Below are 139,208 nucleotides of genomic sequence, written 5' to 3' on the forward strand. Positions count from 1 at the left end.
AGATTCTAGGGCTCCAGTCTGCAACAAGCATCGATTAAAAAATGTATTAATTAATATTATTAGAAGTAGTTACTGTGGAGAATGCCCAACAAGAACCACATTGCTTTTGATTTTTAACTGGTGTGACCATTCCACGGCTACGCCAATCAAAAGAAGCCGGTAATGCAGCTCTTGATAATGAAGAATTTGGTGAAATTTTAATGAGAGGAGCAGGCTCTTCTACAGGAATTTCCAGACCACCGATATAAGACGACAGTTCTTCGTCAGAATAATCACTGAACTGATTCACACCAAGTTCGTAAGTTTCCAATCCTTGTTGGTAGCGATTATTGTGGTCATCGATTTTTTGTAAATTTTCTTCAAAAATAGATTGGCGAAGTGTTTCTTCTAAAGCACTTCTAAATCGTCGTCTGTATGTGTTCTATTTGAAATGTTATAATTGTGTATTACTGCAAAGTTGACTTAAAATTAAAAAATTTTCCCATTTCTCGTTGACTAGAGAGGCTGCCTCTAGTGCCGAAAAAGCCACACACAATAGCAAGACTATTTTCATTTTGATACCGTTTGGTTCTGATTCTCAGGTTTTGAATTCTGTTTTTATATAATTTTGAAAAAGAAAACAAAACCTAATTTGTTATTATAAGCTGAAATATTTATTACAATTTGGATTGCATCTTTGTTTTAAGTGTTTATGAATATTTGACTACGATTAAGTTAATTAAAGCTTTTCTTAGAATATTGTGTGGCAATGAGATTAATGTGTTTCGAAATGTTGAAAGAATCGTAATATTCTTCGAAATTTAGGAATTAATGACGTCTTATCATTTAAGTTTGCATTGTTAATTGATATTATGCTTATGCCACTATTGTTACTGTCGGTTTCGCTAGAAACTGTTTTAAATTTTTAAAATTTTTATTTTAAAACAATAGTCGTTTCAGAATCCAGGACTTAAATTAATTAGTTTAATAGCAATGTTGCAACAAATACGCTGACAAATTGAGTATTCAAACAGCTTTCCTATTATTTTATAAATTTTGGAGCAAGTTTTTCACCTAATTGCCTTAATATTTTATTAATTTAGTAATTAAATTAGAAATTGACCGAGTCGGTAAATGGTCGACTGGAAGTTTATTTGTGTAAGTTAACTTAATTTAAATTGGAAAAACATTTCTCTGCAAATTGTACAGTGCGTTTTTCAATAGTGGCCATAGGGGCTTTTTTGCAAAGTTTTCTACTCCATGTTATCTTTTCTAAGAATGAAGATTGGGATTTGAAATTTTTACACAATACGGTTTGAATCTTAAGTTTTTCACGAAACCGAAAATTATCTTTTTAAAAAAATTATACTTAAAACAAAATTATTATTATCATTATTATTAGAATGAATTTAAAATTTTACTTTATCTTAACAGTTTTACAATTGTACAAAGTATATACATATTATGTACATATGTACTTGTACAATCAGTTAGTTAGTAGTCTTCATTTATTTTGAATACAGCATTTTAAGGTCATAATTTGTGAAAATTTTGGAGCTCTACGGCAAATTTGAGAGGATTTATGTATTGAATTGAATCACGAATGAGTCTTTTCTAATTGTGATATTTTTCAATATAAATGTGTTAGAAATATCTTAGCTGTTATTTTAGATTCAATGCAAATTGTCTTCAAAATTTGAGAAAAAAATGCGGTTTTATCAAGTTAGTCTTGATAAACTACGTTTACACCCATCTGTCACATCACAAATGACATCTATCCTTTGGCTCGCTTTAGATTGTAACAAAAGTCTTACTTGGTGAAATTGTCGCTTTGTCGATGTTAATTAACGATTTCTGGTGTCCAAAAAGTGCAACATGCCCGTGTTAATCAAAATTAACCTTTATAAGAGTGAATGCAGTGACTTGTGAAATTTTGGTGTAAACGTAGTACAACTAACCTGATAAAACAACGTTTTTTTCGCAAATTTTAAACATAATTTGCATTAGGTTTAGAATAAAAACTCAGATATTTACATCACAGTTATGTTGAAAAAAAATTGAATTCGCGAATATTTCCGCAACAACTCAAAAATCGCTAAAAATTATACTTTTTAGGCGTCGCGACGCCAACCAAACCGTGATAAAAACAAATTTTAGCGTCAGCTTCTAGAGCTTTGTCAACTATGAGCGTTTGCAAATTTTCAAAATTTTATCTTTAAAATTAAAGATGATTTTAGGGGTGGACACAAGTGTTGCCGGACCCTGTATACAGGATGAACCCGAATAAAGTGCAAAGATTTTAACCGCAATATCACACAACTCAGTTTAACATAATGGCCAAATTTCGCGTTCCGAAACGTCACCGTTTGAGAGGAAAAAGTGTTTAAAGTTTTCTGCAGAAATCTTGGTGCGACATTGAAGTGCCAGTTAATGTCAAGTTCAATTCAGGCCCTCAAAAAGTTGGAAACAAAAACGCTAATAAACAAATGGCAAAGAATGTCTTTATCGGAGCTCCTGGCAGAGAAATGTTGGTTTTACAGAGCCACATAGTTCAAATTTTGATTATTTTGAATTCGAATTTTTTTTTATTCTTTGCTGGTTTCTTCAAAAGTGTTGCAATAAACCTAACGTTTTAAAAAGTGTTTGCTTTACGAATAAAATTAAATTGAATTGTCCAATGGACATTTGACGTTTAATCATTTTTCGTAATAACTTCAGGTAACGTTTTCATTATTTCGTTTTTAATTAAAATTTCTGTTTTATCCGCAAATCGAGTTGGAAAAAGTTATCTTCCAAACCAATCGAGATAAGATTGGTCCTTTTGAAAGCCCAATTTATTTTAAACAAATTAATTTTTTGTAATAAGCACTTTTGAAAATGTTGTTTTTTCAAGCTGTAATTAAGTGAAAGTTAAACTAATATGATAAGAGCGAGCATAAACGTTTTTTGTTCAAACGATTTTGCTAAGTTCGGTGCCATAAGCGTCAAATAACGGGTAATCAGAGGGGATTTATTGTGTATTTTGAAAAAAATTATTAAAATAGTAAAATTTTTAATGCCTACTAAATGACAAAATGACTGTAAATCTGTGAATATTTAATTTAAATTTTTGTAGCACTCTTTTTTATTTTAAAGGTGCATTTTCTACTCCAATTGGAAAAAAGAAGTTTAAATTAGATTGTGTAAAAACTTCAAGACCGAATTTTCATAAGTAATATATGTTAACAAGTGAGCTCGAAAATTCCCACAATTTCGAGCTCCCGAGTTATATTCATCATGAGAATTCAACGAACTGACAAGCAACTGACAGCTCGTGTGGTATTTTCGCCACGGAAATTTCACTAGTGAAAATTTCCAAGAAAAGTTTGCTGTGATTGGTTTATTGGAAAAAATAAATGTCTCTTATTGGTCGAATCTATGGTGAGTTGAATTCTCATGGTAGCAAAGTTATCATGAGGTAGAAAATTTAACATCGAAATCCCTATGACCATTATTTAAAAAAAACACATTGTACATCCAAAAAACGTATTAAGCAGTCGTTTCGTTCTACTTTCACTGCGATCATCTTGCCTGGTTTTTCCTCTTTTTACTAAATTTTGTTATTTTGTTACAGGATACCCAATTTTGCTCAAGAAAATGTGACCAATATTATAATGTTATGACCACAGTTCTATTTTTCTCTATTCGTGAAAAAATGTGTACATAACAGTATCATTGTTAATATCGAAAGTAAAGAAAAATAAAAGAGTGTCAAGGAAGAAGTAACTTAAAGTCAAAACATAATTCCTCCAAAATTAGAGGAAAATGCAGTTACCTCTCTCATAATAATTCTATTTTACTTTACATACAGAATGTCCGGAAAATCGCACACTATTGTATTACATATCGGAAAAAGCCATAGAGCACAGGGAAAATGTTAGAAAAAGAACTGTTTTTTATTTTTCAAGATTGAATGGATTGAACAGTAAAAATGTAAAACTAAAATTAAGAACTTTTGTGTAATAATTTCAGGTTCCGATGCATTTGTAATATCGTGTGATCAGTATTGTTTGTAATCGAGTCTGCCTTAACTAATTTGTGGGTATGTCTTAAAAAGATATGAAAGACATGGTGCAAATAAACTGAAAACATTTTATAATAAAGTTCTGAAAATTGTTAACAAAAATTTCGAATTAACAATGTTGATCAGTGTGGCAGCGTTCACATGTAATCATCGTTACATCATTCGTTTACGAACTGATCTGATAGTAACAATATAGCAATATATTAATATAGCATTTACTTCTTAATAAATAACTAATTATTTTATTATTAATTGTAAACAAAGGGAATTTAAAAATGTAAATGTTTCGCCGTTTTCTGGCTTGAATTCGCAAAGAAGAGCTCGAAATCTACAAAACCACCAATTTTTATCAAGATTTAACGGCTGAATTGCAATAAAAACCAGCAGAAATCTGCACGAAATCATCAAAATTCTTAGAGAAATCCGCTTATTTCGACGCAAAACGACGATTTCTCGCTGATTTTTGCCGTTTTCTGGCTTGGATTCGCAAAGAGCTCGAAATCTACAAAACCACCAATTTTTATCTAAATCAACGGCTGAATGCAAGAAAACAGCCTAAAAGCAGTTTAGTATAAAAAACGGCCAAAAAGTTTATAGTCAGTTTTATTATATTCTTACATACACCCATTATAAAAACGAGCTCATACAACTGGATAACTAGCTTTGCTGGCAATTCCACAATGGTTATTTCGATTTCTTGCCATTTTAATGTACCCATCTGACCCCCATTGTGAACCCCAAGAATTTTTCATCAACCAATAATCTTGCCCATTTTCTGTTCCATAACCAACGATAACACCAGCATGAGTAAACTTATCCTTCAAACACAAAGGATTATAATAAACACCTCGTTTATAATCAACGAAATTGCCTTCTCCATTAATAGCCACTGAAACAGGACCTGTTGTTGTGACCACGTATCTCAACATTTCCTCGTCAACAACATCCAGAATTTTGTAACCTTTAATAGCAACCTTCGGTTTAGAATCACTATATCTACAAATGCTGTCTTGATCTTCATAAGGGTAGTTGCCACTATAGTTAATACCCCCATTTTTACTAATGTATAAGTAGGCATCAACCATCCAGCCTCCGCCACAACCTGTTGCTTCAGGAACACAATCTATGAGTTGTTGTTCGCTTAGACTTAGAGTTACATTGTGGTAAATCTTGTAATGTGCTTCAATAGTTCCAGTCTAAAAACATAAAGAATATTTAAAGTATGGTACTAAAAACTTACTGCAGCAAAAGCCCAGCAGGAACCACAACCACTTTGCGTCTTGACCGGTGTTACCATTCCTTCATCTCGCCAATCAAAGTATTCCGGTAGATTTATAGGTGATGGAAACTTAAAACAGCTTCCGGCCTCTTCATGTATGGGTACTTTCAGGATATGTAAGAGTTCTTCTTCAGTGTAGTCGGTAAATTTATTCATACCAACTTCATACGTTTCTAAGCCTTTACGAAATCTTTCGTTGTGTTGTTCAATCATTACCATTTTGTTTTCAAATATGTTTCTTCTTAAAATTTCTTCTTCCAGAGTTGCAAATTGCTTTCTATGTAAAATCTGTTAACACTGCTGATGGTTTCTACACTCTTAGTAAAAACTTACTTTGAAGGTGTTCCAGTTGTTACCTAAGTTTGGTTTTGAAAAAACTAATTGGTTTGTGTAGAATGCAGCAATCAGAAACATGACAAGTTCTCTTTTCATTTTTAGTGTAACATTTATGAACATTACTAACAAAAACGGTTCATTTTTCACTACTAACTTGTACCTAAACTGGATTTTGATTTTGTTTTACTTCTATTTTTGATTTGAGTCAAATATCGTTAAAGTGCGACAAAAATTAATCTCTAGAACGGTAGATTAGATCTAAATTAATACTTCAGTATGCAGCCAATAAAATATGATTGTGGATTTACGTATGTTTGTTTTGATTATATTGTTAGCAAATTTGGACAGAAACCATATTGCTAATATCCTTCTTTATTGACGGCAATTGTTGTAAACAGGAACTTGGATTAAGGTATCGCGTCTGGTTCCAGAAGTTAGCTGCTAAAAATTAATCTTATTAATACGCAGCCAACAATTATTAACGTATTTTATCTACGACTGTAAGGTAATTGTCACTTATCCCACTCATTTTTAGTGGGATAAGAGCTTTATTACCACACGCAGTGGGATAAGAACGTTTGGACTTTTTAGACAAATTACCATGAAAACTTTTATTAAAGAATTATTATTTAGAACTATTTACATTACTTATTGTACACATTAACAACAACATGTTTGCATTTTGACAAACTTATTCCAGAAGAGGACAATTCGTTCGACGTTTTGTTGATCTCAAAATTGCTAATGTCTTTACTGCTTGAAGCATCCATCTGTATATTCTTTACTCCCAGACTTTTTGTAGCAATTTTTTCTTATTTTCAAATGACGTTTCAATATATCCTTCAGCCACCGTGTTACTTTTCCAGCCTCCATGTCTCTTCACTGTTAAAATATCCGCTTCTGAATTTGCAAGCAAGAAAGTTGATGATCTCCGAAAGCAGTGTCCGTTGTAATCTTTTACATTTGGTAGTTTTAAAAAAGATGCAACATTTTTCGGCATGGCACCAATTGTGTTGAGACCCACTGCCTGTTTTGTGCATTTGCCATTCTTATATCCAACAAAGAACCTTTCATGATCGCAGTTTGATGGACGCAGTGCTATGTATTTTCGAACTATTTCTACTAAATTGATTCCTTCAATATCTCCAGAAGTTATAACAAATTCACGCGAAATCTTGGTTTTCTTATTGGGTATTTTAATGCAGAAAACATTTCCTTCGTCTTTTACGTTATTAACATACATGTAAGTTAGTTCTTCTTTCCTACATGCACCCCCAAGTCCCAAAATTAGCACAACCTTAAAAATTGTTTTCTTAGATATTTACAAATCTTAACCTAAATTATTTACCTTAGTTAACAGCCATGTTTCATCTTTGGCTTCCTGTAAAAATTTTGTTATATCTTGCTTAGTCAAAATATTAGATTTTTTCGGCTTATATTCTTCGGATTTTCTTTTTAGAAACGCCACCAGCTCAATGTATTTACTTATGTCCACATTTTTCTTCATATAGTTGCTCGTATCATTGAATAATGCGCCCCAAGACTTGGAGACTTGTAGCGTTCGGACAAATTCTCGAAATAGCTAGCAGTACTTTCTCATTCGTCTCGTTCTGAATTTTCTTCCCATTGCACTTGTTCATACTTAATTCTTGATTTTTCTGGTAGAAGTGATAAAACTACATTTGTTGCGGCTTCTTCTACGTCTGATGGAACTCATTCTGATAAAACAAGAAGAATTGCAAAAAACTGCACTTTTGCAAAATTGTTGATTACAATTTTTCTCGTTTCCATGACGTCGGAAAACATGCTTCTTTGATCTAAATTTGATTGAAATAAAAAGGATCTGTTTTTTAATTAATTTTTTTGCTTTTAGCAGTTGTAGATCAGTCGCAGATAAAAAGTTGTATTTAACACGTGGGCTAACGGCCATTAAAATACTAACGCCTTCGTAAGCGCAATTGTCGCATTCGTATTTTAATAATGCTGTAGTGTCCCACTTCAAATTCAAATTTCAAACTTTTCGCGCCACAACGACTGCAGGAATTTTTATGTTAAGAAGTTGGTGGACTTGGGAGTTCACCGCCTCCACAGCGGAGGAGGCGGGCGACGCCGGAGGCATTCATTCTTGGTACGACTTCAGAACTACCAAGGTGCTGTGTTATCGAGTGCGTTTCGCCAAATTTTTCCAAGTGTTAATTTTAATTCCTATTTTGTTTTAATTTTTCATTTTGTGTTTTTGTTAATTTGTAGTTTGTCAAAATCTTCTAAACAATTTTTTTTTAACTCATTTACTTTGACGGGAGTGTAGTGACTATTTTAGGGCTTCTTGTAGAGGCGCTTGTGTGTTGTCACCTTTTGGTATGTAATAATTTTTGTAATTTGTTGTCTTAATAAGGAAGGCACTCCCGATTCATGTAAAGTAGCTATTTTCTAATTCTAAAGTAACGCGTTTTTCCGGTGACGTAAGCGTCTGGATTCAACCAGTGTTCGCTCGCCGTCCGATAAGTCACGTGCATAAGCAGTTTAGATTCGTGGAAACCCGATAGTTTTGGGAACTGGAATTTTATTGGATTCTGTCCAAGGAATTTATACTGTTGAGTTCAAAGAATTAAAAATAGAATAGGATTTTAGAGAAATTGTGAAATACATCAAATTAACTGGGAATGTCTTTTTGAATCGCTCTGTGTCATTCGTGAGCAAAAACGAGTACATTTTTCCTAAAGTCCACGACTTTCTCTTCCACTGTATTTTATTGAAACTGAAACTGAAAATTTATATGTTTATGTATTTTATGTATGTCCCTTGTTTTCTTAGCTGCTCTGTACTTGTCCGAACCCAAGTGTCCTTTCTAGATTTTCTTCGTCACAAAAGACTCAACATAACAAACAGCCTCTCGCGTTAATATTAGTAGATTTTTCAGAGTGTGATCAATTCAAAATTAAACTTTTATTTTGACTTTCGAAAACCCTCCAGTGCTGGAAGCTTGTTCCGTGGGACTCGCGGGGTAGTCAGGGTTCACCTAACTAGCGGGTCTTCCGCGGGTGAGATGTTGGTTACTCTTAATCTGGCCATAATTTGTTAGTACTCTCGATAAGACACCGCCTGTACTATGCTTGCGGAATAGGAAAGATTGTCTTCGGGTCTTCCGAAAACATAATCTCGTCCTGTTTCTGTGTGTCGCCTTTGAAAATAATTAACTTTTATTAATGTTTATTGATAAATTGTGTGTACATATCTACTTGGTAAAATGTGTGTTGTCATTCATTGTTATTTTGTTTAAATAATTTTTGTAGTTTGATCACACTCACAACAGAGCGAACGGGAGATTTTTGTAGTTCTTTTGATGTAATTCACTTTCCGTTAATTTGTTTATTGCATTTTTGTACCGAAACGTTTCTTTGTAAAGTGACTTCCTTTGACATTAAAGATTATTAAGTATGATCAGTTCGTCTGTTCAAATGCTTGTAATTCTTGAACAATTTGCTGTAAAATTTAAATCAAAACCATTCAAACTTTTAAAGTCTGAATAAAACAAGTTAAACCACATTTTGTCTGGTGTATTTTTATTTCTTTGTGTTGGTACGCTCTTCCCAAAAGACGATGCACTGTATTGTATCTACAAACTTCCGCCTTCACAACACAACGTAGGTCCTAGCTGTTTCAGACGATCACGATTTTCGGCCATTTTATTTATTTTAAAGTTCGCGGTTCTCGAGTTTTGGCCGTTCATTTGAATTCTGGCAAAATTGGGTTGCAATGCCTTTATCCCACTGATTAAATAAATAACTATTACGTTTATTGTGAGCTTTATTAAATTTTTAAATACATAAATGTAACTTTCTTATAATATTAGTATTGACTCACTTAAATTAGTGGTGATTACATAAATTGCTTAATAAGTAGAAGTATATTTTTGGTTCCTAAAACTAAATTAGTTATAAAAACCAAAAAATTAAGATATTTTCACAAAACGGGGTAAAATCCCCAGCTTGCAATACCACAGTGATTTCTACGATTCCTTGCCATCTTAATATATCCTTCTTGTCCCCATTGCGCGCCCCAGGAATTCTTCACTAACCAGTAGTCAATACCTCTTTCTCTTCCATAACCGACAACAACCACAGCATGATTAAGTTTTTTACTGGTACATCCGGAATAATAATAAACTCCGCTTTTGTAGTTGTTGAAGGTATTACTATCAACGTGAATATAAACAACAACAGGCCCTTGTGTAGCCACGGCTCGTTTCAACATTTCTTCGTTATTCCTGATGACGTTACGATAGCCTCTAATGGTAACACGCGGTTTTGCTCTATTGTAACGACACCTGTTATTTCTAGCCTGGTATGGATAATCTTTGTTATAATTAATACCACCATTTCTTGCAATATAAGAGAAAGCGTTGGGGCTGCTTCCTCCCCGACAACTGGAACCTTGAACGCAATCTACTAATTGTTGTTCGCTTAAAATAGCGGTAGTTTTGCGACGGAGTTTATATTGGGCCTCCAGGGCACCGATCTAGAAGAAAAAGTTATAGAAAACTAAAAACAAGAATAAATTACTTTACAGCAGCAAATGCCCAACAAGAACCACATTGTTTTTGGTTCTTCACCGGAGTGACAATTCCTCTTCTTCTCCAATCTAAGAAAACAGGAATTTTTGCTTTAAAAAAACCCAACATGACCTCATCTGCCGTTACAGTACTGTTGACAAGAGGTTCAGTTTCCAGGAGTGAAGTGTTTAAACCTGTGTAGAATGCAAGTTCTTCATCTGTTCTGTCGCTTAAAGGGTTTATTCCCATTTCGTAAGTTTCTAAACCTTGTTCGTATCTTTCATTGTGGTCGTAGATAATTTGTAAGTTGTCTCTAAATATACTTTTTCTAAGGTTTATGTATGGATCGAATTCCCGTCTCCAGTTAGTTGTCTAAGATGAGGTTTGGTAAATTTTTAAAAAGAAAAAGTTACAAACTCACCTTAAAGTTTTCCCACTCTTGATCTACTACATAATCTGGAAGAGTAGCAAAAGCGGAATAAATAATAGCAACGAAAAAAATTACTAGAGTTTTCATTGTGTTTCTCTGACTTCAGTTTTGTGCTATGAACGATATTACCAACTTACTGCTTTTATACTATTTTCGAGTCGTAAATAAGATGGCTAAATCTGTGTTCTATTAAAACTAAGAACCCGGAAAAGTAAATATGGTGTATAATTTCCCACATTTTTTCAAGATTATCTTTTAACTTCATATCCTTATTATGTAGTTATAAGATAAAAGACCTGTTGACATTTTATTATTAAACAATGCAAGAAGGTACCTAATCCAGTAAACATAAAATGCGGTAATAAGAACAGTATTTTGTATGTTTATATATGAATAAGAAGGTATAATTTTTCTATTAGTAAGTGCGGAAAATTTTAATACAAAACTTATCTTATACAGGTGTTCCAGAACTCGCGCCCCAGAGAGAAAAGGCTTATGGAGGCAACAATTCTGAACCCAAATTTTAAAACCATAATTTTTTAACTCAAAAAATAACCGAGATAAGACAAAAAAACTGTAGCCAATGCCGAAGCTAAACAGAAGTTGAAAATTGGTAACAATGGATACAAACTATCATTCATTGGTCAGATGAACATTACACTATCGTTGCCTAGGAAATTGGGATGGCCTTTTTCTTCACCTCTAGAATAAGCTTTCAGGATTGGTTGTTAACTTTTACAGTTCTCGAATACTATTAAACTTAGTCAATTTTTGTTTTGAAATTTACCATCTGTATTGCTGTCGGCACCCTGCCTTGCTCTCTGGGGTGCAAGTTCTGGGACACCTGTATATTAGATATGATCTGACTTTTAAGTAAATAGTTATTATTATTAACAAATAACTGCTCTTTTTGGTGTCCTTTTTTGTTTTCAATGTTTGGTTTTATCTACTTATCTGATATGATATTCACACGTGTCGCTGGTTATAAATTTTATCAGAATATTATGTATTTAAAATTTTGCAGCTTTCTTCTAAGAACGAATTTATATCAATTTAAGTAAGTATGTTTTAAAAAACCTGGTTTTTAATCTTTATTAATGTTTCTTAACAAAACAGGAACTAAAAATAAGACATTTTGAAAGAAGAGTGACAATACTACCGACTGAAAAACAACACCACCTTTTTTTGGCAGAAATTAGATTTTGGTACTATGAGAACGTTTTCGTGAATTTATATCGAATAGTATTCAAAAGATATTTTCTCATTTTTAGCTTTTGCGGTTCAATTTACTGACTTAAGTCTGTCATTTTTTGCGAGATTTAAAAATTACACGAGTGTTTTTGAGTTTTATAAATAGTATATTATAATACAAGTTTATAAGCAAGCCTTTAAAACACGCATGACGAGTTTAAAAGCACTCCGCTGACGCGTCGTGCTTTTAACGTCGTAAGTGTTTTAAAGGCGCTTATAAAAGAGTGTTATACGCTATTTTTTATTATACCTATCCATTTACAATCCTTTAGGAGCATTGAAAAAATGTGAATTTACACAACAAAATTATCAAAGGTTGTTTGTGAATCGTTTTTGTAGAGACGACGGTTAGCAATTGTTTGTTTTCGTTGTTAAGCACATTTTTTCACGTTTGTGCAAATCCGTTCAGAAAATGGGTGAAGATATTGAAAAGTTAGCAGAACATGCAGAACTGCGATTAATTCTAAATCTACCCGACGCTGAGAAATATACTGGTCATGCTTTCCGACGAATTTCATACGATTATGGCAAACAGTGGTATGAGCATCGATGAGTTGAAACGTCAGGTGGGATGGAAATCTTCGAGTGTATTTAAGAATCCACTTCAAACAAAATAGTTATTTCCAAACGCATTGCTGGTGTTCTGAACACATCAGTTGCTAAATCAACTTCATCAAGAGCTATGGACGCCCAACAGAAGAATGAAAATGAAAAAGCTTCTACTAGTTATAAATTAGAAGCCACAAACAACAAACAGTAACCAGCTTAAAGCGGCGGGCTTTGAAATTTCAAACAATAGTAATTTTAATTTTTCATGTTTATTTATATTATAAATAAAAATTGGTCCTGACATTTCAGTATTTATTGTTACCTAGATAATTTTAAAGCTTTAGTGTTTTAAAGACCCCTTCTTGCACGATTTTGCGTGTTTTTAATTTAGGATTATGATGCAGGTATAATAAAAATATCATTTTAACTTAGAAATGCTCTTTGGCATAAAGAGCTTTTTGTTAGATTTCATGCATATTTATGTCGACTGCTCGAATTCCAACCAAAAAAATGTCAGGAGTATTTATTAATCTATAATAACAAGAAGGTAGGCGAATAAAACATAAGACCTTAAACGTATTTATTTATTATTATGTAAGTAGTACCATTTTTTACCATTTTTTAATAAGCAAATAAATAATAGATATTGTATTACAAGTTTCTAGATGACATGTATGTCTATTACATTCTATAACTGCTTTACTTGATGAATCAGGTTAAAACCTATTTTATAGTGATTATGTTATGTCATTTATAGCGATATTTTATAAATACAACATTTGCTCTTGTAAATGTTAACCACCAAGCTTATTTCTAATTCTGTATTAAACTCTTAATTATAAAAACTTTCTAGTCTATATAAAATTTACGTACATTTAACAGATATGTCTGGGAAGATAACAGTTGACAAGAGTTAGTCTTCTTAACGGAAAAACATTTTCCACAAAACTCTTAATTAAAATTGACAATCAAAATGATATCACCAATATCACATTAATCTCATATTTTCGTCAAAAGTACGTCAAACTAATTGTTTTCTTGTGTACTGTTATCAGCTAAACATGTTGGGATGGCATTAGACCATTTTCCGTTCTTCAAACACTTCAACATTGCTGCACCTTTCAAAGATAGACCTTCGTCGCATGTAAACGTGATATTTTCTCCAATCTTGTAATAGAACTTCACTGATGACATTTTACCACTAATTGTAGTTCCAGGGTAGGAGCACGCTTGGACGCCTATAATCAACCCTAAAATGAAAAGCCACCAACAGATTCCGAGCTCACATTTGGGTAATTTCCCGGACCATCTGGAATTATCCTGGCAAGCAATAATTGGTTGCCCTTCCATCATAAAATCGGGATTGCAATTAAACTGAACGACGTCTCCGGCCTTGAAAGGACCGGTCCCTTGCATGTAACCATTTTCGGGATTTCCCGGGTTTTGACACTGAACTTCTAAACGAAGGGCTTGCATAAAATTATGTCAAAGGCATAAAATACCAGGAAGACGTAAAAATGAGAGTTAATTTAGAATGTTTATTATTAATAATTTTGTTTTTATCTCCTTTTTACGTCCCCGTTTAAAATCTACTTCTATTTCCGCTATGGCAAGCCGAACAAACCTTCGCACGTTGGGAACGGTGTGGCCCAGTCTCCATTAGGTTGACACACGGTTTCGGGGGGGCCTCTTAGCCCAAATCCGGGCTCGCAGCTAAAGACAGCGCGGCCCCCAACCTCTCTAGAAACCACCAGAACGCGAAGGCGAGGTGGCAGCACACCTCCCACCTCCCCGCACTCGATACCTACACATGCATGAGAAGCAAGTAAATCAAGAAAGGAAATAAAAATTACAAGTGCACAAGCTGAAGCCTACGTGTCTTTTGCCAATTCAATTTTAGGTCAATTTTAGATCGTGCTCAGCTAAAAGGGTAAAATCCAGAAACTCACTTTCGCAGACTGGAAATGGAGCGCTCCAGTTTCCGGAAGGAAGGCATGTGATGTCTGAAGCTCCAATGAGTGCGTTTCCGTTCACGCAAGTAAATTTTAAGTGGGTGTTCATTTTTGTGTTTTGAGTGTTAACAGTGAGGCCACGGCGTTGAGGGACGATGGGGCAATGTACGGCTAAAAGTATGTTTTCCATGTTATTTATCACTTTTTTCTCATCTTTTCATTTATTATTTACCTTTTACTTCAATTTCAACAGAATGTGTGTATCGGGCGGGAGTCACACAAGTAAAAAGCCCAGAATCGTCTTTAGAAGCATGAAAAATCGATAGGCGGTACTCCAATTGAGAGTCCCGACCAGGGTCAGTGGTCCAACCCTCTGGATACTTCCTAACATGTCCAACAAGAATTATATTAAATTATTACGTCATTGTTACTTACAAATCTTCAACCTTTCTTACCTATAATCATGGCTCACCGTCCACTTAGGGTTCCCAAATCGTCTAATCCACAAACATTCCATGTGTAAAATAGTTCCTGGATATACAATCAACTTTCCGTCATTAGATTGAGCGATAGGTCCCAACTGGTGCCTAAACAAAATTGTCGGTGCCTTCTCCATAGAGTAATCATTTTCTTGGTTTAGACCAAAACAAGCTGGTTTGGTTCCATCCCATTCCCCTCCTAGACATCTCCTTTTGTTAGACCCCGTCATTTCGTACTTTCCTATGTCCATGCACCTGCTGATGATGACAGCATTAGAAGGAAATTCAACAACTTCTTCGCGTATCTGCTGGTCGTTGTAAAAAGAGATGACATTGGGTTCTTGATTCCGGAAAATACACGTGTTGTTGTTCATCATTTGATTAGCCAACAGTTCTTCGGCATCTACAATAAATTCATCATTACAGTTTAGTTGCTACCTAAGTAAAGTACCGCAATTGAGAGACCGGCCAATCCAGCTTCCATCCTCACAGACAATCTTCCAAGTTGTTTTCTCACCCATGATGGTTTCAATACAGTTAAAAGTTACTTCTGTACCATCAGGAAAGTTATTTTCGTCATCGACTATGGGTTCTCCGTTTTTATAAACAAGAGAACCTTGTACTCTAGAAAAAAACTGAGCAAACTAATACCTAAGAAAAACTAAACTTACTTCGCTGGAGGACCACAGGCTTTGGACGGAGATCCATACTGCAGCACTGTGATATCACCCCCTTTAATAATATCAGCTCCTCCAATAAAATGAGGTGAATCTATTGCAGTCTTCGCGCTTAAATCAACCCCTTCGTCCAATTTACAAGACGGAATTTTAGGGTACAATTCTCCCAAAACGCACTGAATGGGTTGAGCAGTAGACTTACTGTAATCACTATCACATTGGAAAGTGACACTGGAACCATTAGCAATAGTAAGACCAGCTCGATAACCCATTAGATACTGTCCATTGGGTATAAGTGGTAGTTGACATGGTGATGCTGTACACTCTGGAAGACTGGTCACTGTCCATTCGCCATGCCAACACCTTAAATTTCGTGCGCCGAGGATGTTGTAGCCTTCTTCACACGAAAATTCGACAACTTGACCATTTGCGATTTCAGTCGTTTCGTTAAGAGGTTCGTCGGGGTCAAAAGTTATGTTGGAGGGAAGTTCGGCTCTTGAGAGTCGAAATACTCCAAATTCGGTTGACGGCACAAAGCACGGTACTGCAAAAAAGGTTCCAAGTTCTAAAGAATCCAATGAATTTAAAAAATTGAACTTAAGATCCAAGTAATGCTTAAAAACCATCTAAAACTTTTAAAAAATTGAACGAATCGAAATTATTTCAGCAATTAAAATCATATGGAGCTTTCAAATGATTAAAGAATGTCAAGCATTTGAGAATCTGTAATCTCGAAGATCTATAGGGTTTAAAGAATTTAATGAACCTTAAGTATTTGAATGCTGTTAATAATCCAAATCAAAATAATTCAAAGATTTCTCACATTTAAGAATTTTCACAATTTGGAATATGAAAAAAAAAATTGAAGTAGCAGGAAAATTTGTTTAACAAAGGGAATAAAAAAAATTACGAATTCCAAGGATCTAGAAACATTACAACAGCCAAAAAACAACAAACAAATAAAAAACAGTTTATTGACTGGATCTAGACATGGGTGTAAAAGTTCAGGGAAATTAGGTTTTAAATCCTAACAAATTATTGAAGTTTTGAAACTTAGGAGCTTCATTCCTTAAAATAAGGGTAACCACCCTAAAGTTTCAAACCTTTAATACATAATTTGTTTATTTTTAATGGTCATTTTCGATTTAATTTTCCTGAACTATAAATAATGTAAAGAACAAAATAACATCGAAAAATCTAAAGAATTCAAAAAATAAAACGAAACAATGAATTTAATAAAAACATATTTACATTACATATGTTCGTTTCACAATCCACATTTGTGTGGAAAAAACTAACTTTGCGCACTTATTAAACAAATAATTATTCCATATTTTTTTGATGTTAAAATAAATATTAGAAGTAAACTTTATTCTTACAAATTGAGCAGATTGGCTTCATAGGCCTCCAACGTCCCCTCACGCACTTCGCCGTCTTATTTTCAGGCAAATTCAGCCCATATCCTTTCCCACAAGCCATCTTCACTACAGTTCCGGAACTGAAAGACACATTAGGATCTCTTCCATGCTTCACAATCTCCACATTAACATAAGGTTCGCTCGAAAGTGGCTCGCAAGGACCTCTCGACTTATGCTTTGGCTTTTTCGTATTAAGATCCTCTTGTTTCGTCTCTTCCTCCTCATAATAATACTGATTTTTTTTATTATTCCTCCTCAAATTCAAATGCGAATTAGAGTTTCTATGTGATGTTCCGAAAGCTCGACTGCTGCTGCCACCTTTCAACGCGCGCTTTAAGCGGATCAAAGCGTCGTCACGAGCATCGTCTCTTAAATGTGTGTTGATGTAGTTATGGATGTATCGCTTTTCGCGGTTTTCGTAAATTAACTTATGGTGGCGGATAAATGCGCGCTTGTATTTTTCCATTACTATAGATCTGCGGCGACGGTTCCAGCGGATTCTTGGGTGCTGGCCAAGGAGACATCTAGAAAGTTTTCGTTAAAAGAGAAAAAAGGAGAGTGGTTTACAAGCTCAAACTAACTGGACCAATAAATAGCTATTGTAAATGTGCTTATAAAATAGTATACTTGTTTTATTTTCCAACTTGGCTTTAATTTCAGTTCATTGAAAGTTTTCTTTTTTGAAAGTAGCATTGTATGTTGGTGTACCAAAAAAATAAAGCTGTTTCTGCATGAGATGAAATTACAAATTTCGTTATTTGAAATTCGAATTTAATTGCACTGGACTACTTTTTTTGTCCAATTGCATTCGCTAATTAAATCACTACGGAATGCATACAATTTTTTATTACTTTGGCAATTGATTAGGACTCCAGTTTCCTCCAACACATGTTGCTCCTGGGGGACCTTCCGCCAGAACATATCCTTTATCACAGTCGTACATAATTTGTTTATTATTTATAACTTTTCTGACGTACGGCCGGTAGTCATACAGTCCCATATTCCCAACCAATAAAATTTTACCGTTAGATACTGATCCAGGATAGGGGCAGTAAACTGAAAAGTAAATATTTTTATCAACTACCGCTTGCCTTGTGGTTATTGGAAATGGATAAAAGTTAATGGAAGCGAAGTTACTGATGCATGCATTTTGTGCGATATCGCACGCGAGAGCATAATCAGGCGATAACGTGAAATAGCCTCATTTTTATACAGTTTACAAGATTGAGTACCTTCCTCACATTTTGGGATTTCCCCTGTCCAATTACCGAACGAGCATTCTACCAAAGGGTGTCCTTTAATTTGGAAACCATCTTTACATTTAAAGCGGGCTTTCATGCTGTGGTCCATTTTGGGGGCGATTACCATGCCGTTTTTGGGAGGCTTTGGCAAATGCTTACACCTTTAAATACACATAAAACTGTAATGCAATGCTTGGATAATGTAAAACTAAAATCGTAATGTAACGAGTTGATTTCAATTTGTATTGCAATCACGTAAATTAAATTTGCAATGCCGCAAGCCAACTTGAAACCAGATCGTTAAGAGGAGGCGACCTGTTTTGCCCTTACGGAGATTCAATGCTCATTTTAAACTACGATATCTTCGTTACTATGAAATAAAAACGAATGGAATGTCCAAAATATTTTCTAGACATTATCCGGGGCAAAAGTTTAAAAAAGATGTTTAATCACCTAAAAATTAATTTGTTGTTTCTTCCCAGCGACCCAAATTTCCAGTACAGCCGTAACTAAAAGAAAAATTAAAAATCGACTCCGGATAATGTCTAGATTTCCAAATTGTGAATTGATATTCACAATTTATTTATAAATAATTTTATTTATAAATAAATGAGCTATGGCAATTTTAAAATTCTTGATTGAAATTTTCTCTGAATTCTGGTAATTTATGAGCTATTAGAAGTTAACCACAAGCTGTAAACTTAATCCATTGTTTATTTATGGCGGTCGCCCTTGCAAGTATAGTTCAGCCAAGCTCGTTTTAGCTACCATAAAATCATAAAAATTAGGCTGCCTCCGCAATCGGACAGCTTGTGGAATTTTGAGATTTATCCTTCCCTGCACCGACCAGCTGTCCCATTTCGGCATAATCATAAATCTCAAAATACCACAAGCTGTCCGTTTGCGGAATCCGCCTAATTTTTATGACTTTATGGTAGCTAAACCGAGCTTGGCTGAACTATACTTAGACCAGACCTTTCTTCAATTCTTGTAAATATGCGGAATAAACCAAGTTTAGGTACTTTTTTCTACTCAAACAATATAGAGTTGGATATGTTGAAAGAGATCATTCGTTTGAATAAGTATAATTAATTAAAATATCACTTATGTAATTATGGACCGGTTTACACAATAATTTAATTAAATTAATGTTTCAAATATTTTGAAGATTTAATTTACCTTCAGGAAATTCTTATGTTATTGCCTTTAGAAAATGTACATAAGCAAATTAAAAATTTTAAGATTCTAACATTTTCAGGATTCTGAGTTTGAACAAAATACTGTCTTTCAGCGGATTTTAATTTCTATTTAATTTATTACTCAAAAGTCATAAGGTGTCTGTAGTTTTATCATCTTGTGAACTAAAATAGCTAAAACATCCTAACTGTGTCAACATTTTTTTACTTAGAAAATCCGTTTGGTTTTGTGGTAAATTTTTGAACAAATTACCTGAGTCCTTATACAGGGTCCGGCAACACTTGTGTCCACCCCCAAAATCGTCTTTAATTTTAAAGTTACAATTTTGAAAATTTGCATACGCTCATAGTTGACAAAGCTCTAGAAGCTGACGCAAAAATTTGTTTTTTATCACGATTTGGTTGGCGTCGCGACGCCTAAGAGGTATAATTTTTAGCGATTTTTGAGTTTTTGCGGAAATATTCGCGAATTCAAATTTTTTTCAACATAACTGTGATACAAATATCTGAGTTTTTATTTTAAATCAAATGCAAATTGTGTTTAAAATTTGCGAAAAAAAACGTTGTTTTATCAAGTTAGTTTTCAAAATTATAGCAGCACATCGGCAAACTACGTTTACACCAAAATTTCACAAGTCACTTCATTCACTCTTATGAAGGTCAATTTTGATTAACTCGGGCATCTTGCACTTTATGGATACCAGAAATCGGTAATTAACATCGACAAAGCGACAATTTCACCAACTAAGACTTTTGTTACAATCTAAAGTGAGCCAAAAGATAGATGTCATTTGTGACACAAGATGCTGACAGCTGGGTGTAAACGCAGTTCCCAACTTTGACGTAATGAAACTGGAAACTAACTTGATAAAACAGCATTTTTTTTCTCAAATTTTGAAGACAATTTGCATTGAATCTAAAATAACAACTGAAATATTTTTAACACATTTATATTGAAAAAAAATTAAATTAGGGGTTGATATCACAATTAGAAAAGACCCATTCGTGATTCAATTCAATACATAAATCCTCTCAAATTTGCCGTAGAGCTCCAAAATTGTCAACTATGAGCGTATGCAAATTTTCAAAATTTTCTCTTTAAAATTAAAGACGATTTTGGGGGTGGACACAAGTGTTGCCGAACCCTGTATAGGATGATTGAGATTAGTTATATACCTGTAAATTGGGTACAAAATGATTCTTTTAAAAACAGAGAAAACCATCACTTTTTTCGACAATATTGTGATTGAATAATTCTAGAAAATTACTTATATCTGAGATTATTTAGCTCTAAGGGATATTTGCCGACAAATTAAACACGAAAAATTTATATGTATATTTTTAATAAAAAATACAGCTTGTGATGTAAAAATTAATAAAGACACTCCTGTTTCAGCTTATCAGATCAATTGATTTCGATAAAATGGCAAATCGACCCGGTTGAAAAAAGCCAAATTAAGACTTTAATTCAAATTGAAAATTTGGTTAAAATCGAAAAACTGATTTACCCTAGGTCGAAATATTCTGAGCAATGTTCAAATGTTCAAGCATTCACAGTTGCAAATTTTAATATTATAACAGCAGACACTGGCCCTTCACAAAAAATTGAAACAATAGTCTTTAATTCTTCTTCTTTAATTTGCTAATTAATTACATATGTATAATTCAAGATATTTTTCGCTAAATTTTATCTTCAAATTCCTTAAAAATATCTACATGTTAAAGCACTCCAACTTTTTAACAAAAACAAAATTTGATTTTTTAGGCAATTTGTATCGTTAATATTGCAGATTTGTATTGTAGGTGCGCCTCACGTTCCATATTATGTTCAAATGGTTTTTGTTTTTTACATTTTTTTTTCTATTTTCGATCAGGTACTGTTTGTGGTAGTGTCTACCATTTACTTCGCATCTACAGAATCAATTTTTGAACCAAAATTTAAAGAAAATTAAAAGTTGAATTTTCGTAATTTTGGCGCGATCCACTAAGTTTAAAATTTTCTTTCGTAATAACTTACAACGAAACAGTGGTCTGAAACCATCAGGTCGGGTGAAAATACAATTTCTCTTTGCTGTAAATATTTGGGGACAAATTCTTACTACCTGCATTTGGCCGACCAAAACTGCCATAAATTATATCTGGACGTTTACAATCTAGCCTAATAAGAGGTATCGATGGTGATTGACAGCTGCCAGAATCTGGTGGTTTCTAAAGGTCATATTTTGGGTCGCTTCCTCTTAATAGTAATCTAGTTTTAATCCAATATTCCGAAGCGTCAGTTGTTAATACCTGGCAGGCTCGCATTTAGGAATGTGCGTCCACGTCCCATTATTGCACGAAACCGACGACAAACTCGCCAAAAACTCATACTGCTGCTCACAATGCACTTCTAACTCTTCTCCGTGTTGTACCACCGTCGATGTGGGTGCCGTATCATTCCTTGACACCAAAATAACTCGTCCTTGAGTCACATGTGGTACCACGCAGGGCGCTGTAAAATCACAGCTACCAGAAGCCTTGCCAAAGCACCAAAAATGCTACCATGGTCATGACAAAAAGAGAAAAAATAAGCAGCACCCCCAAAACTCACCCAAGCACTTTGGCAACGGATATCTCCACTTCCCATCAATTTGACACACTGTTGAAGTATTTCCTTCAAGTAACATTCCTTCATGGCATCGAAATATTATGGAAGCGCCCAGACCAGTACCACCTTCGATATTTTCCAACCATCCGTTCCAGAGACGTCCAGGATGTCCACAGTTTATCTCTACTCATGCGCAAAAGAAATTACGCGATGGTCGAATGATGGACGATGCTGCATGCTGCTTACCTTTACAAAGTGGCTGAGATCCAGACCATTTTCGATCGGCACCACAGCGTCTGGTGCTTTCTCCCATGAGAGTGTATCCGTATTTACATTCATAGCTGACGACTGAGTTGTAGCTACAAGAAGTGTAAATTGCTTTCCCGTGGCGAGGGTTTTCCGGGGGGGTGCACTGCACGGCTGTAACAACATAAGACGAACACCACAAACAAAATTGGAATGTTACGGCCTACTGCTCTGAGAGCAGCTACGAAGCAACGCAGAGACAGAAACAATTAATCGCAAATTTAAAAAAACAAACCAAAAAAAATAAATTTCTAACATGTTTTGGTAAAAATTTAGCCCTATAACCTTGTGGAGATAAATAAATGAATAAACAAAAAATTAATAAAAAATGAAAATAGTGAACATTCGATATAGTCACCCTGTTTGGAAACAATTTTTTTAAAAAGTTGCTTTTATCAAAATGATTTTTAGACAATATTTAAAAAATAATATTCTGGCATCTCTATGTATAGTTCAGCCAAGTTGGTCTGAGCTACCATGAAAGCATAAAAATTTGCTTCAAAAGATTCTCAAGTAAAATTCGCGAATTTTTTTCAACATAACTGTGATACAAATATTTGAATTTTTAATTTAAATCTAATGCAAATTGTGTTTAAAATTTGCGAAAAAACGCTGTTTTATCAAGTTAGTTTTCAACATTATGAGACAAACTACGTTTACACCAAAATTTTACAAGTCACTTCATTCACTCGTATGAAGGTGAATTTAGATTAACTCGGGCATGTTGCACGTTCTGGACACTAGAAATCGTTAATTAACATCGACAAAGCGACAATTTCACCAAATAAGACTTTTGTTACAATCTAAAGCCAGCCAAAGGATAGATGTCATTTGTGACACAAGATGTTGACAGATCGATGTAAACGTAGTTCCAAATTTTGACGTAATGAAGTTTACATTAAATCTAAAATGACAACTGAGATATTTTTAACATAATTATACATTTATATTGGAAAAAAAATAAATTAGCGTTCGATTTCACAAACCCTCACAATTAGCTAAAAATTAAATTTGAGGCGTCGCGACGAAAAAACTATCGGTGATAAAAAATAAATTTTTGCGTCGGCTTCTACAACTTTGTTAACTATGAGCGTATACAAATTTTCAAATTTTTATCTTTAAAATTAAAGCCGATTTTAGGGGTGGACACAAGTGTTCCCGGACCCTGTAGAAGCAAAGAGAACAAAAATAGTAAAAAATTATTATTAGTGTTAGTAGTCAAACAGCGAAAAATTAACAATAAAAGACAAACAAATATTAAAGAAATACCTTGAAAATACTAATATAGAAACTACGAAGAATACCAATTGTCAAGAGCAAGAACAAACAGTAAGATAAAACAAGAGAAGGAAAGAACATGGAAAAAATTTAAGAAGAAAATAGCAGAAACATCCTTCATAACGATAAACACTGTCTCTTCTGTTTTTGCATCTTTAACATGGTTATTTTAGCGACTGACAGTTGGTGTGAGTATATCGAATCACAGAAACTGAATTAGTCGACTATATCAAATGTGTCTTGAATAGAAGGTGACTATATCTTGGAGAGTTGACTCACTGGCAGTCAGCTTTTAATCAAATCAAGAATAAGACCCAAGGAGATTTAACTTCAAAAAGTTTATTTTTTATGCTGCTGCGTTTAAATTCTTCTACGCTGCAGACATTAAACATAAAACATTTTTATATGTCTGGAGATACGCGCATCTAAATTTTTGATATCTCAAAAATAGAAGATGCGCCGAGTCAAAATGTGCCCTCCTTTTGCATGTAAAAACTTTAAAGCACCTTTATTTGTCAGACATGCTTCCAGCAAATATTGAATCACACCCCCATCGTCGTCGCTCATCCCCAACTTTTCATCAAAATTCCGCGATAAATAATTTATTCTGGGTTCCTGCCTGTATTTATTAAACATGTCCCGTCGTAAAGTTGCTAACTTACGAACACAAGTAGGCAATTCCTTAGGAGTCCAGGTGCCGTCAGCCTGGCAGAATCGCTCGTTTTTCCCAACAAGTTCATATCCTTCGGCGCAGTGGTAAGTTATACGGCATCCGTATGTGTAACATTCGCCCGCATGCCATCCATGTGATATGTCGATCGGAGCACCGCAGGAATTCGCTGAAACGAGCGTCATTATTATGTATCTCAGAAGAAATGACGAGCTTACGTTCGCAGGAAATATCTGGACCGTACCAAGAAGCTTGTCCATCAATGGCGAGACATTTGGCCCTTGGGAAACCGTTCGTCACGTAACCAGTGTGGCAATAGTACTGCAAAGTCGAGTCGAGGTCGAAAGTGGTTTGCTCCGGAAGGGCATTGTGTCGGGCGTGATCAATTGTTGGAGGTGACAAGCAGTAAACTGCGAATTATTACGAAATACAATATTTAACAAGAAGTGACGGGTCTTGGAAATGAAAGGAATTTCAATAAAAGACGATAGTAAACAAGAAAAGCACGTTCACGTGGAAATAACACAGAATTTTATTTGTTGTTCACATTCAAATTTTGATGTCGATATCACAAAACAAAAATGCAGGTTGTAAAAATAGCAGGAATTAATTATTTCGCTTCGTTGAATGCACTTGAAGTGTAACAAAATCAAGCAAGAAAGCAATCGATAAATAAAAATAGACAATAAAAAATTGCAACAATGTCCGAAATTTTTAATTCTCAGTAATTACGAAAACTGGTGGATGCGCCGGGCTACGCAGCACAGTCAGATCGTAACATATTTGTATTTTATAAATTTTAGAAGAACTTATTTTCGCAAAAACAATTTACAGTCATCGTTTTAAAAAAATAGACATTTGTCTTTAACCCTCATAATACCATGGGGTCACTAAAGACCCCACGCGCACTTTAAGGCTTTCTTTTTATTAGTTTTTTTTAAATAAAAATTCTGAAAAAAATGGACTTTTCCTAACTTATTGCTTTCTAGGTTTTACCCAAATATAATTTTTGTGTCCTCTTTAGTTTTTGAAAAAAAATGAAAGAGTCACACGTAATACCACTGGGGTCACCGGTGACCCCAATTATTAAATACAATTTTTTCGTGTTTGTTGCAATTTTTTATTGCATTATCTAATTGTTTCTTGAAAACATATTACATTGTAATGTGTCTTCTACTTGCCCGGTGCTTCCCCAGATTCTTTGCTAGTAAAATAATTTTAGTGTTTTTTACTGTGAATCCCTTATTTTCCTCCTTTCCACTGCCTGGTCGGTAATTTTCCTTTTTCTGTCTAAGAATTGGGGGTTTTAGATTTATATATTTCGTTGAGTTCTTGGTCATTCGTTTAGTAATAATAGGGGCTATTCTGTATTGAGTCTGTTTAATTTAAAGGGTACGTTAAAATAGTCAGATATAACGGTGCGGGGTTTAAATAGCTATTCTGTTTCATGAAATAAACGTAGTACGTTAAAATGGAGAATTTTGTGAACGAGCCCTAGTGATATGTTTGCGCGTGCGCATTTTGTGATTTTCACTACTGTCATCGCGAGAAACGAAACTAATAAGAATGAAAAATCGTAAATAATATTAAAAAAAAATATTTGAACAATGTATAAACGTAACTGGAAACTTGAAACGCGTGTTTTGGTCATTTTGGTCCATCATCAATATTTAGGAATGTAGAAAATCCTTGCATACTAAAAGTTTGGGTCAAAGATAATAAAATGCAAATTTATTTATTACCAAAACGTGCAGTTTTTTGCTTAGTTTAATTTATTACAAGTAGGTAAATTATTTGCGAACATTACTTTGTTGATATCTTTTTGAACATATTTTAATGAGTGTCTAAAATGCATTTCTGTAATTTTTAGAACATGACCAAGCCGCTATCCATCGTGTAGAGCTCTTAAATAAAAATCTAATGTGAAAATGCATTTTGTACTAATTACAACATAACATTATTATTTAATAATTTGTTTAATAAGTTATTTAATAAATTATTTATTCGACGAAGAAAATGGCTCACTTGAATTGTTCAATCAAATTATCTGAATATAAAAATTCATTCTTCAATAATTAAAGTAACTTCAAATTTCATCTCATACATGTGATTTCTTTGATTTCTTTGTTATCAAAGATTTATCAAATGCATCAAATTTGATGTAATTGCATTTTAAGAATTCAACAAAATTCATCTTATTTCGTAACATTTATTAAATATCCTCGAAAACAACTGTCAAAGTGAATCGAAAAGCACCCTGTTAAATTTAAAGGATGGCCTCGGCTTGCCTTTAAAATAAGCAGCTTTTTAACGAACATTGGTTAAAATTTTAACGGACTTCGGTGATACAGAATAGGAATTTCACTTTAAGGGACCTTTAAAATTTTAACACGCCTTTAAATTTAACATACTCGATACAGAATAGCCCCTAATGGCTGCAACAAGTTCAGTTGGCCTAGGTGATAAAGGTGCGGAAAACATTTTATTGCAATGGCTTCAAGAATGCGACAGTGACGATGAGTTTGACAAAGATGTTACTGCTAAATCAGACGATAGCAATGAAGAGGATCTTACGGAAGTAGTGCCGGAACACAACTCTGAAAGTGAATCTAATGAGGAATCTACATCCAGTGATAATGATGACCAACAGCACAATTTTTATTAGTAAGATTTTATTTCATTTTCAAAAATTTGTTATACTATACAGGGTCCGGCAACACTTGTGTCCACCCCCAAAATCGTCTTTAATTTTAAAGAGAAAATTTTGAAAATTTGCTTATAGTTGACAAAACTCTAGAAGCATACGCAAAAATTTGTTTTTTATCACTGATAGTTTTGGCGTCGCGACGCCTCAAAAATGTAATTTTTAGTTAATTGTGAGGGTTTGTAATATCAATCCCTAATTCAACTTTTTTTCAATATAAATGTGTTAAAAATATTTCAGTTGTTATTTTAGATTCAATGCAAATTGTCTTCAAAATTTGAGAAAAAAATGCTGTTTTATCAAGTGAGTTTCCAATTTCATTACGTCAAAGTTGGGAACTGCGTTTACACCCATCTGTCAGCATCTTGTGTCACAAATGACATCTATCTTTTGGCTCACTTTAGATTGTAACAAAAGTCTTAGTTGGTGAAATTGTCGCTTTGTCGATGTTAATTAACGATTTCTGGTGTCCATAAAGTGCAAAATGCCCGAGTTAATCAAAATTGACCTTCATAAGAGTGAATGAAGTGACTTGTGAAATTTTGGTGTAAACGTAGTTTGCCGATGCGCTGCCATAATTTTGAAAACTAACTTGATAAAACAACGTTTTTTTCGCAAATTTTAAACACAATTTGTATTTGATTTAAAATAAAAATTCAGATATTTGTATCACAGTTATGTTGAAAAAAAATTGAATTTGCGAATATTTCCGCAAAAACTCAAAAATCGCTAAAAATTATATCTCTTGGGCGTCGCGACGCCAACCAAATCATGATAAAAAACAAATTTTTGCGTCAGCTTCTAGAGCTTTGTCAACTATGAGCGTATGCAAATTTTCAAAATTGTAACTTTAAAATTAAAGACGATTTTGGGGGTGGACACAAGTGTTGCCGGACCCTGTATGTACATATATGAAACTGCAGATCAAAAAGTAAACTTGAAAAATGGTACCATGTCCCACAGACAACAAGAACAGGTCGGCAATCATCACGAAATATCTTACATCAAGACGGAGGACCAACAAGATATGCAAAAAAAACGTTGACACAATTGCTAGTAGTTTTCGGTTATTTTTTAGAAATGAAATAGTAAATCAAGTCGTTCGATGGACCAACGCGGAAGGTCAACTAAAATATGGGAATTCATGGAATAACTTGGATGCCGGCGAGTTTTTACATTTTGTTGGATTGTTGATATTAGCAGGAGTTTACAAATCTCATAATGAAGAAATTACAAATTTATGGAATGTAGAAGACGGACGTGCAATTTTCAACAAGACAATGAGCAGAAACAAGTTTTCCCCAATCGTTCAATGTCTGCGGTTTGACAATGCGGAAGCAAGGAGAAGCAATCGAACTTATAAAGATAAACTATCTCTAATTAGAGCTCTTGTTGAATTATGGCTACCTACACTACAAGATGCATACATTCCCTACGAAAATCTAACTGTTGACGAACAACTGCTTACTTTCCGTGGTAGATGTCCTTTCAAGCCAGGAAAATATGGGATTAAAATCTGGGCGGCATGTGACAGTAAAACTTCATACGTTTACAATTGCCAAATGTACAGTGGTAAAACGGGAGATCAACGTGAACGCAACCAGGGTAAGAGAGTAGTCTTAGAAATGATAGCGTAGAAATGTAACCACAGACAATTTTTTACAAGTCTTGATCTTGCAAGAGAACTGGAAAAAAAATTTAACTCTTCTTGGTACAATTAGAAAAAATAAACCAGAACTTCCTAAGGAATTGGTTACTACTAATGGGAGGAGCCTATATTCGACAAAATTTGGTTACCAAGAAAAAGTCATGTTAGCATCCTACTGTCCAAAGAAAGGCAGAATTGTTACCTTGTTTTCAACTATGCATGACAGTGGAGAAATTTGCGAAGACGACAAAAAGAAGCCGGAAATTATTAACGATTACAATAAAACAAAGTCAGGTGTAGATACTATGGACAAGCTTGTTAGAACGTACACCGTCAAAAGGCAAACAAGAAGATGGCCTATGGCAATATTTTATGACATGATCGACATTATTGCAATGAATGATTTCCGGACAATTTTGTCACATTTGCAAGAAGTATATAAATCTTCGGAAACAAATACAGGATCATAATATTTCTCAATTATTCTTAAATTATCAAAAAGGAAAAATGAGTAGGCAAGTGGTAGGAATAAATAAATTGGCTGATGTCCCGAAGAAAATAGCCCAATACTTAGGTTTGCTAAAACCTGAACTCTATACTGGCCACTACCTTAGAAGAACTTCTGCTACAATTTTGGTTGACGCTGGGAGTGACTTGTTTGCATTGAAAAGACACGGAGGATGGAAATCATCTGCGGTTGCAGAAGGATACGTCGATGATTCAATGGCAAATAAGACAGCAACTTCCAAAAAAATACTGGAATCCGTAGGACTGGCGCAAGTTCAAGACGGGTTATCTTCTACATCCATGGCTACTTGCACTACATCTCTGAATTTCAGCGAAATAGAAACTGCCACGGATGAAGCAGAAACTTCCACAAATTGTTTCGCGTTGAATACTGAGCTAACCAAATCTCTTGCACCATTTATAATAAAAAATTGTTCTAACTTTACTATTAATTTTAACAAATAAAAATTTCCAAGGTTGTTCATAATTTATGAAAATTGTTCTTTGTTTTTTTTTTAGTTGATACTTATTATAAATATTTCAATTGCCAATATTTAATAAAAATTATGTAAAATTCGACTTTAGTTGTCATTTATCGAAACAAAAATTAGAAGGATGGTTGCGGGAAAGGGAGTCGTAGAAAAAGTATAGTACGCGACTCGGGGGTAAGGCCAATTACCCTCTCGTGGAATTATTGCGCTCGGCTTCGCCTCGCGCACAATTTTTCCCCTCGTGGGTAATTGGCTTCTTACCCCACACGTTGCGTAATATACTATTCATAAAAAAATATAATTTTATAAAAGATTTATGTTTATGTAATAACTTTCGTGTTTATAATATAATCAAAAAAAAAATTATACAACTATTATTTTGTTATTTAGCAAGTGTAACAAAAAAATTTCGATATTATAAGGGTTAATAACCAGAGATTTGGAAAATAATAGATCCGGTTACCATATGGAAATTTGGACATACGTTACACAAAACATGTGCAACAAGAATTTTTATTTCCGTCTCTACCTATTGCACTGATTCCTATCGCTGATACGCTTATGCAGTATTGTCTCTCTCGTCAGGATGGAACCAATCAGAGATCATGACGTAGATCGTTACTCGAATTTCAAAATGGAAAATCCAAATTGTCATAGCTAATGTCAGTAAAGAACTTTGAATGTCTTTTAATGTTGAAACTTTAATTCCTTAATAGGCCGAAGCTCTTCTACATCAAGTGGAGACTCCCACAACATGAATGCGGTAAAACCGATCATTTATAGCTCCACAATTAAACGATATTGATACAATTCTCAGTGTGCATGACATAGTTTTCAATAGGTTTAAGGTCAAACACTAATGACAAAATCAAAATTACCAACGTGTGACTAACACTTTTCTAGTCTGACACCAGAAACCTGGCAAAATGGAGAAGCTAATTCAAAGCCTAGATCAATTGTAAGAACATAGAAAACTTTACATTAGACCCAGACTTCTAAAGAAGAAAATGCAGAAAGTCTCTTTTAAGATGTATTAGCCACTATTTACATCAATTTGATTTTGTTCCTCGTCTGAGTGTAAGAAAAAAGCGCAGTCTTCTCTCGGTCTGCCACGATCTTCTTTTACTCCTTTCTACTCATTGTCAACCTTTTTGCCTCTGTCCAAATCTTAAACAGAATCTTATTTGCTACAATGTCACAGGTTTCCTAGCGTGTTCTTCATTCAGTTCTTACTTGTCGTCAGAGCTGTCCATTATTTTGTTAACCAGTTCTGAGCTTCATATTCTTTTGATGTTCTCAACAATCTACTTGTCCCTTTTTAATGTATTTTTTTACTGCTTTCATGTATATTTCTTGAATACTTTGAACATTTCTCCATTCATCTAATTTAGTTAGGTACACCTTGGATTTTTATTAACTAGGATATTTCTTTCAATTGAATCTTGATCTTTTCTCTTTTCGTCAAAATACATGTTTTTCTTCCTCTCCGTATGTTTGGTGACCGTTTCAATTATAAATCATCTGCTAATCGCATAATAATTCACTTTCTTTGCACTTTGTAGCCTGTGGATAATTTTCATATTTTGCTTCTCAATTTCTCCACAGACGACGATTTAGTTCAGAAACATGCCAGTTGTAATATTCCATTGATTTTTATTTCACTAGTTAGCCCTTATTTGTACCACTTCTATTCTACGCTTATTACAAAATCTGTTTCGACAATTCTCGCACAAATTTGTTCAAATGCGTCTTGAGCCAAAAATTCCTCTTTGAACTCACTTTCTGTCGTCTGTAGTATGCGACGTTGGTAGTAAATATTTTATGGTGCTGAGAGAACTTGTTGTGTTACAGTACGTTGGATTACTCATTTTGCTGTGAACTTTCACACGTTACAATTGTTGTCAATCTGTTGTCAAGTTTTAAAATTAGCCAATCAAAAACTCTCCATCCTGGCGAGAGAGATAGGTATACATTGTATCCAGTGAATGCGTGCAACAGACAAGGACGAAAGTTGTAAAGCTAGTCGTAGATATGTTTCTAAGACTTTTGACTATGTCCCCCCATCTATTCATTCCCAAATCTCTGTTAATAACTCACTTCTAATTCCCTGTAAAATATAATTTTCATTCGAAACGTCTAATCCGTTTACTTTTGCTCCCAAAATTTCAATCATTATTAGATTTTAAGAAAAATGTAATAAGCTCATAGTGGATCATCCCGTATTGCAAAGTTGCACTTTGACAGTTAACATTTGTCGTGGAAAAAAAGAACCGCCAAGAATACAGTGTAAAAGAGCCAATTGGCATCAAATTGCTGCTGATTGCAGTTAAGTCGATGACTTTGTGTTTGAAGTAAGAAAATTTAAGGATGCACTACTTCAATTGCAGCTTCTAGTTTTACCGCTGAATTTTAGAATCTAGACTACAAAGATTGATAGGAGTACAATACATTTTTATTAGTAAACCCTCAACCTAGATTTTGAAATATTGATGAACACGAATGTAGCTGTCTAGAGCTCGCGTTCATTAATTAATTATTCTGACATCATTCCAGCAAGAAGAGCATAAAATATCCCACAAAATCAATCATTCAAGTACTTAATTAAATTTACAGTTTTCCAGATTTACACGAAAAGCTCTTCCTTCAATAATAAACCAGTCGAGTTTCTGTTCGAAACAAAACTCAATATTTACAGGTAATCCAAACTTTTTTCCAAACTTTTCAAACTTCATTGTTTATGTATCCTCCCAATTCGCATTTTCAAAGTTAGTCGCTTGTACAAAAACACAGTAAAATTCAAAGCTTTCCGGAAACTGAGCAAAGTTCTTATAACTCGCACCTAGATCAAAATTATGTGCAAACAACAAAAACTATTTTATTTCTTGAAACTCGTGTTATTTCAAACAGTTTCGGAGTAATCGGAGAAAATACATTTCCTCGTAACATTTTCCACTGCCTTGGTAACATCGCAAATCATGAAACTGTGGAGCTCTAAAATTGCCTGATTTTATGTAAGAAACAAAACCAGCACGAGCATCCCCTCGAGAAGATCTTTAATCTGTTCCAACACGTAATAATTAATGTCTTGGAGGAATTAATTTGCGTACCACTTTCTACATCGAAACACATTTTGTCTGCATAAAAATAAAAAAGTTTTCTCTCATCATTTTAACGTATCTACATCTTGCATATGAGATATTATGCTAATATTAGGCTGCTTCCAAGCTGAGCTTAATTAAGAACCAATAGAAATTCAGAAAGCTCCCCAAGCCACATTTACTACAAAATAACAATAACAACAGACTGGTGCTCAAAACAGAATTGTAATTGGGGATTTAGAAACCATATTATTGTTTTTAACTTAGCCGGATCTAAAAGGATCGCACGATATTTTTATTGAGCGCATCTTTTTAAATTTCGCGCTTGAATGCAAATTGTTGTCAACTAAAAATTTGTGGAGTTTGCACGCTTAAAATAGGATTTTATGGCGACGGATATTAAGTTTAAAGCAAATATTTCACTTTCATTGTTTATGAGGAAGACAACAATAATAAGAATTTGTGGGTGTTGAAGAAAGATATTATACATACAAAAATGTTTTTAGAATTCACTGTTAAATATATCTAGGGATTATTTGACGTAATATTTTGTTACGGATTAGGATTTCTCATATTCTGTTTAGTACATAGTGTAGCCCACAACAAACAAAAGACGCATAAATATTCAATGAGCCTTTGAAAGGAGATAAGATAAACAAAATAAAACAGATTGAGAGCCGTTGGAACACAAACTGTGCAAATTCAATATTTATTCATTTGGTAAAAATAGTGCAAGAATTACAATCAAATCCAACAATCTGGTGGTGATGCGAAATTTGCTTTTAATTAATACGACTCCAACTGATTAGGACAAAATACGATAAATTAAAAACCACTAAGCAACTCGACATGCAATAATAAAGTAATTTGGAGAGACAATAAAAATAGAGGCGAGCAGTAAATTTGGTCTAAAAACGAATATCGATGAAGCTAAATTATACAGAAATATAGGGGAAATACGGCTGATTGACAAAGACAAGATTCAATATTAGATTACTAATGAAACTGACGTCAAAACCGAATCAATCAAAACTTTATTTAAAACGATATCATGGAAAAGTCGGTGTTTTTTATCGAATTATATCCAGTGGTAGAGTTTTTGTGTTTTTTGGGGTTTCTGGAGAGGTTGTGGGGGAACGTATAAAAATATATAAAAAAAAGTTATGCAGAAACGGTACTCGATCGATAGAAATTGATAAAAAGAGACCGATTTATTCTCTTAGACAAAACAGAAAATAACAATCTGCAAAAAGAAAATAATAATTAGAATTTTCATTTAGGTAAAGAAGCAGAAACATTAAGAATTCGCTGCGCATCCAAAGGTGTTGGATCAGAAAGAGGGCATGTGTGGGTTTTTAACCACATATCTAGAAATCGATACTATCAATTTGCTAAAAGCTGACAAGACAACTAATAATATACAAAACCCAAAAACGAAACACGACAACCTGGAAAACTAACGATAATATTGAAAACAATAAATATATATATAAATAAAAAGATTAAAATAGAAAAATAATTGGCACAATTTTGTGAGGTCTAAAGGCAAAAACAGGGTGCTTCACAAATTGACTAATCTCTAGGTTTCCTAAAAAAAGATTCTAGAATTCTTTATGTCCAAAAGCATTTTGTTTAAAAATTAAAGCTACCTCAAAACAAACACATTCATTCTCAAAACATAAAAGTTACCTACAATAGTTGACGAAAACAAAACTTCCTTACGTGACAGTAAGGTACACAGGTGTCCTAGAACTTGCACCTCAGAGACTGCACTGGTATTACTGTCACATTTATTAATGTTTTAGAAAAACTGCTAATTTAAAATAACTTGATTAATAACACTGTGTACTTTTTTTGAAACGTAGATTCAAAATATATCAGAAAAAACAAGAATTCAAAAAAATATAATGAAAATCTATGCAAATCATAATTGGTTTGGACCGCCTACCTTAATGCGATTTTTTACACTCACAAAAATTTGTGCTTTTTACACTAATTTTGAATGAATTGTACTTGAACTGTGTAATTACTTTTATTTTGAAAAAAAAAGGTTTAATACTTGCAATATACTCATAACCTATTTGATTTAGAAATATTCGCTCTTTGGTCTACTTAAGGTCTTTCTACTTCTTAAACCAAAGACAAAAATTACTGCACATTCTCGATTCTTGTTTCATAAAGTCTATTACTCCTCATTTATTTTGAATCGCACCTTTCAAGGACAATCAAGATATTTAGGTGTTAAATTAGGTACTTGTTTATGTACAATTCAATGTATAAATCCTCTCAAATTTGCCGTAGAGCTCCACCATTTTCACAAATTATGACCTTGAAAGGTGCGATTCAAAATAAATTATGAGTTTATTACAAGATGTTTATAAATGTTTCTAGCATCAAGGGTGGCTATGAAATGTCAAAGACATTTACCGCTCATTAAACCCACATTTTTCAACTGACGTTTGTAGTTAACCTCAACTGATCATAGAGCAAAGTAAGTTTTGTGAAGAAAACTGTTATAGTTGTGGTTTGAAACCTGAAAATCAAAAATTTTGACACAAAACCCTAACTGAAACGTCGTTGATGTAAGTAAGAAAGATTATAAATAATTTCAAAGATAGTTATATTCACTATGAAAACAAAGCGGCCAAGTAGTGCACGACAGGAATTTCAGAGCCATCTTGATGCTAGAAACAATTATAAACATCTTGTAGTAATAACTAACGCATAGACAGCAATTTAGCAGATTACGGCAAAAATTGTGACAAATCATTTCTGGCAATCAAATTCATTAGTAGAATATCCTACTAAATTGTTAATTTAAAGAAAAATATGTTTTGGACAAAATTGTCTGTGATGTGTATAATTTATTGCCTATGCAAAAAAAATCTTAACAGTCAAAATGGAGACTGTACATTGTAGAATATAAATATGAAATATAAAAAATTATATTTAAAACGAAAAGAGTAAAAATGTGTACTCATTTATTTTGAATAAGGTCATAATTTGTGAAAATTGAAGAGCTCTACGGCAAATCTGAGAAGATTTATGCATTGTGTTGAACATAAACGAGTACTTTAACATCGAAAGACCCATTTGTGATTCAATTCAATACATAAATCCTCTCAAATTTGCCGTAGAGCTCCACAATTTTCACAAATTTTGACCTTGAAATGTGGTATTCAAAATAAATGAGGTATAATTAGATGTGTAGAAATATTAAACACTGTATCATTGATATCAGATCTCTTAAGCTATAATATTCATAATTTTTATTAAGTACACTTCACAAAAACGAAATCGATTTAATTTAATCGAGATTTTTTATTTCTGGCTTACAGGAATATTTTCTGTTTATAAGAAAACGGTATATTTTGAGGTGTTTATTATTTCACTATTAATAAACTGTTTGTGTCGAATCGATCTTTTAACAAACCTTCTAACCATTGCACAAATAATTTATAACATGAAATTTTAATGATATATTCTCGTAAAATTCTATATACCTAACGTTTAAAATATACCTAGTCAAATTTATTTTTAAAAAGCATTGTTCAAGATAACGAATGTTTTGAATTTTAACTCGACTTTAAGTTATGAAAGCATCTTTCCTTTACTTTTCAGATATTAAACTTTAGATGAAATGTGTAGATTTATTACCGTTCGCCAAACCCATTTATTAGTTTTCTTCGAGTACTTTAACTTATTGAACCATGTTCTATTTGATACCATATTACTAGAATATATTATTTACATACCTACTTGGACCTACTATAACAGTAAAGGTATCCTTCATTAATGATGATGATATTTTAATATGTATTATGTAGTACAAAGAAAGAATTGTTTATGTAATATAAATGAATAAGAACCCAAAATTTGATACAATAACGTGATTCCTTTATCACCGCGATTATTGATAAAATTGGTAGTTAGCCAATTCAATCGATTTCGTTTGAAAGCAAGCACATTAGTTTCCAGTCCACCATTCCCGTCCACACAATAATTCAGGTCAATTGAGTTTACCAATAAAGTGTTGGAAAGTATCCTAAAGAGAATTTTTAAATTTAACACTCCCAACTTCAATCACTCTGTCACTCCCTTGACATATAATATTAATCCCAGTTTTATTTCAAACTGACACAGGTTTTTAAAATTCGGGATAAATTTGTCAAAAAGAACCGGATCCAATTACCGAGTCGCACCAAATCCCTATTCAACCTGCAGCATTTTGTTTAAACCAATTAAAACTTGGATAGTTTCTTTTTTGTGATTTTTGATCTCGGCTATACCACGAAAACTTTGTAATTGGTCTACAAACGTGCTGGATTTTTATGAAAAATTATTTGATTTATTCGATGAACGTTCGGGAAGAGAAATCGGGAAAACTCCAACTTTATTAGGAGATTTCTACCTAACGTTTCTAACAAAATATTTTATTGTTGTAAGTCCTTTTATAAAAGTTTTGCTTCGAATGTGTTGTCTGGAATGCGCGGAGCTTCCTTTGGGGCTGCACTTTGCTTATGAATTGGTGCTTGAAGTTTTTTACGATTCCAGACGAAAATATTCAACGGGAATTTCCATCTCGTTCAAGAGCCGGCGATGTTGAAAAATATCTCGGAAATAAGTGGATATGTGTTCAATATTTTGATATACGTAGAGTTGCTGTATTGTAATAAAATATTTCCAACTGCGAAACATTTCATTTTACAATATACGAGAATGTTACAAAAAATGGTAAACATTTCAATAATGTATCCACAATGAACGACATCAATTTTGAATTCAAATTCTCTGTTTGGACTTTGATCCCAAACTGTGTAGCAATTATTAGTTTTCATTCCACTGCCAATGCTTCCAATTTTAATTTATACATGTTTGGTATCAAATCATAATTTCAAATTTTAATGTCGACAGGATTGAACTCATTGATTGGGAGTGCAATTTTGCTTTATTTCACTGAGTTTGTTTGAAGCAAACGTGTTTTACTGATGCGTTGCTGGCATTATTTCAAGCTAAAATGCTAATGCTAAATGAAGTACATATCCATTGTATAAATCATTAAATTGAGTGTGTAGTGTAGCAACGTTTAATTTGATGAAAATTGTAAATTAAATAACAATAGCGTACATTATAAGAATTCTCTTGGATCGGTTCTTGGTGCCCGCAACACTAACAAAACATACAATAAATCAGTTCAATCATCGTCCTGATGATGACAGCTTTGCTGCCGAAACTCGCGTCCTTATGGCGCAAAAAAGTTTTTGACCTCATGAATTGTAAACGTCAAATTAACATTCACATGACATTTTCGGAAACATTATATTTACAAGCGCTCTGGACGTTTACACACGCCGTGCGGTAAAAATTGCCCAAATCGTCTGCTCTTCAGATGCGTTTATAAATTAAAATCACTTTAGCATAATGAAGATTGATCACCAAAGTGGAATCTACCTAAATTATTATCTCAATTAAGACAATATTTCTATTTTTAAAGTTCAATTAAAACATTTTTATACAGCGCCATCTTGTGTACTTTTTGTGTACCAACAACAAAATTGACAGAATTGACAGTTGATGAAATTTATAAATGTCAGATGTGACAGTTCTCATGAATTTTGAAAAACCCAATTATTTGAATTAAATGTTTAATACAACTCTAGTGCGTTAACCATTTTACAGCGCTCAATCATTAAAGCACTCCGGCTACGGCGTCGTGCTTCAAACTGATTTCGGGCTGGAAAATGTAAGTTACCACACGCGACTGTATATAACTATTTTTGCGCAAGAAAAACTTTTAATTTAAATAATTGGGTTTTTCAGAATTCATGAGAACTGTCACATCTGACATTTATAAATTTCATCAACTGTCAATTCTGTCAATTTTGTTGTTGGTACACAAAAAGAACACAAGATGGCGCTGTATATAAATGTTTTAATTGAACTTTAAAAATAGAAATATTGTCTTAATTGAGATAATAATTTAGGTAGATACTACTTTGGTGATCAATCTGCAATATGGTAAAGTGTTTTTAATTTATAAACGCATCTGAAGAGCCGACGATTTGGGCAATTTTTACCGCACGGCGTGTGTAAACGTCCAGAGCGCTTGTAAATATAAAATTTCCGAAGATGTCATTTGAATGTTAATTTGACGTTTACAGTTTATGAGGCCAAAATAGTTATTTACACTCGAGCAACTGTCTAATTTAGCGTCTCTCCAGCAAACGCCACCTTAGCCAGCGGCATAAGCGGCATTTGCTGAAGAGATGTAAAATCCTTACAGTGCGAGATTTGCAAAAAGTTTTTGGCCGATAAACCATTTACAACTGAATTAAATTGTTGATCTGACAACGTCATTTGCAACTTGTGTAAATATTACTTTGACGTTAATATTTGTTGTTATAAAGGTTCATTCCTGTTTAAATGCTCGTTTTTTGCCGCACTGCTGCACCTTTTTCGCACTGAAAAATTAGGACAAAACTGTGATTTCCAATTCAAGAGACCAAAAAATATTGTTTTGTTTGAGTGAATTACAAATAATTTGTGGTTAAAAAGGATAACGACATAGATATTTACATAACAAGTGCGGAAAGTGAGCAATTTCGCACGAGTGTAAATGTAGATGCACGAGGCGCCAGCCGAGTGCAGATGTTACACGAGTGCAAGAAAGACACTTTCCGACGAGTTGTGTACACTATTTTTCCTACGACCTTCCATCATCAGGAAGAGACCATAAGTCTTGACAATAGTTCATTTCTTATCTATTATTTATATTATATCTAATAAAAGTGACGTATTTCAGATAGTTAGATGGTTGATGTTTTCGTACATCCATTTACGAAAGTAAAAGTCACTAGTGTGATATGAATATATCCGTCAAAATTGTCTTGTCAGAAACGACCTAACCAATTCATTTTTACCATTATGCGTGTTGTTTTACAGTGAATCGTCTAGATATTTAAGACAAAAATTCAAGAATTACATTTGTTTTTTAAAATAACTGTCAATTTTGACAGGTCTGTGCGGATATATTCATATCACACTAGTGACTTTTACTTTCGGAAATGGATGTACGAAAACATCAACTTTCGGAGTCATTTAACCGTGTGGAAAATGCCACTTTCATATGGGGTCGTAGGAAAAATAATTATAAAACACAGTTTCATGTTTTAGAAAAAAATTTAAAATACGAATGAATATAAACTAAATCTAGAAACATCAATTTCTTCATACTCACTATTCTGTTTGCAAACTGGCGCCGCTCCTGCCCATTTTCCGTCAGCTTGACACGTTCGACTTTGTAATCCTACGACATGATAACCGTGTTGACATGAATAGCTCGCTTTGGCACCAAACACTCTTTCCGTGTACGCTACACTACCAAAGGGGATTTGCTCCGGTTCTGGACATTCCCTATCTAAAAGCAAAGTGAAGACATATCCGTCTGCGAATTTCCCTTTCGCCTTTTACCGGGTTTAATACAAGACATTCCACAAGCTCCATCACAAAGGCACTTCTTCTTCTTACTTTTGCAGTCTTCGTCTGACGAACACTTCCGGAGACATCTATGACCCTGGAAATTAGATTGGAGGCTTATGATCTAATTCTTTGTTCGCTTTACGATCGATGTCTTATTATGTTAAAAGTTAATGGATTTTTTGGGGCGAGTTAAAAAGAATTAATTGAAAATAATAATGTTAAGTAGAAAGCAAATCATAAATGGAAAACAGAAAGTACAATGTTCTCTGGACTGCAAAAAAGTTATTTCATGAAATGTTAATTTGATTCGTCTTGCACATCTTTGTACGGTAAAAGCCTTTTGAAAAATATAATTGCCATTTAAGATGTTCTGAATTATAAGAATAGTTAATGAATAACAGTAAATATTTATAAAAAGCGACAAATTAGGTACATTGATTTTCATTTTTAATTATAATATAATTAATGTTTAATTTTTATGGCAAAATTGGTCCGATTAAAATTCATAATAATTTTTAATAACAATTGTTTGTTTATTAAATATTATGAATTAATGCAAACAACAATTTTGCCGTTGAAACAATAAGCTCAATTGGAATGGTTAGTTTTGGATAAATGATCTAATATTCTAAAAATAAATGTTAAAAATCTAAATAATTTTATTGATACAAAGATAAAAGGAATTTGATGGATTTAAAATTACAACATATGCATCCAAAATCTAAAGCATCCTGAAAAGATGAAAATTAGTAACTAAAACGGAGTGAGAAACTGAAAAAATTTGAATTTGGGCTACAAAAAATAGAAAGTTTAAAGATTAAAAGATCAGTTAGAGACATTTAAAAAATTAAAAAAAAAACAAAAAATTGCGACGTACACATTAGATATACATACAGGCTCCGGCAACACTTGTGTCTACCCCCAAATTCATCTTTAATTTTAAAGATAAAATTTTGAAAATTTGTATACGCTCAAAGTTGACGAAGTTCTAGAAGCTGACACAAAAATTTGTTATTTATCACTCATAGTTTTGGCATCGCGACGCCTTAAAAATACATTTTTTAGCTAATTGTGAGGGTTTGTAAATTCAATCCCTAATTTAATTGTTTTTCAGTATAAATGTGTTAAAAGTATCTCAGTTGTCATTTTAGATTTAATCCAAATTGAATTCAAAATTTGACAAAAAAATGCTGTTTTATCAAGTTTGTTTTCAATTTCATTACGTCAAAATTGGGAACTACGTTTACACCCATCTGTCAACATCTCGTGTCACAAATGACATCTATCCTTTGGTTCTCTTTAGATTGTAACAAAAGTCTTTCTTGGTGAAATTGTCGCTTTATCGATGTTAATTATCGATTTTTAGTGTCCAGAAAGTGCAACATGCCCAAATTAATCAAAATTGACCTTCATACAGAAGAATGAAGTGACTTGTGAAATTTTGGTGTAAACGTAGTTTGCCACTGCGCCGCCATAATTTTGAAAACTAACTTGATAAAACAGCGTTTGTTTCGCAAATTTTAAACACAATTTGCATTAGATTTAAAACTCAAACTATGTTGAAAAAAATTTGAATTCGTGAATATTTCCGCAAAAACTCAAAAATCGCTAAAAATTATACTTTTTAGGCGCCGCGACGCCCAACAAACCGTAATAAAAAAGAAATTTTTCCGTCAGCTTCTAAAGCTTTGTCAACTATGAACGTATGCAAATTTTTAAAATTTTATCTTTAAAATTAAAGACGATTTTGGGGTTGGACACAAGTGTTGCCGGACCCTGTATACATATACAGGTGTTTCAGAAATCACGAAGGGCCCGTTAACTACAAATTCTGTCTTGAAAGTAATTCTGCGGAAAAAACTAAACTCATTAGATTTTATATAACAGTCATTTAAAATAACTCAATCACAAACGTTTTATGAATTAATATTTAAAGATCCGATGTTAGTTACTCAGCGACATATTTTTGTCCTAAAATAAAACGTTTGTAACAGCTAAATTGCTCTAATTTAAAATCTATACGAAGACTTTTTCCAGATTTCATATGAGAATACAAGACAGAATCTGAGGTTAACGTATAAATAATGTTTCAAAACAGTCGCAATTCCTTTTAATAGGAATTTCTCAAACAAAATTTAAGATTATTGTGGTATCGCACAATGTTCAGGAATTTATGGCATGTTTCAAGCATTTTAATTTCAACTTCTAAGTGCGACATAATAGGTTAAGTTTTGCCATCAATTTCGCAATTTTGTTTTTTGAAAAACGTAGTTTTTGGCGTTTAAATCATTAAAACTGATTGCCTCAATTTGAAGCGCTCCGTTTCCTCTACAGGTACAAAAAAAAATATTTTTATAGCTTCATAATTAATAGCCATTTTGGACCGGGACACTAGCGTACAAACTAACGAAACAAGCATTTGTATTCTTCAATGCTTTTATTTCTGCATTTATTTAGCTTCAAAAAAATATTCATGCTTTATTTTTAAGACGATATAAACAAATATAAGTCATTTAATTTTTGATCGCACTGTATAAACTTTACTTTTCTCTCTCTGCGAATAAATTTTTGAATTATTCACCACAAAAAGGAAGAAAAATTAAGTTTACATGACAGTTTCGGAGATAAAACAAATGCTCCAGTGCAGACTAAAAGAGGTGCCGTTGTTTTAAGTTACAAATTAACGGCGCTGAAGAGTTCACTAGCTACGATTAGACTAGGGTTTTGCCTGTTTTTCGATTCCAAATGTATTTTTTGTGCATTCCCGTGATTTAGAGACATCGAAATTAAAGCTATTTCAATACATGTGTTGCTATACATAAGTTTTATATTCTACCTTTTTGTAAAAATAACAACTATAGAAATAGACAGTACAAACCAAAAGCAATGAGGGAATTTTTCAAAGTCATTGAACTATCTTCTATTTGAAGTGAAACTTCGATAAAAATTGTTTGTTAACACAGATTGTAATAATGAGTATTAAAATAATATGTTAATTTAATGTATTTTAATTAAAACTGAAATACCAGTTGCGTAGCTTGTGTGTCATCCCTTGGACAAAGTGTCGACGGCGAATTTCTCGGATTCTTATAAATCTTCCCATCATCTTCAATTTCCGACGACTCATCGTCGTCCCATTCATCATCGTCGTCATCAGGAGTTGGAGTCGTGCTAAGGGTAGCAGAGCGCCCAAACCGCATCGACAACACTGAAACACGAAATGTGGTCAAATAATTACAATTTGTCAGCAAAAGATAGATTTATAGATTTGCTCGCCCAAGTTTAATAGATTATTAAAACGTGCCGGATTTAAACCGAAACGATTCATCAAATACCGGATTAATCCGGGTGTTCACACGCCCCAGAGAAAAAATGAGGAAGGAAGTGAAAAGAGTGAATTATGGAGTGGAGTGCAGTCATCTCAAGGTAGTGTAATTAAGAAGGTTTTTCAGGAGAGTTACTATTGTAAGGGAAGTTTTATTTATCGTTAGAGTGCGCTGATTTTTTTGGTTTTTATGATATGCAATTTAGAATTTAAGTGGATGAAACACAAGTACCTAATAACAACAATTTGATAAGAATTTCAAATTGACTGATTTATAATCATATTTTGCATGTTATTATATGACGAGATGTCGAGGATTTCGTTGAATTACTTAATTTGCATAAAGTGCGACTAAGAAGTTAGGTATATTAACCTTTTCACTGCGCAATGTTTTTTGGAAAATTTTGTAACTGTGCGCGGTTTGTCAGCTCCTGCGACAATATACGTTCCGAGCAGTTGATCGGTGTTCTGCCTTAGCGTATATTAACGTCTTGAGCACTTGGCCGATTAACTAGTTTTAAAAATGTTCATAGAGATTTTAATTTTCCACAACGTCAATATATTAAACAAGGTAACATTGAGATGAGAGCTGATTATTATGGTGATATTACCTGGCCCTTAGTTCGTATCTACTTTTAAACTGCGTGGATAAAAAGATGCATGGAATAGATTTCAAATGAATTTTAGTCGTAGACGGATATATACGCTCTGAGCAGGGAACGGTAAAAAAAAAATATTTAAAAAAATGAAAGCTTTTGTGACTGTGTATTCCTCTGAGGTAGAGAACCATATTTGCGTCATCAAAAAATTACGTTTTGAGCAGTTGACCACTTCTTAATCAATGCGAATATATCCGCTCGGAGCAGTTTGAGCGAATTATTATTTTGCGGATTTTTCCGGGCCGAGCAGTGTAAAGGTTAAATAAATTCCTATTTTGAATAATTTCATTTGGATTATAACAGTTGCGGTTTACAAACTGAGTTAAAGCAAGACGTTACGAAAATTGAAAACAATTTTTTGACTGTCCACCTCTCCACCAGTAAAACATTTTTTATAACTGGACCTAATTAATATTTTCGCCAACCTGTCCCCCAACATAACTCTTCTCTGTATTTGACACACATATTATCCCTGGTTCCTTTTTACCCTCACAAAAACGTAAATGTAAGCCAGTGTATAAAAGCCAGTCCTAACCCTTCCCAAGATGGCAATAATTAACCCCAAGCATTCCGGCAAATTACTCGATAATCCAGGCTCGTTAGTCTAAATTAAGAATGTCTGTAAAATGACGTGGATATAAATTTATCAGAGGACCGTCCATTATAAATGGTAAATGAGGGCTTAAAGAGCAGACTTGTTTTCAGTAAATAGGAACACATGGCGCATTACCACAGCCACAAACCTTTTTACAGCGAATGTAACACGAAAACGTTATCAGAATAACCGTCAGAGAAAATTTCAGAACTAAAGCCGACAGAAGAGATAAAGTTATTTATTGCGGCTCTGATACCCGAACCTTTACAAACAAGCCTCGAAATTGACGTGATAGAAAGTCGGATCACCGTTTTCTCTAAATACACACACTTTTATTGGGGTTGCATTAGTTTGTTGGTTTAGAGTGGTTAATCACGTATTTGAGGGGAGGAATTAAGCCAGGCGTTGGCCTCGTTTGGGGTGTAAAAACGACCTAACTTTTACGACGACGAAAACTTGAGACTTAAAGCGGATGACTTACTCCTTTATTTGGAGATTTCACAGATTTTGGAGAAACTGGCAACGTTAGACGTGAATGGAAGGGAAAAACTGGAAATTCAAGAAAACGCCAATGCAGCAGGAATTTGATGAAAGAGTGCTTTCATAGAAAGATTAAATTAAACAGGTCTCATAAATGGATTTATGATTACAACGACCAGCAAAATTCGCAACTTTGAAGACGTAACAACATTATTAATATTGGCTTAGCAATTATTCATTTGAATATATGATCACATTTACAATAACTATTCAGACACATTTTTGCTGATATTTAAGAGATTTACATGAAAAGGACCCGGCGCATCCACCATTGTTAAATAATATTGCTGTAATTTTTTAGATCCATCAATTATCAAAACAATGGGAATTCCGGAATTTCATTAAAAATGGTATAAAGGCTGTAAACCTATTATTTATCTGAATTAGATTGAGAAAGTTGCAATGTTGTCTACTGATTTTACAACTTATAAAACCTTGAAATTTTAATTTAATGTACATTTTTAAACAGTATTTGATTCTTGTTAAATTTTGTTTTTACACTTGTTTTTGTAGCATATTATGCAATGTAAGGTACCTGCGGCAAATAATAAGACCTAGGAAAGAGCGGGCAAAAATCACCTAAAAACTTATAATATCGAAAAGAGAAGACATTTCTGACAAACAATAATTGTAACAACGAGACTACGTAATAATGTAAAAGTTTTTGAAAAATCTTGAGTACATTTTTGTCAAAAAATTAATATTTTGGGAACTGTATTGCGTGAAATTACCCCTATTATAGGGGTAATTTCACGCATGTCGAACAATAATGTCAAACAAGTTTTTTGAATTTAGAAACTTAGAACGCATTTTAGCATACCTTATGGCCAATTTCAAATTTATAAGCGAGAACCGCGAAAAAGTTATGCGTGGAATTACCTCATTGCAAGGCATTACTTCTTGTTTTTAATGTATTATTTTTGTATGCCTAATGAATTAATTTTACATAGTTTCTTCATGCATTTATTTTGTCAAATTTTTCATTTTTTTTTCTCCAAAAAATTTTTGTTGGCGCCAAATTTAAAATGCGACTCTGTGATTAGTCGTTCAGTAGAGCGAGTTACACAATGTTGATTTTCTCCTCAAATTCCTCCTCAAATTCCTCTCCACCAAATTGTGGGAAAATCAGTAATAAATTCGTTTTTATTGTTTCAGTTTAGATTAGCAGATATTTCAATATAACTATATGTTTTTCATCATGGTATTTTCTAAAATTGCTCCTTTTACACTAAATTGATAAATTCTCTGCAGGAAAAATGACGTACGTTGGTATATCTACAGATATTGAACTTTTTATAAGTAAACTAATATACAGGGTCCGGCAACACTTGTGTCCACCCCCAAAATCGTCTTTAATTTTAAAGACAAAATTTTGAAAATTTGCATACGTTCACAGTTGACAAAGCTCTAGAAGCTGACAAAAAAATTGTTTTTTATCACGGTTTGTTTAGCGTCGCGACGCCCAAGAAGTCTAATTTTTAGCGATTTTTGAGTTTTTGCGGAAATATTCGCGAATTCAAATTTTTTTCAACATAACTGTAACAAAAATATTTGAATTTTTGTTTTAAATCAAATACAAATTGTGTTTAAAATTTGCGAAAAAAATGCTGCTTTATCAAGTTAGTTTTCAAAATTATGACGGCGCTGTGGCAAACTACGTTTACACCAAAATTTCACAAGTCACTTCATTCCCTTTTATAAAGGCTAATTTTGATTAACACGGGCATGTTGCACTTTATGGACACCACAAATCGTTAATTAACATCGACAAAGCGACAATTTCACCAAGTAAGATTGATGAAATTGGAAACTAACTTGATAAAACAGCATTTTTTTCTCAAATTTTGAAGACAATTTGCATTGAATCTAAAATAATAACTGAGATATTTTAAACATATTTATAGTGAAAAAAAATTAAATTAGGGGTTGATATCACAAACCCTCACAATTACCTAAAAATTACATTTTTAAAGCGTCGCGACGTCAAAACTATCAGTGATAAAAAACAAATTTTTGCGTCAGCTTCTAGAGCTTTGTTAACTGTGAGCGTATGCAAATTTTAAAAGTTTTATCTTTAAAATTAAAGATGATTTTGGGGGTGGACACAAGTGTTGCCGGACCCTGTATATGTTAATATCACAATTCCAAAATATTGACAATACATCCATTTTACCTGAACGTTTCAAATTGAATTGGATACAGGAAACCTAATAAAATATTTGCTAGCATATAATGCTGCTTTTGTTGATTTTCATTCTATTGTTCACAATTAGCTTAACTGTTATGTAATGGAAATTGTTTTACCAGAATCATCAATTTTCCATGTTCTGGGAAATAATACTAACAATAATCGAATTTTGCAATAATGTACGTTTATATGTACATATTGTATTTCACATTGTTACAAGTCACAATTTATTCATTCGTTTCTTTCGTATTAACATATTTGTTTTCCATTAACCCGGGAGCGAAATGCTAGAAATCTGATTATTTCATTAAGCGAAAATAATTTCAGCAAATAGAATTATTTTACAACTATGTAGTTGCTTAAATCTCTCGCAATATTGTATGTAGGTATTCGCTAAACTTTCAAAAAAACTAATTTTCATTCAGGATGATTCAAATAACATCATTACAAAAGCAAGTATTGAATATAAATCCAAGAAACTTGATCCAAGTTTTGCGAAAAGAAATACAGCTCCAAACTAGCGAGAAGTTGGAAACTCATTTGCATCTTCTACATTTCCTATCTTTATCTTTTGCATTATTCCCAACAGTGCTTTGAAAAGTTACTTGCACGTTGCGCTTACAAGAAATGATCACTTAGAATTATTAAAACGTATTTAAATGTAAAACTTTGCAGCCAAAGTAGCCAACAAGTTATTTTCCACTTATTTCTTCAGCTTTGTTTAGCGAAACCTGTAGAATTTATGTATAAACCTTTTGATGTTATTTAGTAAGGCGATTAGGAGCTACACTACACAGAATACTTGGGGTCTCTTAATCGCCTTAAACAAGCGTCTTAGCAATTTTCCGCTGCAATTTTTCACTACACATAATTTCATCCGTCTCGTACAAATGAGATCAATAATCTTTCGTAGTAAAAAGGCAAAGGAGCTCAGAATGAGCTTTTGGAAGACCGGTCAAGGCCACAGTTTTACATCAATACAATACTCCACAAAAAGCTCGCGTAGCCCGAATGCTGAAATATGACCTGAAGATATGAAAGAAGCGACATTATCAGATTGAAAAGGTGATATTTGATACCGTAATGGAGTGATAAAGAGGCAAGGATAGCGTGGAATTTCAATGAAATTTAAAATTGAAATGATTTCCTGCGAAGAAAAGCGAAAAAGTAAAGTCGTGTAACTTGAAATGCAACAGAGATGAAACAAACATTCAGGATCCATTTCAATTCACCTGGAATCGTCATCCTCGTAATTTTAACGGAATTAAAAATCCTTGGCGTTGACATCCGATTTCGAATATTAAACTTGAGCGTTTTTTGTTGCAGCATCCATCAAATTCGTTTTTTTGTTTAGTCCTGAAGTGGTGGAATGGGTGATGTGCTCACCAGAGTCTGCTCTAGTTGGGAAAAGAGAAATGCCTTTTTAAAAGTTGGTAAATCATGATTTAAAGCTGCGTGTTGCGACGGAAAGATGAGGATTTGTGATTTATTAGACGTATTGTAGTATAAATTAAGTTTTATTAAAGTTTGCTTCCTGTCTAATAAATTGATTTATCTTTTATAGAACCTATTATTGTGTGCAGAACTTCCTTCATCATCTTTGAAACTACTCGTTCGAAATACAAACGGCTGTGGTTGCGGCGTACGTTTGTTGAAACTCTAATTGGGTTTCTTCAACCAAAGACAAGTTCTGTGACGAAAACTAATTTACAATATTGGTCTTTTGGGTTTTAAGACAAAGTTGCTAAGTGTCTTTTGATGAATATTAACTTTTGGAACTAATAAAATTACCGAGATACTCACAATCAGTCTCAACTAATTAGAATAATGAGCAAGTTAACTAGGCTTAAAAATACGAAAAAAAATCAAAGAAAACTATTGGCAGTTGATAGAATGACTGCTGTCGAATTAGCATTAGCATTAGTAGGTAAATCTCCGCCTTTATACATAATTAATTACATTGTGATGATTTAGAAATCTTTAAACTTTCCATTCATTTTTCAAACTTGAGAACATTTTAATTTTATCTTGTTCACATTCTTTATCAAGTTTTTAAAGTGATGTTTTCTTCAGATGATTTTAGTCCAACAGATTAATCACATCACGCTTCAAATGCTTAAAGTGTTTAATTTTTGTTTTTTTAAATTTTTCATTTTTTTTTAATTCTTAAGTTTAAGATTCTCCAAATTTGTCATATTATTTCCATTTTTTTTGGATTTGTTTCGATTTTGATATTTATTTTACATTCTATCGGTTGCTTTGAATTATATTTGTACCTATTTTTATCTGTGTATCTTTAAACACCTTGAGATTCTTATCAATTTTTCTTTCAAATCCCTAAAAACTTTAAAATTTCTGAGATTGTTAAAACTTAAATCCTTCAGACTTTCAAATTCTTTAAAATCTTCATTTGAATTCCTTGCATAATAATAATATGTTACTGCAGGTCACTAATAAAAAGGATCTAGCAACTCACTGAAACTTTTAAAAACACTTAACAGAAACAGACAAGTTGCTCTAAAAGTTGGTGTGAATGCATCTTTCAAGTTAAAAATTTTATGAAAAATAACTCCTTAGAAATTACTACAGTTGGGAGCATAATATTTTGGACGGCATTTCAAGAATGCAATTCAAGAGACCAAACAATATTTTACATTTTTTGCTCTCATCAAAATCTCGACAATATCAACCGAGCATTTCACTGAAAACCCTAAAATGTACCAAAAGGACAAGCTCTAACATTATATTAACTGCTCGAAAAGCACGTTTAATAATATGCATGTTTACATTATCCCTTGGACTATTTAACAGTTTTAAAAATTCATGTCCAGGGAGCAGAAGCAAAACAATGGCCCGTAATTAACTGTTCCAGATTTGCCTAAACAATCTTGATGCAGTTAATGAGAGAAAAACAATCCTTGAGTAATTTAGGTTCATTCGTGGTGATAGAATTGTTTAGAGCCGTCCTTAAATCTTGCTTTGAATTCATGGAGAACAAAAGCTTTCCACCATCACCAGTAAGTTAATTTATCTTCCCGACAAATTGAAAATATTATAATCAATTCCAAGGCATTTTCCAGGAAAATTCTTTCATCAGGTCGAGGTTGAGAAAAAATAAAAATAAAACCTCTAATAAAGTTGGATACGCCTGCTGCAAAGCAGCAGGATCATTATTGTCCTTACATTCCTGTATAAATAGGTGCACGATTTTTCCGAATGAATGGACCGCAAGCGAAATAATAATAAAAGCAGCTATAAATACGCCGACGCATTATAATGGAAACCGAGGAAAGGAAACGAAGGCAATACAGAACGAGATAAACGGGCAAAGCACCAAAATACGAACAGCCGCTTGTTCAACCCCTAAATATAATAGAAGCTGAAACACTCTATTAGCTTCAAGATTCACCCTCAGAAATGCGCGTCGATATGTCGACTGAGGGCGTTCTAAATTACTTTCGATTTGCAAGTGTTCCATTTATTATTAAAGCAATCTTCAATCTCAACACTTTTTCGCTGACATTACGGAGTAGTTGACAAAATCCCCTAATGGACGTCATCAATCAATGTTGCCACTACCTCGGGAGGAAATTAGAAAAGAAAAGTAAATTTGTAAACGCTCTGTTACTGACTCGGATGTTGCAACTTTAATATTAAGTTAGGTATGATTTTGACATGCCAAACAACTGTACTATTACATGAGTGCAATGAACATAAATAATTAATGCATCAGATGTTAGGAATTTACGATTAAAGTTAGAGAGTGAAAAAATCTTTAGATCTTCACGTTACTTTCGAGAAATTCTTTCTTTATCTTGTAAATTGTATAAAGAATGGGCGCATAATAATAAGCGAAGGTTTTGTAGAAATTAAACAACAATCAATACGTAGATAGTAATTATTAATTATACAATTTTCGTAAACGCACCTTTAATGGTCCTTACATTGACACTTTCATACACGTTAAAAAAGTTGTAACTATGACAAAGATTCACAAAACCTAATTTCATTTTTGCCCAGAACTTTGATATTTAAATCACAGCGTGTTAAAAGCTCTCTCCATTTCAAAACTTTGATGTTAAAATTTGAAAATACGACACAATTAACTGCAGGCTCTTTTCTCCCAACTCATATCTCATATTACTTTTTCGTTCTATTTTAATAAGGCTCTTAAATCTTTAATTTTATGTTAAATGTAAATTTTCAGTGCCTCACTTCCTTTTCTCTGTATTCTGTTCAATTCTATTCATTTGAGAATTTTCTCAAAAACCTATCTAAAATGTTACTTTTGTAAACTTAATAACTATGATATAAAAGACAGTACATCACTCGGGACCACTCTGTTTTAATAGCATTCATGTAAACTGCTTCAAATTTAATGATGTCATTACTTGACTTTAATCTCAAGTTTTCATGAATAGCTCCACTTCTAATTCGTAATGTTTTAACATCAAATCTGCTCTTCACTGCTACCCCATCGGCAGATATAATTAACAAGGCTAGAAGACGGAAGCTGATTAAAACCTTTCATGATTTTCATTACATTTTCTTATTATATTACTTTCCGAACTATGTAGTTTTTGTCCTTTTGTCTATTTCTTTTCATTGTCACATCATCATTGCATTGCCAAAATCTATAGAAATAGTTAAATACATAAAACCTAACTCATAATCGGATGACTAATACAGTTTATTGGCGCATTATTTTATAACCATACTATAGAACTCTTTAAAGGTAGTCTTAAGGCGAGTGCCAAGACATTTTTCTTATGGAGAATCCCATGTAAAGTATCGTCTAAATATTTCGCTTATTTTTTAATGTATCAGTTTCGTTCTTATTCTCAACTGCTTGCATTCACATTTTCTTCTAAAACTAAGTATCAAACATTGAAAAAAACATTTAATTTAAAAGTTAAATGACTTCTGAAAAATTTCTTCTTTTTCTGACTGAAAAATTCGATAATTTAATATAAAAAAATAATAAGTTTATGTCCGATTTTTGTGAATTTTTAAACTTAGAATTAGTAAAGAACACTTTCAGAATCACTTTCCCGCTAAGTTTAAATCGATATCATTAAAATTGCTCTAGTTATGAGAGAGATAAACTAAAAATTTTTCAATCGAAGCTTTGAACTTTGCAGATAATTTACGACTAGGGTGATTTATAAGCGTACCCTCATTTGCGGTTTCTTGACCAGCTTTGGAAGTTGTAAATCAAGAGATTTCTTCTAAAATTTTTACCTGCCTGTTTCGCACAGAGGATAATAAAATGATTACAATTAGAAGAGCGTTATTAAAAGTGCTAATAAGTACAAGCACAACGAAGTTTCATAATGCTTGATGTATGAAATTATAGAAACAACTATATGTAGTATGAACATTCATTCGATTGATAGTCATGTTTGCAACTAATGTCTTTCAATGACACACGAATTAATTTCTCGACTATTTCACGGTTTTGGACATAAAATTTAGAAAATGAAATTTAATAAAATAGTAGTTTTTTATTATTTTTCTTATTACATATTTTATTATTTATGTTTATTTCTTTCTTATTTTACTAAAATTTAAATGAAAAATGTTGAACGAAACAAAATTGTTTTGAAGACTCTATGGAGCAATCTGACCGGATGCAATTTTACTAGGTAATGCCAATTTCTTTCATTTTGCCGCCGGCCGGTTCAACTTTTACTGAAAAACCCACTAATTCAGACTTTAAAGATGCGGTGGAGAATAAAAAGGTTGACTTCTGGAAACTAGAAAAAAATGGAACATACATTATAAATTCAAATCATAATTGGTATTACCAAATCACGAAAAACACGAAAAAAAATGTGCATTCTGGGTGTTTGGTTTGGACAAGAAAGTATATAATATCAAATATGAATATATTTATGAACACACAACTTTTTGGAAAGATAAAATGGAACCAAAATTGATTAAGTTTGATTACGTTTTATTTTGATCACATGTTGCCGGAATTAATTGACTCTAGGAAACAAAGGTCGATGCCAATTCGTGATAGCTAAATTATGTACATAATGTTAATATTTTTGTCTACACTTTTTATATTATATTCCATTTCAATTATTTTTCATCGTGTATTCCGATCCGCCGGCATTGAGTTTGTATTACCTATGTATTAGTTAATTGTCAATATTGTAAATAAGTACCTATAGTTTGCTTCGTTTGGACCAAATAAAAATAAAGGGTGGAAATTTTTGAAAGGTTTAAACACAAATAATCGCTAATCTGGAAAATTAGCATGAAATAAGGAGGGTGTTACTAAAAATTACTTTTTTGCATCTTCACTTGAATCTGGTGGCAGTAACCGATTAAGATAAATAACTTTTTAACAGTTGTTGCATAACTTTTATTAATGAGCTTCCACGCGAGATTTATCGAAAATCTTCATTTTTATGAGACATTCAATATTCAAATGGTTACAAATCTTTTGAAAGTTAACAAAACGTGTTTTTTTTTCTAAAAATTAATCCATATTCTTTGTGATAATAACAGTTTCAAAATCAGGAAGCAATTCTACTTTTGAAATGCCTTCCCACTGCTCTAGTACAAATTTCGTCCAAAACTAAATTAAATAGAACACTTTTGTTATAGTTAGAATTTTGAACAATCTCAATCATCAATGACATTAAAGTATGTTTCACATTAGTTTTTCTTAACATATCGTAAAAATCCTGACTAAACGGTAGGTATTATAAAAGTCATTTTAGGCACGAGTAGAACAAGTGTCTTCAGAAGTTTATAAACGCGTTGAATGAATGAATACTATAATTTTTTTCTCCAAACGTCACAAAAGTCACTATTTTTCAGTCGTTTTTAGACAGTAAAGTAGACAATTTTGTTATAAGTAATGAAAAGCGCTCGTTGACATGGAAACACTTTTGCTGCCTAGGCAGAAAAAGTACTTTTTGTGACGGTTACTATTTGAGACCTTTTCTTTGGCACTTGAACGATCTTAATTTTGAAACTTTTTGAAACCAATATTTTTTACAGTAAATGTCATCAATGACAACTACATGCATAGCCATGTTTATAGTTCAATTTGAGTTTACTCATTGTCGGTCGTTTAACTGAATCTAACGTTTGGAGAAAAAGTAGTATTTGTTATTAAAAATTAGGTTTAGTTAAAGTAGGTATGTATACAGAATGTCGACCTGATTAACGCCAACAATACAGCAACGTTTACTGGAAATTTAAATTATTGGAGGAACAGTTCAGCAATGTTGCCATTTTCCTAATTTTCTTTTGGTCGTCCTGCGAAAACAGAGAGTTTGAATTTTTTGTTTACATTTTTTTGGTACTCTGGGGAATCAGCCAATTACCCCCCTTTTAAGATGGTGCGCCACTTTCCAGACATCCTGTATATTCAAAATTTAAAAATATTCATTTATTCGTATAATATTTCCAAATTGTTTATTTTAGCAATAAGATTAATGTTGTTCATTGCAAATACCGGGCTATAACAAAGAGAAAATAAGAACCAGTTTAACGAAAAATAAATTAAATTCATTCTTCACAAAACATTATACAAAGACCAGGAGTTTTTTCTCCTTTTTACTGAAATTTAATGTTTGCATAAAATCTCCTCTGATCTTGATGAGATACTTTCCGGATAAAAAAACGGTCTTGAATCTGGATTCGCACTGTCAGTGTTAATTCTCCTCTGGAGAGCATCAATTATAATTATAGCCCCAGACGCTGTGCGTAATATTATAAATAGAATTGTGAACCCTCCTCATAAAGTTCACATGGTGTTGACGAGGTAAAAGTTAGAGTCGACGCCGTGAAATCATATTACGCTACTAATTGCATTTCGCGCTTAATTGCTGCATTATACAGCAACGTTATTTATGTAGTGGTGTATTCCCGCTAAATTAGCGACATAACTGTAAAAGCACTGCCATTTCCCGATCCGGGATGAGAGCAAAACCACCGTGCAATAATGGGCCGAGCTTTCGCGAACAATTTACACTTTTTGCAGCTAGTTGAATTATTAGAAGCTTTAAATGTTTGGTTACCTCTTACTCTAGTTGTTCATTAAAGCGAAATTATTTTCTTTAAGTAGTTTAATTAGATCTCTGAGGCTTCTCTTATCGCGAGTTTCAATTATCCGCCTTGTGCACTATCAAATTCCAATTAAATGATCTAGGTCCTTAAGGGCTTCTATCAGCACATCAACTAAATATTTATTAAAGGGAAACCGATCTCTCGACGCGACCTCAGATCTGATAACTTCCTTTTGCCAGCGTGATATTAATGGTAAGACATCTTGGGAATAGACCCCTGAGACGTCCCTCGAAACAGCACAAAGTTTTTGTTGAACTTCTGATGGAGTTCAGAAGTGAAGGTCGTAGTGTTACGTGTAGGGATAATGTTTAGTTACTTTATTGTGCGCACAACTTTCGTTTATTAATTATGCTTAACATGTTAATAATTTCACAAAACTGTTTCATACTTATTTGCATGGAATTCCTAAATTGATCTCTGCTGCTTTCCAACGCGGATTTATTTTTTTTGTTATTCAGAAAAAAATTAAGTTTTGTAAACTTTTAAGGTTTTTGTAAATTTTTAGTTGTTGTAGTTTTCGATAAATCTGGTGTTTCTAATTGATTTCACTGGTCAGACCGCAAAATCATAGATAAAACATATGCAGCAACTGATAAAAAGTTGTTGGTCGATTTTTCTATATTTTGAATAAATTTGAAGACGCTGTAGTATCATTCATTTTTTTGACTCATATTAAATTTTCATAAAATTAATATCTTTGACGTTTCCTGGTACCAAATTGTTTGGAAAAAGTTCTGTCTGAGTAATAAGTTCACTTTAGAAATAACTTTTCACTTTACAGCACTTTTTTTTTCAAAACTTGTTGACTAAACGACATTTTTCCTGCAGAGAATTTTTCAATTTATAAAAGAACAATTTAAGAAATCAGTAGGATTTAAATTCTGTAATGCAAAACCTGCTAATCTGCACTAAAATTAACAAAAACCAATTTATTGTTAATTCGCCTACAATTTGGTGACAATTTGACAAATGAGACAGGTTTTGTTTGATTCGCAGGTATTGCAGAAACGACAAATCACAGAACCGCATTTTAAATTAGGCGCGTACAAAAAATCTTCAAGAAAAATAAAATTTTGTGTAATTTCCTCAAATAGATATTACACATAGTTACGAACAAATGTCACATTATAAGTCTTATTTTCTTAGTATTAAATTAACACCATTTAAATTAAACGCACACATGCTGGCACCCGCACAAATGAAATTAGTCCTTTCTAGAAAACCCAGTCCAAAATGTATTTTTTATTCTCCACTAAAATTAAATACGAATCTTGAGGTATTTTATCCATAGCGCATCGTTTAAATGTAGTAGCAGTGGTTGGTACAACGGGAAAAACAAACAAATTCAAATTGCTCGTATAAATTGTTTAAATTGTAGAAATAAATAAAAACTTTCCATTTTCTAGCTAGACGGAGGGACGTCGATGTCTATTTTATACATGATTCTAATCTAAAAAAGGTTATTTTCGCTGGGAAAGAAGAATGAATAAATAGCAAACACATCAGTCACTCGCTTTGAAACGTGCTGTTGTTTTTAAGCGAAATAAATGATGAACTAGGCAATGGTTACGTAACGAAATCGCATCTTGTGTTCTTGAATTTTGTATCAAAACTAAAATACCGTCTGCGGAAGGCAATTTTCCAACTTCCTTCCTAAACTAAATACAAAGTTTTAGGGGTTTTATTTGGGAACAGTTTAAATATAACCAAACAAGTTAGCTTTGTCGCTGGTTCTGAATAATTCATATTTTGTCCCATAAACGTCAATGTTTAGACAACATTATACATAGGTTTAAGGGCTAAAGTTTATCCGTTGGCCCCCAAATAGCTTTTTTACGATCGCTCGAAAGATACATTAGTTAATAATAAAAATGATTTATTTTCTCGCTGTTCAACAGGAAGCGAGGTAAACTTTTTATCAAATGTAACAAATAAAGCTTTTTATCGTGCTTCCAGCCATTGAAACGAGCTTTACTTGCAAAATCTAAATGTAGAGCCCATATGGGATTTAGAAAAAGCTAATAAAACGAAAAAATTTCGATATTATGAATGGTCCATATGTGAATCGAGGAATTTATTATCAGAAAAGGGTTTGAAACGCCACAATGAAATTACGATAACTCAAACACAAGAGCGTTTTTCATGTTAACATTAACTAAAGAGCAAAAGTGATGCAAATACAAATACAGTTGAACCACCTCACGGAAATTTATCATCTGGAAAAATCGAGCCACAAGATCACAGTTTGTAACCACAAAAAGAGGTAAATTTCGAGCAGTAATTAATCAAATAATAATGAAAATTGCTAATTCAAAGCCAGTCTTTTATATGTGTTACACAAAACGAGATGTCAAACTTTTTAACTCACTATTACATCAAAAAATTCTGGAGAAGCATTTCGCTTTTCTGTACCTAAAGTTTCCTATGTTTAAGGAAGAATTTGCTAACAATTTCATAATTGTGTAAATTTAAGCTTCAATTTCATGCTAATAAATCCATGGCTTTTCTCTTGAAGTCTGTGTACACTTCTTTTGATTGCACACTGATTTATTATTCCTAACTAATTGAGTCATCCATTCTCATTGTAGGGTCTGTTTGACTATTATTAAAAAATCAACATCTACTCTCCCAGATTAAAGGAATTCTAATTTTTAGTACCCATGATAACAAAAATTTGAATTTAGTATCCAAGATATCTGAGCTAAGGTCTTTTCAAAACAGAAACTTAATTGTAAAATAATAAACCTAAAGGATGCGATTTGTGGGCACGTTGAATTAAAACAACTTTTTTTTATTTCACCCCATGTAAAATTACTGTAATAAAAGCAGTGGCTGCTAGTTGCCTCATTTTGATGCACGTAAATTTGTGATTTAATGGCGGCTATCATGGTTATTGATTGTTTCTTCTAAAAGAGCTCAAGAAAGCTGGTCTTTTAACCACTTATTTCACTGCTAACCTGTTTTGCTTTGATTTGATTCTTAGATATTTTCCTGGTCAATAATATAAATTACTCGACTTAAATCCTTTATTTTACGACTTTAATTTTACGCTCAATTTATTATTTTTATAATTTTATTTCTTTTTAATTCTAGACATATTACAGTATATTTTCCAAGGGGTAAAAGTCATAGTTTGTTCGTGAGTAAACAAAATCAACGAACAAAAAAATCGACTTTCTCCTCGAATTCCAAGTGCTATTTTTTCAACAACAATAGTTATTTGTGTACCAAATCCAAAAAGTGACTCTTTTTTGACCGAGTCTTTTTTTAATGGCCGAGGGCAAAATGGCACTTTTTGGCCGTGAGACACACAAGATTTTTTAGGCGACATCATTAAATTAACAAGTGAATTAATTTTTATTTATGATTTATTGATCTAATCATTTATAACAACTGAATAATTGTAAATATTTATAAATCCTTCAGAAAAGTTCATATTTTGTTTATTTACATTAGCAGTTTTGGCTTGTGAAGCTTCACAATTTGTATGAATTAGGTTTGATGTGCTTTTGATGTAGTTGCAGCAGCAATGCTATCCATGTTCATTTTCAATAATTCAACACGTGTTTGTTGCACTTTACAACAGTTTGTCGATTTGATTTTACCCAAATAATTATAAAATTGGGGGTAATATCGGTATCTTGATGTAATATGCAAAACGATGGATAGATGGCGCCACCATAAATCGGCCAAAAATGTTTGCGGCCAGAAAAGACTTACTTTTAGGCCGCTTTTGAGGCCTAAAAATTCCAATTTTAGTTTAAGTCGTCTAAAATAGCTATTTGTGTACCAAGGCCAAAAAGTGGTTTTTTTTTGGCCGAGCCTTTTTTTAATGGCCGAGGCGCTAGCCGAGGCCAGAAAGAAGGCGAGGGCAAAATGGCACTTTTTGGCCGTGTTACACACAAGATTTTTTAGGCGACTTCATTAAATTTACAAGTTAATTAATTTTTATTTATGATTTATTGATTTAATCAATTATAACAACTGAATAATTGTAAATATTTATGAACCCTTCAGAAAAGTTCATATTTTCTTTATTTATATTTGCAGTTTCAGCACGTGTAGCTTCACAATTTGTATGAATTAGGTTTAATGTGTTTTTTAATGTTGTTGCAGGAGCACTGCTAGACATGTTCATTTTCAATAAGTCAACACGTCTTTGTTGCACTTTACAGCAGTTTGTTGATTTGATTTTACCCAAATAATTATAAAATTGAGGGTAATATCGGTATCTTGATGTAATATGCAAAACTATGGATAGATGGCGCCACCATAGATCGGCCGAAAATGTTTGCGGCCAGAAAAGACTCACTTTTAGGCCGCTTTTAAGGCCTAAAAATTTCATTTTCAGTTAAAGTCGCCTAAAAAAAATTAACAGGCGTCAATTTTAGAAATCTTTATTTTTTGTTTTTTCGAAATATGTGTATTGAATATTGCAATTGTAGTAATTATTTATAACTGTTAGTTTATTTTCTTTGTTTTTTGTTATTGGCAAGGATGTATACTTATCAGGTGTATGTGGTATTATGAGAGTTTCGGTTTCTATTACTCAATAGGTGTATGAATGTTTTGGAAGTTTTTGAAGTTGAAGGTAAATGTTTCATATTTTCTTTGTTAACTTCGAATGAATTAAAAAACAATAACAAGAATAAACAATGTGACTGCCGCTGCCCCAAAACCGTGCAAAACAGTATTTATCTTTAATAAATGCAGCTTGTTTTCTACACGTATATCTTACTCACGTGAAGTGTAATTAAGTGAGCAAACCCATCTAGTGCGTAAAACACTACAATTTCACAACTTGTAACAAAAACAGCTCCTACAAGCTACAGCTATTACAATAATCATTATGTTGATATGCAATGTCGCTTATGTCCGATTAAGTACTCTTTTGAAGTCTTTTAAGTCTTGCAAACATTAACGTACTTTTTCTGCCTTGGATTTCCCTACGTAAATAGGATAAATCGATTATGTTTAAACAAACTTTTATACTTTGAGGAACTGACTACAGTGTGGGACGAATTTAATTATCTTTTCAAAGTAGAAATGTTTTTAAAGTAAGCCACATTTTTCGATTACTTTTAATAGCTTTTTTTTCCAAAGTAATTTGTTGTTTTATGTTTTAATTATTTTTATAGTATGTAAAACGAGTTAATTCCTTATTTTATTTAGATACTTCAATTAATTTCCTGAGCAACCCTCAAATATCAATGTCCAATTTTGATTAAAAAACACAAATGGGTATATAATAGTTATTTGTTTCACTAGGCTAGAAAATGGTCGCCCTCCGGGCTCGGATTTCAATACTTTCCTCGCATTTCCAAAACATTTTCTAACCGTGTCAAACACGAAATTTTGTGCGCCGACAATTATTAATAGTTATTTATTTTGACTTTGAATTTGAAGCGTCATTCCCTCATTTAGGGGAATTTTATCAGCTGGGAAATAAGTTGGTAGCATCCTACTCAAATCAAACGATTGCAGATTAATTTAAATTCAAATGTGTTTCAGCAAATTTTTGTGGTATCTTTGCTTAATTAGTCTATCTTTATTATTTTCGAAGGTCATTGGCCTCCAAATCAGCACACAAATTGACACAATTGACATTTATGCAGCGATGCCAACCTGCAAAATAAAACCAACTATTCGAAATGTCACTTTTGACTGCCTAGACATTCAAAAGGTGATTTTCTTGCCGAAAATGAGTATCACAAATCTCATGAAAAATGACGGAGGCGCACAAAATACTTTTAAAATCAACAAAAAAATCCATACCTTAGAAGTATCTACCACAACCAACAATAGATGATAGTATGAGAAGTATAAGTAAAACTATATGAGAACATAAAGTCACTTATACTGCGAATAACATTCTATTTTTGCTTAAAATTATGGCTATTACTATGTATTAATGTGCTATGTGACTGTTTTTCCGCCAATTAAATGCCAGCAATCATCAAATTAGTTGCGAAATTAACTTAATCGCAATCAAATCATTATGTAAACCGACTCCTCATCATATAAATCACACTTACGTAATCAAAAACTGTCGTATAAGTTGTGATTAATATAACGTTAGGAGAAAAAATCCTTAATTTCAGCAAAAATCATTTATGAGTTTTATTATATCGAATCACAATCTACCCAACCTAAATTACGTTGTTAAATTTACGCCCCACGATGGAAGTTTCAAACTCATCATTACGTATCCACGAAGTTACACATAAGACATTGATTTTATAATAATAACAATCAGAATCTAGCATGAGCTTTCAGAGCTTTCAACTAAGTAAATTGTATTTAACACTTTAATACCCAGCCTATTCCCCTATTGCAAACTTTCGTCCGCAACTTATAATATGTTATTCCACATAGAATTACCAATTTTTAATTTGTTCAAATGTGTAAGTGCAATTAATTCTGCTTAAGATGCAATTTTTTGTGGCAATAAATTTATCAAAAATTGTTATTGATTTTAAATATTACATTTGGTAAATGGGAATTTGATAGGTATAGCAGAGCCACAGTGCCCTCAAGCGAGTCAAAGTCAATAAGCGGTAAGCTTTGAAAATTCTAGAAATGTGTGTCACGTTTGATATGATCAATTTCAAGATTGTTTAAATGGATTGCGCAAAGGTTAGGGTTAATCCATCTAGGTGCAGCTTGTCACAAATCCATTTTCTTGTAGATGTTTTACGAAACTTTCTTTGAATCCAAGGCAATTTATTTAGGAAATTATTCAGCAAATAAAAGACGGAATGAATTTAATTACGACTAATTTATCCCTGTTCAGGATTACGATCTACAACAAAACACAAGTCAAAGTTTGACTGCGTAATTGGGGTGGGTTTTTACTTGTTTTATTAGCAGCAAAGTTTACGTTCGGTTTTTTGGAATGATAAATTTCATGCAATTAGTATTCATTAGATACGTGAGTATGTTAGGGGATGATAAATCACGTTCTCCTATGAATGCGTGTTATTTTATTACGCTCCGATTTTTCTTTTCTCTACAATAATAAATTGTTCTTACCTTGGCTTGCGGCGACGCCAAGTATCAGCCAACACCACAGTTTGTACATATTTACAAAAAGTTTCAGTTCTTGTCACAAAATTCAGTTTTTACATTATTTACATAATTCACACTAAATCTCCATCCTGATCAAAAAATTATTCATTATCACATTTTTAAACACTTGTTCGATTTTACTAAGTGAGATAATAATATTTGATAATTTAAGGAATAAGTCTACTGGGACCAAGAAAGTGAAAATAGTTGGGGTAGAAAATTGAATCGTTGCCGCACGTTTATTTTATGTCGACGAAAGGAAATTATGTTGAAGAGCACACTTCCGTATCCGGCGACGGCTGTACAGCATCTGAATTTGCCGTGATCTCTCGTGTAGCCAGACGCCGACGGCGTTTTCCAGTGGAAGGGTGAAATGGACGCCTGAAAAATACAAGCAAACGCGCGGTAAATACAAATTTTAGGAAAGCAGTTGGCATATTGTGGCAATAATGATGATGAATAGAGATGATCAGTGGTTGAGACTTTTTTAAATGTGCTTTCACCCCCCTTAAATTGTTAATTAATTGCACAGTAGAACAGTCTTTTTGTTACATATACATTGTTTACAGGGTCGGAAAGGTAATTTTGTGCTAAAAACCACCTCAAAAAAAAATATTCAATTTTTTATTGGCTTCCGTCGAACACTGATGGTCACCCCCAAAATCGTCTCTAATTTCAAAGATAAAATTTTGTAATTTTGCATAAGCTGATGGTTGATCAAGCTCCACAATCTGTCGCAAAAATTTGCTTTTCATCACTATTTTTGTTTAACATCGCGACGCCTAAGAAATGTAATTTTTAAAAATTTAGCAGGACGCTGTTCGCTTAATTGACACTTCAAAATTTATTATGTTTTTTTGCCATACAAAATGTAAGTCTGACATAGTAATCGTCACAAAAAGTACTTTTTCTTTTTCTTTTTTTTTGACATTTGACAATTGCCTACTTTACTACTGTCTAGAAACAAGGTTCCTAAATTAAGCAGGTTTGCTCGTTACTAAGGCTGAAACTCCACCCTCTTTTGGTTGCTAGGGTCGTGTGACCATAAATGACGTCACAAGAAAGTTCTGTCAATTGGTTTGGGGTGTAAAAACATTGTTGATCGTCAATGCTGTTTAACAAAGTTCTTGTAGAAGCATCAGAGTGTTAAATATTGCTGTTTTAAATAATAATAGCAATGAAAAAATTCAATTAGAATTTAAAAGAGCTTTCCGATGACGTATTCGCGCCAGTTCAAGAGGCCTGTTCCTATTGGCTCAAAACTTTGTAGCAAACCTGTTAATTTTAGTAACCTTGGTCTAGAAACGACTAAAAAATAGTGACTTTTGTGACGTTTGGAAAAAAAAAAATTTTGTAAAATGAAATTTTGGATGTAAACCGTAAACAATGAGACCGTTAATTTTCTATACCAACCCTGAATTATCAATTTTAAGTTTTGACTTACAAGGGGACTATCAGAGATGGAAATCACGGATTTTAAATTTTTTTATATATGCTGTAGGAGACGATCTCCTTAGTAAAAGGCTAAAAGGATTTTACGCGACGGGCTCTGATTCCAAAGATATAAGGTTGAAAGTTTTGTAGCAGTTTATAACAAAATTTAACAACCTTTTACGCAAAAACGGCTCTAGTATAGTAGAAAACATTGTTGATTTGGAAACCGACAACTGGGGTTAGATTCTTTCTGGAATATAACTTTTTTTTTAAGTAACTTCACATAAGAAACGCTCTACGAGTCATCGTGATTTTGGGATGTTTAGACATGATTCACTGCCCAGCAAAGTTAGCACAAAATTTGAAAATATTTTTTCAAATGAATTTAGGTATTTGAAGCGGTCCCTTAAATATAATAATGATTAAAATAATGTCGGCAGTTTAAGGCGTTTAACACAGTGTATTACGTCTTTAAATACCTGCCAACTAATACTTTTTGTGGTAAGTATAGACCATTCAAATTTCTGAATTCTTCCTGATTTATTTTGGGTTGAATCTCTTTAAAAAATATATTGTGTTCAACATGTTCGCTAATTGGCTGGGTAGTTCATATTATTAAGTAATGTAATGTAAATGTCTAATAAAACTCTAAGTTAAAAGTTTTAGAAAATTTTGTAAAGCTTTCTTAATTCAGATGACTTCTTTTCTGATTAGTCTAATATTTTCTCAATTTACTATTTGTTGTTTTAGGATAGTTTTGCCCGTTCCCCTTCTCTAAATTAGGGTGTTTTTCTGATTGTCTTAAACTTCAGGGACAGGTGGAACGTTTCCATAAATTTAATTTTTCTTTACCTTAATTTATAGCAAGTCTGGCTGGCTGGGTGAGGTTTCAATTAGAATAAAATGTGTAACTTATTAATTTGATTGTATGTGTCATCATTTCGAGTAATGATCTGTTTCTACTCCTGTTATAGTAATCGACAAATTACAAACATTGTGAAATTGTTCATAATTTGTGAAAATGGTTCTTTGTTCTTGTTGAGTTGTTCCTTATAATAATGTTTGAATTAACAATGTCTTAATAAAAATCATGTAAAATTCAACTTTTGTTGTATTTTATCAAAAATAATCGAAAAAAATTTCACGGCTGCGGGAAAGCAAGTCGTAGAAAAAGTATAGTACGCAACTCGGGGGTAAAGCCAATTACGCTCTCGTGGAATTATAAAGCTCGGCTTCGCCTCGCGCACAATTTTTCCCCTCGTGCGTAATTGGCTTCTTACCCCACACGTTGCGTAATATACTATTATAGATTACTGGAAATCTTTTGTAGACACAAAGAAGGTTGGTAATTTAATTAATTTTTGCATGTAATATAAGGGTGTAATTGGGTTTGGCTGTCAAAATGTGATTAGAAAAGTCAAGGGATTGGTTGTTTATAAATTTGATTTATTTAAATGGAAGACTTCTTAATTAATTAAATCTAAAATTGTTTAAAAAGGCTTGTTTATGAAGTCAAAATTATTATCGCTATAAGTAGGCTGCTACAATATTATAAGCTTATTAGTTAAAGTCCGTTTTTTTATTAAAAAACCACCAACACCGCACTCTCCCACCACTTTACAACCGGCAACGTCGTCGATGGTGACTTTTTGGTGATAAAATCAAATAGGTTAGCTGCCTAATTGACAATTTGATTACACAAAACGGCCTTTCAGGCTGTGCCGAGTCTTTTCACTATTAAATCATTTGATTTGCAATCCAACAGGCTGTAAAAGAAACGTTTTTAACGAAAACACTGCCTAATTTTCAGAAATGTCAAAAATTTGACAACTATTTTCTCACCAAAAATCTCCCTAGGCAACGTTGCCGGTTGTAATGCCGTGGAAAACTGCGGTGTTGGTGGTTTTAAAAAAAAAACGGACTTTATAAACATTGATGCAAAAAGCATGTCTTATGAGTAAAACAAATCGCAACCTGAGTACTATAAGGTTCTAACTAACATTTGCATTCTATTGATCAGTGTTTACGTTATCAGTGATATCTCTTAAATTTATTAAGTATTTATTTAAAAAAATGATAGGATCTATTAATATCATTTTGGCTTGTTAAAATATTAAATTCCTTTAATTTATACTTGATAGAAAATGTTTAAAAAAAATCGTAAAACAAACAATTTGAATTTTCACCAAAATCACTTATTAGAACCTTATAATTGTCACGTCGCGAAATATGTATTAAATATAAATTCGTTGCACTTTTATTTATGTACAAATTTATCAAAAAAAAAACTAGAAAAGACAACAAGAAGTAAAACACGTTGTTTTTCTACAATCTCAGAATTTTTAGTTCTAGAAGGTCGAATATTCAAACAGAAACTGAAATTTTGAATTTGCCCCCAACTTTCCATCCGTAACCTTATCCACTTCACTTTTGACATTTCACCGCATTTGACAACAACTTTTGAGGTTAGACAACGTGTTTTTGAAAATCTACAAAATGGGTAAGAAAGAGCCCCTTTCTGAAAGCGAAGAAGAAAACGACAGCGATTATGGAGAAGACATGCTGGAAATGATAGAAAAAGATGACTTGGATTTTATTAAAAATGCCATAACTTCGAAGTCTTACAACATTTTCAACAAAGTTAGATACACGAGGTAAGTTTGTAATTAAAATTCTCACTAATTGTATGTAATAATGATCTTAAAGTGCTTCAGGACCAAAAGCGAAAAAACGTAAATTAAATAATGAAGACTCAGATCTGGAAAACGAGTATGAGGATCAAACTGTTGAAGATGTGCCAATGCGAAACTTGCTGCCTTTTAAAACAAAAGAAGGAATTGTGCCGCAACAGATCGTAGATGAAACTAGTAAATTTCACTTTATTTATTGGGGGTAACTAAACACCATACATTGTAGATGCCAAATCTGATTCAGAAGAAGAAATTGAAGAAAAAGATGATGAGGATGATATAGAGGACGAAATAGAGGACCAGCAGGAGGAATTTGATTTTGTTGATGACAAAATTGATCTTTCTAAACCAATATCAGCTACTCAGTTATTAGCAGAAAGAAACAGAATTTTAAGAGATAAGAAAGTGCATATTGGAACTTTGAGTGCTGGTGTTTTGGAAAATCCAGAAGAAAAAGTCACCAATTTGAGGACTTTATTAAAACTAATGGATGAAGACACACCTCAAGTATACTTCACTGTTAGAAAACTAGCTACAGTTTCACTGTTGGAAGTTTTTAAAGATGTTCTTCCTTCCTATGAAATTAAGAAAATTGTTAACTCAGAGGGAGTCAAGTGTTGGTAATGTTAATTATCTTTCTCAGTAATTTACTTATTAAATTTTAGTGAAGAAAGACACCTTAAAATTGCAAAAGTATGAAGAGCAATTAGTGGTTTATTACAAGAAATTTTTACAAAAACTAGAGAAAAACAGCTTAATTCTCATTAAGAAAAAGGGCGACAACAGGAAATTCAAAGAAGTATTTTAACAATTTTATAATTGTTACTATCTTTATGTTGTTTAATATTTTAGGAAGAATTTAAGTTGGCAGAAATTGCGGTTCAAGCTTTGGCAGATTTGTTGGTGACACATCCTTATTTCAACTATGCCCATAACATTGCACAGGCAGTAGTTCCATTTTTAAATAATTCCAGAAGCAACATTAGAGAAATAGCAAAAAATGCAGTTAAAACAGTCTTTAAAGAGGATAAAAAAGAAGAAATAACATTAAAAGTACACACGTTTTCGTTAATGGATTCTTTTACTAAAATCTTGCTTGCAGTTGCTTAGACTTATCAACAATTATCTCAAGAATCACACTCATAATGTACACCCAGACATGTTGGAACCATTTCTTGTCTTGAATTTGAAGGATGTCAATTTGGATGGTGAAAAAGAACAAGACATTAAACAAAAGAAGTTAATGGCAAAGAAACAGAAAGTATTGCAAATGTCTAAAAAAGAGAAAAAGGTAATTAAGTAACTGGTTGACGTCACAAATTACTGATTTTTTTATAGAGAAAGAAAAAGCTTCAATTTTTAGAAAAAGAATTGTTAGAAACAAAAGCAGAAGAAAACAGACAAACAAAACAACATAATTTAACTGAAATCACAAAAGCGGTTTTTGGGGTCTATTTCAGAATTTTAAAAAGCTCAACCAACACTAAAGTGCTAGGAGTTTGTTTGGAAGGCTTAGCAAAGTTAGCAAACATTTATATAATGACTACTTCTAACATGTTTGTTTTTAGATTTGCGCACTGTATAAACATTGACTTTTACCTAGACCTTGTGAACATTTTAGACAGATTGCTTAAAGAGGACTGGATAGGGTATAGAGAACAACTACACTGTATCCAAACAGTATTTTCAATTCTAAGTGGCCAAGGTGAAGCTCTCAACGTCGATCCAACACGTTTTTATACCCATCTATACAAAGGTCTTTTAACGACGCACGCATCAAAAAATTATTCAAATTTTCCTGTTTTATTAAAAACTTTAAATGACGCATTAATCAAAAGACGCAAGAAAATAACAGCTAAGAGAACTTTGAGCTTTGTGAAACGGGTATCGACTTTAAGTTTACAATTGTCACATGATGGGACTTTGGGTAGTTTGAGTCTTGTAAAGAGTTTGATGCAGTTGAATAGATCTATTGATGTTTTGCTTGATATGGATACATCATTTGGTGATGGTAAATATCACGCGGAACTGGAGGATCCTGAATACACAAACGCTGCGAGTACTGCACTGTATGAATTAATTTTATTAGCGAGACATTACCATCCTGTAGTTTGTAAGTACGCGAAAAATATAGCGTTTGGGGTACCTGCAACGGGGGAAGGAAGTCTTGATCCTGAGTATTCTAAATGGTAGGTGGGAAAATTAGGGAGATTTTGTTTAAAGTTTAGCATTTTAGCACCCCTGAGCAAGTTTATCGTGATTTTAACATGTCAGAAATGGCTTTTAATCCGGCGGTACCTATTCCCAAGAAAACGAAACCGAAAGTCAAAGTACAGAGACATGTCTACGCGGACAGCTCATTTGGAGAATATTGTAAAAATGTGGCTAGGAATCAAAAGGGAGACTTCTGTATGATTAAGTAGAAATAAATGACTATTGATCGGCGCTTTTTTAATTTGAATTTGGCACTTTTTACCAGTTACTTTTTTCCCCGCAGGTGGCGCTTTCGTTGACGTTTTCTCTAATAACAAAATAAATGACAGAAAAAACGTGAAACGTCAGTGTCATTCTTATTAGAATTTCTGTCAATAAATCACAAGTATCATGTAATAATTATTTAATTTTAATTTGTCATTTATTATTTTCCCGTGTTCGGTAGTATTTTTTTGCTGTGAACAGTGTGGGTGTGTTGTGTTTTCAAAAAAGGTAATTTTCGACTTTGGCATCCAATATTTTTGACGATCGTGATGTTTAAATAGCAGGTAATTTAACAGTAACTGTTTAAAAACAAGAATGTGCCATCAATAAACCAAAAGCAATGAAATCTCGTTGATCCTAACCTAATTTTATGTCATTGATCAGCAATTTCCCCCAATTTCTTTAATAATTATTGAGTGTGGATAAGGCGCGATTTCACACAGTATCAGGAAGTACGTGCAAGTTTATGTAATTCGTGTTTATTTTCTCGTTATTCTGTGTGTTTTAAGATGTGCGCTGTTGGGGACGTTTTTCGAGTTTTGTTGGGATATTAATCGTGTTTTATTGGAATTGCTTCATTTATTAACCAGTTACAGTTTAAATGTTTTGTTTTTAAATGTAATTTCTTGTTTCAGTAAATATGTATCATCACCGATACACCTGCAGCCACTTATCCACTGTAACTAACATTCCAATTGCCAACATATTAAATTCAAGAGAGGTAACATTTTGGAAATCTCACTGGTTATTTACTCATCTCAATTATTTTAGAGACCTGTTTGTGTTGACTGCGGTTGTCCTGGGCCAAATCTATGGATCTGTTTATTCAAGGACTGTCTTCAGATTGGATGTAGTGAAAAATCCAATGACCATAGCACAGTTCATAACAATGTATGTATAAAATTACATTGAACAATTCGCTATCATTCATTATTTAACGTAACCTTGAAGTGTATCAGTCCTTAATGAGTTCAAAAAAGGAGCATTTCAATAATATTCGATAATGAAAGCGTGGCGCCCCTAAAAACCCAACAATGCCCAAGTAGGTGAATCGCAATTTAACACCAAACAATAAAACTGACACCTCATTTATACATTTTCAAATAACATGAATAGTGCGATAGACAAAGATAGCGTGAAATCTTATCACGAATGTCACATACTTTTCAAAAGCAAACTCAGCATTTCAGGTTTTCTGTTTTTTTTAACGTAGTTTTAATTGAAATTCAAAATTGCAAGTTGAAGTAAGTAACTTTAACATTTTTTAATGTGGGAGTATTTAAAGATTCCGATAAAATATGACAAAGGAATGATTTATGAACTAACTTGTGTCAGATAGATGTCAAATAAGCTGTGTAATCTAAAAGTAAGATCTTTAAAGGTAATTATCTAGCTTTGGTATCAAATATGTTCAATTTCAATGTGGTAGATGTAGATAACAGTCTTAGAAGGTATAATCTTTGGGAATGTTACTCTTAAATGTATGTTTAATGATTGTGATTGAATTTTGAACCTTGAGAGTCTCATTTTGATATTTTTCTTAATTACTTCTTATGTAATGTGAGGTCTGAGGCTGTCATTTTTAAGACCAAGTAGATTTAGCAAACTGTTTATATACTGGTTATCCAGGGTAAGTTGAATAGTAATTTACATTTCTTTCTAATTACTCTCTCATACTTTTACTCTCACTGTCGTAGATCTACAATATTTTTATAATTTCAAATGTAAGGAGTCGCTCCGACATCTGCATCAGACTCTTATAAAATTTAGATAGCAATATAAATTCTATAAGTGTGACTAATTCATTCTATACAGATTTTAAAACGCATCAGTTTACATTTAAGCGTCTTTATTTAATTTATTTGACGTTAAGTCAGTAAATTGTCATGAGTTTATTGATTTTACTATTTTTCTATTTTCCCATAATTACATGGCGCGAAATTTGACTACCGACTCTTGATTCAAATATTACAGTCCGCGCTGGCGTCACAAAATAGTAGATTTTGTTATACGGCCGAAAAGTGGTACTTTTTGTCGAGCAATTAAATTGCAAGGCAAGGCGTAGCGTTGCCGAGCGTATGCAAAATTGCGAGACAGCAAAACCACTTTTCGCCCAAATAACAAATACTACTTTTTCTCCAAACGTTAGATTCAGTTCCACGACCGACAATGAGTGACCGCAAATTGAACTATAAACATGGATGGCTATGCATGTAGTTGTCATTGATGACATTTACTGTGAAAAATATTGGCTTCAAAGAGTTTCAAAGTTAAGATCATTCAAGGGCCATACAAAATGTAAGTCTCAAATAGTAGCCGTCACAAAAAGTACTTTTTCTGCCTAGGCAGAAAAAGTGTTTCCATGTCAACGGGCGCTTTTCATTACTTATAACAAAATTGCCTACTTTACTGTCTAAAAACGACTTAAAAATAGTGACTTTTTGTGAGGTTTGGAGAAAAAAGTGGTTGTCATAGTTATTTAAGATACAAATTTAAAAAGTAATTCTTTAGTGCATGAGAGGCTGGTTTAAAGCACAAGTTTCCAAGTGTGTTAAATCCCATGAATACCATGAAGACACTTTTTAAACGTGTATCTTATAACGTTTTATATACGATTGTTTTCCATTTCTAATTTATAAAAAAAGTTAATAAAAAGCACCTGTCACCAAATGTCAAGATTTGAAAATTTGACAGCAAACGACTACTTTTTGAATCAAAATCTGTTAAAAAAAATAACTGCTATCGTGCAAAAAGTAGGCATTTTTTTAACACATTTTCGCTAGGAATAGGGCAGTATATCTCCATGAAATGGACATATTTCATTAGTCAAACTTCGCCCTGACCTCGACTTTTGATAATAAAAACGAAACTGTTTTTTGAAACAAACGAATGCAAAAAAGTGTGGAAAAAACAAAATTCAACATTCACAACTTCTGGAGCACCTTTGAATGAAGTAGAATAGTTATTAAACCGAATTTTGATTTATATATTTTTTAAAAATTACGTTGCTTCTGTTTGGTATTGACCGAGTTTTTAAATGCTCTAAAAATCAAACCTTCAAATTTTATTGTTTTCTGTAGTTTTAAATCCTGCAATGATTTAAACCTTTAAAAGACGAAACAAGATTTCAGCTCAATACAGAATTATGCAGTTATGATGTTTTGCATAATTCTCTCGTGTTGATTTTTTGTACAATAAAAATATAAATTACATTTCATTGGTTGTCATAGTATTTAAACATTCTTTGTTTAATTAACGTCTTTAACCATATTGACAAAATTATTTCTAGTTGCACTTGTAGAAAATCACACGTAATTTGTAATTGACTTTTATTTTCTAAGGTGACCCTGATCGTGACGTGACCTAATTGATACAAAAAAATCTATTTTCCATTAAATTTTCTTGGCTACTCAAATGTTATCGACCATGTGAGCATTAGAACTCCATTTGATACTCTCAGCTTTTATTTACGTCATTAGCATAATTGCTTAACAATTCCACAAAGTACCATAATTATTATCATTCCACAAATCTATTACTTTTACGTCAAAAGTTTGTTTACCTCTTAATACATTGTTATAAATGCAAATGGGTAAAGAACAAGAACAAAAAAATTACTTCAGAACATCCTTCCCACCTCTGAGTTTTTCAAGTTCATTTCAGAAATTATTTACATTTAAACGCTTGTGGTAAAATAATTTATCCTTGTTTTTGGACAAGTGATTTTACCGGAAATACCAAAAGTTGGGTTTTTGTCAAGTATCACATTCGCATTAGTAACGAGGAAAACCACTGTTGACCTACACGTGGTGGTCTGCTGTCTGCTTGACCTGCGATCTATTTAACCTATACATGGAGGATGTGTTGCAAGAGTGACGCAACAACACGCTCCTTTTTATCGTAAAATTGAAAACGCAATTTTAGGTGTTGATTTATAGTGCATGATACGATCGATGTATAGATTTTTAAAAGCTTATAAGCCTCAGGGCAAATTCTGGTGCATATCATTGATAAGAAAACTCTCATTTTCCCGACGATTTCCTGATCGATAAATTTAGGACTTATTCGGTGAAAAAAACAGTTATTGTGGTTGGTAAGCGAGGAATTCCGTTTCCGACCTTCAAAATTTACATTCACGTCATTGTTCTTAGAGATGGCGATAGTTCAGACTTCCTCTTGATAAATTTCTTTTTTACCATGTAATTGTCTACAATTGTTCAAACATCCAACTGAAAGTAAAATATAGCATTTTTAAAATCGTAAACAGTGCTGATTATCTTTTGTTAAAGTCGCAAATTTACGACTACTTTTATGACTTTTTGAATGATGACGTAGTCAAAACGAAAAAAAAAGTGTTATCTATAAATTCCGTAATTACACCTGTAAAATATGGACAGTCTAATGAAAGTGGAAGTACGATAGAGTACATACACCCATATCTAAATTTCTACGTTATTTTCTAGGAAAACCCCACACACTGCATTCACATGAACCTCTTGACCAAACGAATATGGTGTTATGAATGTAAATCCGAAGTGTTCATGGAGCCCTCGGCGACAGTTCCATCATCGTACGACAGTGACCCAGAGATGGAAGGCTGTACATACAAGTCGCGCGATTCGGGTCATGGGAGTTATAGTACTTTGCGTGCCAATACGCCAGACAGGGTAAACGTTTTTGCGTTCGAAAAAACGGTTGGTCTCAACGTTGGCATGAGTGGAGATGCTTCGGAAGGCAGCGATGCTGAAGACTCCTCGGATTATAATGTTGACAGACCAGTGGGGCTCGTAGGACTTCAGAATATAGGCAACACATGTTACATGAATTCAGCGTTGCAAGCATTGAGTAATGCTGTTCCTTTGACGAGGTTTTTCTTGGAGTGTGCGAAAACTGTGGAGATTCTATCGGAGGGAAAGAAGCCAGGGTTGAGTAGGACGTATCAAATGTTGATCAGGGACATGTGGAAGAAGAATGGGGGCTACGTAACGCCATCAGGTAATGCCAATTATTTTAGTTTTGCTTCTGTTTAACCCCCTTCTTCTTTAGGGATTTTGTACGGCATCAGGAATGTCCACCCCATGTTTAGAGGCTATTACCAACATGACACCCAGGAGTTTCTTCGGAATTTCATGGACCAGTTGCACGAAGAACTGAAACAAGTGGCACCTCCTGAAACACTATCCATGAGTGATTCGGACACCTTTAGTTTAGCAATGGACGAACCCGCGCTTAGTTCCAGTTACGATTCAAGCGAAGGGGAGTACGAAACATGCGATTCCGGTGTTAGTGAAAGATCTAGTCTAAGCGACGATACTGAGAGACCTGCAAGTAGTACGAAGCGAAGATTGAGCCGATCCTCGAGTCCTGGTCGAAGGATAAGGACAAGACTTCAAAGCAACAGTATGGTTATAGGTACTTTGTAAAATAACGAAAAAGGGACGAAAAATAACACCTCCGTTTCAGACTCGCAACCAAGTACAAGCTCATCGAGCACCGCCAGTACAAACAAAAAGCAACAGAAATATAGATCGATAATTTCGGATATTTTCGATGGAAAACTTTTATCGTCAGTTCAGTGCTTGACGTGCGATCGGGTATCTAGTCGTGTCGAAACATTCCAAGATCTTTCGCTACCCATCCCATCGCGGGACCATTTGGTGGTACTACACGGTCGTACCACAGGCCCGGGTTCCACGTGTTCAGAAGCCGTCATTCCTATGAACGAAGGTTGGATTTCCTGGATTCTAGCTTGGCTAAAATCGTGGTTCTACGGTCCTGTGGTTACGCTACATGACTGCTTGGCGGCCTTCTTCAGTACCGATGAACTAAAAGGCGACAACATGTATAGCTGCGAAAAATGCAATAAACTCAGGAACGGTATTAAATTTAGTAAAGTACGTCCCTCTAAATCGATAAAAACAAAACATGAAACGTATTTCCTGCTTACAGGTGCTGCAGCTACCTGAAGTTCTCTGTATTCACCTAAAACGATTTCGCCACGAATTGATGTTCAGCAGTAAGATCTCTTCAGCGGTTAGTTTTCCGTTAAAAGGTCTGGACATGCGCCCATATCTGCACACCGAATGTGTTTCAAAAGTTACCACGTATGAATTGTTCTCTGTTATTTGTCATTATGGTACGGCAGGTGGAGGTCATTATATATGTTACGCACTTAATGGAGGGCAATGGTACGAATTCGATGATCAATATGTGACGCGTGTACCTCCTGAGAAAGTTCAGTCGTGTGAAGCGTACGTTCTGTTCTATCGAAAAGTGACGAATTCTGCAGATGAAGTTAGGAATAAGGCTTTCAAGATGGCCAAAACACATTCCAGTGAGCCGTACGAAATTGCTTATGTGTCGAAGCAGTGGATAAGCAGGTAACTTGTCATCTATTTTTGAAGTTTAAAATATTACATATCGTCGGTTAAGAGTGTTAACCTGCTAACTCCAGTAACGCAAACTTTACAGGAGGTAAAAATAACTTAAGAATTTTATTAAAAATAGATTTATAAAAGAACTTAAATTACGAACGGGTTAATACTTTATAGCATTGTATAATTGGAGATAGCAGGAGACCTTTGTGTGATTTTTTTAATTTAGGAGTTAGCAGGTTTATAAATATAAAAGCCACGTTTTATTAGTTGTATTGGGAAAATTTAAAATAGGAGTAGTAATAATTACAAAATTAAAAATGAATGTCTTGTTGTAATAATTATTATTAACCATATTACAGAAAAATTTATGTATGTTACGTCATTAAAAAAAAAACAATATTAAGACGTAGAGGTCCTCGGCAGTAATAAAACATTTTTGTGACTCTTATTTAAATAAATATTATAAGAACCAACTGTTATAGCTATCTAGAATTAGTTTTTTAAACACGTAAAAGTGGCCTTATCTTTAAGCTAATTTTTAAAAACAAATTTAATTATTAACTATTTTGCAAACTACAAAGAACAATTTTTAAAGCCACAAAAATATCCACGTGGACACAAATTTGTTGTTACTGGAGAAAGCAGCAATTCGGGCTCAACCGCAAACTCTGGAGTGAGCAGGTATTCGTATCATCAACATCTTTAGAGTCAAATATTGAGTAAAATGTTTTTCGCAGCGATGCGCAACATCATTTAAAATTAAAATAGACGAAAATTCCAAAAATGACCAAAAGTGGAGTTAGCAGCTTAACACTCTTAACCGACGATATATAAATTTTAAAGCTAATGTTTTGTACATTATAATAGAAATTATGTTTTTCGTTATCATAAAACTTCCACTAGGAGCGATAAATTAGTATAAATAATGAAGTCCTTCAGTGCTTCAAATGTTTTACCATAATTTTCCACCTTAATTGTTAATAAAAACAAGTGAATACTTAGGCATCAAAAAATTTAGCAACGCACAATCTTACTATCAGCAAAGGTCAGTGCCTTTTTAAGCAAAGGCTACATTCTTTCTGTTGTGACTAGTGGAGTGTAACCTCAAGCTATGTAGTAATAGTAAAACGACCTTGCAATGATTTATTAACCTTTCACAGACCACAGCTGGTCTGCACTGTGAAGTAAGAAGTTTGAAAAAAAAACACATTCATTTCTAATGGCAGTAAAATGTCAACTATGAATGTAATTGAAAATATGATAGGCGCACATTCTTTGTAATTGCTTGATTTTTTTCTAATTACTCTAAGCTCGTAGTCACGACTGAGGAAACTATATAGAAGGTTGGTCGTAAAATACTGGCATTGACATCACAGTTGTGAAAAATCTGTACAATTATGACAATTTGTCTTGCAGGTTCAACACCTGTGCAGAACCAGGAGCTATCGACAATTCCGACTTTCTGTGCCAACACGGTTCAGTTCACCCCGACCGAGAAGTAGTCCTCGACCAACTCGCAGTATCAGTACCTTTACCAGTTTACGAATACCTCCATAAGAAATTCGGTGGTTGTCCACCAGTGACCAGCATTAACATTTGCCCAGCTTGTCTCGCTTTCAACAAACGGCTTCTTTTCGAGATGGAAACTTTCGTTCAGTTAAACCGGGAAAGTCAGTCGCAAGATTTACCACCGACTCATCTGATTTCAACTACATGGTACACGCAGTGGCATAAGTTTGTTCAAAAGAAGACCACTGATCCACCAGGACCTATCGATAATTCCAAAATCAACTCAAACTCTATTGATCTAAACGAATGTGCAGAGGTCAGCGAGGGAATTTGGAACTTCTTCTTCAACATCTATGGCGGAGGACCGGAGTTGAGGTTAAGGCCGAAGAGCTTGCACAGGACGGAAAGTGAGTCGAGTATACCGAGCGATAGTGGAGAAGTAGGGCATGCGTTTGTTATACCTCAACTGAGGAAGCAGGAAAAGAATGATACGATAGATAAAAGCGTATACTGTTCAGGGGAACCGATAGAAGTAGAGGAAAGTGAAGATACCAATGAGTGCAACGGGTTGCCAGATGAGAAAATTAACAACGGAGATGCTTCTAGTGATACAGTACCGAACGGTATTTGTTCTGTAAGTCATTCTAAATTACCTAATGCGACGAATATTGATAACGACGTTAGTGAAGATGAAGTTTGTAATGTAGAAATTAAAAATAGTAAAAGACACAGAAGACGGAGGAAAGCCTTGTCTAGCATTAATTAATTCAAACTTTTTGTATTTAAAGGTTTGTATGTTGTTGAAGCAATAAATGTTGGGTATTTTTATTGAGGTTATTGTTAATTAGTAAGGGGTGGCAGATGTCAAAATTTAAAAAAAAGACTAATTAGTACCTACCACTATAAATCGTTGCTTAATTTTTAACATATTATGTCAGCTTTTTGTATTTAAATATTATCTAATTGTAGATTTAATTTACAATTTTTACGGTTTAGATTAGACTTTTATGAGGACAATTTTGTTTTTGACACGCAGTTTGTATTTCTCTTAAATATTTATACCTTTAGATATCGTAGACTTTTTAGTGTTGTGTAATAAAGCATCAAATTTTGGCAATTATTAAAAATTGGCAACAATTTAATGCTTTATTAACGCTAGATTTTAGAAGAAGTCAAGTCGGTTATAATTTTTTAAATTCCGAAAAGTGGGAGTTGGTAATTCTACCTATTCACTCTATTTTGAAATAAAAATACACAGACATTAATTTTTTAAAAATATAACGTTTTTATTCATTGTGGCCTGTTTTCCGGTTATTAAATAGTGTGAAAATAATCGCAATCTTCGCTATGTTGGAGGGCTTACAGTTCAGGCCAGCACCATTTTCCATCATCATTTTGACATTTGTCGCCTCACAGACTGTACCAACAAGAAAGTCCTTTCTTTTTGGTCCACTTCTGTACTTACTGCCTGTCGCAGGGCTAAATTATGTAACAGATTTCATCCAAATGTTAGAAATTTCCATTTAATGCATTTATTTATTATTCGTATCATAAAACAACGTGGCGGAAATAATAGCCTACAAGAATGTCATTACAATAATTAATGCTTTAATAAAAACTTGTGATAAGTTCATTTAGTTAGAGAAATTGTGTGGGTGTTTTATTTTTAAATGTAGTAAATACAGACGCTGAAGTCACACTTCATCAAGGTGATGATGTCAATTTACTGTTAAAACAGTGACAATCAGTCAAAATTCATAGATTCATTTTAATCTTAGTTATGCCAACCTTGCGCTATTTTAAGTGGGTGTTATAAACTGGAGTGCGGGCTACAAAAATGAAATAGTTAAGTATTTTTGAGAATTTCTTCTATTCCGAATATTGAGCCAAATTACTATTAAGCATGGAATCGTGTATATATTGTAATATGAAGTGTAAGCGGGGCACCTATTTTTTCATGCCAAAAAAATCTTATATTGTGCAATTAAAAAGAGATAAAATCTATAAAGTTTTATTCCTGTAATTGTACATAGTCTGATTATTATAATTTTGTTTGAATTCAACCAGTATGTTGTTACATAATTGAGTTAGAACCATTGTAATGACAATTACAGTGAATTTCTATCGTTTCAACACAAAGAATAAAACAATTATTTCAATTATTATTGTTATAGAATTAAAAGAACATTTCTAAATATTGTGTTTTTCTAATTACCTTTCATACCGCTAAATCCGATCAACGCCTTTTTTTCAAATACCTTATCATTAAATAATTAGTTCCATAAACCATCGGTTACAGTTTTACTACAACCGTTCGAATTAAGGTATCTACTTCATAATTAAAGGGGATTGCATGTACGTTAAATGTGAAATTATTCTGGATAAAAATTGTTAACAAGCGTGTAATTTTTTCCGTTTTGGAAAGTCGTTTAATTAGGAAAAAATCAACATAAGTTTTTGCACTAATTAGTGTGGTGGAAATATGTGATTGTAAATGGACCATTTAATTTTTAGGGGTTACTATTTTAGATTTACAAAATTTCTAGCTGAGATAAATTTTGAATTGATTTATTATTGTAATATTTTTAACAAAACGTGACGGATAATTTTTATCATTAGTTCATCTGCAATTTTACGCTTTTTTCACTCGGTAAAACCGCCGAATTTAGTTTAAGAAAATTTGCTTATCGCAGAGAAAGTTAATGCTATTTGAACTACGCAGTTTTAGATGAACCATTCATAAATTTCTCGGTACTTAACACCAAAACTTTGTATTCAAACGATGTTATAAATTTGTTTGGTTTTCGAACCTCCTTTAAATGCAAGAGACCAAATCAGGGAAAGTGAAATTGTGTAGTTCCTAAATTGTCAAGTATACTAGTTACTTACACTACTCATGTTCTGTAGCAAGCAAAATTTTAAGAACTACGATCGAGATGTTTTATTAATCTTTGGAATCCCAGATTCGCTTGAAGATTTTTTTTTATTGGGTTCAACCAGTTTGTAATCGAATATAAACTTTCAATATACAGGTGGCCCAGAACTCTTGACCCAAAGAAAAATGGCTTATGGAGACAACAAATTTAACCAAAAAATAATCGAGTTAAGACGAAAAAACGGTAGCCAATCCCGAAGCTACAGAATTTGAAAATCGCTAACACATACTATCATCCATCGGTGAGATGAACATTACACTCTTTGTGCCTAGGAAATTGGGATGGCCTTTTACTCCACTTCTCGTATAAGCTTTTGGGATTGGTTGTTAATTTTTTATGCGTTCTCGAATGGTATTTCACTTAATCAATTTTTGTTTTGAAATCTACCATCTGTATTTCTGTCGGCATCCGTCCTTGTTCTCTCGGTCATGAGTTCTGGGACACCTATAGAGTTGTCGTAGCCTATGTTATAACATAACGTATTCGTAATAAATTTCAAAACACGAAATGCTGATAATTCCATTAAATATCAAATGTCCATTTTAAGCTATAGTTACAATGATTTCGACTTTTTAAAATGTAAAATGACAATTGATTACACTTATGACGTAACGTGGCCTACCGCAAACTCTATATGAACTTTTTAATAACGAAAAGAAAATTAGTGGTACGCTAATCAAACAAAAATTATATAATCACTTATTGTATTGTCCTTTCTTTACATTTTAATTTAGGACACAATGCTTTTAAGTATGATTGCTTAACTATTTTAGTATTTTTGTGTGGTTTTTCTTAATATCCAGAGAATGCGTTATAAATTATATTTTCTTATTAGAAACGACATGAGGTAATGTGACTTGCGTAACAAATGAAGAACAGTGATTTAAAAAATCCATATTTTGAGTAAAGTGTAAAAGGATGTCATCTACTAATAATTTGTTCAAATACAAACACAAATTGCGATATATGTACTTTAATGTTGATGATAATTATTATGAAACTAAGACTACCAATGTCGTGAAATTACTTGCCATTAGAAAATACTTACTAGATGTTCTTTAATTGAAAAACAAATAAATCCTTAATTTATTTATTTTTATAGCTGGAATTTGCTAAAAGATGTACAAACGTATTGTACTGTATTCAATAGCAATTTCAATTAGAACGACATTTTATCTACATAAAGTTTAATTGATTACAGACTTAGCTTTTTATAATTCCGAATTGGTTCTAAACGCATTTGTAGAAACACATCTATCAGTACCTTCTATAACTTTTTTGTTTTTTTTTTTTGGAAATTGGTTCTAGGGATGTATCATGATTGCTTTTTGGGCTATTATTTAGTCGTACTAGAGTTTTGAAAAAAAAATCACTTTATTTTTAATGGCACCTGCATACATATTCAGAATTTGGAAAAATATGTGTTTTAAATACAGAATTAAGTTTCCTTAAAGGATTTTTTAAACCTTAGTATGTACTTCTAGCGCCACTTACATTTTAATTATAGCATTTGTCAAAATGTTAGTACAAATGATACCATTTTACTTAAATTTTATTGTCTTCTTTTAACTTGAGAAATACAATACTTCGCAGAGAAAAAATAGGTATTTAATAAATCAGAACGTACTGGACTTTTCTGTATTGATTTTGGAATTCAGGGCACATGATTTAATAAAAAACAAATATTCATTAAACAATATCTTTTATTTTATATTATTATTCATTAAATATATCTCAAAACTAGACGTGATAAAAAAAACTATGTTATTAACTTTGAATTCCTTACAAGTCTTTCAGATCTAACCAACTAGTGGTATTAAAATAATCAATGTTTATAATTTAAGATCAAAATTCTGTTCTTTCTCATTCAAAGTTGTACGACAGTTAATTTTAATTCATTCATTAATTTTTGCCATCATATCTAAAAAGATAGAGATGCTGTAAATTTTTAAGTCAAACACTCGAACTTGACAACAAAAACAAAAATTTAAATTTGCTATTTTTGAATAGCTTAATCAAAAACTTATCAAAATTTACTACTAAAAGTGGAAAAAAAGTTGAATGCTGCACTTCTGACAATTGAAATTAATTTTAAAATAATATGCATTTTATCTAGACATTTAGATTCTCCTTCTCAAAAATTAGAAATATTTATTTATTATTTATAAAAACGTCACAGAAGTACTACGCAAGCTTGATTCACTCTGTATATCTACTTATTCTGTGTGTTAAGTTTAGGGCATGTTTTGGCCCTATGCACAATCAGCATGATTGAACATGATATGATCTCTTAAAAATCTTTTATTATACCTACAAAACTTCAATAATATCATGAGGTACCTACTCGTGATATCAATAAGTATTATGCCAATTTTTAATTTTCCCTAGTGCAAAGTCAGCCATTGCTACTACAGGTCATTAGGCATAATGAAACCATAAAATTTTTAACGATTCATTTATACAGGTAGTTATTGGTAAATTAATAATTGTAAACATGCTGGAAGCGATGATTTTTTGTTTGGAATTTTCTCCGGTTCGCAGGGCGGTCCATCCATTATAAAAATGTTTAGGCAAAAGTTGAGATAATTTAAGACTGCGTTTTTTATTAATACGTAGGTAGAAACCATAAAACTTCCACAAAAATAAATAAATATGTACATTTGATAACCAATCAATTTGCAATAACCATAAACTAAAATGAACAGCAATTTAGGTAATTCTCCTTTCATGTTTTAAGCATGTATGTAGGTACATAGCTAGATATACCTAATTCTGCAATTTATTTTGATGTTGTCATAAAAAGCTTAGTTTTCTCCTTTCGACACAGACACATTGTACTGACAATCTTAATTATGCCCATTAGTGCTCATGTGTCCAAAAAACCGTAAATAATCCGTTATTTCAAACTTTTGGTTGCTCAAACACAAATAATTCAACAATGGGAACTCCAGAAGTAGATACCATTCCATTTTTTCCATAAAACATTACCACGATGAATGGAGAAAGTTCAAGTTTAAGCATTTATTTATTTTCATAAGGTTCCGCGCTATTTATAGGTCGATGAAACAATCTCAGATGAAGATTTTCACACATCATCCAAAAAACTAGTCTTGATTGAATTTTACTAAATCATTGTGGAAAACAATTAAAAAATACAAAAACTTCGCGGCCCGTCACCAGCATTCTAGGTCGGCATTTTTTATTTCCTTCGATCATGAAAATAAATCTAGATAAAGTAGGAAGAAAAGCAGCAGAAGATTTTGAACTAAAATAGAATCAACAATTGATCCATTCTCCACGTCAATGATAATCGCTGGATAATTACACTCGTCACATACCGCAGTTTTAAAACATATTGCGAAATTTATATCCGAGCAATGGCTACAATTATTTCAACTGTCTTTCCATTCTGAAAAAATAACTATTTCGTTTTTACGCAATACTACTTTCTATAGCACTTTTGAAGACTCAAATGCGTGCTCAAACTTCGTTAACGTTAGTCATCGACGGACTGTATTTTTGCAGAATCTCATTATAAATTTCTTCCAGCCGTAAAGTAGGTTAGGAGAAAGTTAACTTTTTACAACAAACAGTGCAATGTATTTAGTATAACATTGGCAGCTGTGGTGTGCGGTGTTATAATTTACGAAAAGGTAAGTTCCGATTCCGACCTTTCTCACAGTTTACCCTTGCGCAAATTAAAGTACAATAATGCGGTGATTTCAACGTGCGGTCACAAAACGAACCGAATTAGAAATAAATTGTTCCACGTTGGGATTTAATGGAACTTTAATTGTTCCTGTAATTATTTTATTATGACGGGATCATTAAAGGCGCGATCCATGTTTATCAAATAAATATATCACTAATGTAACATTTTGTATTCTGGTATGGTTTTGTGTTAGTTATAAAAAACATGTCATCGAGAGGTGAGGATTTTTTTTCTAATATAATTTGAAATTTCTGGATATTTTAATGAGATTGATTGGATGTTTCCAATTGGGTCATACACTTTGGACTGAAGAAAGCGTTTTACTTTCTTTATTTCCGCCTCACTTTCACAACGCAACCTTAACATTGAAACCCGTTGGTGAAACAATGGAACATATTTTCCCAAATAAGAAGAAAACGTAAACTTTTCCCAAATGGGTCTCCCTTCCATTTTGCCAATGCTTAAGCTTTAAGTAGCACGTGTTAATTAATGTTAAATTAAACTTCCAGACAAAGCAATGGGTTTAGGAGGCCAAGATTCTTCCGTTCAAGACTACGTCTGCCAATTACCACAAGCTGAGAGAACCAAAGCACTACAAGAATTACGCGAAGATGACAATATCAGGGAACAATCATTGGAGCAGATGCGCGATTGGATCAATAAACATCCCAATATTAAGAAATGCAGAACAGGTAGGTAACCACTTTCTGTTTGCACCTGCTCTATTCAATCAACATTTTAGATGCACCTTTTTTGTTGCGTTTCCTGAGGACACGGAAATTCAGCGTGCCGCAAGCATGTGAAATGGTTGAGCGCTACTTGACCATCCGACAGTTGTATCCTCAATGGTTCAAAAATTTGGACTGCGAAGACCCAGATTTGGCTGAAATTATCAATGCTGGATATCTGGTGCCCTTACTAGAGCGTGACAATGGAAGACTAGTCCTGTTCAGCTGCGCTGGAAAATTCGATCCTCATAAATTCACCTCGGCACACATGGTTAAAGTCCACAGTCTAGTAACGGAAACTCTGATGGACGACGAAATTAACCAGATTAACGGCTACACGTACATCAACGACGAGGCCGGCTTCCAAATGTCACATATTTCGCTATGGTCACTCGCCGACGTTAGGAACATCCTCAGGAACATCCAAGTAAAACCTGCGGAATCGTCCTGACTATTTAACCAAATGTTTATTTTTAGAACACTACACCTATGAGACACAAAGCCAACCATTTTTTAAACATTTCTTCTAGCGCGATCAAGCTAATCGAATTCGCAATTTCTCTTTTAAACGAAAAGCTCAAGAACAGGATTTTCGTAAGTTTCACCGTATCCTCGTTTCCAACCTTCTAATCCGTGTTTACAGATCTACAAGAACATAGAAGAGATGTACGAAAAAGTCGATAAGAAGATGCTTCCCAAAGAATACGGCGGCGAGGTCCCTCTTGAAGAAATGTTGGCCAAGTTCAAAACTACCCTCAAAGAGAGACGTGAAAAAGTCCTTGCTTTGGACGACATGTACATTGAAATTGACGAAAAAACATGTCCTCTTGTTTCCGAAATGAACGAGGAGCTCGGTGTCGGAATCGACGGAAGCTTCAAGAAGTTAACCGTTGATTAGTTTTCTAGTCTCTCATGTGATTGCTACGGTACATCGCGATTTGTCTCTCTTTGTTTCTGCTATGTAAATGTGATAATGATTATTCAACTGTTGATTAGATGCGTGAGTAATAAAATACAGGATTGAAATAGTACTTATTACAATAGATAGCAATAAATTAATTTAAATAGTTATGTAATACAGGTAAATACTCGTGTTTGAACTATAAGTAGTTCGTTTAACTCTTAAGATTATTTCTAGACTATGCCCATGGTGGTTTTCAGTTACCTTTCTTTGATTATCATGAAAATATATTATTATAGCTACCGCAACTATAATTTGAGGTACTAGTATAGTCCTAATTAAGAATTTGTCCTAATAAATATGTTAAGGTTTGTACTGTTTTGTTATCGTGAAAGCGTTATTACTGTATATGTTGTTTATTTCAATAGTTTAGTTCTGTTGCACTGAGAATTTTATTACACGTGTTTGTTAATGTTTGTTACTACGTATTTGCAAATAAATAGAATCTACACAGAACTTTTCAAACGATATTTTTGCGGCTCCAAGTTGCATCGACGCAGTTGAAGTTTCAAGTTGGAAGCAACAGGTAAAATGATCCTCAAACGGCACAGAAGAATGTAAATAAAAGAGCGAAACAACACACAAATTGCTGACTTTCACTTCTTTATTAACACAGAAGACATCGAACATCGACAGATCAAAAACGTTCTATTGCTCAGCTGATCGGCACATTCCAGTTCAGCTACAAATAAAATTGTATAAATGCACAATCTCCACATTCAGTTACCACCTTACATATTGTATTCCCAATAATTTGCTAATCTCTATAATTCGACCAAGGTGTCAGCGTCTATAATTGAAAAAAGCACATTTAGGAAATGGTTACACGGACTAAAATTTACAGTCATCAGAACATCACAAACTCTTCACAAGTCGGACCAAGAATTTTACTAGAAGACTGCTCACTAATTGCATTGTTTCCTTTTGGTCCGTACCGAAAAAAGTAAGATGGAATAAACAGCAACAGATGTGTTTGTTCTGAAGATGATCAACGTAGTTTTATTTGAAAAATATAAAAGGAACAATAACACAGTTTCTGGACAAGTTTCGTTCCAACATTTAAATTAAACGAAATTTTACACAGAACTTAAACCTAATTCTAATTTTAAATATGTGCAACCGATTTTTTTGTTAGTTTAGTAAAATAGACGAGCGTCGATTGTTCGTCCGTCGATCCTTGCCCGATCCAAGTTTTCTGTAAAAAAGTTAAGGAAAACACGAGCGGTTGTGGTGGACACAAATAAACCCGCAGATTGAGGTCTGTTTAAAAGATTTTTCGAGAAGTGGTAGCGTGCCTCTCAAAAAATCTCCACAGCCAGAAAAGAATCAGAAAATGGGAAGACACTGTGGAAAATCCAATAAACAGACCTTGATCAACCAGTAAAAATTTTGAAGACGAAATTTGAACCAAAGGATACTAATAGCCCTTTCAGCTTGCCAATCAGCTGAGTACACAATCAGCATACTTCCGGCAGCTTTCTCTTCTAAATGCTGGACATCCCCGAATTCATTAAACTTTTCGCTCAACATTTTGTAACTCGCCGAAGAAGGCAACTAAAATATCCGTCAACCTACTGCAAATTACCCTAACGACTTTTACTTACATTGGTAACTAAAACTTTTCTGGAAAAGCCGCCATCCTTCATGTTGCCTCCTGACGCTTGATTCCGCATCATGGTGTTTCCCCCGCCTAAATTTCCGATGTTACCGCCTAAAGAGCCATAACCGTCTCCTCTATTGCTGTTTCCAAAAGAGTACCCTCCTGAAGATCCCTTAGAATCGTAACTCTGGAAATTCCTCCCACTGTTGTAATTCTGGTTTTGATTAAAATTGCCACCTTGGTTGCTTCCAAAAGAATTGTTCTCTCGAGAAAATGACTGAGAACTGGAATTGTTACTGCCAAGACTTTGCCCCAGACTGCTCGAGCCTCCTGTTCCGCCCAATGCTGCCAACTGTGAACTGTTCTGAACCAAAGGATTGGAGACGAGATTGCTGGCCAAAGAAAGATCACTGCTCAAACTGCTGTTTAACAGATTGCTAGCTAATCCTCCCATTCCGGCTAAGCCTGCCTGTAGTACAGAAGAATTTGTTCCTAAGCCCCCAAAAGCCGAGCCGCTTACGACGCTGTTAAGTCCACTGAGAGCATTAGCCATTTGCAACGCTTGGTTGGGGACAGCACCCAAAATACCAGCACCGCTATTAGCACTGGGTTGGGTATTATTAACAATTGATGGTAGATTACGAGCAACATCTCGCAAAGGCTCGCCGTTTGTACCAAGCCCCATGCCAATGCCCTTGAGTCCATCCGGTAATTTCAAGGTCTCGTTTGCACGATCAATTCGAACACTCATGGGACGATCATTTAGGATTTGATTATGGAACATTGAAATAGCTTGGACTGCTTCCACAGGGTGATCATATTCAACAATTGCAAAACCTCGACTACGACCATCTTTATCCGTGTGGAGGTCGACACGGACGATGCGACCGGCCAAGCGAAAAACTTCTTTCAATTTTTTCTTGTCAACATTATATTCCAACTGGAAAAAACGAATATAAATGTGTGATTACAAAAGTACAAAGTGAGAGATGATTCTAGTGATAACGGGCCAGGACAATATACAAAAATGCGGGTAAAAATCTCTTATAACAATCAGCACAAACAGGTTAACGTAAATAGAAAACCTCAACTATTATTTGACAAATTTAGACCTGGAAACGTTCCAAGACGGGGCCATAAACAATAGACGCACAAACAGAAGCAAAGGTCCAAAAGAAAACGTGTATTGTTTTAACACGGTACGCCCAATGTGTCAGGAACTGATCCATCACTACAAATATCTATTCAGTTTCCTTTCTCCAAGCCCATTATACGCTACAGTAGACCTTAAGTGAACCCTTTTTGTAGTCAAAATAGAGTCTTACAAAAATAAGATGTAGGGACCAAACAGGGCTCAAGCGAATAAATGAGGGACTATTTAAAACAGACGACCTTTTGGGGTAAATCCAGGAAAAGCCTTCATAAAACAGTTGCAGATTTTATATTATTGAAAGCTGTGTTCGTATGACTTTATCAGTTGTTGAAAAATATAGCCGAGCCTTTGAAGTGAGAAAATTAAATTGAGTTCAAGAACAAACAACATACTTTTATGGAAATATCGCCATTGAACTGTAGATCCTTACAATAATACAATAAATTCCAATGAGTGATTCTAAACATGTTGCCATAGACATATTACAAAGAGACAATTTTAATGTATGTTAATTTTCAACGTTAAAACAAAGACATATTTGCTGTATTTACTTTTCTTGAATGATTTGATGAAAAATATTTTAGCAGTTTTTTAGGTTTAAAGATGAGAAATGAAAAAAACACGTGTCCTCTTCTTCGACCCCAAGAACTTGCTCAAAACAACGACGTGTGTAAAAAATATTTGTTCAAATAACGAACAAACCTGCATAAAACGTACTTTTGTAAAATGGCATCTACAAAGTTCTACTAGACTGATCATTTCTTTCAGATAAAAAAGCGAATAACAATCAATTAAGCAAATTTGAAGTAAAAATTGCCATCTTTGACACATGTAGCAGAGTGAAATTTCTATTTAGAATTCAAGTATATCTTAATAGAATGAAAGCCAGAAATACCCAAAACACACGTAACACTGGGAAGCTTTTTATGCAACTTAACATATTGCAGGAAGTATTCAATACAGAATGATGCGCCTGCGAAAAATCCTCTTTGATGAACATTTAAAGAAAGCATAAAAAACTCGTAAAAAGCAGCCAGAGGATTTTGACAAACCATCATTTTGTGTTGTAACAAACTTCTGCAATATGTTACGCTGTTGGCTCTGAGACTATTACAACCAAGCTCTGAAATATGGCAAATATGGCCCTAAAAAAACAGGAAACTTTAAACAGCCCCCAATAAATCTTGCTAAACATTATCGACCACAAATATTTAAGAAAAAAGATGATGTGCAGGACCATATCCATGTTGCCCCAAATACTATTAAACTATTGATGCAAGAAAGGGTTCACAAGGTTTCTCAACATTTAAATGTAAATTGTCTGGAATAATTTTATTAACACCACGTGTCCAAAGCCCAAATCATTGAGTGGGATCCATGACCAACACAAGAAATTCCAGTAATGGCAATTAGTCCATCCATCCAACACGAGGCATTAATAAAAACAGATTACCTACTGAAAAAAGTAAATAATACTTACATTAGCAACAAAAACTCGGTTACAAAGTGGAGTTTCAATTCGAAGAGACTCTAAAAACTGTGGACTGAGCCCATACGTATTACCCCACTTATTTTCAACCACATCACCACCTGGACGACTCGACAAATTCGGCTGAGAATCATACCGTTCGTCCCGGTATCGATTCTCATCTCTGCCCCTTTTGTTTCCCGATCCACCGATGATGTTCCCATGCTTATCACGGATATTACCGCTGTCTTCCTTAATGATCAACTTACGAGTTTTAACCTCAAAACGCTGCATGATTTCAAGACATTTTTTAACGGATTGGGGTTCAGAAAACTCTACGATGCCACAACCACGAGATTTGTCGTTGTCATCAACGAACAATTCAACAAACTGTACATCCCCAACTTGACTCCGAAAGAGATCTTTCAAATCTTGCCAACGATACTCATAAGGGATATTTGATACGTACACTCGACAATTTGAAGATTTCATGCCACCCCTTTCACGACCCCTGTCTAAACTGCGTTCTCGGCTTGCCTCCGAAAAACGGCTGGGGCGCTCCCTGCGAGAACGTTCCCTCGACCGGTCCTTCTCGTCAGAGGAATCTCTATCGCCCATTTTCGACTTACAAGCGTCACGAAGAGTTTAACTTCCACACAATCTGGTGAAACGAAGGGATCTCGAACACGCAATAATGGAAAAAGCACAAATGCGGAGTAAAAGAGGAGCGACCACAGCGTAACCTTTGATGTCAGGAAATGGCGTTAGCGTGGCGTCTGGAAAAACGGAATAAAAACAAAATCACCAATACCAATATTGAGAATGTCAAAATTGTCAAAATATCAACTTGTGTGGACTAGCGCCCTAAACTAAACACCATAAGTCCCCACTACCAAGTCAATTGCACACAGCCGAATGTAAAGTTTAGCGATGTTGTATAGTTGGTGGCCCAGTTAAAAAATCAGAAATGCTTGTGCACTATACTATAGTTCGTACAGTGAGGGATTGAATGACAGAAAAGTCACTAAATTTACGCGCGAAATTTAAAACAGGAAAATAAGCCCACTTACTGTTAACCCAATTCGCGTAGGAATTTAGTCTTTTTACGGTATTTTGTAGCATAATTTGCGGCCAACCTATATGTCAACTGACAAAATCTCCCAATCTCTCACCGGATATCCGGATATACTATACAGGTGTACAAACTGTATCAATTTTATAAGATCTATTACAAATAGTGAAATATTTTCCATAAAAGTACGTATTTATTTAAAACGAGCGTTGTATCAGTTACACTTTATTTATTACCTATAAAAGGTCCCAAATTTAGTGGCGGAAGGTGTACAGGGTGATTTTTTTAAAACAACGGCAGGTGTTGTAAAATTTTTATTTAAGAACCGATTTCAAAAATTTAAAAAACAAATTAAATGGTTTTTAATTTACTATAAACTTATGATTTTAAAAATTTTCTAAATGTCTTAGTATCTTTTGGGCGATACTCAACTTTCTTATTTTAAATTAGAACTCATTTTTTTTTTCATAATTTGGAAGATATTAATTTTCTTGATTCAGAAATGTGCAATATGTTCTACTTCTACCAAAAATATTTTTAAAAAAATTAAAAAAATTGAAAAAAAATAAGCAATAAAAGTTAATAAAATCTATTGCATGGTGTCAAATAAAAGAATGCCGTTATTGTAATGTCAAAAAGAAGCAAATAACACAAAGGGTCGGCATTTTTTTTTTTGAAATTATTAATAACAAAAGACAATAATAATTACAAATCAGAAAAAACAACTACCTAATTTAATTAAAATACTGTTGAAACGCCATCCCGTTTTTTTCATTGCACAATTGACACCTACGAGAAATGCAATGTGCATTATAAGGTGTAGCCCCATCTTGTTGAAAGAAAACTTGTTCTTTCTGTTATTTGCTGCTTTTGGACATTACAATAACGATATTGTGTTATTTGACACCACGCACCTAGATTTTATTAACTTTTATTGCCTAAATTTTTTCATTTTTGATTTTTTTTTAATATTTTTTGTAAAAGTAGAACATATTACACATTTCTGAATCAAGAAAATTAATATCTTCTAAATTATGAAAAAAAAAATATGGGTGTCAATTTAAAATAAGAAAGTTGAATATCGCCCAAAAAATATTAAGACATTTAGAAAAATTTGAAAATCATCAGTTTATAGTAAATTAAAAACCATTTAATTTGTTTTTTAAGTTTTTGAAATCGGTTCATAAATAAAAATTCTACAACGCCTGCCGTTTTAAAAAAATCACCCTGTATATGAGAGCTGAGTGTATCTGGCAAATTAAGGGTTTATATCAAAGTTGGTACTAATTTAGCGTAGGGAGTGTCAAAATAAGTTTGTTTACATTTTGATTGACACTTTTGGTTAAATCAGGAATTTATTGAAAATACAAAAAGATTTAAGTCTATTTTGATGAAAAGTGGTCAATAAAAGATTTGTACTACGTGATGTGGATGTTTTTTTGACTACTAAACATGTTTGTAAACAAATCGCCTATTTTTCCAAATTAAACCTTTGGGCGAACATTTTACATTCTTTTAATAGAATTTGAGTTTAGATTCGAAGCAAGTGCAACTATTGACGTTCAGTGAGCTAAAAAAGACGAAGTTATCAACATTTAGATTCTCGAAGATTATATTTTTCTCTTTTTTTTCTCAAAGGTTTCAAAGTAAGGGTTTTAATTTGAGGATCTAAACATGTTAAGCCCATTTTCATGTTTATCAATTCTTTTGCCACACCTTACCAGAAGATTTATTTCTGCTAATTGAATATCTGTCCCATTTTCACTTAATTTCTTCTACTCTACGACGATCTTTATCTTGTCATTTTTATCCCTTTATCCCTAATTGGATTTCTGCCCCATTTCGGTTCAATTCCCTTTATGCTATGACATTCTTCATGACCATTTTTGTCCCATTTCTACTGAATTTTCATTCTTATACCTCCACTTTCCATGGATTCATCATTTGCCATTTTACATTTTTTGATTCTTATCTTTTTTATTACATCTGTCTCTAATTCTAGTCATTTTCTTTTCCCAATTTTCACTTCTCTGGTCACTGAAAAGAGCTATTCCATTTCACACAGTTTCTTGCTCTAATTCTAACCCAAAGCACCCCAAATTTCGCTCGCCTCCCCAGTTCTCATATCCTTTTTTTTAGAAAACCAACTTAGCAGAAAGGACGAAAATGCTTGCGATAGAGAAGATAGACATCTATCCAACAGCAGAAGAAGAAAGTGAATGTAATTTGAAAGAATGAAATTGTATGTACGAAGAAATAAATTTTATTCGAAAAATAGTTTTTTTCCCAATATGAACGCAAAATCAAAAATACATAAATGTTAACACAAAAAATTGAAAAAAATTAAAATAATGAATTTAAAAAAATCGAAAATTTAAGAAAACCAATGTACGAAAATTTTAAAATTCTAAAGTTCCAAAATTTAAAATCAATAAATTAAAAACACAAAATTTTTTGTTCTAAAATTGTGAAATTTGGTACACTAAAAGTAAGTATCTATGAGTCCGCAAATTTGCCAATTTTCATTAGTTTGACGTTAAAATTATTGGGCTTTAATAAAAAATTTAATAAAAATTGGACTTTTGTCACCAACCGAACTTGTCAATTATCCCTAATCAAAAATAGTTTCTTTCAAATGCATTTTTTTAATTTATTTACAATGAAAAGTAGAAAAAATAGTATATTACAGTCATTTCATAAGACGACTTGTAGCACTCATTCTATTTGACCACTCCTCGCTGCGCTCGTCGTGGTCAAAACTCATTCGTGCTACAATTCTCGCCTTACGAAACACGTGTAATAATGTACTATTGTCATATGCAATCAACAATACAAACGTTTATAATATTTATGTGGCGGTGTGTGACGGTTTTTGTGATGGGGGTAATTCTTCAAGTTAGGGAGCTAGCTTCACACAAGTAGAATGCTAGGTGGTGCCAACTTCAGGAAATGTAAATCACGAAGTATTCGAGAAAAACTCATTAAATTTGAAGATTAGACAATTATTAATATTGTAACATTTGTAACCATCAGCAATAAACGAAGACGCTGACGCATTTCTTCAATATTACTAAAATAGTTATTTATGCTACAAGTGGGTTATTGTGAATACCTATTAAAAATTTATTTTGTTATTATTGCTTTTGTACGTCTGTATTGGATACAATAAATTACAGAGTTAAGATACTATTGTTTTATTAATTTCATAAGACACCTCTAAACATTAAAATAAATTAAAAAAAAATGAATTTAGCGCGCTCATCTAGGGTATTTGTTTTTCAGTTGGCATTTCCTTTTCCACCATCTCTAGTTCCAACGCTGTCGTTCACGTTTGTACGCGGGCGACTGGGCGCCACCATTTTATGTTTTATATGTGGACAAAATTTTGTTAATGTTGATAAAAAATGAGTGATTATTCAGCGGTAGCTCCGCCACCTCAACAGAACTTCAATCAGTCTTCAGCCTTCGCGGCGGCCCTGCAGCGCGCTAAACAGGTACGAAAACACCCGTAAACAACAAAGGCCTGATCGGCTTATCCCGTTCAACAACAAACATTAAACTCAAATGTATATTCCAGATCGCCGCCAAAATCAATCCCGGTACAACAAATCCCAACGAGCCCCGACAGAAGCGGCCTTTAGAAGACGGTCCAGGTATGTAGGGGTTATCAACGAAACTCTTCTTTAAAGTTGACATTTTCTGTAGAGCCGGATGCGAAAAAGGGTCCCGGGAACAACGGACCACCCCCTCAGTTACCACCTCCGGGGAGCAGACCGCCACCGCCACAAGGCGGCATGGGTGGACCGGCAATGGGCGGCGGACCTCAACTAAATGAGGATATTAAAGTACCAGATAAGATGGTTGGGCTGAGTAAGTATAATTAAGAAAAAGTATAATCAAACTATTGTTTGACGTCATATTTATTTGGTTTATGGTGCCTACACTGTTCTATTTTTTCATAGTTGTTATAACAATGGGAAGATCAAGTTTACAAACAATTATTGTTACTTTTTGCCAATGCTTGTGATTGCACATTAGCTATGTTTTATAAATTTGTATTTATAAACGTTACATTGTGTTACCCACAGGGGTCAATGCTTCTGTTTTTATTGTTGGCTTCCAAATTGCAAAGTTTGTTGTTCATTATAGCAATTGGTCATGCAAGTTTTCCCAAATTAATTATTTATTAAAGAAAGTATAAACACATTGTTTGACCATATTTCAACTATATATTACTATTACTTTACGAGTCAATATTGGTGCCAAAAATACCACAAGCATCAAAAATTGATTTCTTCAAATCGCATTTTATGTAAAGTACGCTAAAACAAAGATTAAGTCTCCATTTCTCTATTTTTGACTTCTCAAAAATAACTCTCCAAGTCAGTTTGATTTAGTTTTGAGGACATTGGAATAGAAGTTTATAAAATTCTGTCGACGCTTTTATTTTAGCTATTTTTATTCTCTGCTGTGATTCTTCCAAACTATAGCAGTTGATAAATAGTATTAAAATAAATTTGCAAATGAACTAATCGATACTCTAATGCATATTAAAAGCGGCAAGTCTCGTTCCGTCTTTTTTAGAGAGGGACTAGAAAGTATTTTCAACGTTTGACTTAATTTTTAAACTCTTAAATTTTACGGAGATTAGGGTTGAGTATGAGTATAATTACTAATCTAAATCCGATACATTAAATTCTCGGGTTTAGAAGGAAAGTTGCCTAATGTGTTTTAGTTTTTTTAATGTTTTGTTACATAATTGCGTTAAACATAATCTTTACCTTATTTGAAGAAATGTGGTATTTAGACTTTTAGGGCTAAAATTGAGTAATTAAGCCTTATTTTTGTATTACCATTCGATTTTAATCTGGTTTATATTAAATTTTGTACTATAAGCTTTGTCGTTGGGAATTGTAATTAATTCTTTCTAAATTACTATTTATTGATCAGTATTAGACAACAATGTTTATCAAAAAGCAATAGGTTACACCTTGATTTTAGTGTTAACGCCATTCGAACTGCTATGTTAGACATTTTGATTGAAGACAGATTACAAAATAAATTCCACACTTAGAATCAAAAGTAATACCAAAAGATTAGGTTCGATTTTCAAAAACATAATTGCTTTGAGGCGAGGCCAACATTTCGTGTTTTTGATAATTTGTCAATAAAACCGGTTACCAATTCGTGACGAAAAATACATCGTTTTGCTGTAAACTCGAGGTAATAAAACCATTTTAGGTCGCATTTCCATCTATCGACTTCCTCCCCATTCGTCTCCTAAAGCATTTCATTTCCGTTCATGGAATGAATTATCCCTTAGACCCTTGCAGTGCCTCGCCCTTGCTTCTTGACAGTTTTATTGTTTACGAATTTTTTTCCATTTTTGGATCGTACTGAATTATAATGTTTTCCAGTCATTGGCCGTGGAGGTGAACAAATCACTCGACTTCAGTCCGAATCAGGCTGTAAAATCCAAATGGCACCTGATTCACAGGGAATGCCAGACCGTGTATGTTCGTTATCTGGTACAAAAGAGGCTATCAATAGAGCCAAGGAGCTCATTATGAATATCGTTCATCAAAGAGGCCGTTCGGAAGGGCTGGGTGGGCTCGATCTAGGTCCCAACATGGGCCACAATAATTACTCAGGTTGAGCAATTTTATGTGCACTTGCATGCTAGAGAGATTGGAGTTTTTATTTAACAAATCACGTGCATTTTTTATGTTGATTTGTGCTTTCAGGTGTGGTTCATGTACATTCCTGCTTGTAGCGTTTTTACACAGACTAACGAAATTATCGATATCCAAGTAGTTTTTACATTATTTGCTGTTTTTAGATGTTTTTTAGTTAGTTGAAATGACGATAACATAGCAGAATATCCCGACACACCACCTTTGTTAACTGATTCTACTTTCGTTATGTTAGGAATGAACAATATGAATCAAGGAATGGGCGGCGGCGGCGGTGGCGGCGGCGGAGGAGGAGGAGGAAGTGGAGGCGGCGGCGGTGGTGGTGGTGGTGGTGGTGGCCGCAACTTCGTCGAAATCATGATCCCCGGTCCGAAGGTCGGCCTCATCATCGGAAAAGGTGGTGAGACGATCAAGCAGTTGCAGGAGAAAAGTGGCGCCAAAATGGTGGTTATCCAAGACGGTCCTAATCAAGAACAAGAAAAACCATTGAGAATCAGCGGCGATCCTTCCAAAGTCGAATACGCCAAACAGTTAGTGTATGATCTGATTGCCGAGAAAGAAATGCAGAACTATAATAGACGAGGTGGCGGTGGTAGACAGGATGACAGACAACAATATAACGATTACGGGGGCGGTGGCGGTAATGAAGCTGAAGTTTTAGTGCCGCGACAAGCGGTAGGCGTTGTTATCGGTAAAGGGGGCGACATGATCAAGAAAATACAAGCTGAAACTGGAGCGCGCGTCCAGTTTCAACAAGCTCGTGAAGAAGGCCCAGGAGAAAGGCGGTGTTACCTCTCTGGTACTCCCAAGCAAGTGGAACAAGTAAGTACAATCATTACTTCATTCAAGTTTCTGACAGGTTTTTCATTTAGGCTAGACAACGAATAGAAGAACTTATAGACAGCGTCCATCGGAGAGATGGAGACGGTCCCGGACAAGGTCGAGGAGGCGGTAGAGGAAGAGGCGGCGACCGATATGAAAACCGAGGAAGCAATCGAAACGGTGGCGGTCAGGACTACGGTGGTTGGGATGACCGAAGACAACAACAGCCATCACAGGAAGTGACATTTGTTGTTCCTAGTTCGAAGTGTGGCGTCATTATCGGAAGAGGTAATAAAGACCGTTACTTTGTCATTGGCACGTCTATTTTTATCTCGACAAAAACACAGGTGGAGAAACAATTAAGCAGATCAATCAGCAGTCGGGTGCCCATTGTGAGTTAGATAGACGGTCGCAAAACAATCAGAATTCGAACGAAAAAACTTTTATTATCCGTGGAGACTCCGATCAGATCGAAGCAGCCAAACGAATCATTAGCGATAAAGTCCAAATGCCTCTCAACTTTGTACCTGTCGGCGGACCGGCCATGTCGAACAACATGCAAACTGTGAGTAAATTCGGTGATAAGTGCCAAATCTATTGTTATTTTATTTAGGCTTATCCGGGCATGGCGCCCCAAGGATATAATCCCCAAAATTGGGGTATGCCAGCGTACCAGCAGCAGTGGAACGCTCCTCAGCAAGGTGCCGACGCTCCTGCGCAACCAAACCCTATGCAAGTGAATCCCACGACGGGGCAGCCCGATTATTCGTTGCAATGGGCAGAATATTACAGGTCATTGGGGATGCACCGGGAAGCGGAAATGATTGAGCAACAGGTGGGCAGTTTCAACCTATTTAGAGAATGATTTTACTCATTTTTAATTTAGTAACTCAAGGTCGATTGATATGGGGTGGTATTTGATAAGTAAAATTTTTATTTAGGCAAAATCGAAAGGAGTCGGCCCGACAGCACCAGGCCAACCTCAGGCGGCTGCTACGGCAGGCGGGCCGGGGGCAGCACCTGCAGCGACGCCGACGGCGGCAGCATCTAATGGCGGCCAACCCGATTACAGTGCGCAATGGGCAGAGTATTATCGTAGTATAGGAAAACATAAAGAAGCAGAAGCCATCGAGGCACAGATGAAGTCAAAGGTGAATTGTTGAGTAATTTAAATAAAAACAAACAACTATAACTTCTAGCAACAAAATCAGGCAAACGTTCAATCCATGCAGGGAGCTCAGGGGGCATCGCAGTCCGGACCTGCACAGGCGCCCGCAGGTAGTTACCAGCAACAAGCATACGGTGCATATCAAGCTCCCAGTGGTGCGTTATTTTTATTTATATTATTTTGTGTGTTATTCATCTCATTGTTCAGACTAAATGCGCAATTGCTAGAAGGTTATCTTTATCCTTGACTTCTTTTGGGATTGGTTTTTTTTGTAGCAGTTGCGTTGGAGCCGATGGAATTTGATGAGGTTTTTGATCATTTTTTTTGTGGCAGGTTACTACGGTGGCCAGCCCCAAGGTGGAGTCCCTGGAAACGTCCAACAAGGCGGTTATGGCTTCCAAGCGTACGGATATGGAGCACCCGCCCCGGCAGCCCCACCCAACAACTCCGATTAAAGACTCGTGTTACGTGTAAGTATGGTTTTTCGCTTCTCCATAAACCATGGTGTGCTTATTATCTTGTTTGATTTATTTTTACTACTTTTGAAAACAATGTCGTCTTTGTTATTTTCGATCTATTCTTTTGTTTTATTTTACACATACCGTCATGTCCATGCATATTTTATTTACCCATTTTTATCGTTTGTGTTTGTATTCCAGGAAACTAAAATTATTCAAACGTTTCGTTGATTACTTGTTTTCACTGTAGTGTTTTTATTTATTATCTTTGAAATCCTGTTTTCTTCACACTTTTCAATGGTTGTTTAAGTAAATTGTGTGAAGAGGACAGGTCATCTTGCAGGTGGTGTGAGGCAGCGACATATCAGTTTTCTTATATCATTTACAGATTTTAAATGTGGTCCCCAATTACTAATGATGGGCAAGCATCTGCGGGAGTCATTTTTCTTAGTCGTTAAGAACCTTTTTCATCTTAGTTATAAGCGACTAATTTTATCAGGAGCAAACGTGCCGCCGTCTTAGAATCAAGTCTACGGAAAAAACATAATTTAGATTTATAAATTGTTGTAGAATTAGGTTTTTTGTTCGGAGAATTTTTTACTTTTTATTTCCACCTTTATCGCCATTACGCAGTATTTACATAAGGATAATTTCAATACATGATCATGTACACTTTCGCATAACGATAACGAATATTTTAGTTCATTTGGAAATGTTTTGGATTGTTTTTTGATGAAATTATGATTAGTGACTTGTCTAGCTTCCAATCTATATAATAAAATTTTGTAGTGAATAGGTTATTACCTGTGTGTTAGCTTGTTATTTATAGGGTATGTCAGGATAAGTGAGGACGGCTTTCCAGGAGGTCGGAGCGACATATGGTAAGGCTATCGTTGTAAATGCCATTGTATGATTTGTATATGCTCACTGTTACGAAAAATCAATAAACTTATACAGCCGTGCCCGAAGGAAATGCACACTTCCATCAGTAGTGCAATAATGAGTTCAACCATTCCTTACACTTAGTTAGCCGCCGTTTCCTTGGGGCACGGATGAGCAAAATTTGTTTATTGACACATCGACATGATACTCCTTTCATTTTGGGTTTCGACCGGTAAACAAATTTTGTGTGATTTCGTCCAAAACAAATAAAAAAATCTCAGAATCGTTCGTTTTTGGTTAATCTTTTTTCCCCAGAAATGTGTATTCACTTCATTCTTAGTTTTGATAATATTGTAATCCACTATGTACTGCAGTTAGACTGCGATTGTATTAATTTACATTGATTAAACATAACCTATTACCACTTGTGTCTGTTGTTTTTGTTCTATTTTCAGGTGAGTCCAAGGTAAGGTAGAGTATGTATCCGATTAAAACGCCTTTTTGATGGTCCACTTTTATATGGTGTTTTATATTGTGCCCATGCTTTCACTGCGCCAGATTATAATGATTTATCCTTTAAAATCTATTCTAGGTGCATTTTATGCTATAATAGCAGTAGCGAAATGGGATTCTTCCATCTTACTTCATTCTAACTATATTTGTTTGATGAAAATACTTATTACTGAAATGGAACACTAATTTTGTGGTACTTTCTAAGCTGAGTAACTTTTTTTTCCTTGCAAAATTACTGTATTATTTCAGTAACTGTTTTAAAACCGTGCACAGAATTCTTCCAAGACGTGCCAGACTCTTGGTGGGATTATAAATCAAATGTATTCTATTTCGGGTGTGTTTTTGCAACTTTTCCATAAATATGTTGTTGCTTTTATAGGTAAGGCGATAATTATTATGTTCTCTATTTGTGTGATGGATGCTAGAATTTAATGCTCTATATTGATCGATTTTGGTGCCCTTTGATTTGAACGAGTAATCTGATTTCTGATTACTTGTTTCAGGTCCAGACAACATCATCTTTTATTTAGCACTTGGGTTCTGCTTGCTTCTCTAGATTTATTCAGTATTTTTGCATGTTTTGTGATTATTTTGCAGGTTCACCGACAAGTGGCTAGTACTTCGTGGTTTTTATTTATGATTTATCATAGAATCAGGCAGGGAACAATTCAACTAGGTCCGTGTTTTGTCGAGCTGTGGTAAGACAATCTTATACAATATCACCATTTTGTCAACTCAATGAGGTACTTGCATTTTGGCGCCATACTGTAGTCATGCGTAGTCTCATTAGGGCAGTGCAAGTTCCCCATTGTACCTTATTCATGACTGACAAGTTTATAAAAGCCGACACGAATCGTGATATTTTTTGTTATTAGTTTTAGCTTAGGCTTTAATTTTGTTATTAGATTTTTATTTTTGTACAGCTTTGATGTAGGTACGCATCTACAATAAATAGTTTTTTTCACAAACTGTTTTTTGTTTTATCCTTCTCATTAGTGCACAATGGGTACCACACTTCTGTACATGTAATAATGAATAAAAGACTTGAAAAAACATGTGGACTATTAATTTTAACTCAAGCAAAACAGCTGAAAGAAACACCTCCGTTGCTATAGTTCCTTGTTTTGATCGATTCGACGTTTTATTTTTCCCAAGCATTCCGTGAAAGCAATGTCCAAAATCTCCAAAAAGCCCCTGGCGAAAGGGCCTAAGTATATCCTCCTTTTACTTTTATACCATTTGAAAAAAAAATTTTAGCCAACGAGTAGTCGACGAGAAGATGTGCTTCGAAACAGTGCCCAAACCCAAAGAATTCGTTACAGCTTACGATGCCCACGGAATGCGGAGACTCATGGTACCTGACAGAAATCCCATAGACATTCCCGGGATTCTCCCCATTTCAGAATTCAATCGCCTGAAAACCCAAGCACATGTAAGTCCTCACGATAATTTTCCCCTTTTCTAATGTCAGTTTAAAAGATTGTGACTCTAAAAGACCGACAAATCATGCTGGATAACGCCGAAAAGGAGAAAAACAAGCTCCAGAAAGAAAGCGAGAAGCGAAAAGAACTCATGCAAAACACCCAATTGAAACAAGACGCCCAACAAGGATCTACTCTGAGTGATGTAAATTAAAGGAAATTTCATTCTTTTCGCTTAAATTTGCTTTAGGTTGAAAGAATAGCAAAATCAAAGACCCTTTATTTATTAAAAAGATCTTTCGATTTGATCCAAGAACAAGACAACCGGGTTAAACAGGCTAATGGGGTTATTTTAGCGACGAAATGCAGAGCAATCAGAAATGCTCAGATCGCCGAAAAAGAAGTAAGTTTCTACTCAAATTAAAACTTGACTAAAGCAAATTTAGTTGATACAAAAACAACTCCAAGAAGAAGACATTCGTTTAGACTTGATGATGGAACAGAAGCGACAGAAAGAACTAGAAGATGAAGAGAAACGTAAAGTTCAGGAAGAAAAGAAGAAACAAGCTTACGTAGCATCACTATCCAATCAAATGAGATTGAACGAAATTGAGCGCATGATAGAAGCCGAACGAATAGAGGAAGAATGCAGGATGATCAACAAAGCGTTTTTGGCGATTCAACAGGAGGAGGAAGAAAAAATCAAGGAAAAGAAAGAAACACAGCAAAAAATACGAGAAGAGTTGAAAAAGGCAAATGATGATTTGGATCGTTATAAACTGGTCCAGAAAGAAGAACAGAGAATCGCCGATTTGAGGATACAAAAATTCATGGAACAAAAATTAGAACGGGAATTACAGAGAGAACAAGAACTTGCCTTGGCTAAAGCTGCAAAAGAACAAGAAATTGTGAGAATGAGGGCTCAGCAGCAGAGATCAATGGACATGAAAGCTGCAACAAATGAAATGAACGCACTAAGAATTCAGGAAGAAGTGGAAAGAAAGTGGAGAGAAAAAGAAATGGCGGCTGTTAAGGCGAAGAAACAACAGCAAGAGCAATTGAAACTTGAGAGAGAGAAGCAGGTTGATGATTTGAGACGAGCAGCAGCAGTCGAATTGGCCAGGGATGAAGAGGACTTTCATAGGGTGGCAAAGGTGCAGAGGAGTCTGTGGGAAAAGGAGATGGAGAAGAAGAGGAAGAAAAAAGAAGAGGCCGAACAACATCGAAAGGAGTTGTTAAAACAGATTAATGAGAAGGAGAAGGAAAGGATTATGATGCAAAAAGAGAGATTTGAAGAGGCCAATTTAGAATTGCTTGCACAAAAGCGCAAAGACCAACATGTTCAGGAACATTTAATGAGGAAGATTGAAGATTTGAGGTATTTAGTTACATGGTGAAACAAGCTCTTTTATGTTTATTTTGTAGGAACAGACAAGTGCCAGAGCAGTACATCAAAGACATTGAACACCACATTGAGGGTATAATAAAGAAATAAATAAAATTAATGAATGTATATTTATAATAAAAGAACAGTGAATACCAAATACATGCAAAAAATACTTTATCTTTCGCCCGCCAATGCACAGACTTTGTTCAAATGGTCTCTCAGTGTCTCCAATTGGCGTTTTGTTTCCAAATTTATATCAGGAATTTGTGACATTCGCAATCCTCTTTGAGGTTGAATCGAAAGCATCCGTCCATTGTCCAATGGTATGTTTATGTTGGCATAAGTATCTGTTGTGAAAGCTCCAGTCAAGAGAGGGCTGCCTTGGAATGAGAGGGCTACTTCACCCATATTTGGTCGACGCAAAACGATTTGAGGTGTATTGGGCTTCACCTAAATGACATTTTTAATAACAAACAAACTCAAATAGTAAAGAGAGTAACCTTCGGCGTGACTGTTCCATAAGCCGGGGGAGGCATCTTATTAGCTGGCGTCTTATACTTCTCTGTTGCTTTACGCACTGATGTAGATCTTGAAATGCGGTGTGTTTTATCTAATGCGCGGCTTCGTGTCCTCGAACGTCTACCTGAAGTACTTTTACTACTTTCTGCTGTAAGGTACCCTATGTAAGCCCCAACCAAAATTAGATGGATTATGTGAATTAGGCGCATATTCAGAAGAACTCCAATTTTACATAAGCACAAGAGGGCTCCTTTTTCAAAGCATTATTCATTAATGAAAGTAACTCATTGGAGCAAATGAAACAATTTTTTTTGGAAAGTAGTAGCCCTCTATTAATAATGACTGTTAGTAATGACAATAAAAATAAAATTAAGAGTTCAGAACAGAGTAAAAAGTTAAGCAATTGCCTTTTTCGGTAAAACTTCTTACCTTCATCATCACCAACTGATGAGCTTCTGATGTGTTTTTTCTTCATTACAGTCATTTCTCTTGTAGCATTTAATAATTGCGTTGTTGATGAATTTGTGGTGCTGCCTGACCAGTCCAATGGTAAGTGCTCCTAAATATGTTTTCAGTTAGTTCTAACATTAGGTTTTTTATTTACTTACTAATTCTCCAATTGTCATGTTAAGTATATGCCTTGGAATTTCCAGTTTAGCCTTCTGTAATTGTGGTCTAATTTGATTCAAGGCATTGCCACATTCTTCTTGATATTCATTTAACAACAGTTCCTCTGCAATTAAAATATTAATGAGGAATAAAAGTAATTACAAATTTTAACTAACGATTGTTTTCCAATGTTTGAAGGAAGATGGAATGTCCAGCAGGTGACTTCTTTTTGATAGCTTTTGTCCGGGGCATCTTAAATTACATTGTTGTTTAGTGGAAATTTTGAACTTTTGCGAAAACATATATGAAAGTTTTATTTCAACGGCACGTCTGTGACTTACTTTATTTACACTTTAATTTCTGATTTAAAGAAGTGCAGCAAAGGGCTCACACAGTGAGAGCTTTGGCGGTATTTTTTCGCCTCAACGACTTTGACCACATATGATTAACACTATTTACTTACCGTCTCTTATATATTTCCTTTTTTACAATACACACAAACAACAAAATAACATTTACTTCCAAGTTTGTAAACAATTTTAATTGCACAAGGAAATTGTAACGAACTTCGGTTCTGTTTGACAATTCGATGTCAAACAAAAACTTAAAGTTGTTGCCAACCTAACAAACCGACCTTGGTGAACGGACGCTGCATGGCGCCAAGTTTGAAATTGACAAAGCATTGAAAATGGGCACACCTTAAAACTTAATGATTGTCATCTAATAAATGTCATTATAAATATCAGCAACAACAAAAGTTTCTCTTTAAAAACAATTTGAGTACAATTAACTTTCCTTTCAAAAACGGTGTGCCACATGCCACATGATGCCTACATTACAATTATTGTTTTTTTTTAGACTATAATGTCTGACATTTTTATTATAACATTTGTGTCTAAATGTAGTTCAGTCAAATTAAGGTAAAATGGTATATTTTACTTAAATTTTAATATCTACATTTATTTTGGGAAATACAATATGATCCAATAAATTTTTGATCAGCTCTGCTGTGGAAACAAAAAAATTGAAAACGTATGGCACATGACTTTGCATTAATTAAGTAGTTAAGTTGTCATTTGGCTGTCATTAGTGTAATTATTAAAAAGGTTTCACCGTTGCAAAAATCTTTTCTATCGAGTCCTATTTTAGAAATGCTGCCAAAATAAGAATGAAAAAATGGGTGGACACAATGAATCACCCTACAAACATTAAGTTGTGTTTTTGAGACTATGAAAACTCATGTGGATGTGCCTGGAAACTAACAGCAACCACTTTTAATATTTTCTTAATAAATACACTTCTTTACTGTTTGTTTATTTGTTATTTAATTGTTTAGAACAGCAAGTGCACGTTGCATTACTGATGTTTTTCATTAATGTTGTTTTTAGTAACATAACCTCAAACTTTGGCCTCAACCAACAACGGTTTTCTCAAGAGTGCAGACGTCCACCAAGAATTATTTCAATTTCAATTTAAATTATTATCTAATAAATTACAACCGATAATAAGGTTGACAGCTGCAGCTTGTTTCAACTAGGAACTACTCCTCATTTATTTTGAATACCGCATTTCAAGGTCATAATTTGTGAAAATTGTGGAGCTCTACGGCAAATTTGAGAAGATTTATCCATTGAATTGAACATAAACGAGTATTGGAACACCCAAAGACCTGTTCGTGATTGTTTTTAATACATAAATCCTCTTAAATTTGTCGTAAAGCTCCACAACTGTCACGAATTATGACAATTATGACCTTGAAATGCGGTATTCAAAATAAATGAGGAGTAAAGTCCGTTTTTCTTTTTTTTTTTAAACCACTAACACCGCAATCTGCCCCTGCATTACAACCGGCAACGTTGCCTATGGTGATTTTTGGTGAGAAAATAATTGTCAAATTTTTGACATTTCTAAAAATTAGGCTGTGTTTCCGTTAAAAACGTTTCTTTTACAGCCTGTTGTATTGAAAATCAAAGGATTTAATAGTGAAAAGACTCGGCACAGCCTGAAAGGCCGTTTTGTGTAATCAAATTGTCAATTAGGCAGCTAACCTATTTGATTTTATCACCAAAAAGTCACCATCGACGACGTTGCCGGTTGTAAAGTGGTGGGAAAGTGTGGTGTTGGTGGTTTTTTTTAAAAAAAAAACGGACTTTACGTTTTCCATGTTTTTTGTTTTTCAGAGTAGGGCTGATCATACTGTATAGTTCCACCAAGTTCGTCTGAGCCACCATAAAATCATAAAAATTTGCGGACAACCGCAACGGGACAGCTTGAATAGATTTTCAAATGCATATAATGAGAGTTTATTTACCCAAATTTGCACCCTGCGATAAGAACACCATCCCAGGCCACGGCAGCTGTTTTGTCATAAATATAAAAATACCACAAGCTGTCCAGTTGTGGTAGCACTCAAATTTTTATGATTTTATGGTGGCTCAGACCAACTTGGTGGAACTATACAAAACTTACCAAAGAAAGAACATTAAAAATAATATGTAAAGTGCAGTTCATTCCTATCAGTCCACTCTCCTGTGTAAATTTTCGAAAATTTTTGGGTGTAAATCAGGCTTTCAATTCCTTTGGGAGAAAATTAGGGGAAAATTGAAGCGATTTTTTAATGTCAACGTGTTGTCAAGGTTTAGTGTATTAATCAATAACTAATTAAAAAAAAAATGTAAAAAGGGAATGTGGGAAGCTCCTTAGACGCCCTTGTCGTTTGCGTCAATTTTGTTAATGCTCAGGGGTCGATTTCAAGTGTGACTTGCGTTACTGCAAATCCCATTTGCAACATAGCAACGCCAATCACATTGCTCATATCTTGGCAACGGTTGCAAATTTGCGTTAACGCAGTGACTTGAAATCGACCCGTCAGTCAGTTAAGAATTTAAAGCAAAGTACAATTGATTCTTTCTTTCTAAAAAAAGTAGGTAACTTAAAAATATTGTTGTGTAATAAATTATTATTATTTTATTTAATTATTCTCCACTTTTAATGCACACGTTTGAGATTAATCAATAGAGTTTTTGCTGATTTCTGGTTTACAGTTTCCCCAAGTATCTCAATTGGGTAATCCGAGAGATCGACGCGTCGTGCAGCGGAGAAAATCTGAACTGTCCGTTGAACGATAAACACGTGATAAAATTTTGCGTTTTTTGCTGTTAATGTGTGTTTTTTTCATGTGGGGAGAGTTCTGTGGTGTTAGAAGTGGGTTTATTTCTTGATTTTTTGTGTTGTAAACGTCCGGAATTCAAAAGTGCATCCTTCAATGGGCCGACATATTGTTGTTTCACAGCGCCACCTATAGCTAGTTTGCAAGCCCAATTAAGGGGAGTCGACTGTATTTTCAACATTTTTTTCAAAATTTTACGATGGTACAATAGTAACGAAGCTATTTACCCATCCGTTGCGGAAACAGTTTGATAACGCACTCAAATCAGCTCGGTTCTGTTACCTCGGCAAATTAGGAAAATTTTTCAACAATTTACCTACTATATCCTTCCACAGGAACTTGCTTTATATTGCTTTGGTGTAAATGCTCCTTTAGATATTTACTAACATTTTATAATTTATCAGTATCAGCTCGTGTTCCTTTGATATTCATGCCTCAAAAATATGACAGGTCACCAAAGCCTAAAGCTGTTTTGCAGATTATTTATTTTAATACTGGTCTACAACAAATCCAACTAAATATTTAAAATATTTTTTTATAGGAAAAACCGTAAGTACTTATGTATTTGGTTGATGGCACTAACAAGAACAAACAAAAGTGATAATAGTATTTTGGGACTTGAAAAGGAAGGAAATTGAGAATAAAAATTAGATTAAATCCTTTTTCAAGACATTTTTTAATACACTAATCAACCAAACATTTAGTTGTGCAATCATTTTTGCTATTGCGTTGTTACATAAAAACCAACCAAAACAAATTTGATGAAATCTTCGCAACTTTCATGCATTTTACATAACGTACCCTTAACCCATGACCTGCAAATCTGTTTGTATTTATATCCAGCTGTTGCTGCTTAGATGAATTTATTATCACTATTTGCTCAGCTGTGTTCAAAGACATTAAATTCACTAAAATGAAACTCCTGAAGTTATTTTTGGTGGTTTTTCTCCAAATCTACGCCGAAGCATCTCGTGAAAATCCTGCCATAATCATCGTAGGCGCAGGATCTGCAGGAATAGCTGCTGCAACACGTTTGCTCGAAAACAATTATACCTACATCAAAATTTTGGAGGCAGAAAATCGCATTGGTGGACGTGTTAATAGTGTCTTTTTTGGCAATGCCTATATTGACCTTGGTGCTGAATCATGTCACGGGACTAAAGATAATATCGTCTATCAAATGGTCAAGGACTTCAACATTTTGCGTCACCACGACTCTCCAAGGACTGTTTATCACTCGTCCAGAAAAAATATCAATAAGGAGTTTGGAGAGGAAATTATCACTATCATTGATTCTATTTATGGTCCCGATGGACATAGAGACGAAGACGAAGGTAAATCTCTTGGTTACTATTGTATCAAGAAGTAAGTATTTGGAACTAGTTCGAACTAGATTTAATGATGGTTTCAGATATAATTCAACTATTTATGATAAATACAAAAAACAACCTGATAAATTAGAAGTGGCGAAATCCTCCATGGATTTGCTGCGTCACATTGTTTTAGACTATGAAGGAGCATTCTCTTGGTTTGAGCCTTCAGCTAAGAGCGACTACACAGACTGTGAAGGAGATAAGCAGTTGAAATGGAACGGAATGGGATATAAGACTGCTTTGGAAGTTTTAATGAAAAAGTTCCCAGATCCTTCAAGGCAGTTACCAGTTGAACAAGCAGTATTACTTAACAAAGAAGTAGTTCAAGTATTATGGAATAACAGTTATAAAAACGGCGTAAGTGTTATTTGCTCAGACGGCACTACGTTTAAAGCAGACCATGTTATCTTCACTCCTTCAATTGGAGTGTTGAAAGAGAAACATAACAGTATTTTTACACCTTCGTTGCCCCAAACCAAAAAAGAAGCGATAAAGAATATCGGATTCGGGGCTGTGATGAAGGTTGCTTTATATTTTAAACATAGATGGTGGGAATCAGAAGAGAATTTCACCGGTTTTCACTTTATTTGGAGCGAGGAAGACAAGCATGCAGTGCTGAAAGAGTTTTCCGAAGGACCAATGAAGGTTAAACAATGTGGTTATACTTATATTTCAACGAAAGCAATATTTGAGTTTTATAGGAGGGTCGCTTTTGGTTGACTGAATTCTATTTGGTTTATACTGTGGCTCGAAATCCAAATGTGCTAATAGCGTGGTTAACAGGTGATATTGTTCCTGAGGTTGAAACCATGTCCAATGAAACTATGATTAATGGACTTGAATTCCTTTTCAACAAGTTTTTGGGACACACGTACAACATTTCTGGACCAGATGCTATAATAAGGTACTAAAATAATTCAAAACTTACAGAAGTTCTTAAACTGAAATTTTAGGACTTCTTGGTACTCCAATTCTCATTTTAGAGGCAGCTATTCTTATCAAACTCCAGGAGCTCGAAAAAGCAACATCACGGCAGAAATAGAGTTAGCCAAACCGCTAATAAATAAATATGGACGTCCAATTATACAGTTTGCTGGAGAAGCTACTCATCCATACTTTTATTCAACGGTTCATGGAGCTATTGAGACTGGATTTAGAGAAGCTAATCGAATTATTAATTTATACAAGTAATTTATTTGTGTGAAATGTGAACGGTTTTGTTGAAGTAGTGAAAAATAAGTACTTATAAGGATGGAAAGTGTTCGTCGTTTTTGATTGTATCTCGTACCGTTTCTAATCAATTAGCAACCAATTTTGTTGCCTTGAAATTGGTATATTATGGTGATGTAGACAGTTGTAGCTCCAATTATCTGAAACTGTTTATAAAAATTGGTTCAGAACATTTTTAGATTTTACTGTAAAGGCGAAAGAACCATCAATTGTAAATAATCCCATTGCGCTAATAGGTTGATTTCTGTGCTTTATTTGCAGAGCAAACATTTTTAGCTGAAATGTATATGAAAACATTAGAAAGACGTTAGTTTTCTTACTTTTTCTTCGATATGAACGTCGCAGTGTATCATGAGTTTGTTTATCCATTGTAAAGTAGCTTGAGTCTGAAATATCGATATCGAAGTAAAATTTTTATTTCACTTTAATATTTCTGAAAATGGATGCTAAAACAACGCAACTTCTATGTCACCAAGCGGAGGACAACATTTAAAAGTAACTAAAACAAAAGTCATTCTTATTGTAAAAAGTTTGTTTTTTTTCTATAAAAATCTTGACATAGAAATGCGTGTTTCTTACCACTGAAATGTAGTTAGGTATACATTACCTCATATGTATGCAAGTGCGCTGTAACTGATTTTCTGATTAATTCATAAATGCGGAAAACTGCCCAGAAAAACCATCCAAATGATGAAATTGGGCGGATAAAAATCTAACAATAAGAAAATTATATACAGATGTCCCAAAACTCATGACCTAGAGAGCAAGGGAGGGTGCCGGCAACAATACAGATGGCAAATTTTAAAACAAAAATTGCTTAAGTTTAATAGTATTCGAGAAAGGATAAAAATTTAACAACCAATCCCGGAAGCTTATTCTAGAGATAGAGTAAAATTTCCTAGGCAACGAGAGTGTAATGTGCACCTGACCAATGGACGATAGCATGTCTCGATAGTTACCGATTTTCAAATTCTGTTCAGCTTCCGGATTGGCTACCGTTTTTTTGTCTTAACTCAATTCTTTTTTGGTTTCGAAATTTTGGTTCAGAATTGTTGCCTCCATAAGCCTTTTTTCTCTGGGTCACGAATTCTGGGACATCCTGTATGATGAAAATAATATACTTCTGTCTTAATATGTACAGGTGTCCCAGAATTCTTTATCAAAATCTGAGTTGATTGTCGTATCGCTTAATGTTTAGGCCCTTACAGTTTTTAAGTTACAAGCACTTTAATAAGTTGGCCAATCACAGCCCATAAATCGCTAGATAGCATTGTGTTGCTACGTTACCCGCGAAAATTTTTTCTTAAGGGGATTTTTCCGCGGAGGCGAAACGTTTTTTTTCCATATTTTGGCCACATTTTTGTGTACTCTGTCTTGAAATTTTAATATGGTGTCCTTAAAATATACTTCATCGGAGTTACAAGAAGAAACGTTTAAAAAAATGTATGTAACAATTTTTAAACATTTTTTATTAAAATAGAAAAAAAATTATTGTTTCTACAAATTTTGACTCTACTACCCCGAAGAACATTTTTTTTAAAGATTCTTATGAATTAATTTCATCATTAGAAAGCATTTTGCAAGGTGCGCAAAAGGTTTTAAAATTTACGAACATATGTTGTCAAATAATGACATTCCTGCCAGGAGTGTACAAAAATCATGCTAAATAAAGTTAACGAAAGGGATCAAATTATTCATGAAAATTGTATATTTGGTTGCATTTCAATATGCAATATGCATTTGCATATTCGTTAGGGTCGTCATGTTATTAGAATCAGTCTGTATATTATTGCCAATTTAAAAAAAAAATAAAAATTATGAGCCTGTGGGTGAGACATTTCGCCAATTATTAAATAAGTAGTTAACTAAAAAAATGTAACGTTTTTCAACTCTCTTTTTGGACACATTGTTCATTTTATAAATAAATAAATCATGAATTTTTTTCCTAATTAGGTAAGTTAACTATCTAGGAAAAGAAATAAACTTGCCAGGGAAAAGATATTTTCACCTTTTGGTCAGATTTTATAGACTTTCCGGCTGTTCGATACTTTGAATTTTTTTGAATTTTTACAATATTTTACGTTCTTGGGTGATTTTCCTTTTTTATGTTTTTTTTTTGTATAATGTCGATTTTTTTACAGTTTAATACTTATTGCATTTTGTGTTCTTATGAATGTTTCGAATTCATCCCTTTTTTTCGACTATTAGCAGTTTTTGGTTTAGGTTTTTAATTTAATGCAAACTGTTTGTATTTTGGATATTGAGAATCTTTGCCCTCTGTGGAATTTCTTGTTTTGTTTGGATGTCTGCGCTTTTAAACGCTTTTTACAATTATTTTTTCAAGAATTGTCAACGTGTCTTTCTATCGGTTCTATCGGGATGCGGTTTCTTCCAGCAGTTTGCTATTGGCAACTATGTAATGTTTTTTGTTAGTTCAAAAATCTCGGACCTTACAGTCACTGGTATTTATACTCCGACTTTGATTTTTGAATTTCATAAAATGCACTTGTATTTTTGCCTATTTTTAATTTTCTCTTTGAGACATGATTTTTAAAATACGTACAAAATAAGCTAGACATAATTATTATTATCATGCAAAGAACTTATGCAAAAAAATGAATCCTTATCTGTCGCCTTAAGCGAAAACGACCTTTTTTGCTGATCTGACTGCCACAACGTGTTGAAAACTATTTGATTTCTTCAGTTTTAGTTTTAACTGCTTTACTGTACGCTAAATTCTTCTGATATAATTTTTGTGTAAGGAAAAAGAAATTACCGACATGATTTTTTAGTAAAACCCGGGAAAATGCTCTTGTGTCAGAACATGTGGTAAAGTTTCGTTTATCCACAAGAATCGTGCAAGTATAACAAGGTAAGATTGATCCTGTATAGACTTGTAAAAATTTTCCTAGCCTTTTTTGGTGTGCAAACAATGAGAGGCCACTACATTCATTATTCAGTGCTGAGTCAAAAACTATTTCTATGACTATAAATCACATTACCAATTTGTTTGCGGTGTTAAAACTATGATTTATATTAAAAATTTTCCTACACAAACTATTTAGAGAATAAATCTTTAGTTACATCCTACATACTCATCTAAGGTCATTGCATTGTAGATAAAATATTCTTGGAACGTAAACTAGCGTCATAAAATTTTATAACATTGTGCATTAAAGACGTGATTTACGTACAAAGCCACTTACGCTATAATAACAGTAGCAAAATGCAAAAACAATCGTATTGAACTGAACCACGGACCCAACAATAACCAAAAATCCAAAAATCTTGTTAACAACATCGCGTAAGTCACTGAGTTTATCATGACAGTGGATACAAACATCCAGAATTTTCTCTTCATTCTTCGAGTTTCTTATTGCATCTAAAACAATTTTAGAAACATGAAGTGTCAAAATTCTAATCAGAAATCGTACCGCTAATAACACCAATTTTCTTGCGTTCATTTGTGTGTTTAATTCTCATTAAACATTTGTTGTTAATATTGGAAAGTACCAAATTAACTGCTTCAAATCTTTTCCGTAGAATAAGATTACAAATGGCAAACAAACTTTCACCATGATGAATTAGAGTAAAAGTGTACAAATGACAAAACAATAAAGGTCGAGGTATAGCATCCAATTTTTCAACTCCGCGTTTAATGTTCCACAATTGCATGATAAGATTTCCAACTGTTAATCCAGAACCGCCAAAATTGATGGCTGCGTAAATATAAAACTCAGTGTTGTAGTTAAAAGATTGACCTATTTTCGAGAAGATCCGGTCGATTTTTGCGACTGAGTTAAAGAAGTTTCGTAAAAGGTGTCTTTGAAACTGGCCCTGGATAAGACATACAAAGGAGGCAAAATCTCCAGCGAGAGTTACCACCAAAATTAAGAGTCTTGCCAAAGTGTTGAAGTTGTAAATGTTACCATCAGTGACTGGATTAAATCCTAATGATCCAATGTAAATCATGCTAATAAATAATGCTAAATAACCCAAACCAATGATGGAACACGAGGTGTTCGTTAGAAGCATCACATTTTTGCCCACTTTTCCAAAATAAATCGGTGAAAAACCCAAAAGAAGTGTTGCGTAAACACTTGGAGCGATAGACTCATATATGCTACGTTTAATCATCTTGAAAGTTCCACAGGAACTGACCTGGAAAAATTTCCATGAAAATTACTCTCTTGGGTGCCGTTATTTTATGGTTTATCAGATTTGATTAGCATCAAATTTTAGTAGAACGTTGACCGATAGAAAAACTTTGCCTTTCACTATGTATCAGATTTGGATTCTCATAATTTAACTTCTGACTCATGTGACCAAATGAGCTAGACAAATATCAATGAACTTGATGTCTCATACTGCTTAGGTCATCTTTGTCTACTTTTTATTCCACAAGAATCCCGTTGCTTGTAAGAGAATGAATTTTACCTTTTATGTAGAGAACATCTGTCTGAAGCCAGCTGCATCGTACTGATAGGGGTGCATGTTTTTTATGAACAAAAACAGCTGTTGCAGAAAATGTGGGTTAACATGATTAATACCTGGTGGTGGTCAAAATGAGAAATTTTTAAAACGATGGTGTGGTAAATAATATCTAGTTTTTATGTTAATGAAATGGAGGCGCCACGCTTTTACCTTCTACGCCCTCTAGAAATAAAAAATTAAGAGGATTTATAGGTCTGATAGGATTTTATGGCTGAATAGACAATAATAATAATAATAATGTAATGAAGTGTGACACAAAAAAGTATTTGAAACAGTTATTTAAAAACTATATAATGCAGAAACGAAAAAAAAATACTAAGGATTATTCACCTAAAATTTCTACTCTAAATCAATTTGCTCAACTTATCTACATATTTAAAATGACCACATATTCCATAACTAGGTACGTTCTCTTTTAATTAGTACACTTATTGGAAAGTGCATCTGCAGACACTGCAATAAAGTGTAATGCACGACTATAATGCATATTTTAAATTTGGTATACACCCATAAATAAGTTAAATGATTTTGCAATGCTTGTTTAACTATTTTAATGAGGTACTTTTTCATACTTATCCATCATTATTGTAGCGAACTTTCTGGAACCCGAAGCGTTGAGGTCGTGCTCGTTCGTGCTGTCTAGGTCGACCTAAATGGCTTTTATCGACTTGGGTTTCCAGAACATTCCCAAGAGAAACGAATACGAAAGGAATAAAAGCTTTAATAAAGAGGCTTGTTTAATGTTTAATCATTGATTTACAACTTAAATTAAATAAATTCAATGATAATAAAGTTTAGTCATCAACTTTAGTCATAATTTTCTTTGTCAATTGTAAAAAAAGAATTAGGTACGCTAAAACTAATGAGTAATTATGGACTGGTTTGCATAAAATTTAATTGAGCTAACAAAACCTTAAATTCACCATAATTCATACATTATTATGTATCAAAAATAATCTAAAATTAAACTTTGCATTATTTAGTATAAACGCGTTGTTTCTTTAATGCTCATTTATAATAATATTTATTTTTACATGTGCAACCTAGACATTGCATCATTGGAAATACCCCAATTAATTACAGACTGCATATTAATAGGTATTTAGTTTGTTTATAATTTCTTATTAATTTGTGTTTCAAAGAAAAATTAAATATAATAAATTTTTCTCACTACCGTTTCTTTTTTTCTTTGCAAAAAAGTGAAATATGTTTAGAAATCAAAATATAGGTATTACAATCATATGTCACATTACATGGAATAAACTTTTCTTATTACACTTTATAATCACAGTCAAAATTGAGTGAAAATACCAAAAATTCACAGTGAAAAATAGGTAATAACATCAAATTTCATTCTGAAACCTTTATTTTTAAATTTCCAGATTTATCTAATACGATAATTTAAAAATTTTGAAATTAATAGGTGCCGAAAATATTTATTTCATCAAATTTATTATAAAAGCACCATACAATTTGATTTTATAAAAAAACTTTTAATTCATTTCGGAAACCAAAATATATCTCATTTGATTAATAAATTTGTAATAGGTACATATATTGTTATTAAAGTATTCAAAATACAATAGTTTTAGGTTTTCATAAAAATGTAAATTTTTGGTGCATACAAATTCTAAAATTGGCATTTCTGACAAAGTTGAAAGGCGAGTCAAAAATAATTACCTCCCCGAAGTTAAAATTATATTTCACTAAATTATCATGAATTCATGACAATCTTTTTCGGGTACAACCATTATGTGTGGCAACAGTTAATTTTACCCATCTAAGGAATTGAGGATGGTAATTTTAATCTGCATTTTCTTTTATGTAAAAAAGGACAATTAAATAAAAATGAATTTTAGAACATGATTGTTTTGTATTGTATGTCTTCGTTAATTAAATTTCTTTGTAAAACAACAAAAACCCAATATTAAAGGTAAATTGCTTTTTTATTTCATTTTAATTTTTTGTATCGAATTTTAAAGTACTTGTAGGGTGTGGTGCATTGTTAAATTCAGAATAAAGGCCTAGAAATGTTAAAAAACTGTATCATGCCAGTTGAAAAACAAAAGTTCACTATCGATACACCCTGTACATGACAACACCTATTTGGTTGTATTTTTTTTAATTTTTTAAATCATTTAAATCGGGCAAAAACTATGGGCACTAAAGTTTGCTGCGTTGTTTATCAAGCCTCCTGTACATTGCTCTATATTATCTAATCGTTTACAATTTAATACCTAATTAAAATTGTACTAACAACTATTTAGATAAAAACTTAGAAGCAGGGATTTTTGTTATCGACCTAAAAGCAATTTGCATTGTACTATTGCACCCGAAATAACGTTTTTTGATGAACATTGTCGCCACTGTCATTATTTTCAGATCCTTTTTTTACATTGCCAACGTGGAATTTTTTTATAGCTCTGAATATAGAAAAATATGTGGGAGGATTTCTCATTTGTTATCGGAACTTACATATCTAAATACTATAAAATAATGACGCTGTTAGGAAACACGAATGACTGTTAAAATTAGACAAAACCTTCATGACAAATTGAAGAATGAATCATCTAAATTGATAAAAATGGCGCAACATATTGACATCACATCCGACGAAAATATTTGTTCATAAATATCATTGAAGCTGTATTTTGTCTTGCAGTGTTTTTTGATGATGAATAAATATTCTGTCGATAATTTCGTTTCAATAATGGATGGTCTCCTTTATTACATTTTAATGCGAGAAGCGAATGGAATATTCCAGAAAATACGCAGTATATTTTGGTGGGAGATTTCCATTACACGTCAAACGAAAGAGAAAAAAATTCGGTGTGTTAGAAAGAGATAAAAGTTGTGACGTATTGAAAAATTTCCCTGCTTTCAAGAATCCTGAATCAATACTCGGCGGGGGCCAATGAGAAAACAACCGTTTCTAGAACATTATCCTTGGTGGGGGTAGACCTTATATAAGTAAATTTTACCCAGAAATCTTCGTAGTCCAAGTGAAATCGTACGTACGATAGTGTGAGTGTTCTGCAGAAGTCTTCAACCCAAGATGGCGTCGATGGATGAAGAGGACCATTTATAGGCTTTGTATTTCACTGGTATCATTTCCCCAAAGTTCGAATTAGCGTTTTCTGTATAACTCCACGTCGCTTGCTTCAATTTTGTTGTGATTGCTCTGTTCAAATCTGGCCAATTTGAACAGACGCAGTTAGTAAAGGGTAGGAACCCTTCAAAAATGCAAAATTAGCAAGTCGCACAGTTTGCTCCCGATTTTTTCCGTATGAATTTGTTGGTTAATTTCAGAGATCGTAATCCAATATGGCGCCTAGGGCGCGGTCGCCGTCATGCTAATCGATAGTCACGTGATCAATAACGCAAATAACGAGAGAGAGGGCTATTTTCTTCATTATGTGTAGTAAAGGTTGCAAAAGGTCAAAAGGTAGACGTAGAGAAATTCGGCATCGGCCTCATGGTCGGCCGTCCCATTTTTTAATAGATTTTTCTAGATAAGTTGTCAGCAACGGTTGAAGTAAATGGAAGGCGGTTAATTTTACTCGGACAGGATTCATCCCTTGGTTAGAGATAGAGCCCCCGTTCGAGCTAATTTGTGATTTATTCGTGACATGATGAATTCTGGACTTTTTTTGAAATTTTCATGCAGTGACGTGTTTTCTCAATGTTACAACAATCTTCTGTTATGATTTATTATTATTACTAACATCTATTCTATCACCCTCTATAGACTTATTATTCCATACAATATTTTTTACAATAACATGTTTAGGTGATCTCTGATGGCGTTTGTATGATGACAACCAATTGACTTTTAATAAAGTTTAAATACTATATACTTTACAATTAATTAGTTCTAAGTTCAGTTGATATTACCAATTCCTTGCCTCGAAAATTGCAAAAAAAAATTAAAAAAAAACAATGCATTGTTAATTGGACATAAATAAAGGACTATCGGAAATAATTTCCCGAGTCCCCTACATTTGACCAAGAAATCATCTGTAAAAAGGGGCCAAACTCGTAAAGTAAGTACTTGATTTTAGATTATAATCTTAAAGCTTTATTATTTATGTTTTCTATAGGATAGCATTAACATTAGTTTTAAGGTTTTACGGCGCTACGAATAATCAAGCATGCATGCAAAATGAAAGGCAAAGGTACAATTACAAAAAGCGTCAAAACATGAGCGCCCCATATGATAATGTGGTCTGAATATCCTATATTATTATGCTATGTTCTATTTATTTGATTGGTTGTTCTTTGAGTTCCAAAGTTTTGTTGCATGTAAAGTGTTGTATATCTTGGAAGAAGCAGATAACACACAGCTTATGCACTTCTTAGGTACGTGTGCACAATTACAAAATAAGTTTGCGCCTCGAACAGAATAACGAACTGTTGCGGTAAAAATTGATGTACGGTACGAAATAATTTATAAAATTATGTTGCGGAAATAATAGACTATTGCGGAGATTTTACACAAAACAATAGAGAATGCTAAAAATAAACGTTGCGTTGACTAGGGATTGAGGAAAAAAGTCAATTACCTATTAATTAAAATTCGATTCTAAAATTATGCGTTTAAATGTTTAGGCGGTTAAATGAATTTAGCGGATAGTTATGCTTTTTAAAAGTATTCAAATTTTGGTAGGAAATGTTGCAACATGTCAATTTTGATCTATATGAGCACTGAACCATCAGTACATGTGTAATGCGTTATAAAAATGAATATTCGTAAAAAATAAAATATTATGAATTGGTGAAAAATATGAAATTAATTATAAATGTCCGTTAGTTATAGGTTATAAGGAGTCAAATTTATAAAAACAAATTTAAAATATGATCGTTATAGTAGATGTAAGGAAATCTATGTCGGCATATTAATTGAAAACTGGCTGTTGGGTAATAATCATATTCTCGTTACAATGTTCTTAAAAATGCGCTATTTAATTGTATGCTATAAAGAGAAACGGTCATATATTGCGTCTTTGTGTAATATAATTGAAAATGTGGTACCAAAATGGTCACATAAATGAAGCGAAAGCTATTTTTATTGACTTTTTCGTTAATGTTTACTCAATGGTTCTGAGTGAAAAACTAAGTATAAGGTATCGTTCTCTATTAGGTATATAGGAAAAAATATTTCTGTATTAGATATTTTATGTAAATGCGAAATATCATGATGACAAACTACAATCATATTAAATAATAAATGTCAAATGCGTCTTAAGCTATTCGAAGTTTAGAAATGCACTTTAGATAATTATTTACACGAAACAGAGGAAGAGACAATGTTTAGAAAACACTTATTGGTATATTGATCTTTGTTTGTACTGAGTAGAAAATTAATGTCATTTGAAATTTAAATATTTATAAGTGGTCGAAAGTCAATTCAGACGCTACTAAAACGTTTTTGTCTTTTAGGACTTGTCTCAAATATGCCCATTACAAAAAAGAGTCCTTAAAATATTTAATCAGAATTTTTGCTAAGAAATGTTAGGACATTATGTCAGTCTAGAACCATTGCAATTTTGAAATAGATATTTATGCTAAAACATGCGTTAGAAACGAATCGAATTCATGAAATTAACGGTTTTTTATCATACTATATAAAATAATTGATGTCTATCTTTTTATATCTATTTATTCGAGGAAATGTACTTGAAATATTTAATTACCAGGGATGGACAAACAGTTTATTAAAAACTAGGGATGTTTATCGTACTACTTGTTTCCTATTGAAGTTTTCATAAAGCAAGAGTGCTGTTCATATTACCCTATGTGCCATAGCATTAAAGTCATTTATAGTTTGGTTAGCAGTATTTAATACCTAGATTTTCGAATTTTCAAAATTGAGAATAAAAATCATTTAAAAATATCCAGTCGTCATTGGAAGGTACATACATCGTTATGTTGTAAATTATAACATAAGTTTAATATAATATAAAATATGTGTAACAAATATACGGGTAAAGGTCATTGCGTCCCAACTAACGATAATCTTTCATGCATTTTCAAAGTTAAGAATGTCCCTAAAAGATTCACAAATAATTTCGTCTAAAAACAACTAAAACAATTTGTTAGTTGCAAAAAATTTAAATTTGTCTGCTTAACATGTTATAATATTTTTGAGATTACAAAAAGGTTTTCTCACATAAAAATTGTGTAAATTAAAAAGGCTTGTATTCAAAATTATCGATTCGCAAATAATATGTTTTCGGTATTTGTCATATAACATGTAATCATTTTATATTGTGATCTAGGCGGCTATGAGATTTTGTTTCACGTCATGTTTGAGAGTTATTTTACCAAATTGGACCTCAAATTTACGCTTCATGGCAAAAACTTTCTGCTGAAACGCTAAACTGCTGCTCAAAGTCTTTTAATGAGTGACTTAATGGAACATTGGTTATTTCATGACGATTTATCAGAGTGTGACCACTTTCAAAGTGTGTCCTCTTTTCCCGGTTCTAACCTGAAACTGTCAAAACTGTTAGGGAGAGACCTACGTTAATTTGGGTCAAAGCCGTCTGGATCACAAATTAAAAAGATACGTTTAATTGTAAAAATGAATATGATTTAGATGAGAGAACGTATCTTCTGAAAAATAGCAATAGAATTTCAAAAATTAAATCTGTGAATGTTAAATTGTAAAGACTAATCATAATTATAATTGCATACTTTATTTGAAGTAATTCTTAATCAGATTATTCACGCCCAATAATAACTTATAAATTAGGTATCTTTACAATATTAGTAACAAAAACTACGAATAGGTACACGCGTGTAAAATTGTGATAGTCTAAAAACACTTTAATGAAAACTTATATCGATAAAATTTTAAAGCGTACAAACACCCCGAGAAAATAATCACGCGTAACGCGGCTATGAACAATAAACGATTTTCATATTTCGTATAGCGGTGATATATTTATTTAAATATACAAGTAAAGCTTAATACAGACATGAGTGAAGCGTGGCCGTTGACAGTACTAAATAGTAAATACTACAAAGAAAATAAAAAAAGTAAAAAATATATAGCGAAACTTAAATATAATAAAATGATAATTTGTATGTATGGACTTTCTACGTTTATTTCTTTTAGTATATTCTAGCGAAAATTGCGGGCAAAATGTTAAAATGTAATGTAATGTTTAATCAATACATTTAAAATAGGTAAATAATAATATGATAAATGGGTACTGATAAACAATCGCCAGAAATGTACAGAAATTATAACTTTTGAATGGGAAAGTTTTAAGGAAAATAATATTGTATAAAATTATTTGCGGCCCAAAAATACCTTATGTACTTATATTAAAATAGTTCCTCAATTTAATATGCAAATTAAATAACAGCAAGTTTCAAATTTCAAACGTATATATCTTGAGGTTAATATGTTTTTAAAACGGGCATTGTAATTATTACGAAGTTCAATATTAGGTATGATTTATAAAATTGAGTTTAGCAGTGAAAACTTCGTAGTCAAACTTGACGTTTAACGATTATTTTACTACAAAATCGTAAATGACATAAAATTTAGTTCGATTGCTGCTAAGCACATTGTATCCACAATTTTAGGAAAATAAAATATATGATAATAATAATGCAGAGATTCAAATAAGCAGATAAGATTTTTTTCGGATAAACTTTGATGAATATTTGATACATCTATCGAGGTATATAAAAAAATTGATATTATTAGAATACTCTTAAAGACAGGAAGTCAAAAGGTTGTCGCAATTTACGTAGATTTGATGAGAAACAAAAAATAAATTTGGGGTACAAAAATCGGAATGTCTATGTAATATTTATTAAATTGTTCAACACATGCTAAATTTAAATTTGCAGATGTGTGAAATTATTTCTTTAACAACCAAAAACGATAAAATCAGATATGCAGTGTTAATATTTTGCGGAAGTTTGACGAATTTTGTATAAAAAAATGCCCCCAAAGCTTAATAAAGCAAAATGTATGATGATTAATGTATTATGTAAAGACATTAAATTGAATTTATGAGAAAATCTCAAATTTTAACCATCTTTATTAATAAGTAGTCATTGCGTTACCTATGAAATTCAAGGTTCAAAATGTTTTTTAGTATTCAGGTCTAACAAATATATCAGATGATCGTCCTCAGACTGATAGTCTAATGTTTATTTTATAATGAAAATACAGATATTATGACAGTGGGTATATTTATAGACAAACTTTTACGGTTTTTTATTTATAGGTATAGTTGCAATTGATTGCAGTATATTCTTGCAAATACAAAAATATGTTAAAATATATGACATGATAATAAGGTTAATAGATATGTATGTGTAACTCGTTAAGTCAAAATTTCGAATATTTTATACAATATGATTTTTGTCGGATAAAGGGTTGATACACAGAGTTGTTTTAAAAAGAGACAATTAAATTGAATATTGAAGTGATGAAATGTATAACTTCTGTAGAAATAATAAATCTTCCCATTTGATGATGTTTTATAGGATTAGGCAACGTTGTAAAAACTAAAATGAAAAATGGTCCAAATGACTGGGTAACTTTTGCAGAAATTAGTGGAAAAATTATTAGCAAACATTTTTCAATTTATACGTCTTGGCGTTGCGGTTAAAATTCACTAGTCTACAAGAGCTAGTACGGAAAATTAAACGTGAATCTCGTTAAATGTCTGGAGTCAAATTTTAGTAAAAATTATTAATTAAAGCAAAATTGAGTTGTTGCGAAATATGATTACGACGTCGCATGGGAAAAATAAGACAATAAATTAAGAACAAAAACACCTGAGTATCCTTTATAGTCTTTTGAAACGCGCTGAAGAAGTATTTCTCAATTTGTTAAATAAGTCAAACAAGAAATGGGTATTATGTATGAACGACTCAACGTAAAATGTGTTTTCACTTGGTTGTAAACAAACGGGGTTACGATTCTAAACAAATATTTACTGCAGGGAATATAGGACAATGCTGGGATAAAACCAAGCAAATTATAATTTAGTTGACATAAGGTTTCACTTTTAAAATTTGCGTACGCCGTCGATTGGATTGTAATGCTAAAAAAATTATAAGTATATTTGTACAAAGTGTACATAATAAAATTTAATTTTTGTATTTTAAAGGCACTTAAACAAAATCACAATGTCTATATGTAAAATGTACTTCCAGATATTCATTAATGCGTTTAAAAGTTCTAATTACGCGCAATAGGGATACGTTTAATCGAATAAATAAATGATTATACATGTGGCGCAACTAAAATTATTGTCTGAGAATTGATTAGTAAAGGCTCAATTTCGTTTAGTGTGACGGTTACACTTAAATAAAATGTTGACGATCTTATTGAAACAGGTAATTAAAATTAAGAACAGCGTTTCATGCGGTTTTAATTGACATTTTTTACGATTGCATTGATTGATTGCAGTAATGGCTAGTTTTAATTTTGAACAATTATTTGTATGATTCCTAATCACGCGCAACAAAGGATAATAATATCTATTAAAATAAGACTGTTACTACAATCTAATTAAAAATGAGGTCGCCGAGAATTTTTAATTATTGCCTTCGAAAGTACTAAAAGGAACGAATGTTGGTGAAATAGGTTTATTGATAATTAACCGTATTATTATATTACGTCATTAAATTAAGCAATAAAAGAGTTTTAGGAATTGCAATAAATGAAAGAGTATTGAATATTTCGGCAGCGGCGTTGTACACCTATTATTTATTAGGAGTATTATTACTGGTTCACAAAATTCGGTTTTTTATAATAACGTAGTATTTACACAATGTTGGCGGTGAAATAATATAAAATATTGATGGTCTTTGACAAGCCAAATTTTAATGAATCTAACTTGTGAGGTCTGAGAGTTTGTTTAAAATAGCTAGAAAAATTAAGTAAAATCTTTCAAATCAGAGTATAGAAATGAAAAACATTAATGCGATTTTGAGTTGTTAGGGAAGTGATGTAAAATGTGGTCTATCAATTTATTTAATTATTACTAACGTAAACGTAAACTAAAGTCTTTTACTTGGTAAGTTACTTAAAATTACATGTAAACATTTATAACGGTTCTCGTTTTCATTGTACATACTTATAATGTTTTATAGCTAACACTTATATTATCACTGGCACCAAACAATAAATTTGTTCATGCCCATAAAATTTAAACAGATTTAAAAATAAAGTGTAGTTTATCGCACAGTAATGTTAGAATTACCTACTTAACAAAAAAATTCAATAGTGTTTTATAATACATTAAATTAAATAGAGGTTCTAATAAGATATATAATTTTGACAAAATGTTCTAAAAATCAGACTTATGTCCATTTAACTGAACATAAATAATCACTCATTATAAAAGAACCAGTTTCTTCAGAAGTAAAGATTGAAACTGTCAGTTTTGAAAAACATTGTAAAAAGATAACGTTTGATAAAAAGGCAATTATGGTCCTAAAGTACCAAACTTAGCCTAAGTATACGTATTTCGACACGTTTCCTTTGAACGCCCATCTTAATTAGCATAGAGAGTTTACAGAACATGTACATATGTATTTATTTTACTTCATTTCAAAAGTTTTTGCCGGAACATGACTTAATTTTAAGTAAACAATTTGACTCGAATTTCTCTAATGTCACAAACAAGCAAACTGAATTGAATGAAAATCAATATCAGAAGACGTTGCCACGATTTCTTTTAAACAAATAACATGAAAATCAAATGTAAAAATATGAACTATACTAGGTTTATACTACGTACCTACTATTCTACGATTAGGTATATCTAAAAAAGAAATGAGAAAGTTGTATCGAATGCAAGTTGATATATTTTTTTTAATTTGAAGTAACTATTTGAACCGTGTCAAATATTAGGTCTTTGCCACAGAACAAAATCTTATGTTTGTTTCGATTTTGGGTTTATTTCAACATTTTAAAGGCATTTTTAAAGGCATTTTTCCCTACTAAAATGGGATTTTCTGCAGACTCTAGATAATTGCTCTTTTTTGTTAATCTGTTTGTCAATATCACTTGCGACGGTTTGATCAAATGAGTTAGAGAAACTACTCAGGTCTGCAATTTTAATTAGTGCTCTAGAACTGTGTTTATATCTATAAATTTACTAATGAAGGAAAGTTTAAAAATCTAAAAATAAGAGGACTGGGACAGGTTAATTGGTTAAAGCGTCTTTTCATAAACATTCCTATATTTATCCTGTTAATTAATGCGGTATTGTTTTGTATTAATTAATAGAAATATACTAGCATATATGTAGGTAGTAGCTTCATACGGTTTGGCTGTTATTTAATTTATTCTGCATATTAAATTGGGGATCTAAAATTCTTTTTTAAAAATATCGTACATTTCTTAGCTGCTCCATATTAGTGGGAATGCAGATGTGAAAATTTAATTCGCTATAGACTAAACAAAGATTAATGTGCTACAATTAGTTATTTTTATATGTATAATCCGATGTTGAAAACTATTGTAAAATTGTAGGAACATAGAAAATTTTATTTTGTTATTAAATTGAGCATTACGGAAAGGTTTTTAATTTTACTTGTTATCCACAGATACTGAGACTAAGCTAGTAACTTGTAGGTGTTAGATGATTATTTTAAACAAAAAGTTTGTTTGGTAAGCATTATCTATACGTGACTGTCAAAAGTAGCTACAAGTAAAAATAATACCACCGAAAATAAGAAATTTTACGAATTTCCTCAATAAAATAGGTACGTGACTTTCCGAATAAACTGTCGTACAAAGTTTATGTAAAAACTCATATACCTATTAGGTATACCAATGTCAAATTGTATAAATATAAATCAAAAAGGGTTGTCTGTCAATCAAAAAACTGCGTGCGTTCTTTAATACTAGAACTGATGTTTCGCCTACAATAAATTACAAAACCGGAATATGTAAAAAACGAAGTAATATAACTAACTAAACATGTTTTTTCCTCATTACTTATTACATTTACAATATTATAGAAGTAAATACTTCATAGATGTTGTATGGTAAAATTTAGTTTAGCTTTTTCATTGATAAATCATTGGCACTTTAATGATGTATTATCGTTACATAATGGGCCGTATTGATAGATTTAATAAAATAATGGTACCTCTCTTATTATCTGAAATATTTGTCTGTTGTTGCTCGATAAAGAGTTAGACTATTGTAAAAATGTGTCAATATAAAAACTATCAGACACTGAAGTATTTTTGTTTTATAGTTACTTTACGTAATATGTTTTATTCAATTGTATAGGTCGGCAATGTATAATTAATACACGTCAACTCATGTCTCTGAACTTGTACTAAAGGAAAATGTACGAAATTGTTTGCGGTTACAATATTTTATCCTATTTACAATTCCGCACATGACTGTAACCTATTCTTAATAGTCTGTAGAAGCACTAAAAATTATTTGGTTGCGATGCTATACTTGTAAGAAATTTTCTTGTCGAAAATGTTAAAAATTATAAAGGGTTGAAAACAAGTACAACAATGAATTATAGTAGGATGTTATTATTAAACAAAAAAAATCGTGCATAAATATATTGTAAATACAATTTTATGAAAAGTAGAGGTGGGAGGGCACAAAATTAATTTGATAAATACCAAATATTTCTAGTCACTATTTTAATAATGAACCAACTAATTGCGATAATATTGAATGTTAAGCTTGTACTAAGGTGTATAATACCAAAACCAAAAATAACTGGTCATACAAAAATCAAGCATATTGTTTAGGAATGTAGCATTTGTAGATATCTTACAAAATATTGTCTATCTTGCTAACACTGTGTATGTGTTTTTAATTTTTAACTTAAATCTTGTAACATAAGATTGCAAAAATAACGGCACTATTAATCTAGTCTTAAATGATAAAAAAACAAATAACCGTATACCTTGGAAAATGTGTTCATATTTTCGTTTCCTATTATGTTTAGTAGACCTTTAAATGAGAATGTATGTACTTCATATGTACTGAGTATGTAAATTACATGTAATAACGCAAATTACAAGCATACAAAAATGTAATCATAAATGTTTTCTTGCCGAGTGTAAATATGGATGCATCTCATATCTAATCTGATAAGTTTGTTGAATATTCGTAACTGGTAGATATAAAATATAAGGTAAAAGTGTAGCGCGTGCTTCGCATCTAAATGTATTTTTGTGTATCATGGTATTTATTTGGGCGCATTAAATCAATTAGAATATAATTGACACAATTTGGTTGTAATTTGAGGCGATGTTTTCTGACTGTTTTAGTGGGTATTTTATAGACATTGCAAATTTGTGTAACTTCAAATGGTAACTGCTTCTTTAACTAGAAAAAAATAGTTATAACGTTGGTGTTGAACTGGACATGAAAGCTCTGGATAACTATAATAATTATGTAGTGATGCGGTGTTGCTTTTGCGAATTGATAGACGGAATGACTGCTTTGGTTAAAGCTTGTTAGTGAGAACTCAGATATATCATAGTAACAATTAACCTGTTGTTCGTTAATTATGCTTAAGCTCTGTCTTAGCCCACTTGAAGTTTGTGACAAGAATGTGTAGTTTTAGCAAAATATCTGTTTAGGGCCAGTTGAATGCAAATCACCAAAATAACTTGTTGCATATTTTCACGGTGAATGTGTTTTATGGTAAAATTTTCAGTGGTCTTTTATTCTTGTGTGTGAGTTTGAAAGCTTGTTGTTTATCACCTTTCTGCATAGATAAGCTTAATATACAATTTTTCAAACGACAAATTTGTGATTAATTTTTACTGGTCAAACCTTGCTCTCAATAATTATCAAAATCACCAGAGAGTCATACTTTATTTTTGGTTTTATCCGTTAATTTTGGTCATAATTTAAATACCAGGGTTTACTTGGGAATTATCAATTTTTATTAATAAAGCTACAGCAATACAACACTCTACGACCGTTCGCGATATACATAAATATACAAAGAAGATAATAATTTCAAGAAAAACTGTAGCAAATTTGATTCAAACTTTCAATTTGGGCTGAACTAGCGGTGAAATCTTTAATAAAGTTTTGCGATTTAATAACAAAAGGTTACATATCAGTTTGGCTATTGAAAATAATTCATGACTTTGAGCTTCACAATTAAAAGATTAGATTAAGTTGGGTTCTAACATTTCTCGGGATCACAAATAAATGGTAAGCACTTTACAAAGTTCATCTTTACTACGCGCTAACAGCAAGTGATAATTACTGCTTACAGTTGTAGTGTTCGGTTCTAACTAAAACTGAGCATATTTTTCACATTCTAGCTGTTTTTCTTATTCCCCTCTTTTCACTTTATTGGTGTCGATTCCAAGCAAGCAAGCGTTTTCATGCACGTTAAAGCAAATTTTCGAGCTTGAGACATTTTTGTGCTTTCCTGTAGTTACACTCGAGGCTTCAATCAATTTTTGCGCTTTTTCTATCGTTAAATCTCATTGTAAATTTCTTTGCTTCTCGTTAATCCAATCCACATTTGAGATTTAAGTGTTGTGTGTTCAATTTTTTCGATTCCACCTTTGTAATGGAAATGATAGTAATGCAATATCTTATGTTTAACATTGAATCTTGGTGTTTTTACTGTGAGTTTTACATGACTGTGGTTGTAGTTAATCACTACTTACTAACGTCCTAGATAAAGCATGTAGTTTCATTTCACGTAATCATCGTGGACGTGGTATAATTATGACGGAACCGGCGCCTCCACCAAAAGTGCACATTCATTTTCTTTAAATGTTAAAAATTGTCGATATGTTACAGCTACTAATGCGTTGATATTTGACTGTATCAAAGGTAAAGCTTTTGTATTTTGCGTCATTTGGTAACTAACCAATCAACTTAAGCTATTGATCTTGTATATTAATTACATTTCGTATTAGTAAGACTAAATTGTAGTTGTGGGGCGCCAAATGATAGGCGCAAAAATGTACGAAATTTACGAAATACATAATTGCGCAGAACTAACGGAAGCATTGTTACTAAATTTTATGGCTGCGGAGCTAGAATAACATATTAATTTGGGTCACTAAAACACTGAATGCGTACATGATATTGAATTTATTAGGTATGTACATTTATTAGAGCGAGGCATTTATTTGTGTGTATTTTGTAAATGTAGAGATATATCTTTTAGAAAAAGCTTCGTGGTAGTACGTATTGGGTATACATATTTCAATAACTTTGTTTTTCGTTGAAAATGATTATAAACAAAATTTTCGTAACTGAGTAAATTTATTATTACTATTAATATGATTGCGATTTATACAGTTAATCAACTCTTAGGAATATCTGTTTGAATCATATCGTAGACATTGTGTGTATTTTCTAGAATTTAAAAAAGGTATACAGTTTTAAGTAAATTGGTAAATGATTTGCAAATAACTGCACAACTAAGCTTATTTTAAGTGCGTTATCATAAGTTGCGCTTTAGATATTATTATCAGGAGAACGGAAGAGTAATGTGTATTACCTACAAAGTATAAACCTATTTATATTATTGGCGCCAGATATTATGATATCTTATGATAAGATTTTGTAAATTTATATGTAAGCGTATAATGACCACTTGCGTTCGTTGGTATATGAAATTAAAAATCATAAATGAATAAGGAATGAAAGAAAAACAAAAAAAAAGTCACGGTTTATTTGAAAGCTGATGTCTTATTGTTCGATATTATGAGAGGTTTTTTACACTTTACAATCTGTAACAATGCGTTTGCGTGCATTTGCGATGAAATTAATAGCGAGAAAGTTGTATGTAGTCTATGATTTAGGTGTGTACTATATGAAATACTTTTTGTAATCGAATTATAAATTAATATGAATTACGATTACAACGCGACAACTGAGAAAGGTATTAAAAAATATTTAATTACAGTGTAATACATTTGGTCTATTGGTATATTTACTTACTAAACTGAAGCGAGAAACTGCCACATTCTTAAACAGTTTTCGATAACAATTGAGAGACAGAAAATTTAGTTACTATTGTAACCCAAAGGTATACTAGATACTTGTTCCAAAAGAATTATAATGTTTTGATTGTTAAATTGATTCAAAATGCTACACAATTATTATCGTTGTCTGTATCACAACAGAAGTGATGTTATGAAGTTCGAAAATGAGAGTAAGAAAATGAAACTATTATCATTGTGTTCAAATATAAAAAGGTAATGATTATTGTTATACAGGCTTGAGGTACAGAAAACTAACACAATATATGTAGGTAACTGAATTATATTAGGTATATTAATATTACTAGTCTTTTGAGGGGGCTATTGTATGTTGTTTATTCATGGTATATTTATTTTGATACTTTTCATACTTGTATGTATGCATATGAAGATAAGATAGGACCGAAGTTTTAGGTAAAAACATAATTATCGTTTTCTGATTTATGAATGTGCGGATGGTAGAGAATTTGTGGACGGTAAATTTCTCTAATATCTCGAAGTAAAGAACATATTTGACAATATTTGCGGTCACGGTTATTATTATTGCGTTGTATATTCTAATTTTTCATAAAATTTTATATATCATAAAACTAGTCGTCGAAAGAAGATAATGGTTCCTATGTATCTACTTACATGTTACTGTATTATTTAATGGTACTTTTAGTTGTTTTTGTGAGATAATTGAAGGTAAAGTTTACAGCAAATTGACAGAAATTTTACGGATATTACAAGTGTAATTGTATAAATCGTACTCCTAATAGTTAAGGGGATTACTTGAGTTTAGAGTAAATAGGAGTTGCCCTCGTTTAATGAACTTAATTTTAGACAATGAAGGTTTAACGCGTTTTGAAAGAAAGGGCTTTGACCATTTAACCGATACATATATAGGTAGTACCCTCTCGGTAGTAACAGAATATGTCAAAAGTTGAAAAGTTTGGTCTAAAACTGAACTACACAATATGGCTATTTTAAAGTTTCGTAAACTTATATGTTCACGTCGCCTGTATGTTTTTATTTTTATAAGAAATTTCAGTCTTCCGCGGAGATAGCTTTAGAAATGACGAGTTGTTGAAAAACTTGCTATTTATGTTCGTGTTTGTAAGTGTAGGTAAACAAAATAAATTCTTACAATATGCTGTATAAGATAAGAAAGTTTATTATATATTGGGAAATGAAATAGAGCAATATGTTTGACACATTTATGGAACAATGATTTTGATGAGTGTACTTACTTGAATTTGTATACTTATATTGCGGTAAACAAAATATAAGATAAATTTACTGATTTAAGAAAAAACAACCAATCTCGAATATGATTGTGTGTAAAAATTGAGAAAAAAAAATACAAACAATTATTTGCCAATTAATTTAAATATTTGAAAACACTACACAATTGAAAAACTTAAAAGGAAAGACTAAAGCGAAAAAGTCATATGATAGGATATTTGTTGAAAATGAAAATGACGTAGGTGTAGTAAAGCGTTAAAATATTAAAAAACTTGTGTATACGGCTAACAAAATAAACTGGTTTGAAACCAAACACATAATTTGAATTTTCCTAAACGACTTATATATTTATATATATACTGCAGAAACAGGCTATTTAAAATCATAGGTAGCCAAGAAAATTGGTTTACCGCCAGAAAAATTGAAACAATTTTGTAAGCGTATTAATTCTTTAGCACAAAAAAAGACGAATTGAAGTTAAAAGGGTGCCGATTTACGCTCCTATTTCTGTGTTGGTAAACAAAATAATTTATTTCAGAACATATACCTACATATAAAAAACACTTATTTATTGGGAAATAAGACTAGAGCAAACAAGATAAATAAATTGGTTTTAATATTCTAATTCAAAATATTTGAGAACCCTGCAAACGCAAACAACTTGAAAGGGAAAGAGTAAAGCAAAAAAAGTCTTACGACATCAGCATTTGTTCACAATAAAAATGACGGAGGCGTAATAAAGCGTTAAAATTTAAAAAAATCAAAAAACCGAATTTGTTTTTTTTTTAAATCGTAAAAAGAGCAATAACAAAAGAAAACGGAATAAATTGTTATTATACGGCTAAAAAAGAACGAACTCTCTCGGTAATGGTAGAATATGTCCAAAGTTACCAAATTTTGAAATCGAACTACATAATATTTCGAATTTTCCTAAATTTCTATGTACACGTCGCCAGTATTATATTATTTTTATTTAGTCTGTGGTTGCGTGAAAAGATTGGAATTTTTTTTACACACTTCTAGACAATGCCTATGTAAAACTTGCAGAATAAGCGAGGCTAATAAATTGGTTCATTATTTGAATTGTAAATATTTGAAAACACTGCACAAACACGAATAAAAAACAACGGAAAGCGTAAAACGAAAAAGTCATACGACTTTAGGATTTGTTACAATAAGAATAAGCGTTAAAAGCTTAAAAATCGTTATGGAAAAGTGAATAAATAACAAAAGAAATAATCGAATAAATTATTATACGTCCCATAGAATATGTCGAAATTTTGGTGAAAAAGGCTAACAGTGCTAAAAATGATACCTACATACATACACGGTATGTGCATTCAAATATGAATCTAATATAAAACTTAAAATTGTAGAACAATACGTGAGAAAATTACTGCGTGTTCACAATAAGATCACAATAACGGAGGCGTAGTATAGCGTTAAAATATAAAAAATCGTTATAAAATGCATAAATAACAAAAGAAACAACCGAATAAATTATTAAACAGCTAAAACTTAGTATCTCTCGCTAGTGTCAGAATATGTCGAAAGTTAACCAATTTGGCCTGAAAACAAACTAAGTACATAAAGTGTTTTGAAGTTTTGTAAACGACTTATATGTTCACGTCGTCGGTATACTCTTTTATGAGAGCTTTCAGTCTCTCAAAGAGACAGCCAATTTAAAATGATAAAGTGACTAAGAAAATTAGTTTAATTCCAGAATGGGAACAATTTTGTTATAGTATCTAATCTTCAAATATAGACAAATTGTTGAAAATGTGGCGATTTACGCTCGTATTTGTAAGTGTTAGCAAACAAAATGAACTCTTTTAGAATGTTGTATAAAATAGGAAAACTTATTTATTGGGAAATGAAATAGAACAATATGAACAAATTTATTGTACAACAATACGATTTTCATGGCTGTACTTTCCTGAATTTATATACTTACATTGAGGTACCAAATAACTAAATATAAGGTAAATTTATTATCTAACATAAAGCAATCAATGTAGAATATGGTTATGTGCAAAAATTAGAAATAGGTTTTAGACACACGTCTACACAATGCCCACTTAAAAGTACTTGCAGAGCAACAAGGTAAATTAATTGGTTTCAATATTCACATTTAAAATATTTGAGAAGACTGCACAACGTGAATAACTTAAAACGGAAAGATTAAAGTGAAAAAAGTCACACATGTTTAGCATTTGTACAAAATAAGAATGGCGGAAGCGTAGTAAAGGGTTAAACTCTGAAAAATCGTTATGAAAAAGTGCATAAATAACAAAACAATTGAATAAATGATTAATTTACGGCTAAAAATTGTACCCTCTCGGTAGTGACAAAATATGTCAAAAATTACCAAATTTGGTCGGAAATCGAACTACATAATATTTCGAACTTTTGTAAACTTACATGTACATGTCGCTAGTATTTTTTATGAGACCGTTTAGTCTCCCACGGAAACAGTCCATTTAAAATTAGTAATATGTAGCTAAGAAAATTATTTAATACTAAAATTGGAACAACTTTTTAAGCGTTCAAAAAATGTTTAAAAAAAGACGGATTTATTGATGATGAAAATAATGAAAATGTTGCGATTATGCTCGTAGTTGTAAGTGTTTGTAAACAATAAACTCTTTTAGAACATGACACATAAAGTAAGAAAATGTATTCAGTGGGAAATAAAATAAAGTAATATGTTTAACAAATTTATGGTACAACAGTATGATTTTCATGGATGTACTTGCTTCAATTTATATGTATACTTGCATTATGTAGACAAAATAAAAGGGAAATTATTCCAGAGTAAGCAATAAAAATAAATCTGGTTTAATATTTAAATTCAAAATATTTGAACGATGTGAAAGAGAAAGAGTCAGCGAAAAAAGTAAAACGAATGACGTAAGCGGAAGAGTTGAAATCTTAAAAATCGTTAAGAAACAGCGCTTAAAGCAACAAAAGAAACAACTGAATAAATTAACAGTTAAAACATAGTACCCTCTCGGTAGTGGCAGAATATGTCCAAAGTTAACAAATTTGATCTGAAACCGAAACTTAGGTATACATGCATACATCGCCATTATACTTTTTACGAGAAGATTTCTCACGTAAACAACCCATTTCAAATAATAAAGTAGCTAAGACGAATAGTTTTGCGAAAAGGTTGCGATTTATGGTAGTATTTGTAATTGTTGGTAAACAATAAACTTTTTGATTTTAGAACATTCTTTATAAAGTAAGAATACTGGGAAATGAAATAGAACACTAGGCTTAGGTAATTGTATGATAGGTACAATAGTACGAAATTGGTTTTACACACGTCTACATAATACCTACCTAAAAGTTCTTACAGAGCAAACAAGGTAAATAAATTGGTTTCAATATTCAAATCGAAAAAATTTAAGAACACTGCACAACGCAAACAACTTGAAAGGGAAAGAGTAAAGCAAAAAACAGTCTTACGTCTTCAGCATTTGTTCACAATAAAAATGGCGGAGGCTTAATAAAGCGTTAAAATAAAAAAAAACGTAAAATATAAAAACTGTAAAAGTACTTACAGAGCAAACAAGGTAAATAAATTGGTTTCAATATTCAAATCCAAAATATTTGAGAACACTGCACAACGCAAACAACTTGAAAGCGAAAGAGTAAAGCAAAAAAAAGTCTTAGGTCTTCAATATTTGTTTACAATAAAAATGGCGGAGGCGTAATAAAGCGTTAAAATAAAAAAATAATAAAAAAAAAACGTAAAATATAAAAACTGTAAAAGTACTTACTGAGGAAACAAGGTAAATAAATTGGTTTCAATATTCAAATCCAAAATATTTGAGAACACTGCACAACGCAAACAACTTGAAAGGAAAAGAGTAAAGCAAAAAAGTCTTACGACTTCAGCATTTGTTCACAATAAAAATGGCGGAGGCGTAATAAAGCGTTTAAATTAAAAAATAATAAAAAAAATAAATATAAAAACTGTAAAAGTACTTACAGAGCAAACAAGGTAAATAAATTGGTTTCAATATTCAAATCCAAAATATTTGAGAACACTGCACAAAGACGAATAACAAAAAAAAAGGAGCGTAAAACGAAAAGTCATACGACTTTAGGATTTGTTCAAAATAAAAATAAGCATTAAAAGCTTAAAAATCATTATGTAAAAGTGAATAAATAACAAGAAATAATCGAATAAATTATTATACGTCCCCTAGAATATGTCGAAATTATGGTGATAAAGGCTAACGTGCTGAAAATGATGCCTACATATTGTACACGATATGTGCATACAAATATGAATTTAATATAAAACTTAACATTGTAGAACAATACGTTTGAAAATGACTGCGTGTTCGTATTTTAATATTAATTAAACCAAAAGGCGGTCAAATAAAAGTAACAATTGACATTTCAAAATAGAACAACGGGTTTCTAATGGTGTGGTAAAGTAGTAGGTTTTAGTTTAGTTAACTGGTTGAATCTATCTGTTTAATTTTATTACAATAACGGACAATTTTGGTACATTGTATTTAAATTAATTTATTTGCAAAAAAATTATTTGCAGAAAAATCTCAAATTGCAATTATTTGCAACATTGAAATTTAAAATGATCAATGAAAAACATGTGAAAAGTTTTGTATTATTTAATAAAATGTTATTATTGATCCTATATGGCCAATAGAACCTAAATGTACCAAACACGTAGAATCATCAACATTAGAACAAAAATATCTTAACACAAGATTAAAAATAAATGTGATGTTTATTAAAATACAAGTAATTTTATATTGAAGAATCTAATGCAAATAAAAAAGAGGCAATGGTGCGAAATAATTTGTGTATAAAAGTGTTGAATATTGAAATATGTAATGGTTACAATTGGTTGGTGTTTATTATGATGTGATATGATATATGATGTGCACATAAAAATCTCTAAACATAATAATAATACAATAATTAATCAACTATCAAAGGTAACTCCCCCCGGTTGTAATAAATATTGCTCATTTCATACATGTAGTGTGATAGTGGTAATAAAAATCTAAATAAATATGTTAATAATAACAAAAAAGTGAATGATAATAACAACAAAAGTCAAGAAAGTGAACATTGTCGTTTTAAGGCATAAGGACATAAATTTTAAAGTAAAGTTTTGTAATTTTTTCCCCATTATTACCAAACCTGTGAAAATCAGTGAAGAATCAAAGTAATGCAAAATCGAATTATTTAATAATACATTTTGACAATAACCTAAAAGGGACAACATATCAACATAATTTAAAAATTATATAAAAATATAGTAATATCCGTTTACCAAACATAAGTGACATTAAAATGACAGAAGATTAGTAAACCGTAAATTCCCCTGCAACATTTTTAACAGCATTGGCTGCATTGACTAAATTTTTAAAACAAATGACTAGCGCGATTCCACCTCATTGTAAATATTATCATTGCAAGTTTACCACGACAAAATGTAAATGAATTATGTTCGGTGCAAGACAGAAAAAGGCACTTGCGAAGTTTTGAATAGGTAAACATTCGTGTGATTAATAGACTTAACCTGTAAGTTTGTGACAGATTGTGTCATGGGTACATTCTATTCTAGAAACATTTTTTTCTAACTCCCCAGGTACACTCCGAATTTTTGATAGTTTGACGTTGTTGGTTACTTATATTTAGTGAACAGATAATACATAACAACGTAAAATAAAGTGGTGCTAATAGATTAAAAATTGCGGTAAAACTAAGTTAAAGTGAATAATTAATAATATTTTCGTCGCATATCAAACATTATAAAACGATATAAATTCACAACGTTGTAGTGTCATATGACTGGAAATGAATGGAAAAAAATATTGTTCTTATTTACATCATATAGGTATTATATAAATTATCCAGTAAATTTTGTGTTTAAGTACTTACTAATTCGAGAACAATAAAAAAAATCTGTTTTGCAGTACCTATCAGTATTTATAGGTAAAAATCTTAAAATAAAAATTATAAAATGTATAAAAATGTAAATACACATATACATAATTTCTGTACTATGTCGATACTCGAAAAAGTTTTTGCAATACAAAAAATTCTTGTATGTACCAAAATCAAAACTAACAATAAGTTAAGGTAAAGTACAGGTTCAATATTCAAAATAATTATACTGAAATTGTGTTTTTCACAAATGTGAAAATGTTCCCGAGTAAAATTCAAGCCAAATAAAAATATAGATTTGATATAGACATATATGTATATTAATTATAAATTACTTCATAATCTATTATACATAATTAAAAGTCAAGTACAACTACGTAGTTGTTTATTTTTATTACTAAATATTTCGAGACACAAGAAGCACAAGCTCTAATTAACATTTCGATTAACTATGACTAATCGATACTAATAGGATTTAGTATAACTAAAATAATGAATGAAAATATTGAATAATATTTGCAAATATTTGAAGAATAAATTTACACTGTTATAGATCACCATATCTTTGTGTTATAAAAGTAGTGTGATTAGAATACTAACTAAAATGGTACTAATAAATAATCAATTAGTAATTTCATATAAATTATCGTAACTTATTATTAGTTTATTAGTAACCAACATTAGTAGCTAATTAATACTTAGTTAATAATAGACTAAAAACTGAATTAGTCCTGTCATTAATTAGATATTACCAGTTCCTAATAGTATTCTAATTTGACTAAACAAATTTATAGTCACAGTTCAGTAGTGTGTAGGCATTATTTAGAATTAAGACAAAGTTATTAAAAAATAAAAAACGACAATACGTAATCTCTAGTAAGGCCTAATGATTAATGAGGACTAGACTAACAACTAAATGTTGCACCTAATTAATAATGCAAGTGGAGGTGGGAGGGCCAAAGTTGTAATATAAATGCAAACAAATCTAAACTTTTTTGCAAACGAGAGCCTGATCAGCTAATTTTACATGTAGACAATATAATTAAAAACCTATATTCCCTAACCTTTACCCCCTTAAAAATTTTCAACTAAAGGCTGAAGTCACCTTTAACCTTTAATACTCTACGAGGGCCTGAAGGGCTTGTTTAAAGCTGACCCTGTTAGCCTAGAGCAGGCCCCAAAAGGACTCGGAATTTCCAAGGTTCTAATTTAACTAAGGTAACATTAGACCTTGCGATGACTCCTTGGGCAAAGCGACGGGCTCAAAGACCATTACGACTATCGTTGTGGGCTTAACTGGGACCGTCGTGAGCTCATGTTGCTAGCCACCAACAATAGACTACTGTTGTTGGGAACCATGATGGGCTTAATGGGCACAGAGTGAGGCTTGCTTTCTATAATGCTTGCGGCCAACAATGGACCCGTAGAGCCCAGATTGCGGCTGGCATTTTGGGCGGCCCATTGTATCAAACCCAAAAATAATAATCTGCGTGGATGGGATGGAATGAAGAGTGAGGCTATGTTTGATGGTTAGTGTTCCATTTGTGTGATGTTGTAGTTCACTA

At 32.9% G+C, this 139,208-nt stretch overlaps 12 protein-coding genes and 1 pseudogene across 30 annotated transcripts in view; 6 read left to right on the top strand and 7 right to left on the bottom strand.

Annotated features, from left to right (window-relative positions):
* The window catches only part of LOC148180854 (digestive cysteine proteinase 1-like), a 1,090-nt gene extending 537 nt beyond the window's left edge, over window positions 1–553 (bottom strand). Inside the window, 2 exon segments of the mRNA XM_088034938.1 lie at window positions 1–18; window positions 74–553. The exon segment at window positions 1–18 is cut by the window's left edge and continues 537 nt beyond it. Coding sequence (XP_087891064.1) covers window positions 1–18; window positions 74–553 — 498 coding nt within the window.
* Window positions 554–4,683: 4,130 nt separating this feature from the next.
* LOC148180855 (digestive cysteine proteinase 2-like) lies at window positions 4,684–5,753 on the bottom strand. The gene is made up of 3 exons (XM_088043266.1): window positions 5,655–5,753; window positions 5,283–5,609; window positions 4,684–5,238 (listed from the first exon to the last, which is right to left on the bottom strand). Exons 1-3 carry the CDS (start codon window positions 5,751–5,753, stop codon window positions 4,684–4,686), a joined length of 981 nt encoding a protein of 326 aa, XP_087899392.1.
* Window positions 5,754–9,620: 3,867 nt separating this feature from the next.
* On the bottom strand, window positions 9,621–10,726 carry LOC148180856 (cathepsin K pseudogene; annotated as a pseudogene).
* A 2,283-nt stretch (window positions 10,727–13,009) lies between these two features.
* On the bottom strand, window positions 13,010–62,992 carry Hasp (Hig-anchoring scaffold protein). 9 transcript variants are annotated; one of them, XM_088039449.1, is made up of 20 exons: window positions 62,601–62,991; window positions 43,197–43,378; window positions 40,162–40,264; window positions 39,929–40,108; window positions 24,462–24,653; window positions 24,236–24,412; window positions 22,236–22,409; window positions 21,993–22,172; window positions 21,692–21,893; window positions 18,198–18,367; window positions 17,817–18,021; window positions 16,927–17,489; window positions 15,542–16,091; window positions 15,322–15,494; window positions 14,847–15,273; window positions 14,624–14,775; window positions 14,389–14,562; window positions 14,064–14,243; window positions 13,726–13,896; window positions 13,010–13,677 (listed from the first exon to the last, which is right to left on the bottom strand). In XM_088039449.1, the coding sequence occupies exons 1-20, from the start codon at window positions 62,647–62,649 to the stop codon at window positions 13,466–13,468; spliced, it is 4,416 nt and encodes a 1,471-aa protein (XP_087895575.1). In that variant the 5' UTR covers window positions 62,650–62,991; the 3' UTR covers window positions 13,010–13,465. The 9 variants fall into 9 exon arrangements, with proteins under 9 accessions (XP_087895575.1, XP_087895583.1, XP_087895567.1 ...); XM_088039457.1 differs by having other exon boundaries at window positions 18,207–18,367; window positions 22,236–22,418; XM_088039441.1 differs by having other exon boundaries at window positions 22,236–22,418.
* A 3,476-nt stretch (window positions 62,993–66,468) lies between these two features.
* On the top strand, window positions 66,469–69,205 carry Noc3 (Nucleolar complex protein 3). The gene is made up of 9 exons (XM_088032958.1): window positions 66,469–66,724; window positions 66,777–66,937; window positions 66,987–67,376; window positions 67,426–67,559; window positions 67,613–67,813; window positions 67,863–68,051; window positions 68,099–68,280; window positions 68,329–68,949; window positions 68,997–69,205. The coding sequence occupies exons 1-9, from the start codon at window positions 66,567–66,569 to the stop codon at window positions 69,181–69,183; spliced, it is 2,223 nt and encodes a 740-aa protein (XP_087889084.1). The 5' UTR covers window positions 66,469–66,566; the 3' UTR covers window positions 69,184–69,205.
* A 74-nt stretch (window positions 69,206–69,279) lies between these two features.
* Window positions 69,280–78,771, top strand: Usp20-33 (Ubiquitin specific protease 20/33). Its single transcript, XM_088032947.1, has 8 exons — window positions 69,280–69,522; window positions 69,874–69,959; window positions 70,010–70,129; window positions 73,702–74,233; window positions 74,285–74,650; window positions 74,702–75,132; window positions 75,188–75,618; window positions 77,032–78,771. Exons 2-8 carry the CDS (start codon window positions 69,879–69,881, stop codon window positions 77,888–77,890), a joined length of 2,820 nt encoding a protein of 939 aa, XP_087889073.1. The 5' UTR covers window positions 69,280–69,522; window positions 69,874–69,878; the 3' UTR covers window positions 77,891–78,771.
* A 4,783-nt stretch (window positions 78,772–83,554) lies between these two features.
* On the top strand, window positions 83,555–85,526 carry LOC148180860 (clavesin-2-like). 2 transcript variants are annotated; one of them, XM_088035795.1, is made up of 5 exons: window positions 83,555–83,713; window positions 84,282–84,464; window positions 84,515–84,927; window positions 84,978–85,094; window positions 85,144–85,526. In XM_088035795.1, the coding sequence occupies exons 2-5, from the start codon at window positions 84,290–84,292 to the stop codon at window positions 85,396–85,398; spliced, it is 960 nt and encodes a 319-aa protein (XP_087891921.1). In that variant the 5' UTR covers window positions 83,555–83,713; window positions 84,282–84,289; the 3' UTR covers window positions 85,399–85,526. The 2 variants fall into 2 exon arrangements, with proteins under 2 accessions (XP_087891921.1, XP_087891913.1); XM_088035787.1 differs by lacking the exon at window positions 83,555–83,713 and adding an exon at window positions 83,967–83,989.
* Window positions 85,527–86,045: 519 nt separating this feature from the next.
* On the bottom strand, window positions 86,046–90,549 carry rump (heterogeneous nuclear ribonucleoprotein rumpelstiltskin). 2 transcript variants are annotated; one of them, XR_015770108.1, is made up of 5 exons: window positions 89,695–90,549; window positions 87,066–88,001; window positions 86,880–87,015; window positions 86,197–86,656; window positions 86,046–86,143 (listed from the first exon to the last, which is right to left on the bottom strand). XR_015770108.1 is itself a non-coding variant. In XM_088035772.1 (4 exons), exons 1-4 carry the CDS (start codon window positions 90,298–90,300, stop codon window positions 86,598–86,600), a joined length of 1,737 nt encoding a protein of 578 aa, XP_087891898.1. In that variant the 5' UTR covers window positions 90,301–90,549; the 3' UTR covers window positions 86,046–86,597. The 2 variants fall into 2 exon arrangements, 1 of the variants encoding a protein (XP_087891898.1); XM_088035772.1 differs by having other exon boundaries at window positions 86,046–86,656.
* A 3,498-nt stretch (window positions 90,550–94,047) lies between these two features.
* Psi (P-element somatic inhibitor) lies at window positions 94,048–101,135 on the top strand. Of its 6 annotated transcripts, none has more exons than XM_088031402.1 (12): window positions 94,048–94,248; window positions 94,332–94,407; window positions 94,460–94,624; window positions 96,172–96,405; window positions 96,683–97,269; window positions 97,320–97,557; window positions 97,617–97,834; window positions 97,883–98,104; window positions 98,211–98,420; window positions 98,469–98,592; window positions 98,771–98,907; window positions 100,888–101,135. In XM_088031402.1, exons 1-11 carry the CDS (start codon window positions 94,159–94,161, stop codon window positions 98,890–98,892), a joined length of 2,286 nt encoding a protein of 761 aa, XP_087887528.1. In that variant the 5' UTR covers window positions 94,048–94,158; the 3' UTR covers window positions 98,893–98,907; window positions 100,888–101,135. The 6 variants fall into 6 exon arrangements, with proteins under 6 accessions (XP_087887528.1, XP_087887520.1, XP_087887544.1 ...); XM_088031394.1 differs by lacking the exon at window positions 100,888–101,135 and adding an exon at window positions 99,284–100,207; XM_088031418.1 differs by lacking the exon at window positions 100,888–101,135 and adding an exon at window positions 99,284–100,207 and having other exon boundaries at window positions 98,469–98,547.
* Window positions 101,136–101,322: 187 nt separating this feature from the next.
* LOC148180863 (cilia- and flagella-associated protein 45-like) lies at window positions 101,323–103,255 on the top strand. The gene is made up of 5 exons (XM_088031446.1): window positions 101,323–101,722; window positions 101,770–101,916; window positions 101,962–102,114; window positions 102,158–103,089; window positions 103,137–103,255. The coding sequence occupies exons 1-5, from the start codon at window positions 101,570–101,572 to the stop codon at window positions 103,204–103,206; spliced, it is 1,455 nt and encodes a 484-aa protein (XP_087887572.1). The 5' UTR covers window positions 101,323–101,569; the 3' UTR covers window positions 103,207–103,255.
* LOC148180864 (uncharacterized) lies at window positions 103,208–104,851 on the bottom strand. 3 transcript variants are annotated; one of them, XM_088031473.1, is made up of 6 exons: window positions 104,690–104,851; window positions 104,403–104,478; window positions 104,226–104,350; window positions 104,047–104,176; window positions 103,599–103,741; window positions 103,208–103,548 (listed from the first exon to the last, which is right to left on the bottom strand). In XM_088031473.1, exons 2-6 carry the CDS (start codon window positions 104,476–104,478, stop codon window positions 103,273–103,275), a joined length of 750 nt encoding a protein of 249 aa, XP_087887599.1. In that variant the 5' UTR covers window positions 104,690–104,851; the 3' UTR covers window positions 103,208–103,272. The 3 variants fall into 3 exon arrangements, with proteins under 3 accessions (XP_087887599.1, XP_087887589.1, XP_087887585.1); XM_088031463.1 differs by having other exon boundaries at window positions 103,599–103,765; XM_088031459.1 differs by having other exon boundaries at window positions 103,599–103,777.
* Window positions 104,852–107,970: 3,119 nt separating this feature from the next.
* On the top strand, window positions 107,971–110,029 carry LOC148180865 (spermine oxidase-like). Of its 2 annotated transcripts, none has more exons than XM_088043147.1 (4): window positions 107,971–108,760; window positions 108,807–109,413; window positions 109,470–109,672; window positions 109,752–110,029. In XM_088043147.1, the coding sequence occupies exons 1-4, from the start codon at window positions 108,309–108,311 to the stop codon at window positions 109,957–109,959; spliced, it is 1,470 nt and encodes a 489-aa protein (XP_087899273.1). In that variant the 5' UTR covers window positions 107,971–108,308; the 3' UTR covers window positions 109,960–110,029. The 2 variants fall into 2 exon arrangements, with proteins under 2 accessions (XP_087899273.1, XP_087899265.1); XM_088043139.1 differs by having other exon boundaries at window positions 107,990–108,760; window positions 109,722–110,029.
* A 561-nt stretch (window positions 110,030–110,590) lies between these two features.
* Window positions 110,591–114,138, bottom strand: LOC148180866 (uncharacterized). The gene is made up of 3 exons (XM_088043489.1): window positions 113,433–114,138; window positions 113,205–113,380; window positions 110,591–110,710 (listed from the first exon to the last, which is right to left on the bottom strand). Exons 1-3 carry the CDS (start codon window positions 114,133–114,135, stop codon window positions 110,591–110,593), a joined length of 999 nt encoding a protein of 332 aa, XP_087899615.1. The 5' UTR covers window positions 114,136–114,138.
* Between the last annotated feature and the right edge of the window lie 25,070 nt (window positions 114,139–139,208).

This window comes from Gnatocerus cornutus, chromosome 1 (genome assembly GCF_029298725.1).
Source record: "Gnatocerus cornutus isolate USDA-ARS CGAHR chromosome 1, icGnaCorn1.1, whole genome shotgun sequence".
Lineage (NCBI taxonomy): Eukaryota > Metazoa > Arthropoda > Insecta > Coleoptera > Tenebrionidae > Gnatocerus > Gnatocerus cornutus.

Coding starts and splice junctions, on each gene's coding strand:
- LOC148180865 (XM_088043139.1), top strand. CDS start 108,309: ATGAAACTCCTGAAGTTATTTTTGGTGGTTTTTCTCCAAATCTACGCC. Junction 108,761..108,806: donor GGTTACTATTGTATCAAGAA/GTAAGTATTTGG, acceptor TGATGGTTTCAG/ATATAATTCAACTATTTATG. Junction 109,414..109,469: donor TTTCCGAAGGACCAATGAAG/GTTAAACAATGT, acceptor TGAGTTTTATAG/GAGGGTCGCTTTTGGTTGAC.
- LOC148180860 (XM_088035787.1), top strand. Junction 84,465..84,514: donor TATTAAGAAATGCAGAACAG/GTAGGTAACCAC, acceptor TCAACATTTTAG/ATGCACCTTTTTTGTTGCGT. Junction 85,095..85,143: donor AGCTCAAGAACAGGATTTTC/GTAAGTTTCACC, acceptor CCGTGTTTACAG/ATCTACAAGAACATAGAAGA.
- LOC148180855 (XM_088043266.1), bottom strand. CDS start 5,753: ATGAAAAGAGAACTTGTCATGTTTCTGATTGCTGCATTCTACACAAAC. Junction 5,610..5,654: donor ACAACTGGAACACCTTCAAA/GTAAGTTTTTAC, acceptor CAGTGTTAACAG/ATTTTACATAGAAAGCAATT. Junction 5,239..5,282: donor CCTGCTGGGCTTTTGCTGCA/GTAAGTTTTTAG, acceptor TTATGTTTTTAG/ACTGGAACTATTGAAGCACA.
- rump (XM_088035772.1), bottom strand. CDS start 90,300: ATGGGCGATAGAGATTCCTCTGACGAGAAGGACCGGTCGAGGGAACGT. Junction 88,002..89,694: donor ACCGAGTTTTTGTTGCTAAT/GTAAGTATTATT, acceptor CGTTTTTTCCAG/TTGGAATATAATGTTGACAA. Junction 86,657..86,879: donor GCAAGCTGAAAGGGCTATTA/GTATCCTTTGGT, acceptor ACTTTTTTACAG/AAAACTTGGATCGGGCAAGG.
- Noc3 (XM_088032958.1), top strand. CDS start 66,567: ATGGGTAAGAAAGAGCCCCTTTCTGAAAGCGAAGAAGAAAACGACAGC. Junction 66,725..66,776: donor AACAAAGTTAGATACACGAG/GTAAGTTTGTAA, acceptor ATGATCTTAAAG/TGCTTCAGGACCAAAAGCGA. Junction 68,052..68,098: donor TGTCTAAAAAAGAGAAAAAG/GTAATTAAGTAA, acceptor ATTTTTTTATAG/AGAAAGAAAAAGCTTCAATT.
- Usp20-33 (XM_088032947.1), top strand. CDS start 69,879: ATGTATCATCACCGATACACCTGCAGCCACTTATCCACTGTAACTAAC. Junction 75,133..75,187: donor ACGGTATTAAATTTAGTAAA/GTACGTCCCTCT, acceptor TCCTGCTTACAG/GTGCTGCAGCTACCTGAAGT. Junction 75,619..77,031: donor TCGAAGCAGTGGATAAGCAG/GTAACTTGTCAT, acceptor TTTGTCTTGCAG/GTTCAACACCTGTGCAGAAC.
- Psi (XM_088031402.1), top strand. CDS start 94,159: ATGAGTGATTATTCAGCGGTAGCTCCGCCACCTCAACAGAACTTCAAT. Junction 97,835..97,882: donor TGTCGAACAACATGCAAACT/GTGAGTAAATTC, acceptor TATTTTATTTAG/GCTTATCCGGGCATGGCGCC. Junction 98,421..98,468: donor AGGCACAGATGAAGTCAAAG/GTGAATTGTTGA, acceptor TATAACTTCTAG/CAACAAAATCAGGCAAACGT.
- LOC148180863 (XM_088031446.1), top strand. CDS start 101,570: ATGTGCTTCGAAACAGTGCCCAAACCCAAAGAATTCGTTACAGCTTAC. Junction 101,723..101,769: donor GCCTGAAAACCCAAGCACAT/GTAAGTCCTCAC, acceptor TCAGTTTAAAAG/ATTGTGACTCTAAAAGACCG. Junction 103,090..103,136: donor AGGAAGATTGAAGATTTGAG/GTATTTAGTTAC, acceptor TTTATTTTGTAG/GAACAGACAAGTGCCAGAGC.
- Hasp (XM_088039441.1), bottom strand. CDS start 62,649: ATGTACAAACTGTGGTGTTGGCTGATACTTGGCGTCGCCGCAAGCCAA. Junction 22,173..22,235: donor ATCTCAGCCACTTTGTAAAG/GTAAGCAGCATG, acceptor GCGCATGAGTAG/AGATAAACTGTGGACATCCT. Junction 18,368..21,691: donor CCTAAATGCGAGCCTGCCAG/GTATTAACAACT, acceptor GTGTATTTAAAG/GTGTAAGCATTTGCCAAAGC.
- LOC148180866 (XM_088043489.1), bottom strand. CDS start 114,135: ATGATTAAACGTAGCATATATGAGTCTATCGCTCCAAGTGTTTACGCA. Junction 113,381..113,432: donor GAAAATTGGTGTTATTAGCG/GTACGATTTCTG, acceptor AAATTGTTTTAG/ATGCAATAAGAAACTCGAAG. Junction 110,711..113,204: donor TTTGCTACTGTTATTATAGC/GTAAGTGGCTTT, acceptor TCTTATTGTTAG/ATTTTTATCCGCCCAATTTC.
- LOC148180864 (XM_088031459.1), bottom strand. CDS start 104,478: ATGCCCCGGACAAAAGCTATCAAAAAGAAGTCACCTGCTGGACATTCC. Junction 103,778..104,046: donor ATCAGTTGGTGATGATGAAG/GTAAGAAGTTTT, acceptor GGGCTTACATAG/GGTACCTTACAGCAGAAAGT. Junction 103,549..103,598: donor ATGGAACAGTCACGCCGAAG/GTTACTCTCTTT, acceptor AATGTCATTTAG/GTGAAGCCCAATACACCTCA.